The following is a 144,179-nucleotide window of genomic DNA, read 5'->3' on the forward strand; positions in this document are numbered from 1 at the left end:
CGATTTAATTCGAAACCTGTGATTTGACCATATTCCAAATTTTAGGGTTGTCAGACGAAGTTTACAGTGTTTTTTATAGTAACAATGCAAATGCGTGTTTTAGTTGTTAAAATCGGATATTGAGTTCCGACAGGCCAGAAGGGTATTGAAGTCCCGGGCTTGAAAAGTGGAGGTATTGAGTCCCCACAGTTAAAATCGGATATTGAGTTCCGACAGGCCAGAAGGGTATTGAAGTCCCGGGCTTGAAAAGTGGAGGTATTGAGTCCCCACAGTTAAAATCGGATATTGAGTTCCGACAGGCCAGAAGGGTATTGAAGTCCCGGGCTTGAAAAGTGGAGGTATTGAGTCCCCACAGTTAGACTGTCTGGAGTAGTCAGTTGGTAGTATTAAGTCTCCATATCAGACTGACTCAAAATAACGAATCCACAGCTCGACGGGGCTGGAGATGAGTTATTTATGTTATAAGTGATCCAAAGGAGAGTGACGCAAACTTCAAAAAACAATTTTGAAGTGACCGGACCTCATTAATCCTTTGTTCTGTGGGGTTGAATCTATAAAGCCAAACGTCACGATAAAGAGTTCTGTAGGCCTGGGTTACGACTCCATGTCAGCGTCACATCGTTGAAAGACGGTGTTGAAGCGCGCTGAGAGGCTTGCTAAACTTGTTGAAATAAACATCGGACAATAAAAGCTGAATAGACTGTACGGGAATTTTTTCTCTGAATATTTACTGGTAACAAGGACAGTAAGTCAGATCAATAGATATGAAGTCTGTGAATATTTACTGGTAACAAAGACAGTAAGTCAGATCAATAGATACGAAGTCATAATGAAGGGAGAATTTTAACGAGAGGAGCGTGAGTTAAGAGCTTACGAGGACAGTGGGTTCAAGCAGAAAAATTGAATAAAAGGATAGCAGAAGTGTTAACTGTTGAAAGAAGCCCCCCTTTTCCAAAGGAGGCTGAGAGCTACAGCAGGGGAAAGAGAAGGGGGTGTCAGTATTTGTCTGTGAGAGTTCCCCCCACCCTTTTTCCAATCGAGAGCAGCAGCAGCAGCCCGGAGTGTGTCTGCTTGCTTTTTTCTCTAGTGATCTGAAGTTGGAGTGAAATACATAGAAAATGAACAGATCAAGGTGTGATTTGAAGTGGTAGACATATTGAAATAAATAAGAAACAATGATTTGCTGCTATTTAAATATAGTCTTTGAGAACTGATTGATACCGTTGCATTGCGTTGTGAATTTCATGGTATTTGTCATTAACTAAGGATTGTACTTAATTATATTCCAAGGGGAAAATTATATTAAATACAGGAACAAAAGAGTAGAAAGTAAAGAGAAGGTTTTTGTAAGTTTGTCAGAGGGAATCTGTTAATGTTTAAGCATGACAGAGGTCCTGCACGAGGTTTTGCTCCAGCCATCTCACACGGTTACACAAAGGGGTGATTTATGAGAAACTTGTGGTCAGGAGAAATTAAATGTTTTGGAAAATAGACAGAGAGAGAGAAAAGTAAGGTTGTTGCTAAAATATAGAGAGTAACAGTTATATAAAGTTAACTACTATTCGGGAGAATGTCATATTGTTGAATGAGTAACCTAAAATAAGTGAAGATGGTGAAATAGTTTGATTAAGGATACAACCGGTAACTACTGATTAAATACACAGTGATGGTGTACATGAACATTGAGAGTAGATTAAGTTGTTTTGTTCTTCATGCTTTTCACCAGAAGTCATTTGAATTGTTATTATTTTTAAGTAGTGTTGTTTTGTGTTATATTTCTAAACTATAATGTACCCACATGCAAGTGGTTTCTTTGTCCCAGTTCATTTTAAAGTCAGCCGCCTCATGGCTAAATCTATTTGACCCCATGAGGTCAAGAGTCATTCTGTTAGACCACCATCTTGTGAAAGACAAATCATTGTTCTTTTGTCACATTTTGAATTAGAAAAGAGTTCATTTTGCTAGATCAATGTATCTATAAATGTTGTAGTGGGAGTTTTTGTGTTTGCTAACATTTTTATGAACGACAACACTAGGAGATGAGTAAACTCAAGAATCCGTGTAGTGTAAATACATTGAGAAAAACACATTTTTATACTCTAACTGTTTGCACATCATAGACAAGGAATTTAGACAATATAAATAAATATTCACCAAAAGTAATAAGTAAAATGGAAAGTAGACATAGGCCTACACTTGAGTCAAATTATATTACTGTGATCTGATCAGTGTGCTCTGCAGGTTTACTATTGTTCTAAGTAACAGTGGGATTTAAAATATTGGAGAAAGTATGGAGATGTTCTTTCGTAGTGTGTGAAATAGGTGATGCTTGAAACAGGTATTTCAATTTATGGAAGAAAATGGTTTCCTGAAAGAGTCAGGCTGGGTAGATATGTAACAATGGATGAAACAATTTATAAAGGGAGTTTTTGTAATATCATTAGTAGACATTAATGGTGTTGTTTAGATGGCATTTAGCAACTAAGACAGATAGTATGATTAGAAAGAGACAGAGTGGAAAGGGTTGGATTGATTTAATCTCAGTGTGCTAGATTTCTTATGGATAATGCGTCCCGGGACCTGGACTCGCCCTCTGAGTTAGAAAGGCTACGACCCCGACCCTCCAAGCAGACAAAAGACCTAACCCAACAGGAGGCTCCTCCTTCTCCATCAAACAGACAGAGAACCGGAGCTGAACCGTCTCCACCTGAGGCATCCAGAACCAAACCGCTTGCTGACATACAGAAATACTCTCATCAGTCCCTCAGACAGGGCATGAAGCTGAGCCACGAGATTCGGCACAGGAGCAGAGTGGGGGACATGAGAGCAGAATCCGCCCTCCATAAAGCAGCAGAGAGACTGTAAAGGAGGAGATGAAATGCAAAGCAGTGCAAAGAACAGTGGCATGATGTGGGCTGCAGATGTGACTGGGCCAAAGGCTGCCTAAAACAGTTGCAGCGGATGGATTCAAGAGCTGATGGACTGAAGAGAAGACAGAATCAGAGGAGTTGGCATAGTCGATTTGAAGTGAGGAGGTCGGGGTCACGGCTTGAGACAACCAGGGGAGGAGAAAAGGAAAACGGGAATGAGTGAGTTTACACATAAACACACTTGTTCACAAAACGCACATAGAAGACACCACATTTAAAGAACTTGAATTGACTTGATAAATAAGTAAAGATAAAACGAGGTATTAACCATGAATTAATCTATTGGTAAATTCAAAATAGCAGTAAAGAGGAAACTATTAAAGTAAAATGAGAAAATCATCCTAAAAACACACTGAGGGTTAAAGGGGGAGACATGAGGGAAGTATGCACTACACTTTAAGCAGGTGGTGTTTTGGAGTAGCACAGTGTAGAACCAAATTCTTCAATCTTTCCATCATATTAATAAATAATTCTTCAAGAGATTTTTATTCATGTGTGAATAAAGTAGTGATCTAATTTGTTACAATATTGATTTCACCATTGTGGCATAGTTATTACCATAGGAGGGCTTTAGGATGGAAACTGTTTTTAATCCTTGATAAAGTAAAGGGTGATGGTTGCATGTTCGGACGCCCAAGGTTCCACACACTACTAAAGAGTTTAACATTGTTTTTAAGTAGACCAGAATTGAAGATAAATGAGTATAATGAGCTATGAAATGCAGAGCTACACAGATCCTAGTAATGTTTTGACTTAAGATAATAGTTATGTACACAAGTTTCTGAATTAGATTTATTAGACATTTTAATACTACTTAGTTGTAAATAAATTGCAGTAGTAGTAGTACTATTATGAAGTGAGTTTTGTACCAAGTTGCAGGAAATGTGGGAAGCAGCCGTCCCGATGACAAGTTAGAGATATCTGACTTAAGGTGGTAATCATGAATTGATAAATGATGGCGCTCCATATATGACTTTTGATTTTTGTAGACAGAGGATACTGGCCTTTGCTGAAATATCAAAGTCTCTGCAGAGCACGACACATGGCCAATGAAACTGAGACCAAATGACCTTTGACCCTGACTGACAGTGTGACTTGAGAAAAGCACTATCAATGACTGACTCTGGGGCTGACCAAACTTAACTTTACAACCTGACAGTGTGGGTGTGAATGAATTTCTGCATGTGATCAGTGTAACTGCATGATTCTAAAACAATAACTAACCGAGCATGTCTTTGGACTAATACATTATTTTGGAGCTCCATGGGAAACACAGGTTTCCTACAATTCCACACATTTGGAAAAATGCACATGTGACCCGTTTCTAATTCCCACAGGAGTTGGCGGTTTGCAAATGTAAAACTCAAACTAAAATCTAAAGATTCTGTTTCTTTTAGGACTGCCAGCTGGAAATGAACACTTATTTTCCCTGGAGTGTTTACTGTGAATAATAATGGATGTACTTTTGTGAATGATGTTTGGTATTTTCTTATAAACTGGTTACCTGAAGGTTTTCTTCCCATACAGAAGTTTGTTACACATGTGCACATGTGTAAAAAGGGGGAGTGTGGGATATTTTCATTTAGGGACTGGAAGAAACCTGCCGCCCCAACTCAGATGTTCAATCTGACCATTGATTGACAGTTTTAGATTTAACCTGCTCCATATCTGGGGATAAGATACTGTTTGATTAATGTTGACATGTTTCTAATATTGATTGAGTTATAACAGGTAACACAGATGCAGAATCAGTGGCCAAGGGGCTACTGAGAGAGGTAATTCCAGAAAGAGAATGAGAAGGTGAACTGTGATAATGAAAACAATTTTGTAATATTTCAACAGGTATTAAAGTAACTGAGGTTTGAAATGTAGCAAAAACATATTACAGCTAAGTTAAAACATAGTAATGTAATGAGATAGAATTTAATTTAGACAACATCTTGTAACTAGCCTGGTAAAGAAGTAAAAGCCATAGACTGTTTAGATCATTATGGGGATGTACATTTAATTTAAATTCATAATAGAAAGACATTTGATGACAGTATGTTGGATTTCTGTATTCATTTTTCAGCTTGATAATATCCAAGCAGTGACAGGTAGAAGCAGTCTCGCCTGGAAATTATTCACTTTGTCAGTATCATGATTTTAGTTGTTTTTAATCCATAACATTAGTGTGTTCCATTACCAGAAACATTAGCAGTTCATATTATATTTAGATTTTAAATGGGATCTCAAGGATTTCATTTATAATAACACAGATGATTGTCAGGAATTCAGAGCTATTGAGATATGTTATTTAGTTCACCTGAAGATGTTGGGGTTTATTTTGTTGACACAGGCCAAGTATTAGAATTCTGAAGTGGCCTACCAGTGGTGGGTCAAACACCTGAGGGCCCAGAAGCACTGAGCGTAGACTTGAGGGGTGGGTATCAGATTTCTCCACACAGGTTGCTGACGCCAAAAGGGGGACCCGAGGAGCAGGAGGCCGACACAGCGGAGTTCGTCTGGCTGAAGGTCGTCAGGCCTACGTGACTCAACCCCAGGTTCTCCGGCCTCTACAGAGTGACCCAGAGGACATCTCATGCCGTCCGCCGAGGAGCAAAGGGGGACATCTGGTACTACTGGAGCCAGTGTGCAGCGGGGAAATCACCTGGAAGGACCCAACGACGACATCCGGACGGACCTGGCTATCATCAACGTGGACATCCCTACAGCAGACGACTTGGAAGCAGGCATCAGCGGACTGGAGGAGAAGGACCTCGCGGACATCCCTACAGCAGACGACTTGGAAGCAGGCGTCAGCGGGCTGGGGGACTTCTCGAGGCAGCAGAGGAGTCTACTTCTCTCTGATCAGATTCATCAGTTCCACCTTTGAAGGAAAGGCCGCATCTCCCCCTCCCTATCAGCTGCCCTTGTTGGCGTATTCCGCTGAAGGGGGGGGGGGGGGGGGGGGGAGGGTGCCTGAGGATTCAACAACACGCAAGGATGCTGCTTTCTGGCACTCAGGTTCGCACTCTCTGATAGTTCCTTCACTGACATGAAAAGTTGTGTTCTGTTCCCAAAGGTTTAATGAAGGGGGACAGACACACTATCAAAGTATGACAGTAGTTTTGTTTCAAACGTCTTATGTGTGTTGGTCTCGTGAGGCGAGACCAAAAAGGGGGAATTGAAGGATTATTTGAATTATTTGAAGTATTAAAGTAACGTGTTATTGCAGGAAAGTTAAATCTGGTATATTCATTTTAATGTCACCTTATATATATTCATGTGTGTTAAATTTGAAGGGACAAAGTATATTTTCCCTCCCCAATATATTGAGGTGAAGTCTTTGTGTTTAGAGAGGGATGTGAGCAGGGGACATCCTAATTTGGGGATAGCTCCAAGACTCTGGAATGTTTCCCTCATAAAAGAAGAGGGTGCGTTACACATGCTTAGTGCAAATATGTGTGTTTTCATTGCAGTAAATATATGTGCTACATGATTACTGTTCAACTATACCTCTGTTTTTATTCTTTCATGTGTGGGTACTAAATGGCTACAAACATTGTGGAGAAATTAGCTTAAACATGTTTTATTACTCTATATGAAATGGAAGCAGCTTTTATGATAGGGACGAGAGAGCATTTTCAGCATGTCAATTATCAGGGAAATCTACTTGTTTTCAATAGATGTGTGTGGTTAATTACTTTGTATTAATAATAACAGTATGTGTAAAGGAAGCTGGAAATATGCAATGTGAAACCTTTTATTTGAAGTAAAGATGTGAACAATAGCTCAAACAAATGGAAGGGCTGTAAGACAAATGAGTGTGTTCTCTATATTGGGCCTGTGTGAAGTTTGACTATTTGAAAAGCATCTCTAATACTGCTTAAGAGCACAGGTAATGTGTTCCTCGTTATTATTGATATGAAAGTGATTTACATGTATTACGTATAGTTAGCCAACTATAACAACTATATCTTAAAACATACTTTTAACTTGTGTGTGGCAGCCTGAGGCGGGTAGATGGACTCAGGGACAAAGGGCCATAAAGGGGATGTGTGTGTGCTGGCTACAAGATGTGAAATAAGATAAGGAAACTTGTTGTTTAGAGCAGGTTCGTACAAGACACCAAAAGGTGTCTGGTCTTCGTCAAACTGAAAGAGACTTTTTGTTTCCGGGTTTCTTCTGCTGTGTCGCACTGATTGGGTGCGACAGGCCATGTGTTGGTCTCTCCCAATAAGATGACCTCTGGGGGAAAGCACGCACACACCTCCTCCTGTGTTTTAGTATGAAAGCCTGTGTTTTCCTTTGGTTCGCGCTCTTGTTTTTGACCGGCCGTTCCTGAGACCTGTCTCACACGTGGTAGAATCTGAGCCCGGAGTACTCTGCAGAGTGCTTCGTGATTCCTTTGTATTTGTATTGTTACCTTGTATCATTAAAACAAGATTATTGTTTCACTTGCATTCTGGTGTTTCTTAATCCCTTCCTTTTTACGAATTTACCCAGCTTACCAAACGACACGCGGAGACGAGGTTGGTTTTAAACATCCTCCAAATCTCCAACACTGTGCAACACGAAAAAAAAGGGGAAAATCGTGTTGGTGAACACGAATCAATAGATTAAAAGTCGTGTTGGTGAACACAAAATGCCGTGAGACTGGGTTGTGTGTCCATGGTTTTGAGTCTGTGTGTGTGTTGAGCGCAGCACCGTCTACTTTTTGCAGTACAGTAACTAAAGTAGGACTAAGCATATCGGTAGTTTCTGTGGACCTGTCTGCCCGTTTAGTGAGTGCACTGCGCGCGTGCACACTTGTTTGGCATTGTTTCGGATGACCTAATTAAAATAGCGTCCCCCCATCAAAAAAATCCCCACTACACCACTGCCCAACACTGTCAACTACAGGTCAAGACTGTACCAATTTGTCGTAGTCAGTTTTTAAATAATTCTCTATTGTTTCATACAACCCAGGCCAGGGAAAAAATATATCTGCAAAACTGTTTATATTGTATGAATGAATTTGGTGGCATTTCAAGGTTTAATTTGACTAATTGCAGTACTACTTTATAAACAACGTTTATTTGATAGAGATAGTTTACCCGCCGCCCCCCTCTCTGAGGGAGATGACCCCGCTCTTCTTTGAGTGTTCCATCCCCGCTGCCTGCTGTCATAAGGGCGGCCGCTCGCCCTTTGACCCACAACGACAACAACAGTACACTATAAGACATTTCGTGCAAATTGCCGATAAAAAAAAATGTGAGCTTGTGCAGCCCCCAGTCAAAATGCTGCCCTGGGCAACGGCCCATGTCGCCCATATCAATATCCGCCACTGCAGGTGCTAAATAATGAAAGGCTTTGTAGATCAGTAAAAGGAAATCAATTCTTAAAGATACTGGTTACCAGAAGAGGGGCAATGTGATCTCATTTTGATGTACTGGTTAAAAACATGGCTGCAGCAGTCTGAGCTAATCATGATTATCCTAACCACTTTTTGGGGAGACCATAAAATAGAGTTGCAATAATCAAAGTGACTTGTATACTTGTGTGGTCTCATTTTTGCAATGTTACTCAGATGGAAAAATTTAAAATGCGACCTTTGTTAAAATGGCTAATGAAATTAAGATCAGAGTCAAAGATCACGTGTAGTTTCTGACGTTCTGATTGAACCTCAGTAGGAGTAGTAATATGTGATAACAGTAAATATGCCTATACAATCTTCACATTTGTCTTTCTTTTTTGGAAGAAACGTAATTACAACTTCCAATATAAAAGTGGATTTAAAAAAAACAAGCTCTAATAACATAATGACAGATCCTTTAAGCCAATGCTTCATCATTATCATCATCCTCATAATTATTATTACCTTGTTTTTTTATTAAAATGTCAACTTTATACTTAGAAACACATTCAGGACTTATAACAAATGAAATCCTTTGAATAAAAAGAGATGAATAACTATTTAAAACCATTCAAACCATTTGTGTATTTAAGATCGGAGCCCAGTGACAGGATGTGGTTTGAAAGTGATGCTCTAGTGAAGGAGGACTCCTCTGTCCTAGCATATCTCACTTCCAAGCTAAGACTCAAGGAAGTGAAACAAGTGAGGGAAATGAGGAGGCAAATAAGGTTTTAGGATGAACCTGTGATATGTGGTGAAGCTCTGAGATGTGAATGGTCAACAAATGTGAAACAAATGTGTTATGTCATGGCAGCTATTTCAGATAAATACTGAAGGGAAAGTTGTGTTACAACGTACATTTAAAAACATGTATCTTCCTGGTCCAATGCACTTATTGTAAGTCGCTTTGGATAAAAGCGTCAGCTAAATGCAATGTAATGTAATGTAAAAGTGATGCATAACATGTTTTATTCTCTAATAATGGGCAAGTGGCCAAAAGGCAAAATACAGTTTAAATGTCCTTGCAAATCAATTCATTGATAAATCTATCACCCCTTACAATTGAATGGCCATGTTAGCCATTAATCCTTATTAAGCACAATAAATGTTTCATATCAAGACTTTTGGTTGTCAGGGTGCCATGTGTATAAATCTTAATTATTTTTGCCTGCCTCGTTGTAACATCTATCTATAAATGTATGTATAACGATAAAATGTACTACTTTAACTACCTTCTTATCAAATAATAAACAACACATGTTTTTTTTTTGTCACATTAACATTGTATCTTATTTGTTTATTTTCCTGAGTATCCTCTTGTTTCTGTTTTCTGGAGCAGGCTCCCGGAGTTGCCTCCTTGGAGCCTTGTTTCTCCCTTTGGTTTTCTCCCCAGCAGGTGATAATGATTGGAGCTGATTTCTGACTCTATACTACGGTTTGCAGACCCCTTTTTGCCCTGAATTTAAGTATTTTTAGTTTTGCACATGAGCATCTCTGGATGTGTGCAGACTTGGGCTCTCTTTTATTGTAATGTTCCATTAAACAATTGGTCATCTTGGAGCTCGAAGCAGCAGTGTGTAGTGGAAATCTTTCAACAATACAAAACATTAAGCTTGAAACTAACAAAAAGACTGGGTTCCCTCTTATGCTGTTTATTTGGTGTGTGCATTTCTCTGATAGACAGTAAATGATCTAGACTCACACACATACCGGTACACTCTAAAACACACATTAGCAATACAGTTTTGGTATGCTACAAGCAATTCACGCTGCATATTCAATTCTTTTTTTGCTATCAAACTTTGCTGATAATTAAACAGATGTTTGAATGTTGCGGTTACTTGACACCACATTTATCCTCAGTTGAGGTTTTTGATGGTTCATCTGTACAGAGGAGCACCACCTGTGATGGATCCTGGTGGTGCCGTATATTTGAACCTTGGTGGTCTACATAACAAGACTGGGCTCCTCTCATCACTGTGGAGGATTGGGTTGTCCTTATGATGAATAAAAACAGTCCCACCAAAGAGCTGTGCCTTTCAGCAGTATGTTCCATCTGGCTTCCCATCAAAAGGACTTGAGGTGGGATTGCTTCAAAGCTTGGGGTGCACTTCAATGGCCGCCAAGGTTTCGCTTCTCTCCACTCATCCAGTCAAGCACAATGAACATCAGGCTCATGGTCATGAATATGAAACCCAATGCTGTGAAACACGCAGCCTGAAACCCCAACGAGAATATGTCCAAATATTAGAATCACAAGGACAAACTAGTTTCACTTCCATGAACTGTTGTGTTGGCCTTCTCAGTCAGGGAGAGAACTCAACCTACCTGGATCTTTGGTCTGGAGTTCATGGGCTCGTGGTCAGTGGGGATGATCCGAATGTAGAACAGTCCCGGTAGGATGAAGATTAGACAGGGAGCAGTGGTTGCCCCTAGACACAGAGAAGGCATAATTCATCATTTCACTGTAAAACAAAATGTGTCTCAGAGAGAGATGTTTGCTGTAATGAACAAGCCATGGCATAGAATGATCAATTGGATATCCAGAACTGTGGTCCTCTGTAAACTGCTTTATCTGGTTTAACCATCCATTGTTGCATTAATGCGAGACTTTGGAAAGAAGAAATAACATAACCTTCTGCTTACAAAAATACAAGTTTAGGCGTAGGCTAGTCTCTATAAACAGCATATGACTGCAGAATCTGAAGGCTACGGGACAGGATTTTAGTATCAGAAGCACTCTAGTGGGTGTTTCTAGTCAGAGTAGTATTGACCAATTATCTGAGCTGACTTTGGTGGCCCTCAGAGGATGTTGGAGATTGGGTTTAGGCAACGAAACTACCTGGTTTGGTTTTATGGTTTACATTTAAACCAAATAAAATTAAACCAAAGAATACATTTAACTTATAGGCTTGTCAAAATTCTCCAATTCCATGATTCAAATTGACTTTTGATTTGAAGGAAACGATTTAATTTAATTTGCATTGACAATTACATTTTTCAACTTCCTCTCAAAAAGAAAGGCTACATGATATCTGGTGTAATATGGGCACCATATACCGTATATCAGGTTCAAACTAACATTCTGACTGTATTCTACAATAACTTTAAAGATGTAGCAGCAGATGAAAACATGCATTTTTGCCTTCAAAACACAGTTCATAATTTAGTGCTTTATAAATTAAAAACATTAAAAAGTGTTTTTCACACAAAGCCAGACAAGACCCAAGAACTGAAGTCCTGTGAATACAACACTGCTGAAGTGAGTGCTTTAACTCCTGATATTCTCATTTCATATTTATATCAATTTGTATGATACGATTTTATTCTGCATCCATAACTACTCTACTATACTAGTAGTGTTTCTATGAGACATTATGGTGATATTGTTATGGTAAACTGAGTGTCATCTGCATTCAAATACTAAGTCGTTGTTCTTAATCTGAGCAAATGGGAGCATTTAAATAAAAAAAGAGGCCTGAAAAGGAGTTTTGGGGAAATCCTTATGTTTGCTCAGATGTGTAATACCGATCGACACAAAGTATTGACAATCAGAGATTTAAACCAGTTTAGAGCTGATCAGTCCCAGTAGCGTAGCGTGGGGAAAAAAGTTGAGGAAGCCAAGGGGGGTTGTCATTGTTATAACGTAACCAGATGAATTATTACAGCGCCCGGTATCATTTTACACACATGTGTATCATACAGATGCAGGACTTGCACAAGCCTGTTATCTAACCGACAGGTCCGCACGCACTCTCCGGCCAAAAATCTCTCGTCTTATTAATTAATACATTTTCTTATTAATGTATGCAGCCAACACCCCACCCAGATGCATAGCCAGACGCTTAATGCGCGGTGCAGATTCGGTAATGAATACAAGATAAGCATTCATTCACAAACTAAATCAGGAGACTATATAGTATCAGTATGTGTATGTTGAAGTATTATTTGAATTATTTGAAGTATTAAAGTAAACGTGTTATGACAGAAAGTTCAATAAGGCGTATTTCTGGTATATTCCTTTTTAAATGTCCCATTTTTAGTATAACCTGTGACTTCTGCCTTGAGTGAAAAGATTACCCGGTGATGAGTATTTTTCAGAAAGTCTTGTAGCAGTTAGAGGCGCTGAGTCTTTTTGGTAATCATCAATAGTCTTTGTAATCAACACGGGAATTCCCAGAGACATTTTCCTCAGATAATGCAGTTAAAGTCTTGTTAAAGTTAATGATTTATTTCCTGCAAGGCTCATACAGAGGCCTGGAGACCAGGGTCCTTTTGTTCTCATCAATAAATGTATTCATTCCAAGTAAGTTGACTTCGAGGTGAAAGGAAGTTCACAGAAGCCCTTAAGCTACAAGAACAATTAACTTCTGTTAAAGATAAAGATGTGTGTGCGTTAAAGATGCATAGAGAATATGTGTGTTCATTACTGTGGCCATATGTCCTGTATAATCATTGATCAACTATTCCTGTGTTTGTGTTTTATTTGATTTCTCTGTTTTATTCTTTCATGTGTGGGTACTGATTTGCTACAACATTTATGCAGTGGTTAGCTTAAACATGCTTAATTACTCTGTATGAAGTAGAGGCAGCTTTTCATGACAGAGAAGAGAGAGCTGGGGGAGGAGACATTCTCCATCAGACACAGCATGTCAAGTATCAGGGAAGTCTACATATCTTAAATAATATGTGTGTGTTTAATCACTTTGTATCAATAATAGCAGTCTGTGTAACAAGAAGCTGGAAATATGATAAATGAAACCTTTATATTTTGGAGTAAGATGTGAGCGGGGGGGATATTCTTATGTGGACAATAGCTCAAGTCTCTGGAAAGGCTGCAGGCTAAATGAGTGTCCACTACTATTTCACTGCTTGAGAGCAGAGGTAATGTTTTCCTCTCGTTATTATTGATATTAAGGTAACTCACATGTGTTATTTGTATATTACAACTATATCTTAAATGGCCAAAAGTATGTGGAACTGTGTGTGCTTTGGAGCTGATGGGAGAGGGGGCTGAAGAGAGAGAAGTCTATGCAAAAGTGCGTGCGCAGGCGGCAAGAATGCGAGACAAACGAACACCAGATGTGTTGTTTCCGGGTCTCCTGGCTAGCTCGCGCTGATTGGCTACGACACGCCATCGTTTTGCATCTCCCAATGAGATGACCTGTAGGGAGGAGCATCCACACAACTCCTCCTGTCTTGTTTTGTATGTAAGCCTGTTCTGTCTTTGATTCGTTCTCTCTTCCTCCTGCTGTCAAGACAAGTAAATTCTCCCTCCCAGCGGGAGAAACCAGAGCCGGGGTAATCCAGATTACTTTGTGATGTTGTATTGTTGTATTTTACCATTAAAACATATTATTGTTTAACCATTATTCTGGTGCTTTGAGTTTTCCTTCTGTTGTGAACCAGCTCATAAAGGGACGGCGCGGAGCAGAGGTGCTGCTCCAACAATGTACAGTATGTGTATGAAACACATGACTTCAAAAACAGTTATGTGCATTAATGTTAATTTCGTCAGCAATTTTTTAATTTAGTTTTAGTCTTAGTCCTGTGTTAAATTTCCTTTTTAGTTTTAGTCATATTTAGTCACCTTCATCCTGTTTTTATTTAGTCAAGTTTTAGTGGACTAAAAGTCTGAGCATTTTAGTCAAAGAAAACAGTAACTATTTTAGTCAAGATTTAGTCGACTAAAAGTCTGAGCATTTTAGTCAAAGAAAACTAATTATTTTAGTTTACTTTTTGTCAATGAAAACTGTTGAGTCTTTTTTAGTCATCAGATTATATAGAGTTTCAGTCAAACTAGTGTAGCCAAAACCAATAATTTGTCCTTTTAGTCAAACTTATTTCACAATAAGATTATATCTTGTCCTTATTTGTTGAAAAACATCAAAAAAGTTAGACTTTTTCGTTGTCAGTCATTTTGACGGACAGGATCCTAACATTTCCGTCATAATCCATTATTACCCGTCGAGTCTGTGCACAACTCGTCACTCACTCGAGCTGACGGGGGGGTATTCGGTTAACGCGACCACTGCTCCCAAGCTCTGTTGTTGCCATTTTATTTTCTGTTAAATAAGGTTAGACCCGAGTCTTCCAGACAATTCACAGTGTGCCGCTGCCCGGTGTAATTCAAATAGAGTGGCGAAGTCACGCCCATCTACTTCCGGTCCATGGGACCTTTATTATTTATATCAGTCCTCTGTTGTGGCTGACAACGTTAAAGGTCTCTAATACAAATTAAAGGCTGAATTAATACCACGTATCTCAAATACTTTTATGAACTTGATGTCTGCTCTAACTCTAGATACTTGAAAATAATGGACAATTGTTTTCTCATTGTCTATTGAACTCAAATAGTTATAAAATCAGCAAAATCCTAAGGAAAAGTAATTTCATAAGAAAACAAAACATATTAATAATAATAATAATAATTTGAAGTATTTTGAGCTATGTTTGTAGTTCCAAATTCCAAGTCTCATAACCCACCACTAATGCCAAAGATGTCTCGAATGTTGGGAACGAGGATGACCAGCAGGTTGACCACACACAGCAAACAGAGGGCGATGGTGATGTGGCGGATCCAGTTGAAGGGCCTCCCTGGAAACAGCAGCTGCAGGAGGGCCCGGCGGATCTGACACAAACACAGACGTTAGGACACATAGCCTGTAGCTACACAGGTATCAGAGCCAGTCAATGTAGCAACCAACCTAACACCCATGCTGTTTCTCAATTTGAATACTTCTTCATTTAGTTAGATGTATCTCCCCCTGCTGGCAGTAGTTCATTTGTGATAAAGTTCTACCATGTGACCAATATACAGGGTTCGTACGGGTGCATGAAATCCTTGAAAAAGCTTGAAATTTGACATGGTGTTTTCAAGGTTGGGAAAGTGCTTGAATTTTGGGAATGGTGCTTGAATTTGGGATAAAGTGCTTGAAAATGTAAATGCTTTACTTCGCTTTTTAGATTAAAAGAAAATAAAGAAGTCGGAGCGAGTTTAATTGCTTCGCTTTTACATAAAACAGCTCCGCTCCGGCCTTCCCGCGCTCTGCGCGTGACCTGCAAGTGTTTTTGTTAGGTGTGTGACCTGGGCATTTCGATGAGAGTGATAGATGACAGTATGCCAGGAGGTTGCAGTTTCAACGAGCGTTGGCTAGCAGAAGACAAATACAATCCATAGCTAAGACGAGGGTCAAGCCCACGAGTAGCCTCCTGCAAAGTTTGCAAAAAATAATGATGAGAGAGTCGGCGCTGATGAGCCACATGAAAGGTACGCCGTAGTAGAGCATTTTAGATTAGGCTAACGTTGCATGTTACGTTTGTTTAAGCTAACATTAGCAAGCTGAATAGCGAACTTGATGAGGGATAATAATTGCAGGGGACAATCATTTCAGAGGAGCGTACCTATGTTATGTGCGTTACAGTCGCCATTCTGTGGTGTTCAGAGGATGAAGCACTCACTTGTAATTCAACCCAGTCATTCTCACGGCATTTCGTGTTATAGTCACGAAATATAATCTATTGATTTGACACAGAACGATTTTAAAAGCAATGTATTTCTACTGGTAGTATGTTTCGTGCCTAAACCAAATGTGACTTGCTCTATCGAAATATGTCACATTGACCCGAAGACACATTTTCGTTTGTATTACTGGCCTGGGGGAAGCTTGCGAGTGTGTGTGTGTTTGCGTATTTTTGCGTTTGTGTGTATTGTGTTTGTGTACCGGGGAAACACTCACAAGAAACACCGGCTGTTGTTACGCTTGCTGTGACGTTAAATTACTCCGTTCTCCGCTTGTAATTATGCCTTTACAAGCTTCAAAGTTGTATTTATCATCTGAATTTGCCGAAACAAGTTTAATGTTCTTTTGATCGCATAGGGATGAAACGTATACCAATAGAATCTGTGGACTCTCAGCTTTTCATATGATATACAGGGCTCGACATTATAAATGGCCCACTGTCCCGGAAGCACTATTTAGACACCCCGGCCAGCATAATGTAATTTAACGTAAAAAAAAAAATGGTCCTGTGGTATTGGTATTTTGACAAGCAATTTTGTTCAATTGTTTCGTTTATTAACACTACAACATAGCGTTTTGTGAGGCGGTTGTCGTTGTTGGGTGAAAAGCAAACAGCTGTTTGCTGCGGAGCGCAGCGCGAGCAGTCTCCCGTGAGCGGGAGCGCGCTCCTTCACTACAGACTCAGACTCAGTTTACACCTATGGTTTACACGCAAAATCAATAGCGCGAAAAGTGGTGGGGTCAATAGGACCGGCTGGCGGAAATAGGTATAAATGGCAATTTTTGGGGCGATTTCTTCAATCTGACTTCATATTGACAATTTTTAACAAAAGAGGGTGCTACATAACACACTTTCAGGAAAAGTCACGGACTGGGAGACTTTAATATTTTATTGAAAAAAAGTTACATACAATAAAAAAACAGCTGTGGGTCAAATTGACCCGATGGCGGTGCTAGTGTTAATCCCATATAATTGTAGAATGAACAGTCTTCCTTTGAATATGTATAAATAAGTCATGTGTATTGAGTAGTGAAAATGACCTACAAATCATTGTACACATTTGTAAATATTATTTTCCACTTGTTACCATTGTGAGTCTATTTTTATGCAGCTCTGCGTGATTTTGTGGCTACAATTCAGGCTAATACGCTACCAGAGGTGGAATAAGCACTCAGAAACTGTACTTGAGTAAAAGTAGAAGTACTCAGATGTTGTACTTGAGTAAAAGTAGAAGTACCAGAGTAGGAATGTTCTTTTACAGTAAAAGTCCTGCATTCAAAATGTTCCTCAAGTAAAAGTAGAAAAGTATTATCATCAACATAGTGAAAGCAGCGACAGTAAAAGTAGTCATTGTGCAGATTGGTCCATTTCAGAATAATATATATGATATGTTTTATAATGATTGATAATTAAAGTGTTTTCAAAGCTGGTAAAGGTGCTCTAGTTTGAGTGACTTTTGTATACTGCAGGGTAGCTTGTGAATTTACTCCAGGTGCAACTAAAGTCTGATTTAACACTTGATTATATTTCACATCATTCATCCACATCTGTAAAGTAACTGAAGGTATTAAATACATATAGTGGAGGAAAAGTACACCATTTACCTCTGACTTGTGTTTACAGCCAACCTAAAAGTACCTAAAAAATAGTAATCAATAATGTATTGAAAAGTTATTTGGCTGATTTTTGTATATCGGCTCCGCCAGGTTATATGGAATGCCCAGTCTACGTACAGATGGGTCACTCATTTTGAAATATTAAACTTAGTTTTCTTTTCTTTAATTTTTCATCCTCATGTAGAATGCTATCACGAAACACACATTTGGTTGTTTATAGCATAAAGATAATCTGATTTAATGTGAGGTAGGGAAATAAGTACGTGTATATAAATATGTCATTTACAACAGCTGTAATATGCTTGAAAAGCTTGAAAATGCACCTTGAAAATGCTTGAAAAGTGCTTGAATTTGACTTTGGAAAAGGTGTAAGAACCCTGAATATACCATGTGACAATCTTCTTCAATCCTCGTGTCCATTCCTTTGGTTGCATTCTTGGTTGGTACATCTATTACAAACATAGTCTTATTTTATTTCTTCTAAATATGTTAGGTAAGTTAAATCTATAAAAAGATAATTTTTGGGTTTGAAAAAAATCCATGTGTGTGTATATTCTCTGGCATTTCTCCAACGTATTGTTTAATAGCGATTGTAACTATTCTTCTAGATATTTATGTGTCTATTGTATTGTGTTTTATTTCTAAGTTTCAGCCTTTTTCCATCTTAAACTGATTATAAACGACTACTCCGGTCTCCAGTGCTTGATGGTGGAAGGTGTTTAGCTGCCCGTCAAAGTCCACAGGGATACATGCACGTAGGTATGGAATGCCAGTTAAGCCAAAATTAAATAAATACATAATTAAATAAATACATATATATATATATATATATATTAATGCTGTCAAAATTATCTCGTTAACGGCGGTAATTAGTTTTTTGAATTAATTGCGTTAAAATATTTAACGCATTTAACGCATGTGCAGAATGGCCCGCCCCATACATCCCACCAGTGGCAGCGCCAGGGTATGGCTGGGGTAGGCTACAACCATACCAAGAACTGGCTTAGTCCCACCATGAAAAATGATGTTAAAGTAAGCTAAATAAAGTCCGCCAACTCGCGCCGAGAATTGCAAAGACAGCAGTTAGTAAGATTGATTTCAGTAGCCACTTGTCTGGAAATACCGAAGACCAGAAACGGTTTTGAAAACTTTTGTCACGTAGTGATCGTCTTCTCAATAGAACATCTTTGATAATGTCTTCTGGCCAATCAGAATCAAGATAACGTCGTGGTGTTGTTGCAGGAAGTCCCGACGGAGAATACTTTTGCTGTAGTACAGGGGTGCACATAACTGGTACGCAGGTTATGTGCGTAATCTGAAATGCGTACCGTCACTTGTGTCACAAAGCGCATTTGCGTACCGACGTACTTGTGAAGCTTTTCCAGAAGGCGGTTAGATCACCGGACGACAGAGTCGGTCTCCGAGTGCACAGACAGGGTTGCTGTTAACGTCGGTCTGTACAGCGGAATTGTGCCAAAACTATGCCAACCGGCTGCGGAGGGAGACTCCCCCCCTTCACTGGAGAACTGCGCTAAAACAGCTGATCACAATGTTCACACTGTGGTCAAAAAATAGTCCACAAGCCCCACCCCCCGTCGACTTTCCTGAAGTACTCCCCCGTTGATAGAAATCAACACGTAATGAATTAAGACCCCACGGTTTGATGATTGATAGGTGTGTGGGCTGTCTTTCATTTTGACACACAGAAAAATGTTATAATAAAAATACATACTGTATGTTAAATGGATATATCCGCCTTCTTTCATTTATCTTTCCATTCCCACAACAATATACTGTACATAAAGAAATGGCATATTTTGGACATAGTTCGAATGGTGATTAATCATGATTAATACATTTTTAAGCTGTGTTTAATCTGATTAAAAAATGTAATCGTTTGACAGCCCTAATATATATATATATATATATATATATATATATATATATATAAATATGCATATGAAATAAATTCTGAAATAAATAAATGAGGCAATAAATATGTATACATGTACATGTATTTAAATACACATTTATTTATTTCATGGGACTTTTATTTCATAATGACACATTTATTTATTTCAGGGGACTTGTATTTCATAATGACACATTTATTTATTTCAGGGAACTTTTATTTCATAATGCCACATTTACATTCCTTATATGCAAATGAACGGGGTGTGGTTAGCTCACAGATCCAGACCAAAGCAACAGCACCACAACACTGACTCAATAGCTCTTGTTTCCCACTCCAGTACTCTTAAGTGGTTTGCAAACTGCCAATAAACCAAACCGGTTCCGGTTCAAGAACCGTTCTTGTGCTTTTCTGGTGCTTAACTGGTTCTTCTCTGGTTCTGAGTCCAGAGCCAGTTCCGGGCTACAGCCTGATTTAGCTCTAGTTCTTCCTGTTTCAGCCGCAGCGGAGCCGGCTTTAAACACCGAAAACCGGTTCTTAGCTGACCCCACTTGGCTGCCCGGCAAGAACCAAGAACCACGCTCACGTCGGAAGGGGGCGAGATTAACCTGAGCCATAATAACAGTTTATGGCGAGTACGGAAAATGAAAGTTGTAACAAGCAGTAGCGCTGAGCAAAGTGACTAGAACGCAACCACACACTTATAAAAAAATAACACAATTTATAAAGTCAGGCAACACTAACCAGGCTTCGTGTGATTCTGTTTATTTGTACCTTACTTTGACCATCCGTTCGCTGTTATTGATCATTGTGGAGAGCAGGCAGAAGTGTTGTTTTGTATTATAGCAGCTATCAGATGGAATCAATGCATGGGCTGCACAGGTTGTGCTGTCGGACTATCACAAGTAGAATCATAATGAAAAGGTAAAATGTGCCTGTAGAAAACGGCTTATGCCACAATAGGATAGCAACAAGTAGTCAAGATAGTCAGTTTAGCTTCGGTTGCTGTTGCATAACTGCGGTAAACTCAGCCGTCTCTCGCGTTCGCTTGGTCAAATCAGCAGCTATTCATTTTTGAGTGCGCAATGAACAGCGCCTTTACGGTAATTGCTGTACAAGAGTAAAATAATGCATGTTTTTTTCTGCTTTATTTGCAATACAAGTCATTTGTACCATAAGTTGTTAATACAACTGACACTGTTTGACTCAGCCCTAGTTTGACTGCACAATAAAAGGAAGTTTTTACTGTGTACTTTTTGGGTAATACTCTCTCAAAGTCCCCTCCTGATATTTGATGAGATAAAAATATTTTTAGCAATAACTTCTGAATAAAATTGGTTCAGTTGGACTCAGTACTTGTTAGACTACTACCCCAAATACAATGAGGTACTTTTATTGTGTACTTTGAGTAATACTCTGTCAAACTCCCTTCCCGAGTACAATAATGTATGTTTTTAGCTATCTTTGATGAGAGATAAAATGTTATTTTGCCAAAGGTTCTTAGTTAAATTGATACTGTTGTACTCATTACTACTTGGACTACTACCACAAGTACAATCAAGTACTTTTAATGTGTACTTTTTGAGTAATACTAGGTCAAACTCCTGTCCTGAGTACACTCTCATGTATTCTGCTATCTTTGATAAGAGATAATATCTATATTATTTCAGATATTTATTTAAATAAGAAGTGGCCTTTGAATAGATATTGCAAAACAAAGCCTATATCACCTGCAGGCTTAGCCAGTGTTTATTTCTTCCTGCACTACAAGATTTCGATGTGTACAAATCTGGGCCATTTATTGTGTAATTTCTCCAAACACATATACAGTACAAATGCCTGTATTGGAGTCTTAAAAAGGTGCAGTAGAAGGACTTTAGCAGCATCATAAGAGGCCAACAAGAGTGACAGGGGTGTGTCACTGTGCTGAAGGAAAGTTGTGAACAGCTATCCAGGATAGTCTCTAAAGACTTTCCAAGGGGTAACAATGCTGATGCTGGAGTACTGATCTAGTGGATCTAGTGTTGATGTCATCTGTCTACCATATCCTCTTAAAATACTCTGTCTAACATTATCTGTACATTACATTACATTACATGTCATTTGTTAGACACTTTTATCCAAAGCGACTTACATGCATTCAGTACTGTGGACAATCCCCACAGGGGCAATTTGGAGTGAAGTGTCCTCTCCTGATTCGAAGTCCAGCACAATATCCACTGAGACACAGCCTCCCAGTATTGTGAACGCTTTTAACGCTTATTAAATATAGCAGAACACATGTATTATTCTACTTAGGAGGGGAGTTTGACAGGGGATTACTCAAACACTTGACTGTACTTGTAAGTAGTACTGAGTCCAACAGTGCCAATTGTATTAAGAACGGCAAAATATTATTTTATCTCTCATCAAAGATGTATGGTCATGAAGGATGGGTCATGACCGAAAGAACGAGATTGCGGATACAAGCGGCCGAGATGGGTTTTCTCCGCAGGGTGGCTGGTGTGTCCCTTAGGGATAAGGTGAGAAGTTCAGTCATCCGGGAGGGACTCGGAGTTGAACCGCTCCTCCTTCGCGTCGAAAGGAGTCAGTTGAGGTGGTTCGGGCACCTAGTTAGGATGCCACCTGGGCGCCTCCCTAGGGAGGTGTTCCAGGCACGTCCAGCTGGGAAGAGACCAAGGGGTAGACCTAGGACCAGGTAGAGGAATTATATCTCTTCGCTGGCCTGGGAGCGCCTTGTGACCCCCCAGTCAGAGCTGGTTGATGTGGCCAGGGAAAAGAAAGTTTGGGGCTCTCTGCTGGAACTGCTACCCCCGCGACCCAACCAGGGATAAGCGGGAGAAGATGGATGGATGGAATAACATTACTGAAATTAAGGCTATAAGGGCATTAATGGGAGACCTTTTTTTAAGTAACTAATGCGTTACTGTTCACAGTAACGCATTACTTTTTGGTGTAAATAATCAGTAAAGTAACTGAGTTACTTTTGAAATGAAGTAACTAATAATGATAATTAGCTACTGGTTTTCAGTAACTAGCACAACACTGCTTAAGAGTACTGGAGTGTGAAACAAGAGCTATTGAGTCAGTGTTGTGGTGCTGTTGCTTTGGTCTGGATCTGTGAGCTAACCACACCCTGTTCATTTGCATATAAGAAATGGAAATGTGGCATTATGAAATACAAGTCCCCTGAAATAAATAAATGTGTATTTAAATGTACATGTATACATATTTATTGCCTCATTTATTTATTTCAGAATTTATTTCATAGGCATATTTATATATATATTTATTTAATTATTTATGTATTTATTTAATTTTGGCTTGAATGGCATTCCATACATAGGACATAACACCTTCCCTTAGTATACTGCATGTCCTGCACTGTGAAAGTGTATGCAGTGCGTGAATTCTGATCGTGTAGTGTTGTCTCAAATTGTACACAGCAGCTGTGCCCTGCCAGAACATGACATTGCTTTTGTTAGCATTGCAGATTAAGCAATTTACCCTTTGGCTTATTTTCAACGCCAGTTAAGTGGTATTTTACTTTTAAAAGTTTTTTAAAAGAATGTATAACTTTCTTAACTTGCCATATTCTGCAATGGGACGCACTTATGCACTCGAAACAGCAAATAAAGAAGTACGCAATTTGAGACAGAGCGACAGTCAGTTCAGGTCAGTGTCATAGAGTACGTCAGATGGATGTGAGTGTGAAGGCCACACATGTTCTTACAGGAAACAAGACAACAGGAACGGTCAGAGTGACAGCCACCAGGACGGCCAGTCGGACACACAGGATCAGAGTGTCCAGGGGGTCCACCTTACTGTAGGTATGGAGCAGCTCTGCTTCAGTGTTCCCTACACACACACACACACACACACACACACACACACACACACACACACACACACACACACACACACACACACACACACACACACACACACACACACACACACACACACACACACAAAGATACAAAACCTGTGTCACCTTACTAGACTGAACTATGTTCTGCAGACTTATAGATCTGTCACTCTTACCAAAGAAGGTCAGGTATCCAAATATGGCTGTGAAGAAGTACATGGTGAACATGCCCAGGATGGAGACATTGCCAATATTCTGCATTCTTCTGTTGGTTGGGCTTTAGGGGAAAAGGTGGCAGATGTTGTAAAACAGTACAGTACAAAAATGAAAGAGAGTGAAGCATGGCTATTATAAACGTTTCTTTTAAGAAAATAATATATACAAATCTGACAATGAAGCTGTAGACTACTGTCCAGGTTAGACATTTTAGGTATACTTCTATAAAAAAAAATTATATAAATATATAAACAGTATTTTTCCATCAGCTTCCGATGGCACAAAGCCACAAAAATTGGGCCCAAGGTGTTTGGAAGATATTATTTCAATTTTGAGCATCATTAACTCCTGCACCTTTAAAAGGCAGGAAAGGGTATGAACCAAAGAGTATTCCCTTTTGACTCTCACAGGCATGAATGTTTTTTCATGCACACTGTATGTGAATATCAGGAAGTGTGCATCGTACTTGCTCAGTTCGGTGTAGATGGGAAGCACTTCAGGGTGACAAACAAAAGCAAATGCCAGGATGGGGATGGTATACGCCGTCTTTAAATCAAATAACACAGTAACTTCATAAACTCCCTGTGAAATATGATGCACCCACTAATAGTTCCAGATCATAAACTTTCTGACCTCTTGATTGATGGTGAAGTATTTGGCAGTGCATGTGTCCTCCAGGAAGACTGCGTTCACAGAGTGGTTGCCAAACCCTTCCAGAGGGCATGCAATGTTGAACTTCTTATAGATGACCTGATGTGGTAGATAAAGAGAGTTTGAGGAAGGAGAACAAATGCTATCTTTCTTGCCTTTGGTTACTAAAGAAAAAACATGTTGGTACTATTTGGAATCTCCCTAAAATATTGTATTGTAGTATTTTAGCTCTTCGTCTCTATATCTCCGTTGTTGTTATATTGAGTTTTTGTACATGGCACTTAATGATTACCTTTACCTAAGTTAATTTGTTAGCAAAAAGGCAAACAGGCCTTCCATTCCACATCCATGCTCCACTATGTCCCCCAGCTAGTCTCTAACTGTCTGCAGGGAGTGTACAGTGGCTCAAACAGTCTGCTGGTGCTGGTGGTTGATTAGCAGAGAGACTGAACCAAACCAGTGAAATTGTGGACAGTGAGGAATGGGTTTGAAACTTTAAAGGTGTGTTCACACCGGACAACATCACAGTTTCGAAGATACAGGGCTTATCTCCATGAAGATACTAATAACAACAAAATAAACATATTTTGACGCAAAATTATGGTAATGCACGTATCAAAATGGTGCCGAAATAACAGCATACATCAGTATGCTGTTACCAGTTAGTAAAAACGATGAAATATGCTTTGACTGTGCTAAGAAGAAATTGATTTACATTTAATCGCACCTTTAGTCTTTTACGTAACAAACAGTCCATTGTTCATGAAGCTGTTATGCTTTTAACAAACTGTTGTCCATCATTGATGACCCCCCCCCCCTCTCCACCTGCAGCTAGACAGACAGATAACCACCCCCCCCCTCTCCACCTACAGCTAAACAGACAGATACCCCCCCCCCCCCCGCCCCTCTCCACCTGCAGCTGGACAGACAGATACCCCCCCCCCCCCTCTCCAACTGCAGCTGGACAGACAGATACCCCCCCTCTCCACCTGCAGCTGACAGACAGATACCCCCCCCCCCCTCTCCACCTGCAGCTAGACAGACAGATACCCCCCCCCTCTTGTACACTTTCTATCAATTATCTATGCGCAAATAGGGTATAATATTTAATTAAACTTCCGAGCAGTATATAAAGTAATGAAACATCTGCAACTTTAAAGTGATAAACATCAATGCCTCACTAATTATAATACAAATATAAAAAAACTAAAATATAAGATGTTAATGCTCTGTCTCTGTGTGGGAAGAACACAACCTTATATGAAATATGATAATAACAGCTGAATCTAGGTAAACGTGCTCCTCCTGGTGGATATATTCACCAGTGCTGCTGATTTCCACACACGGAGTACAAGTCGCCCTGAGTTTACCAAGTCATAGCTGGAGATTTGGAGAACAAATGATTTCTCCAGCACCACAGTAAACATAGGAATAAAGTAATACACTGATACTACCCCCAGACTCACCGCAGACAGGAAGAAGACCATGCAGGAGATAGAGAAGCCACTTGTGTAACCCAGATACCCTGCAGTGAGCAAGAAGACAACTCTCAGACACGACTGAGAACCGGGAGAATAGGAAGGGTTTACTTCTTGTTATGCAGATAAGTTATTGGGCTTTTTTGATCAAATAACATTTGTTGGAAAATATTATCATCAAAAAAAAATGGCTTATTAACACATGAATACTATGCCATATATGTTTAGATATACTGTATTTAAGAAGAACATTATAAGTGAAGCACGAGTTTCAAGTGTGGGTCATATTCCATTATACTTTTACAATTAGCTGAGGGCCAATTAAAATGAACCTGGGCCGTAGTTTGGAAACCCCTGCTGTAGGGGCTCTGTTGTGAGTTATGTTATGTTGAGATTTTATGCAGTTTGATTTTCCTTTGGCTTCTCTGAGTCCTATTGGAGAGCAGCATCTATCATTTGTCTCCTTATGAGTTAGGTTAAGTTCTGTCAAAGACTTAAATGAAGTGATGTCTTGTTTCAACAAGCTGTCTGAGGAGTTTTAGTATGATAAGATGAAGTGATGTGGCATACCCAGGTGTTTCATCAGGGCCAGTGGGAAGATGATGCAGATGGAGACGATCACGATGAGGTAGTTTCCATTCATGTACCATTCCCTAGTGGCAGAACAAATGAACAAATGATATCCCACACAGTTAGGCATACACACAAATAGTTGGCTGGAATCGATCCTTGGAAATTGTGGTTGTGGTGCATGCACGGTAACCATTTGCTCTGTGTCAGTTCTCTTTTAGAATCACCATTTTTGTTCAGTCTGTCCCAGGGGGCAGGATGTTGAATGAAGACTTCTGATCTGCTATTTTACAAACCTCAACAAGTTACTGCAATAGGAGACTTTGCTTACCGACTTGGCTGATGACATGGTAACACACAAGAACGTTACTAAATTATAAATGTTGAAGAATGCAATCTGTGATACCCGCAGACTTAAAAGTATATTAGCTCTCTTTAATACCCCCCCCCCCCCCCCCCGTACTTCCTGTGCTGAGGTTTTACATTATATTTCATTATGTCTGAACTTGTCAATAGAGCACTAAATGTAAATGTATTTCCAGCTGAGAATAGTACTCTTCAAATGCACTATTTCCTACTGTTAAATAACTTTTGTTAAAAATTATTAATTCATTGAAAAATTCCACTATGCATATTTCCGGCAGTGGCTCAGTCAGTAGGGGCTTGGACTGGGAGCTGTAGGGTCGCCGGTTAAAGTCCCCAAACATACCTAAATATGGAGTGTGGACTTCTACTTGGAGAGGTCCCAGTTCACCTCCTGCCCTGCTGTGGTGCCCTTGAGCAAGGCACTGGACACCCCCCTTCCCCCCTCACTCCCATTGCTCCCCGGGCGCTATACAATAGCTGCCCACTGCTCCTAGTACTAGACTCCTGGTACTAGGATGGATTAAAAGCAGAGAATACATTTCACTGTGTGTGCTGTTTGCTCTGCATGTGTGACCATTAAAGAGGGTTTCATCCCTCCCAATTCTATTCTATTGTTTTAGGTGTTCATAGATGAACTTTTCAATAGGAACCAATGGGCTTGAAACTGAGAGCCAGAAGGTCAGAAAGCATTAAGAGATTAACATGGGGTTTGTATTTTCTAGTCATCTCTAATTGGGCAGGCGACACTTTTATTAAATGTAATAAAACAAATTGTGTCACGGTTTGTGAAACAAGCAGGACCCAAATGCAGATATAAACTGAAACTTCCTTTATTTCAAGGCTATGATATATATACACAATGACAAACAGAACACTTACCGCAGAACTAGTCAGGGAACAAGACGAACCGACCAAGACAGACAGAAAACCCAGAACTTAAATACACACAAGACTCAATCACACAACAAGACACAGGTGAGGAGGGAGGAGAAAACACAGGGGCCCAGGTGAACATAATCAGACAATTAGACACACCAGGGAAACTAATGACAAGACAATAACCCAAAAGAAAACATGACATGGAAAACAGCAAAAACACCCAAACCTACAAAACTATAAACGTGACATAACATGAGAATCGTGACATAACCCCCCCCTCAAGGGACGGATTCAAGACGTCCCAAAAAAACAAAAATTCCAGCAGGGTGGGTGGAGGGGGTCTGGAGGACGGGTCTCGGGCGAACGGCCCGGGGGCAAGGCAGAGTTCAAAAAAGGGGAATTCGGGCGGACGGCCCGGGGGCAAGGCAGAGTCCATGGAGGGAATCTCGGGCGGACGGCCCGGGGGCAAGGCAGAGTCCGAGGAGGGGTGAAGACCAGACAGCTCCGGAGGCCGGTCAGGAGCCGGTGTCGGCAAGATCCCCCATGGAAGAGGACACAGGACCGGCAGGACCGCCGGCAGGAGAGCAGTCGGCGGAATCCCCAACGCGACAGGACATGGAGTTGGCAGGACCCCCAGCGGAAGAGTAGTCGGCGGGACCTCCAACGTGGCAAGACATGGAGTTGGCAGGACCCCCGCCAGAAGAGCAGTCTGCGGGACCTCCAACGTGGCAAGACATGGAGTTGGCAGGACCCCCGGCAGAAGAGCAGTCTGCGGGACCTCCAACGTGGCAAGACATGGAGTTGGCAGGACCCCCGGCAGAAGAGCAGTCTGCGGGACCTCCAACGGCTCAGGACATGGGGTTGGCAGGACCCCCGGCAGAAGAGTATTCTGCGGGACCTCCAATGGGACACGACATGGAGTTGGCAGGACCCCCGGCAGAAGAGTAGTCTGCGGGACCTCCAACGTGACAAGACATGGAGTTGGCAGGATCCCCGGCAGAAAAGTAGTCTGCGGGACCTCCAACGGCACAGGACATGGGGTTGGCAGGACCCTCGGCAGAAGAGCAGTCTGCGGGACCTCCAACGTGACAAGACATGGAGTTGGCAGGACCCCCGGCAGAAGAGTAGTCTGCGGGACCTCCAACGGCACAGGACATGGGGTTGGCAGGACCCCCGGCAGAAGAGTAGTCTGCGGGACCTCCAACGGGACCAGACATGGAGTTGGCAGGACCCTCGGCAGAAGCGCAGTCTGCGGGACCTCCAACGGCTCAGGACATGGGGTTGGCAGGACCCCCGGCAGAAGGGCAGTCTGGGGGACCTCCAACGACACTTGAGTGGGTTGGTTCGCCAACAGAACCCGGGGAGCTGGCGTCGGACGGACAGCCATCAGGACACGGGGAGCTGGCGTCGGACGGACAGCCAACAGGAGACGAGGTGCTGGAGTCGGCCGGTACGCCGACAGGACTCGAGGAGCTGGCGTCGGCCGATGAGTCAGCAGGTGACGAGGAGCCGGAGTCGGGACCATGGTTACTGGAGCCGGCACTGAAACCGGGACCATGGCTGTAAGGTCCGGTTCTGGGGCCGGAAACATGGCTGTAAGGTCCGGTTCTGGAGCCGGAACCCTGGCTGCAGGGCGCGGAGCGGAAGCCTGGACCCTGGCTGTGTAAGCCAGGTAATGGAGTATGGAAGCAAAGCTGCGTGGGCCCGCACTGGAGCACGGAGCCACGGCTGCTGGGTCTGGCCCTGGAACCGTAACCATGGCTGTTGGGCGCGGAACCCTGGCCTTGCGTCTCTTAGGAGTTTTTTGGAGGCTTCGTGGACCCCCAAACTCCAGACCAGACCCCAAGAAAGGGTCAGAAAATGAGGACTGGCTCTCAGGGCTACGTGAAAAAATCCTAAGCCACTCGGGCAACAAGCTCCAGAGCCAGGGTTTGCGAGCAACCTCCTGATGTGCCTCCTTCAACGCAGCCTCTCTACCCCGTCTAGATGAGGCGCCTTTCCACGTATAAAAAATATACTCCAGAGAATATCCAAGACGTTCCGCCTGTAGCTTCAAAAGATCTGCTGGGTCCATTTTAAGGTCGGTTCGTACTGTCACGGTTTGTGAAACAAGCAGGACCCAAATGCAGATATAAACTGAAACTTCCTTTATTTCAAGGCTATGATATATATACACAATGACAAACAGAACACTCACCGCAGAACTATTCAGGGAACAAGACGAACCGACCAAGACAGACAGAAAACCCAGAACTTAAATACACACAAGACTCAATCACACAACAAGACACAGGTGAGGAGGGAGGAGAAAACACAGGGGCCCAGGTGAACATAATCAGACAATTAGACACACCAGGGAAACTAATGACAAGACAATAACCCAAAGGAAAACATGACATGGAAAACAGCAAAAACACCCAAACCTACAAAACTATAAACGTGACATAACATGAGAATCGTGACAAATTGTTTATTTCAGTGTTGTAGGCCCACTCACCCAGAGCTGGATGTCTGGTCAAGAAAGGCTTGGATGACCAGCGGTAGCTCAGATTTGACGATGAACAGGTAGCTGGACATGGCTGCAAAGGAGGTGACAGTGTGAAGAAGAGTGATTATTAGTCTATAAGGCCAGATGGATTTGTTTACTTTTATTTATTTAATCATTGTAAATGTGGCACCCCTGGGATGTGTGACCACATTAATATAATTATTATTATTATTTAGAGTTAGAACATGCATTTATTTTGTACATCTGTTATTTTCATGTCATTAACGGGGTTGATAGATGCAGTGAGTAGTGAGGCAGAACGTTTGTGTTTGATTCAATGGTTCCGGGGTACCGATTAAAGCGACGGACGTTCCCGGGGTTTCCTCAGAAGTAATCTGGAAGGAAACCGAACACAACGTGTCCTCATTACTTCTGTTTCACCTGCACCATACAGGTTGGTAAACTGTGCATAAATCACAATGAATTCCCCATAAGGTTTGCAAAGATAACATGTAATGGCCCGCTAACAGTTGAAGACTTTGTAGCGCTGTTTACTAGGGATGTAACGATATACCGAATATCGCGGTATCGCGGTAAATAATCTTCCAAATACCGTCGTGAGATTGACAAAATCTACCGCGATTTAAAAACATTTTTTTTTTTTAAAACACTTTTTTTTTTTTAAACCTTTATTTAACCAGGTGGTCCCATTGAGATCATCGATCTCTTTTTCAAGAGAGACCTGTCCAACATGGCAGCAAGTAGGTTACAACATGAAAATAAAACAACAGATAACACAAAAGGACATCGTATTTACAGGGCTACATTTACACACCTAGAGACATTGACAAGTACCAACCATATATTTATATCTCGCCATGTCAATAAGCCTGGCGTTAGACTTTTTCGCTGTCCGTCATTTTGACAGACAGGATCGTAAAATATCCGTCATAATCCCTTATTACGCGTCGGGTCTGAACAGTTCACGATAGAGCAGGGGTTGCCAACACGTCGATCGCGAGCTACCAGTAGCTCGCGGAGGTTTTCCGAGTAGCTCACCAGAGGGCGCTAAAGTGCAGTTGACATGTTGAGACATATTTATTTATGTAGTATATTTTGAGAGTAAGAAAGATAGAGAAAAAGAGACGTAAGATGCAGTCATGACAACTGAGGAAGGTCCGTCAAAGAAGAAATCTAAAATATACTACTTTCATGACGAGTGGGAACATGAATTTTTATTTACGAGCATCAAAGACAAGTGTGTGTGTTTAATTTGTGGCTCGAGTGTTGCGGTGGGGAAGAAGGGAAATGTCGAGCGGCACTTCACAAAACTTCACGAAAACTTTTCAAAGGAGTATCCCGCCGGCAGTTGCCTTCGCGTTGAGAAGGTGCAACAATTAAAAGCTACGCTACAAAGGCAGCAGTCACTGTTCACGAAGCCTGCCAAGAAAGCTAGCCTAGCTACAGAAGCATCGTTCCGAGTCGCTCAGTATTTGGCAAAGAACAAAAAAGCTTTCACTGATGGCGGTGTTCTTAAGGGAGCGATGTCTGTTATGGCAGAGACTTTGTTCAGAGACCACAAGAGCAAGTCGGAGATAATGTCTGCCATTGACGATGTGCAACTGGGAAACAACACTGTGGCGAGGAGAGTGTCGGCGCTGTCAGTGGATGCCATGGGACAGTTGGAGCGGGACATGGTCAGGTGCAAGTGGTTCTCCATACAGTGCGACGAGTCGGTGGATGCGAGCGACACAGCTCAGCTGTCTGTGTTCATCCGGATGGTGTTTGAGGATTTTACGGCGAAAGAGGAATTTCTGACACTGCTTCCACTCAAAACAACAACAAGAGGTGTGGACGTGTATAATTCTATTAAGAATTATTTCATAAATAAAGGCGTGCAAATGGAGAAGCTTGTATCCATAACAACTGATGGAGCCCCGGCTATGAGAGGTCGCCACAACGGTTTTATCGCAAATTGTAAGTCAGATCCATATTTCCCACGTTTCCTGAGTTACCATTGCATCATTCACCAAGAAGCACTTTGTGCCAAAGTTATGGACTTCAATCACGTCATGAAACCTGTGATACAAATAATAAACTCTATCCGAGCGAAGGCAAAGCAACACAGGAGCTTCAAAGTTTTTCTTGAGGAACTGTCAGCTGAATATGGAGATCTCCTTCTCCATGCTGAGGTGAGGTGGTTGAGTAGAGGGAAAATCCTACAGCGCTTCCTCTCCTTGCTGAATGAGGTAAAGCTCTTCATGGAAGAGAGGGGGGAGGACACCTCCATCTTATCTGATGCTGGTTGGGTACTTGACCTGGCCTTTTTGACTGATCTGACAGGAAAATTAAACCAGCTTAACCTCCAGCTACAAGGCAATGGCAAAACAGTATGTGACATGATTAGTGCTGTAAAGGCCTTTAAAGCAAATCTGTGTCTATAGCTCCAGCAAGTAAAGGGAAATAAATTGCATCATTTCCCCTCTGTTCAAAAAGTACTGCAGGAGAATAAAGCTGCTGCTGGCTTTCTTGACTTATCAAAGTACTGTGACTGCTTAACTAAGCTTGGGCAGGAATTTGAGGACAGGTTTCTTGACTTTAAACAGCTTGAGCCCTGTGCAAGTTTCCTTGCTAACCCATTCAACATCGTGGATGTTACTGACATGTCTGAGCAACTGGCCAGCCTTTTCAGTCTCAGTGCTTCAGAGTTGGAGCTGGAGATAATCAATCTCCAGAATGACATTCAGCTGAAAGCACATCAGATGGACAAAGATTTCTGGAAGCTATTGGACCCAGAGAAATTCAAAAACATTCAAACTGCTGCACTGAAACTGTCCTGCTTATTTGGGTCAACAGATCGCTGTGAATCAGCATTCTCTGATATGAACTTTATCAAATCCAAATTCAGGACAAGACTTACTGATGAACACCTCAATGACTCAATCAGAGTGAATTTGTCAGGATACACACCCCAGTACAGTGCTCTGGTGGATGCTATGCAGTGCCAGGTGTCACATTAGCTGAGTCAGGAGAAAGACAACAACGCAGTGACAGACTGAATGTTTGAAGACATATGTTTGCTTGATGCAAGTTGAGAAAAGCACAAGCCATATTCCCCTTTTACATGTGAAACAAATTTGTGAAATGCTTGAAATAATTTAAATTATAGAGCTAGAAATGTTATTATTACAATTAGGAACTTTGCACTCTTATCTGTAAAACGGTTTACTGTAGTTATTGATGTTAAAGCAGAACTCAGTATTGCATGGTGATTATTTGTCTTTTTTTCTCTTCATGAGAAAGTCAAGTTTATTCATGTTAATGTTAATGTTTCTGCTCTTGAGTCACGAATGTGATATGTGCACTGAAATCTATATAAAATAACATGAGTAGCTCTTGGCCACTTTCTTTTTTCAAAAGTAGCTCCCGGTTAGAAAAAGGTTGGAGACCCCTGCGATAGAGCATGCTCGTGAACTGTCAACGGGGGGGGGGTGTGTTATGCCGTGTGTGCATGCAACTCGCGGGACGCGCACAGCGTGAAGCAAAACCTCCCAGACATGTATTGATCTGTACGGCAAATTACGGTTTGGGAACTATATCATTTCCTTTTGGAGGGCATGCATAACACGGCATAACACCAGAGCCTTGCTGCGGGGAAACGTTGGCGCTGTTCCGAGTTTGTTCTAATCTGTCAAAATGACAGACTGCTTTCAGATTTTTCCGTCATTGTTAAATAAAATATTCGGTTAACGCAACTACTGGTGTCCCAGCAACATCAGTACCAAGCGAGAGAGTTGTTTCCAGAGCAGGGGATATTGTAAATGCCCAAACACCCCAGCTTATAAATACCTGGAAATGTGGACATTCTCATATTCCTAAAAACCTGTCGGATGATGCTGAGTGAGTGACTAGTGAGTTTGAGTTGAGTTACTTGAAAAACTAAAGTGAAACTTGATTTATTTTATTGCAGGGTCTGATTATTAAATGTCCTTGTTTATTTGTGAGATGCAGTGGCATAAAGAAAATGCTTACTTTGTTTGGTAGTACTAGTAGGTACAAAAACACTGGTTTTCTTGTTCCAGTCTGTTACTGTCACTTTGTTTTTGACACTTTAAAATACTGCTATCCTACAAAAAGGCTGTAAAAATCAGATTTATTATGTAATAAAGAAACATTTTCCGAGTAAAAAAATGTTTTATTGAAGAAAAAAAAAATTATGATTTTTTTTTTTCTTCCCTTTATTATTCAATATCGCGATAAATACCGTACCGTGTACTTGTTATCGCGATATTATCGTACCGTGAGTTTTTGGTATCGTTACATCCCTACTGTTTACATGTGTAAAACTGTTATATAGTGTGTGTGTATTAGCCTAGCTTCCCCGGTACGGCGCCATTTTGGGGACAACGTGATCTGACGCAGTAAGGAAACAAGTTTGTCAGTATATCTGAAGGCTCCCACACACTGAGTATTTACATGCATGTATAGTGATTGTGAGTTTGTAATAAATATGTACTTTGTAAGGGTTATAAGTTGGTTACTGTTGATAAAAGAGTAAGGTTGTTTGTTACACTTAAATATGTTTCAGTAATGCATTTTAGTGACCTGCCATTAATGGCAGAAGGTAAATAGTCAACATGACAGGTTAGAGGGGTCATGAAATACTACTTTTAAGTGAAAGTAAAAAGAAGAGTAGTATTAAATACAGGTTAATACTGTATAAAAATGTATTTAAGGTACAACAAGTGTTATTGAATGTGAAATTCAATTCGAAATATGTGTTTATCACATAAAAGAATAACATACAGACAGAGTGAAGGTATGTGAATGGTTATCAAGGAATGTAAGTCGAAACTGAAATGTATAAGATAAGTAATATGTTTATATGATTTTGTGTAATAAAACAACCGCAGAAGTAATCTGGAAGGAAACCGAACACAACGTGTCCTCATTACTTCTGTTTCACCTGCACCATACAGGTATCATCACTGTTACTGTGGTCCTCATATTGGGGACCCGTAACAGTTCTTGGGGGCTCGTCCGGGATCGGCGCCACCTACTGGTCGGGAGCCGATCCATTAATGACTTCTAGGACCAATACCAGAGCTGATGCGAGCAGAGAGCTGTAAGCTGGAGCAGACGTGGAACTGTTGCTGAACTGAGCGATCCATCGTGAGTGAATTGGAAGAGCTGCTGTCATGTCGGAGAGCCAAAGGAAAAGTCTGGTGTGGGACATCAGAAGAAGCCTACTCTCCTTGTCAGCGAAAGAACTCCTCCACATTGCCAAGGAAGTGGGTCCAGTGCCAGGCCAGGAACCGTCTGAGCTCGAGGAGGGAGACGATGAAGGCTGCTTCAACTACATCAGTTTATTTATGCACAGTAAGCACTTGCTTGAGTCAGAAGATAGTGGGATGGCTCACTTGTTGATGTTGAAAGATGCTATTGATGACATTGTGAAAGACAGAGAAGTAAGTGTACCGGGTTTGCCACATGTAGAACCACACTTAGAGATAAACACAGGTAACAACACTAAGCAGATATCTGAAGCTGAGACAGATCTCACCGCTTCTCCAGTCAGTTTTAATGCTGTAGGTGATAACACAAATACTGGGTTACTGGAAATGCTCAATAGCTATGAAGACCTGGGCAAAAGGTTAAGACAAAGCATTTTGGCACCTGCAACACAGACACTAGAACCAACCCCACTGTCACCAGCACACACTAATAAGTCTCATAACAGCCCACACTCAACAGCTCAGTCTGCTGCCCAGTCCGGCCCTGAGACAATGATCTCCTTAAGAGAGCTCTCCTACCTCCAGAGGAGGGAGTTTAAGGTGCAAGGGGGTCAGGTTGGTGATCATTCTTCGGACATAAGCTATAACAATGTCTGTAAGCAAATCGAGGAAGGGATTAGAGAAGGTGTCCATGACGGAGACATAGTTCGTGGTGTGCTCCGAATCATAAAACCTGGAACTTTCAAAGACATGCTAATAAATAAGGATGACCTGACAGTGATGGAGCTCAAAGGCTTTCTCCAGGCCCACTTAAGAGAGAAAAACAGTACGGAGTTATTCCAAGAATTAATGTGTGCTAGACAGGATGATAATGAAACACCACAACAGTTTCTCTACCGAGTGATAGGGTTAAAGCAACGTGTCCTATTCACCTCCAAACTGTCAGACGCAGGCATTAAATACAGTCCAGCTACTGTTCAAGTTGTGTTTCTACATACGGTCTTGCAGGGACTTGGATATAAACACAGTGATGTACGCAGAGAACTAAAGCCTCTTCTGTCAAGTGGTGAGGTGAGTGATGAAACAATATTACGCCATGTAATGAGAATCACCAGTGAGGAGAGTGAGAGACAGAAGAGGATAGGTCCTTCTCGTCGGCAGGCAACAACTAGTGCTCATAGCGCACAACTTGAGCTTAACACAGTCCAAGAGTGTGGCAACAAACAAGAGAGCACAGCACACAAAACAAAAACAGACCCAATAAAAGAGCTTGCAGCTAAGGTAGATGAGCTAACCAGCATGGTTGAGGCTATGAGACAACAAAAGCAGCCACATCCGGCAGACATGATTAACCATAATCAATACTCTCAAAACAGAGTGAGACCCAGGAGAGAGAAACCTTTTGGTTGTTCAAAATGTGTCGAACAAAACCGGCCAGATTGTAACCACTGTTTCTATTGTGGGGATGGAGGGCACAGGGCTGTGGGCTGTTTAAAGAGACAAGAGAGTCAGGGAAACTCAAGCCGGTCACTGCAGCGGGGTTGCCAGTGATCGGATCCACAATACGACCCCAAGCTGAACATTCTGGTGAGGCAAAAGCGCAAACCAGTTGTGAGGGCAAAACAGTTGAAGTAGCTAGTGCACAGAATAGTTACCAGCAAGATGAATCCTCGACTCAGTTTTCTTTTGGTTCACCAGGGGTGAAACGTAGAACTGTTGCCAAGCTGATAGGAAAAAAATCGCTAATACAGTGTAATCTAAACGGATTGGCAGTGACTGCATTGCTTGACTCCGGTGCTCAAGTCAGTATCATAAGCCGAGCCTGGAAAGAACAATATCTGCCTAATCTTGATGTTCGACCAATATCGGAGATTATCGAGGATCTGGACGAGCTAAAGGTGTATGCAGTTAATGGCGAGCTTATTCCGTTTGATGGCTGGGTAGCCATTATGACCAACCTGCCAGGAAATGAAGAACCCAGTCTTTCCATCAGTGTTCCATTCCTAGTCACAAGCTTGACCATGGAGAGACCATTGGTTGGTTTTAATGTTTTGGAGGAAATCATTGAGGGGCAGCCAGAACGATTGATATGCACTCTGGTTAAACTGCTTCGTGATGCCATCAGTGTTCCGGTGGAGAAAGCCGAAGCAATTGTGAGCTTTATTCAGGCAGTTGAACCAAGTGTGTCGCAGGGACGCCTAAGAACAGGTGTAAATGACATCGTCATTCCGGCTGGTCAAGTCACCTGGGTGAGGTGTCGTGTTCCCCAAACCCTGAACCCCTCTGATCGTCTGGTGTTGTTTGAAGCTGATGAAGACAGTCATCAATTATCGCAGCTGGATTTAGGGACAGGTTTGTTTGAGATACAGAACCCTGCAAAGCCTTATGTCACAATTCCAGTAGGCAATAACACCAAACATGATGTCACCTTACCACGCAAGACAGCCCTGGGCGTATTGCAGCACATTGAAAGGTTTGTGGATGCTGAATCTCCTGACAAGACAACATGTACTACAACAGTCAATGAGGTCTCAACTCAACCCCTTGAACCAATCCAAAAAGCTGAGCCGATTCCACCCCTGTGGCACCCCCCAGTGGACCTCAGTCACTTGGAGGAGGAACAACAAGAGATTGCCAAGAGAATGTTGTACGAAGAATCAAAGGCTTTTGCGAGGGACGGAAATGACATTGGCTGTAACCCTAGCCTACAAATGGTGATAAATCTGAAGGACGATATTCCAGTGCAAAGGACGTATACTTCCATACCAAAGCCGCTTTTGAGGGAGGTCAAAGAATATATTCAAGACCTACTGGTGAAGGGATGGATTGTTAAATCCAAGTCTTCCTATTCTGCCCCTGTTGTGTGCGTGCGGAAGAAAGATGGCTCTTTGCGCCTTTGTATAGACTATCGCCTGCTCAATCAGAAAACTGTACCAGACCGACACCCACTGCCTCGGATACGGGACCTACTGGACACCTTGGGGGGATACTCTTGGTTCAGCATCCTTGACCAGGGTAAGGCATACCACCAGGGTTTCGTGGCTGAAGGTTCAAGCCATCTGACCGCCTTCATCACACCCTGGGGGCTTTATGAGTGGGTGAGAATCCCGTTTGGTCTTACGAATGCACCAGCAGCTTTTCAGAGGAGTATGGAGGAGATGTTGAGTTCTTTGAGAGATGAGTGCTGTATACCTTACCTGGACGACATCCTGTGTTACTCCCAGACCTTTGAAAATCATGTGGAGGTGGTTCGGAAAGTGCTCCAAGCGATACAGAGTCAGGGAGTGAAGCTCCGCCCTGAGAAGTGTGAGGTGTTCAGGGGAGAAGTTCGCTATGTCGGACGCCTGGTCTCTGGTGAGGGTGTTCGAGTCGACCCCAAAGATCTAGAAGCTGAACTGGCCCTGAAAGCGAAAACACCGAAGACCGTAGGTGACCTGAGAAGAGTCCTCGGCTTTCTCAGTTACTACAGGTCGTACATACAAGACTTCTCAAAGATAGCAAAGCCATTATACGAGTTGCTCCAAGTGAAAGCCTCAACACAAGCTCGACAGATCAAAGCTAAAGGCCCCCAGCTGTCATCCAGGGCGCCTATAGAGTGGACTGCTGTGCATCAGACTACACTTGCGGAACTGGTTGACATGTTAACTCATCCTCCAGTTCTCGGATACCCAGACTTTGACATGCCATTTGTCTTGCATACCGATGCATCGGAGCAAGGACTGGGAGCAGTTCTTTACCAACAGCAGGACGAAAAGCTGCGAGTCATTGGCTATGGGTCACGAACCTTGACACCGGCTGAAAGGAATTATCATTTGCACAGCGGCAAATTAGAGTTCCTTGCGCTAAAGTGGGCAGTGTGTGAGAAGTTTAGAGATTACCTATTTTATGCTCCTCACTTCACCATCTACACTGACAACAATCCACTTACTTATGTTATGAGCACGGCCAAACTCAATGCGGTCGGTCACCGTTGGGTGGGGGAGTTGTCAGACTTCCGCTTTAACATTAAGTACAGACCTGGAAGAATGAACATTGATGCGGATACACTGTCCCGTATCCCTCTTGATATTGACCACTACATGTCAACGTGCACAGAAGAGTTGTCGCAAGATGTGGTGAGTGCAACCTGGGAAGGAGGTCAAGCAGCTCAGAGAAAAGATGTTGCCTGGGTAGCTGCCCTCTCGGCCTCCTCCCTTGATGTTATCCCACAGCCGTGCACACCTCTACAGGAAATAAGTCACAATGAGTTGGTTCAAGCCCAAAGGGAAGACCAAACGATTGGAGAGATCGTAAGGCTAAAAGAAGTTAGTGATAAACTTTCAGATGATATGAGGAGGTCAGTCAAGGGAACCGCGTGTAAGCTTCTCCACGAGTGGAACCGTCTACACCTTGAAGATGGAATCCTATATCGGCGGACACCAGAGAGAAAACAGCTTGTCCTACCTCCGAAATATCAGTCTTTTGTCTTGAAGCACCTTCATGATAACATGGGACATGTAGGCACAGAGAGAGTCATTCAACTAGCCAGAGAAAGGTTTTACTGGCCTCATATGAAAAGATTCATAGAGGATTATGTGACAAAGAAATGCTGTTGCATTAAACAGAAGAAACCAACGGTCCATGTGCGTGCACCAATGAGCAGCATGAAGTCTAACTCACCCCTGGAACTGGTCTGCATTGACTACTTGCACCTTGAGAAAAGTAAAGGAGGCTATGAATATATCTTGGTGGTAGTCGACCACTTCACAAGGTTCGCACAGGCCTATGCAACCAAAAATAAATCCGGACGGACAGCAGCAGAGCGGATTTATAATGACTTTATACCCCGTTTTGGGTTCCCCAACAAACTGCACCATGATCAAGGAAGAGAATTCGAGAATGATCTCTTTCGAACACTCGGGCAGCTAGCTGGAGTAGGTCACTCTCGAACATCTCCTTACCACCCACAAAGTAATCCAGCTGAGCGGTTCAACCGAACTCTGTTACAGATGCTGCGAACGCTGACAGACAAAGAAAAAGAGACATGGAAAGAACATCTTCCACAGGTTATACACGCGTATAACTGCACACGTCACGAATCGACCAGTTATTCGCCTCACTTTCTGCTCTATGGTCGTCAACCTCGTCTCCCTGTGGATCTCCTATTCGGCCTGTCAGAGGAGACAGATCCAGTAACACACAAAGGATATGCTGAGAAATGGCGCGACAGGATGACAGAAGCATATCGGATTGCTACTGATAACAGTCTGGCGTCTAGTGCAAAGGGCAAGTCCTATTATGATCAGAAGGCGAGGGGAGTGGTTCTGAAGCAAGGGGATAGAGTGTTAGTCAGGAACCTAAGTGAGCGCGGAGGGCCTGGTAAGTTGCGTTCCTATTGGGAGAAGAGGATATATGTGGTAAAGGAACAGGTTTCAGATAACCCAGTATATGTCGTCCATCCAGAAAGTGATGCAAAAGGGAAAATCAGAACCCTGCACAGAAACCTGCTTCTGCTTGTCAATGACTTGCCAGTGGAATTCCCACCACAGTTAGTCAAACCAACCCCAAAGCCATCACAGAAGCAAGGAAGCCATCCAAGGAGACAAAGGGATGTGAGAGACCAAAATGCTGAGACATCTGATTCAGAGGATGAGTCAACAGGAGGTTACTGGTTGCGGGTACCAGCAAATCGGGCTAGGCCTATCATAACAGGTACTCCAAAGAGACCAATTATGTTAAGAAGAGAGCAGAGACCAGTGTTGGAACAACAGCCTTCTGAGGAGATGTTTGGAAAGACTACCAGGAACTCTGGTGTAGAGAGACAGTTAGAGTTCCAAACTTTACCTGACATGGACATTGCGCAACGGGAAACTGGAGGACAGGCTAGAGGTCTTTGTGAAGAAGAGTACTCTTCAGACAGGGGTGAACTTCAACTTGAGGATGAACCGGAAATCTCTCATCAAACTGACTTAGAGGAGGACAATGAGCAGACAACCCCCAATGTACCTCAGAACGAAGATGAGCAAGAGTTGCCTCAACGTGCATGTCCCGAGGAACGGGTACAAGACCCTGAACCTGACTCACCTGTCCCACTGAGACGGTCTACTCGGGAGAGACGACCAGGTCAAATCCTCACCTACTCATCTCTTGGCCTCCCAACATACCAGTCGGGTCCAACAGTAAATGCTATGGATACATACCTCATGCCCTACACTCACCTTTGGTATTCACAAACATGCCCACCATCATTCCACTACACACCCCTCATTCCATATCCCCATTCACCATTTACATGTCCCATACAAGGTTATTGAAAGGTCACACACAGTGTTAGTCCTAAGGGTCATACATTTTGAGGTGTGATAGTTTGGACATTGTAAATATTTGTGTTTTATGAAGATGTTAAAGTTATCTTGAATAGGAATATGTGATTTCAAGTAAGTGTCGGGAGCCACTTTTGTTGTCGGGGAGCGTGTGGCACCCCTGGGATGTGTGACCACATTAATATAATTATTATTATTATTTAGAGTTAGAACATGCATTTATTTTGTACATCTGTTATTTTCATGTCATTAACGGGGTTGATAGATGCAGTGAGTAGTGAGGCGGAACGTTTGTGTTTGATTCAATGGTTCCGGGGTACCGATTAAAGCGACGGACGTTCCCGGGGTTTCCTCAGAAGTAATCTGGAAGGAAACCGAACACAACGTGTCCTCATTACTTCTGTTTCACCTGCACCATACAGGTTGGTAAACTGTGCATAAATCACAATGAATCCCCCATAAGGTTTGCAAAGATAACATGTAATGGCCCGCTAACAGTTGAAGACTTTGTAGCGCTGTTTACATGTGTAAAACTGTTATATAGTGTGTGTGTATTAGCCTAGCTTCCCCGGTACGGCGCCATTTTGGGGACAACGTGATCTGACGCAGTAAGGAAACAAGTTTGTCAGTATATCTGAAGGCTCCCACACACTGAGTATTTACATGCATGTATAGTGATTGTGAGTTTGTAATAAATATGTACTTTGTAAGGGTTATAAGTTGGTTACTGTTGATAAAAGAGTAAGGTTGTTTGTTACACTTAAATATGTTTCAGTAATGCATTTTAGTGACCTGCCATTAATGGCAGAAGGTAAATAGTCAACATGACAGGTTAGAGGGGTCATGAAATACTACTTTTAAGTGAAAGTAAAAAGAAGAGTAGTATTAAATACAGGTTAATACTGTATACAAATGTATTTAAGGTACAACAAGTGTTATTGAATGTGAAATTCAATTCGAAATATGTGTTTATCACATAAAAGAATAACATACAGACAGAGTGAAGGTATGTGAATGGTTATCAAGGAATGTAAGTCGAAACTGAAATGTATAAGATAAGTAATATGTTTATATGATTTTGTGTAATAAAACAACCGCAGAAGTAATCTGGAAGGAAACCGAACACAACGTGTCCTCATTACTTCTGTTTCACCTGCACCATACAGGTATCATCACTGTTACTGTGTTCCTCATATTGGGGACCCGTAACATAAACACTGATGTTTTGGCACATTTGGTTCTGTTGGCAAAGATTTCAATAATGACACATACTGTAGGCTTTATACAAGTGTATTACCTCCAATATTATGAAGCGTGATGATGATCGCTGCTAGAATCTTCCCTGGATGACCAAAAGCTCTCAGGCCCAGCTGCTCATAGGCACGAATACCTGCAGAGAGACACAACAGGAAGTGAACTGCTTAACGCTTTGGAACAAATAAGGAAATAGCCTAAAGACCTGAGTATTGCAAAGCAATGATGAAGATGCAGAAATCTTAAATACATTGTGTGTGTGTGTGTGTGTGTGTGTGTGTGTGTGTGTGTGTGTGTGTGTGTGTGTGTGTGTGTGTGTGTGTGTGTGTGTGTGTGTGTGTGTGTGTGTGTGTGTGTGTGTGTGTGTGTATGTTTCCTCACCCACAACGCCAGCACTGCGCAGCAGCAGATGGACAGAATAACAGGACAGGCAGGCGATGCATGTCAGCAGGATCCTGTAGAACACAAACAGGAATGTCATTAATGTCTAACCTAACATATGGATTAGTTTTAGTATTGTGTGTGTATTGTACAGCCTTGGGGTAGCATTTAGAAATAACTACTAAGACCTCTAAGCTCCAGAGAATCCTCCACATGTGTCAAATCCTGATATGCCTTCATGTTTGTTCATGTGTTGTGTTGGTTGTGTTTCACAGAGTTGTATTGCTGTTATCTTTTGTACTAAAGTTAATGATTAGGTTATAGGTATTAGCATATGCATTTCACATAATCCTTGTCATTAAACATGACACACTTACAGCCTTCCCTTTACTTATCTGGAACACAGCACAATCGTTTATTTAGTTTATTCAATTAAACCATTTTCAATAGACTACAATAACTGGCTATGATTTCTTAAAAGGTGGGGCCACAAGGAGGGGATTTTTCATAAATCATGAATTAATCACATTAATAACAGGCGTAGCTCTGTTAGCAATAATACTTTTTTATGCAATATTAACTTTCAGAATGAATTGGTGAAAGCATAGTGTTGAAATAGAGAACATTTATTTGTTCCTCAAAATGCAAATCATTCCTTTTTAAGATGTTTGATTAAAGGGGACCTATCATGCAACATGCACTTTTGTACGTCTTTTATACATGAATTTGTGTCCCCCGTGTGTCAGGGAACCCACCAAGTGTCAGAAAACACAACCCTCTCTATTTTCCTCCATACCCAAATCTCTAAAAAAGGGGCTGCAACGGATCTGATAAAAACTGATCCAAATTCGTTTTGATATTATTGTTTTTTATTAACTACTAGACCACTGGGTCATGTTAAGACCATCTTTTTTGTATTGCTGTGGGTTTTTTCCATTGCTTTTGTGTTACAAATATCAAAACAATAACAAAATATATCCGTCGTAAACTAAACCGGAAACAGCAGTATATTTTATTTTGTTAACATTGTAAACTTGACAGCTTTTTAAACCGCACCTCCTACTGGTTAAAGCACGTTATTACACGTTTAGAGTAATTTCAATGCAGGAAGATTGTGTTGCTTTTTCATGACTGTTTAAAATGCCTTTTTCTTAATGTCTTTCATTTTTGTAAAGCACTTTTGAATGTGTTATGTTTGATGAAAAGTTTTAAATATTAAGAGTACATACAAAATAGTGGGAAAGTAGAAGGTCGATGATATAAATATAGAATAGAAAATATCAAGAAGATACTGTAAATTATATCTAGAATAAAACAGTTTAGTGCCTGATAGGAGGATGTGCTAACTAATAAGGCTTTATTTAAACATTAAAGAATACTTTAGGTTAAGGTCTTCTTTTAAATAAGAAAAAAGCCTTGGGGGTATCTATCTACAGATAAATATTAAGCCTGACAAAGTCTAATATATTGCATGTTTTGTTTTGGAACTTGACAATCAACTTTCCTGCAATGTTAACTATGTTGAAGCACTTATTTTAACCAATATTATACATATTTATTATACTCTTATAAGATGTATGTAGATAGAATAATACATAGGACACGTTCAATTCCTGTTTTGAATAGTGTGCTGTCGATGGGTTTCATTTCATTTCAAAGTGCTTTTTGACGCTGCCACTCCAACATCCAATCACAGAGCTTGAGGACTGATCACGGGGTTTGTCAAGCTAAGCACATGGTGTAGTCCCAAACGATAGCTGAGGATTCTGGGTAGTGTAGTGTCTTCTGCCATCCAAAAGCTCAGACAAAATATTTGTTTCTCCGAATCGAAGGGGGAAAATACAAAGGCATTGTCCACAATTCAAACCAATCAAGGTTGTGTCATCAACAAGGATAATCTGGTGTTTTTGAGTTGATGAGTAGTGCAGATATCACTGTAAAATCAATCGACAGTAAGGAGCATACTTACATCCGGGTGTAAAATTCTCCGTTATCCAATGGGAATGGACGCTCGTAATACAATAAAGGGGACATGATCATTATGTTTTAAATAACGTTAAGTAAAGGGAACAATCTATTTGACACAGCTGAAGCTCTTGCCTTCCTTAAAAACTAACTAATTTAATAAAAATCACAGTTGTATTACACACAATGCACTGTTTTTTGAGAACAAAAATTCGTAACTAATGTAATTTTTTAATTCTGACGAAAATAAAAATAATTATGAATACAAATAAAATAAAAGAAGCCTCCCGTGAGTTACTAAAAGCTCTAAAGTAGATTTCAAAAACGTTTTATAGAATAAAAGTTCACTGTGGGATGTTGTAGAAATGTGTGTGTGCACCACGACAAAGGAGCCTCATTCACTTTACATAGCGGTTGTTTGCGTGGTGCCAACACGTAAATGTAACAAAGTTCGTGACTCCACCATGCAATGTGGTGTTAAGGAGTCGTGGTGGAGTCACGCATTCTGGTGAGATCAGGTTGCAACGGAACCCTGTGTTCCCAGAGAACCCGGGGGACTTGTAGTTCCTCCAGCCTCTGAAAGTAGAATGGGAGCCAGAGCTCTCAAACTCCTCTTCTGTGGAAGCAGCTACCAGTTTGGGAGGCAGAAACTGTGAACACATTTGAGAGGAGGGTGAACACGTCTAACGCTTGGAGTCAGGGCATGTTAAGGCTTGCCTTAACCTGTTAAGCCCGAGAGCATACTTGCCAACCTTGAGACAGTAGATGTAGTACAAGAAGTACAAGACGTGAGTACAGCTGAGAGGATCATCGGTGCCTCACTCCCATCACTCCTGGATATTTACAACACCCGCCTCACCCACGGAGCACACAGCATTTCAGAAAACACCACAGCATTTCAGAAAACACCACAGCATTTCACATTCGACGGAAAGGGTATTCCTTTAGGGAGAACACTTCTTGTTTGTGATTGGACAGAGCCAGCCAGAGAAGCACTGGTGTGATTGGTTGTTTTTGCTGCCAGTCAAGAAATGACACTTCGTGATTGGTCAGCACCCAACAGCGCAATAGAGTGGCGAAGTCACGCCCATCTACTTCCGGTCCATGGGACCTTATTTCGGAAAAAGAATGTATTGAAGTCAATTGAGAGAGAAAACGTATCTTTCGATCCCGTTTGAATTGTGCCATGAATTACACATATGATGTTTGTCGATCTTAAAAAAATAATTTCCATGTCAAAAAAGTCACAGTTTGTCGTAAAACTGTTGAAAAATAAGACTATGAAAAATACGCAACTAGAAAGACTACAAATCCCAGAGCCGCGTAAGTGATGTCATAATTTTTTTCCTCCACTAAGAGATAGCTAAGATCAGCGCCATATAGATAGAATCTATCTATATGGCGCTGGCTAAGATAAGATAACTTTAACAAGATGCCTGTGTGCTTAGTACAAGGTTGTTATCATACCAGCAATGGGTCTTGCTCGTTCTTTCGCTTCCTGTCTGATGAAAGGATCGGGAGTGGCTGGATCAAGTTAGCTACCTAGCTAGTAGCTAGCACGTTAGTTAGCATTACAGCCTTGTCATTTTTATTAGCCTTAATATGAAGTAACATTAAGTAACCCAAAATGTTAAACAGTAAGAGTAGTAGTCATATTTCGTGAACCCTTTGAAGAGTACTGTCACCGGTGTGATCATTCTATAATACACAATTTAAGCGCGGGGGAGAAATGCTAACGCTAGCATTGGCGATCGCCGATCTTTTCTACTTCATGCTATCTGCACAAATGGTTGATATTAAACATTAAAAAGACCAGGATGTTCATCCAGTCTCTGATAGTGTTACGTTATTATGAGAAATTCTGAAATTGTATATATTTATATAAATATATACATATATATATGTGTGTGTGTGTGTGTGTGTGTGTGTGTGTGTGTGTGTGTAAGTGTGTGTGTGTGTGTGTGTGTGTGTGTGTGTGTGTGTGTGTGTGTGTGTGTGTGTCTGCATCTGTAGCCTGTTATTGTCTCATTATACCGCACTGTCAATGAATCAAAGTAAATATATAAGTCTTCATGAACACATCTGTCCATCAGACAGAGTGCTGCTGTGCCTCTTGTCATCATTAATGGACGTCTCTTTAAAATGACCGCTCAGAGGAGAGGACTTCTCGCCGGGGCCTCATTCATTCCTATGAGAGTTGCTCATTGGCGCATGATGATAAAATGGCCCAACTTTTGAGAGGGCGAAACGTCACAGATTACCCGGCATGCCTGAGAAGTACCCGTATGTGCGCTCATAGCGCATGCGCAACTTTAACCAAAATGCTCTTTCACATCAAGCACGTCAATTTGCGTACACGTAACAGCACCGCACGTTCATGACAGCATGGTAATGATTTGTTATTATGATGAATTTGATATTAACGAGGCGGCAGTTAGCAGCTAGCTAATAATTATGCTAATGTACACATCAATCGTTATGTACTTATATTACGCTGTAACAGGATCTAGTGATATCCAAGCAACAGAGCTTCATTTAGCATGAAAGAAGTATTGCACTGTATAAACATTGCAATAAGCTTCTTAGTGCAATAAGAAGCTACAGGGACGTTAATCTAACGTTGGTAATATTAACTTTATTTAATAGAACATTTACGGTACAATATCTAATCATACAGCCCATGTAGTATAATAATAAATTACAGCAAACATGTGCAATATATCCATTATTACAGCTTCGTGGGATGGCAGAAAGACGATATGGGTTTTAGGATTATTTGAATTATTTGAAGTATTAAAGTAACGTGTTATTGCAGGAAAGTTAAATCTGGTATATTCATTTTAATGTCACCTTATATATATATTCATGTGTGTTAAATTTGAAGGGACAAAGTATATTTTCCCTCCCCAATATATTGAGGTGAAGTCTTTGTGTTTAGAGAGGGATGTGAGCAGGGGACATCCTAATTTGGGGATAGCTCCAAAACTCTGGAATGTTTCCCTCATAAAAGAAGAGGTTGCGTTACACATGCTTAGGGCAAATGTGTGTGTTTTCATTGCAGTAAATATATGTGCTGCGTGATTACTGTTCAACTATACCTCTGTTTTTATTCTTTCATGTGTGGGTACTAAATGGCTACAAATATTGTGGAGAAATTAGCTTAAACATGTTTTATTACTCTATATGAAATGGAAGCAGCTTTTATGACAGGGACGAGAGAGCTGGGGGAGGGGACATTCTTCTTAAGATTTTCAGCATGTCAATTATCAGGGAAATCTACTTGTTTTCAATAGATGTGTGTGGTTAATTACTTTGTATTAATAATAACAGTATGTGTAAAGGAAGCTGGAAATATACAATGTGAAACCTTTTATTTGAAGTAAAGATGTGAACAATAGCTCAAATGGCTGGAAGGGTTGTAGGACAAATTAGTGTGTTCTCCATATTGGGCCTGTGTGAAGTTTGACTATTTGAAAGCATCTCTAATACTGCTTAAGAGCATAGGTAATGTGTTCCTCGTTATTATTGATATGAAAGTGATTTACATGTATTACGTATAGTTAGCCAACTATAACAACTATATCTTAAAACATACTTTTAACTTGTGTGTGGTAACCTGAGGGGGGAAGATGGACAAAGGGCCATAAAGGGGATGTGTGTGTGCTGGCTGCAATATGTGAAATAAGATAAGGAAACTTGTTGTTTAAAGCAGGTTCGTACCAGACACCAAAAGGTGTCTGGTTTTCGTCAAACTGAAAGAGACTTTTTGTTTCCGGGTTTCTTCTGCTGTGTCGCACTGATTGGGTGCGACAGGCCATGTGTTGGTCTCTCCCAATAAGATGACTTCTGGGGGAAAGCACGCACACACCTCCTCCTGTGTTTTAGTATGAAAGCCTGTGTTTTCCTTTGGTTCGCGCTCTTGTTTTTGACTGGCCGTTCCTGAGACCTGTCTCACACGGTGGTAGAACCTGAGCCCGGAGTGCTTCGTGATTCCTTTGTATTTGTATTGTTACTTTGTATAATTAAAACAAGATTATTGTTTAACTTGCATTCTTGTGTTTCTTAATCCCTTCCTTTTTACGAATTTACCCAGTTTACCAAACGACACGCGGAGACGAGGTTGGTTTTAAACATCCTCCAAATCTCCAACAAATGGTGACCCGACGTGTCTGAGTGGGGTGTTTTCGGGGAAGAGACCACCAGCAGCAAGCGGACGGAATAGTCCAGGGCTAAACATCTCGGCCTCTTCTGACAACTAAAAACAGAGCTCTGTATCAGGTGAGCAGACACCAGTTTAATTCGAAATCTGTGATTTGACCATATTCCAAATTTTAGGGTTGTCAGACGAAGTTTACAGTGTTTTTATAGTAACAATGCAAATACGTGTTTTAGTTGGAAAGTAGGATATTGAGTTCCTACAGCCGGAAGGGTATTGAAGTCCCTGGCTTAAAAAGTGGAGGTATAGAGTCCCCACAGTTAGACGGTCTGGAGTAGTCAAATGATAGTATTAAGTCTCCATATAAGACTGACTCAAAATAACTAATCCACAGCTGATACGTGTTTTGGTTGTAAAGTAGGATATTGAGTTCCTACAGCTGGAAGGGTATTGAAGTCCCTTGCTTAAAAAGTGGAGGTATAGAGTCCCCACAGTTAGACTGTCTGGAGCAGTCAAATGGTAGTATTAAGTCTCCATATAAGACTGACTCAAAATAACAAATCCACAGCTCGACGGGGCTGGAGATGAGTTATTTATGTTATAAGTGATCCAAAGGAGAGTAACGCAAACTTCAGAAAGTCATTCTGAAGTGACCGGGCCTCACTATATCCTTTGTTGTGTCGGGGTTGAATCTATAAAGCCAAACGTCACGATAAAGAGTTCTGTAAGCCTGGGTTACGACTCCATGTCAGCGTCACATTGTTGAAAGACGGTGTTGAAGCGCGCTGAGAGGCTTGCTAAACTTGTTGGAATAAACATTGGACAATAAAAGCTGAATAGACTGTACGGGGAATATTTTATACATATAAAAGTGAATCAGCAAGTATTTCAGCGTAGGGTATTGAGTCTCTAACGGCTGGAAGGGTATAGAGTCCCTGGCCTAGTGGAGGTATGGGAGTCCTCACAGGCTATACTTGCTGGGGAAGCCAAGTAGAGTATCGAGTCTCTATCCATGGCTAAAGTGAATAACAAATCTGAGGTTCATAGGAACCAAAATGTGCGTTATAAGTCTGTTGGGTTTAAACTCCCATTCTGTTGAAAGAAATATTGCATCTTAAAAGCTGGACAGACAGTAAGGAGGATATATTTCTTGTGAATAAATAGAATATATTATTGAACATGAAACAGCCTAAGTCAGATGAATAGATACGAAGTCATAATGAAGGGGGAATTTGAACGAGAGGAGCGTGAGTTAAGAGCTTACGAGAACAGTGGGTTCAAGCAGAACAATTTAATAAAAGGATAGTAGAAGTGTTAATTGTTGAAAGAAGCCCCCCTTTTCCTAAAGAGGCTGAGAGCTACAGCGGGGGAGAGAGAAGGGCAGTGGTTAATTTGAGCCGGATCCTGCCGGAACAGGATCCGGCACCTCTTCATTTTGGCCACCCTGTGTTCCGGCACCTATTTGGGCAGATCCGGTACCTCTCACAAAAAATAAAAATTGAAATGGTTAAAATGAAATAAAATATACAGATATTAATTTACAGAAAAAATCCCAAGAATTTCATGTCGTTTATTAAGATTAAGATTTGAAAGAGTCGGAGATCTGTGTTGACGCACTGAAAAGCTGGACCAACGGACAAACGTCTTTCACTTTTGAAATTCGCCACATGAGGAGCATGTCGCAGAGAGGAAGAAACGGTGATTCAATGCAAGCATGTCAAAAAGACAGTTAAATTGACTGTCTTTCTTCAAAAAGAAGGAAGAGGTAATAGACACTTCAAAACGAGTCAGAAAAGCCTCCACAAGCAGCGACGAGGGCAGCTGCAGCGGTCATGTTGATGGTCAAAACCAGGAGGAGGTTAGCGCCGCAACAGCTAGCCAGCTAGCTAACCGACAGCTAGCCAAGCCCGGGCAGCGGGTCAGGTTCACCGCCAGCCGGAGCAGGAGCCAGCTACCGTCAGCCAGGTGGACCACCAACAGCAACGGGTGGGTACCCTGGCATCAACTAGCCCGGTACAACAGCCGGAGCAAGAGGCGAGCGGAACCGCGACATCAGCTGGCTTACAGCAGGAAGATTCAGTAGGAGAGGAGAGCGCATTGAGCGTAGAAGAGTGTGGGACGTCCAGCGACAGGTCAGTTTTTTCTAACTGTGGCCAAGAACTTGGAGGACCGTATGTTATCTCAAGGAGGCCGGATGCCAGATAAAACTGGATATAACAAGTTCATTGAGGAGTTGAAGGTGCTTTACGCACAATACTGGCCCGAGGATGCAGGTGCGCTGTATGGAGAGACTGAGGTCGAGTCACTGTGTCAGCGCTTCAACATTGCCAACCCGCGCGCAGTCATACGGGCCTACAGAACGTACAGAGACTCAGATGGTAAAGACACCCCCGATGAGCTGATGGAGTTACTTGTTGCTGTCAACAGCATTCCCATTGCAAGTGCTGAATGTGAGCGCGGATTTTCTCAAATGAACTTGATTTGCACTCCCAACCGTAGCTCTTTGCTCACATCCACCATGTCATCTTTACTCTTCCTAAATCTTGTTGGACCCCCCCTGGCTAAATTCAATCCAGTCCCGTACGTGAGGTCCTGGGTGGCCAAAGGACACAGAACTGCCACAGACACACGCAGTAAAAGCAGAAAAAAAGAGATAGAGGACAATCCGGACATGCTCGTGATGTGGGGTGTTTTAAATAACTAAATATGGTGAGCAAACATACTGTCTATTAATAGGCCGCCGTGCCAATCTTTGAATAGGCCTAATAAATATCTTTTTTACACGTTAAACCTGTTGAGAAATTAATTGCTGGCTGTATACTGAAGTCCCACCTGTGGTGATGTGGGCATTTGCCTATGTTGTGCGTACTAGCCTAAAAAATTATAAATTATCGTCATAACATTTATACCATGGATACTATTTGAAATTGAGGCTTGTAAGTCCCACAGCGTTGCAAGTGGACATTTTCATGTTGTTTTCAGCACCTTTTCTGTATACGTTCCGGGACCTGTACGCGTCTCGTCATCCCTGAGCTGTCATATGTACTTTGCGTTCCGGCACCTTATGATTTACAAATTAAGCACTGGAGAAGGGGGTGTCAGTATTTGTCTGTGAGAGTTCCCCCCCCTTTTTTTCCTCTCGAGAGCAGCAGCGGCCCGGAGGGTGTCTGCTTGCTTTTGTCTCTAGTGATCTGAAGTTGGAGTGAAATACATTGAAAATTAACAGATCAATGGGTGATTTGAAGTGGTAGATATATTGAAATAAATAAGAAACAATGATTTGCTGCTATTTAAACATAGTCTTTGAGAACTGATTGATACCGTTGCATTGCGTTGTGAATTTCATGGTATTTGTCTTAACTATAATGTAACCACATGCATGTGGTTTCTTTGTCCCAGTTCATTTAAAAGTCAGCCGCCTCATGGCAAAATCTATTTGACCCCATGAGGTCAAGAGTCATTCTGTTAGACCACCATCTTGTGAAAGACAAATCATTGTTCTTTTGTCACATTTTGAATTAGAAAAGAGTTAATTTTGCTAGATCAATTTATCTATAAATGTTGTAGTGGGAGTTTTGTGTTTGCTAACATTTTTAGGAACGACAACACCAGGAGATGAGTAAACTCAAGAATCCGTGGAGTGTAAATACATTGAGAAAAACACATTTTTATACTCTAACTTTTTGCACATCATAGACAAGGAATTTACACAATATAAATAAATATTCACCAAAAGTAATAAGTAAAATGGAAAGTAGACATAGGCCTACACTTGAGTCAAATTATATTACTGTGATCTGATCAGTGTGCTCTGCAGGTTTACTATTGTTCTAAGTAACAGTGGGATTTAAAATATTGGAGAAAGTGTGGAGATGTTCTTTCGTAGTGTGTGAAATATGTGATGCTTGAAACAGGTATTTCAATTTATGGAAGAAAATGGTTTCCTGAAAGATACATCTTGGGTAGATATGTAACAATGGATGAAACAATTTATAGAGGGAGTTTTTGTAATATCATTAGTAGACATTAATGGTGTTGTTTAGATGGCATTTAGCAACTAAGACAGATAGTATGATTAGAAAGAGACAGAGTGGAAAGGGTTGGATTTATTTAACCTCAGTGTGCTAGATTTCTTATAGATAATGCGTCCCGGGACCGGGACTCCCCCTCTGAGTTAGAAAGGCTACGACCCCGTCCCTCCAAGCAGACAAAAGACCTAACCCAACAGGAGGCTCCTCCTTCTCCATCAAACAGACAGAGAACCAGAGCTGAACCGTCTCTACCCGAGGCATCCAGAACCAAACCGCTTGCTGACATACAGAAATACTCTCATCAGTCCCTCAGACAGGGCATGAAGCTGAGCCACGAGATTTGGCACAGGAGCAGAGTGGGGGACATGAGAGCAGAATCCGCCCTCCATAAAGCAGCAGAGAGACTGTAAAGGAGGAGATGAAATGCAAAGCAGTGCAAAGAACAGTGGCATGATGTGGGCTGCAGATGTGACTGGGCCAAAGGCTGCCTAAAACAGTTGCAGCGGATGGATTCAAGAGCTGATGGACTGAAGAGAAGACAGAATCAGAGGAGTTGGCATAGTCGATTTGAAGTGAGGAGGTCGGGGTCACGGCTTAACGGTACGTCTACACTACAGGCATCAAAAAATGCTTTCAACGCTTCGCCCATTCACTTGAATGGGGTGACGTAGAAGATTTTTAATCTTCGCCGAACTGCATTGTGGGGAGCATGGCATGGCTTTGCAAGCATCACGAGCATCTATCGGCATCAAAAGTTGAACAATGTTCAACTTTTGAGGCTCGATGCTTGGCATCAGCCAATGAAATCCCGTTTATGCAAATCCCGCCAGTGCAAGCGCAGCCAATCAAACCGCGTGCAAGCTGGGAGACCCAGACCGCAGTTCATTTCCTCATATTCCAAACGAGATATTACGGTAGCAAATCACCCGGTTCTTTACGACCGGAACTATTTACCGGGATACAAACCGGAGGAACCAGGCATGGAGGGAGGTGGCAGAGACAGTGGGTGAAACTGATAGTTTTTTCGCCTGTTTGGAGAGTTTATATCCAGTTTACTTCGTTTTAACATTGCTATTGCTTTGTATGTCGGGGGCGGGAGATTCATATGATTGGTTGCTCGCAAAAAATCGCCAAGCTTCAGACACGCCCAGCTCCAAGATTTTTTCATGTCTGTAGTGTAGACGGGCCGTAAGACAACCAGGGGAGGAGAAAAGGAAAACGGGAATGAGTGAGTTTACACATAAACACACTTATTAACAAAACGCACATAGAAGACACCACATTTAAAGAATTTGAATTGACTTGATAAATAAGTAAAGATAAAACGAGGTATTAACCATGAATTAATCTATTGGTGAATTCAAAATAGCAGTAAAGAGGAAACTATTAAAGTAAAATGAGAAAATCATCCTAAAAACACACTGAGGGTTAAAGGGGGAGACATGAGGGAAATATGCACTACACTTTAAGCAGGGGGTGTTTTGGAGTAGCACAGTGTAGAACCATATTCTTCAATCTTTCCATCATATTAATAAATTATTCTTCAAGAGATTTTTATTCATGTGTGAATAAAGTAATGATCTCATTTGTTACAATATTGATTTCACCATTGTGGCATAGTTATTACCATAGGAGGGCTTTAGGATGGAAACTGTTTTTAATCCTTGATAAAGTAAAGGGTGATGGTTGCATGTTCGGACACCCAAGGTTCCACACACTGCTAAAGAGTTTAACATTGTTTTTAAGTAGACCAGAATTGAAGATAAATGAGTATAATGAGCTATGAAATGCAGAGCTACACAGATCCTAGTAATGTTTTGACTTAAGATAATAGTTATGTACACAAGTTTCTGAATTAGATTTATTAGACATTTTAATACTACTTAGGTGTAAATAAATTGCAGAAGTAGTAGTACTATTATGAAGTGAGTTTTGCACCAAGTTGCAGGAAATGTGGGAAGCAGCCGTCCCGATGACAAGTTAGAGATATCTGACTTAAAGTGGTAATCGTGAATTGATAAATGATGGCGCTCCATATATGACTGATTTTTGTAGACAGAGGATACTGGCCTTTGCTGAGATATCAAAGTCTCTGCAGAGCACGACACATGGCCAATGAAACTGAGACCAAATGACCTTTGACCCTGACTGACAGTGTGACTTGAGAAAAGCACTATCAATGACAGACTCTGGGGCTGACCAAACTTGACTTTACAACCTGACAGTGTGAGTGTGAATGAATGTCTGCATGTGATCAGTGCAACTGCATGATTCTAAAACAATGACTAACCGAGCATGTCTTTGGACTAATACATTATTTTGGAGCTCCATGGGAAACACAGGTTTCCTACAATTTCACACATTTGGAAAAACGCACATGTGACCCGTTTCTTAATCCCACAGGCAGTGGCGGTTGACAGAATGTGAAGTTCAAACTAAAATCTAAAGATTCTGTTTCTTTTAGGACTGCCAGCTGGAAATAAACACTTATTTTCACTGGAGTGTTTACTGTGAAAAATAATGGATGTACTTTTGTGAATGATGTTTGGTATTTTCTTATAACCACTGGTTACCTGAAGGTTTTCTTCCCATACAGAAGTTTGTTACACAAGTGTACATGTGTAAAAAGGGGGAGTGTGGGATATTTTCATTTAGGGACTGGAAGAAACCTGCCGCCCCAACTCAGATGTTCAATCTGACCATTGATTGACAGTTTTAGATTTAACCTGCTCCATATCTGGGGATAAGATACTGTTTGATGAATGTTGACATGTTTCTAATATTGATTGAGTTATAACAGGTAACACAGATGCAGAATCTGTGGCCAAGGGGCTACTGCGAGAGATGTCATTCCAGAAGGGAATACCAGAGAAGTTGACCTGTGATGATGAAACAATTTTGTAATATTTCAACAGGTATTAAAGTAACTGAGGTTTGAACTGTAGAAAGAACATATTACAGTTAAGCTAAAACATAGTAATGTAATGAGATTTAATTTAGACAACATCTTGTAACGTAGCCTGGTAAAGAAGTAAAAGCCATAGACTTTATTGAGGTAACATTATTGGGATGTACATTTAATTTAAATTCATAATGGAAAGACATTTGATGACAGTATGTTGGATTTCTGTATTCATTTTTCAGCTTGATAATATCTAAGCACTGACAGGTAGAAGCAGTCTCGCCTGGAAATTATTCACTTTGTCAGTATCATGATTTTAGTTGTTTTTAATCCATAACATTAGTGTGTTTCTTTACCAGAGACATTAGCAGTTCATATTATATTTAGATTTTAAATAGGATCTCAAGGATTTCATTTATAATAACACAGATGCTTGTCAGAAATTCAGAGCTATTGAGATATGTTATTTAGTTCACCTGAGGATGTTGGGGTTTATTTTGTTGACACAGGCCAAGTATTAGAATTCTGAAGCGGCCTACCAGTGGTGGGTCAAACACCTGAGGGGCCAGAAGCCCTGAGCGTAGACTTGAGGGGTGGGTATCAGATTTCTCCACACAGGTTCCTGACGCCAAAAGGGGGACCCGAGGAGCAGGAGGCCGACACAGCGGAGTTCGTCTGGCTGAAGGTCATCAGGTCTACGTGGCTCAACCCCAGGTTCTCCGGCCCCCACTGAGTGACCCAGAGGACATCTCATGCCGTCCGCCGAGGAGCAAAGGGGGACATCTGGTACTACTGGAGCCAGTGTGCAGCAGGGAACACTCCTGCTAGGACCTTGGAGGACATCCCTACAGCAGACTACTCGGAAGCTGTCATCAGCGGACTGGAGGAGAAGGACCTCGCGGACATCCTTACAGCAGACGACTCGGAAGCTGGCGTCAGCAGGCTGGGGGACTTCTCGAGGCAGCAGAGGAGTCTACTTCTCTCTGATCAGATTCATCAGTTCCACCTTTGAAGGAAAGGCCGCATCTCCCCCTCCCTATCAGCTGCCCTTGTTGGCGTATTCCGCTGAGGGGGGGGGGGGGGGGGGGATTCAACAACACGCAAGGATGCTGCTTTCTGGCACTCAGGTTCGCACTCTGATAGTTCCTTCACTGACATGAAAAGTTTTGTTCTGTTCCCAAAGGTTTAAGGTTGGGGGAAAGACACAGTAGCAAAGAATGACAGTAGTTGTGTTTCAAATGTCTTATGTGTGTTGGTCTCGTGAGGCGAGACCAAAAGGGGGAATTGAAGGATTATTTGAATTATTTGAAGTATTAAAGTAACGTGTTATGGCAGGAAAGTTAAATATGGTATATTCATTTTAATGTCACCTTATATATATATTCATGTGTGTTAAATTTGAAGGGACAAAGTATATTTTCCCTCCCCAATATATTGAGGTGAAGTCTTTGTGTTTAGAGAGGGATGTGAGCAGGGGACATCCTAATTTGGGGATAGCTCCAACACTCTGGAATGTTTCCCTCATAAAAGAAGAGGGTGCGTTAAACATGCTTAGGGCAAATGTGTGTGTTTTCATTGCAGTAAATATATGTGCTGCGTGATTACTGTTCAACTATACCTCTGTTTTTATTCTTTCATGTGTGGGTACTAAATGGCTACAAACATTGTAGAGAAATTAGCTTAAACATGTTTTATTACTCTATATGAAATGGAAGCAGCTTTTATGACAGGGACGAGAGAGCTGGGGGAGGGGACATTCTTCTTAAGATTTTCAGCATGTCAATTATCAGGGAAATCTACTTGTTTTCAATAGATGTGTGTGGTTAATTACTTTGTATTAATAATAACAGTATAGATAAAGGAAGCTGGAAATATACAATGTGAAACCTTTTATTTGAAGTAAAGATGTGAACAATAGCTCAAACAAATGGAAGGGCTGTAAGACAAATGAGTGTGTTCTCTATATTAGGCCTGTGTGAAGTTTGACTATTTGAAAAGCATCTCTAATACTGCTTAAGAGCATAGGTAATGTGTTCCTCGTTATTATTGATATGAAAGTATGTATTACGTATATTTAGCCAACTATAACAACTATATCTTAAAACATACTTTTAACTTGTGTGTGGTAACCTGAGGGGGGAAGATGGACAAAGGACCATAAAGGGGATGTGTGTGTGCTGGCTGCAAGATGTGAAATAAGATAAGGAAACTTGTTGTTTAGAGCAGGTTCGTACCAGACACCAAAAGGTGTCTGGTTTTCGTCAAACTGAAAGAGAATTTTTGTTTCCGGGTTTCTTCTGCTGTGTCACACTGATTGGGTGCGACAGGCCATGAGTTGGTCTCTCCCAATAAGATGACCTCTGGGGGAAAGCACGCAAACACCTCCTCCTGTGTTTTAGTATGAAAGCCTGTGTTTTCCTTTGGTTCGCGCTCTTGTTTTTGACTGGCAGTTCCTGAGACCTGTCTCACACGGTGGTAGAACCTGAGCCCGGAGTACTCTGCAGAGTGCTTCGTGATTCCTTTGTATTTGTATTGTTACCTTGTATCATTAAAACAAGATTATTGTTTCACTTGCATTTTGGTGTTTCTTAATCCCTTCCTTTTTACGAATTTACCCAGCTTACCAAACGACACGCGGAGACGAGGTTGGTTTTAAACATCCTCCAAATCTCCAACAGGGTCCGTTCTTATTGTGCATCCATGGGTAAAGATAAACGCAACTCACATTGGTTTCTCATACAGCATCCCTGTAAACTACGTGTATTGTATTCACTGAATTTCACTTTCTGCCTTTAACGGCTCGTTGTAGCTCCAGCCCCCACCCTCCCTGTGAGCACAGTGTGCTCTGATTGGTCGGGACCATGCTGAACACGTAACATGAACATGCCGGGCGGCGCGGTCCCGTGGGTTAGATGAGCGTTCATAATGCAGAGGGAAATAACTCTCAGAATAACGTTATTAGCACATTTTTACAACTTGAGGAACGAGCTATACAAGTGTTCATACTGGGTAGTTTATTTAGTTAAAAAAAATTATCCAACGATTTACAGACCACTCTTTTCCCATGTAAGTCAATGGGAAAAAGTGTTTCCGGGCCTGGAAACCAAACGGATGTGTAGTACCGCCGTTTGGCCACCACGAATATTTTCATCTGAGTCTGGCGCACTTCCTGGGGGCTTGGTGGTTACTTACATTTTTTTTTTTTAAAGCGTCTCGGGAGTAATGTGCAGTACCGGAGTCCACCAGAGAGGCAGCCGCTGCGGGACATTAGCCTGCATACTGTGTAGCCTGCCCTGAAGAAGAAGTGAGGTAAGTGTCTCAGATTCAGTGAGTTGCAGTTGTTTCTACACGAAGAACTATTGCGGTAAGCATGTTGTAACTTCCGGTTGTTGTTGTTGTCATCTCCGGGTATCCCGTGTGCCTGTTCTGTTGCTGATAGCTTATTATCTTAACTTCATCGATCGTTTTAAAACTCTTGATCACGGCAACTGCCTGACGTTGTAATCACACGTTACTAGGGCTGGCTGTCATCTACAACCAGCACATCCGGACTACAGAACTCACCCTCCCCTCAGTACCATCCTTCGAATTTCTCGCCTTCAAAACCCCTCCGTCACTGACAGTTATCCTCATTTACCGCCCCCCTAAACCACACCCCTCCTTCCTCTCTGATCTCACTGAACTCCTAACCATTGCTTCATCCCTCTCCCCACGTCTGTTACTCCTCGGCGACCTTAACATCCACATGGAATCCACCACCTGCAAACACGCTTCTGAATTTTCCTCCCTTCTGGACAATTTCTCATTTACACAACATGTCACCTTCCCCACCCACGATAAAGGACACATCCTTGACCTTGTCTGCTCCACCAACCTCACAGTACTCGACCTCCACCCCTGCCCTTTTCCCCTCTCTGACCACAAACTCATACAGTTCACCACCGCCTCCCCCGTCCGCCGCCCCCCCCCCCCCCCCCCCATCCAGGAACATCACTTTCCGTAATTTACGCTCTGTTGATCCCCAGCACCTCTCCGACCTGCTATCCTCTACTCTCCCCCTGGACTCGAACCTCAGCTCACCCGATGATCAACTCAACCACCTTAATTCAACCCTACTCGCCTCCCTCAATAGCTTGGCCCCCCTCAAAAGGAAAAATGTCACTTTTAAAACCTCCTCAACCTGGTTCACCCCTGCACTCCGTAAACTGAAGCAAACCGGCCGCCAGCTTGAACGCCTAACCATGAAATCATCCCTCACAGTTCACCATGATTCCTACAAACTCCATCTCACTACCTACAGAGACGCCCTCAATGCCGCAAAATCTGCTTACCTCTCCACCATCTTCATCGACCCCTCCCGTAACCCCAGGACCCTCTTCTCCACTGTCAACAAGCTCCTCAAACCCCGTGCTGACACCCTCTCTTCCTCCACTTCCACATGCAGTTCATTCCTCCAGTTTTTCTCTGACAAAATCACTGCCATTAATCTCTCCCTATCCGCTGCATCTGACACACAAACATCTCCCCCAACATCCACCGCCACAATTCCTCCCTCCATCTCCCTTGACCTCCCGAGCCCTCCTCCCCACGGCATTCTCTCCCAGTTCACTCTGGTTACCCCCCCTGAAATACTCCAACTGATCAGCTCCTCCAAACCCACAACCTGCTCGCTTGACCCTCTACCCACCCCTCTTCTGAAGTCCTGCCTCCCCGTCCTTTGCCCCTACATTGTCAACCTTTTCAACTCCTCCCTGTCCCAAGGAACCGTTCCCTCTGCCTTCAAAACTGCTGCTGTCACTCCCATCCTCAAGAAACCCGGTCTGGATCCCTCCTCCCTCAGTAATTACCGCCCCATCTCCAACCTCCCCTTTCTCTCTAAAACAATAGAACGCATCATCTCCAAACAACTCCACCGCCATCTTCAAAAAAATGACCTTTTTGAACCCCTTCAGTCTGGTTTTCGTCCTCACCACAGCACAGAAACGGCACTCATCAAAGTCCTCAATTCCCTCCTCACCTCTGCTGACACCGGTTCCCTCAACATCCTCATCCTCCTTGACCTGAGTGCAGCCTTCGATACCGTGAGCCACACCATCCTGCTTACCCGACTCCGGGATATCGGTATCGAAGGTACTGCACTCAGGTGGCTCCAGTCCTACCTCTCCGACAGATCCCACTTCATCTCCCTCAACAATCAATCCTCTACCACAGCTTCAGTCACCCAAGGTGTTCCCCAAGGTTCAGTACTCGGCCCCCTCCTCTTCATCATCTACATCCTCCCCCTTGGTCAGATTCTCCGCCATCACAACCTGGACTTTCACTGCTATGCTGACGACACACAGATCTACCTCAGCACCAAATCCCCCCACAACCCCCCTCTCACACACATCGAATCCTGTCTGACTGCAATAAAATCCTGGATGCAACACAACTTCCTCAAACTCAACAGCAATAAAACTGAACTCCTCCTCATCGGCTCCAAATCCACCCTCAGCAAAACCCCCAACCTGACACTCACCATCGATGGCACCCCTGTTTCCCCCTCCACCCAGGCACGCAACCTTGGCGTGATATTCGACCCCACCCTCTCCCTCGACCCCCACATCCGCCAAGTTGTAAAAACCTCATTTTTCCACCTCCGCAATATCGTCAAACTCCGTCCCTCTCTCACCCGCCCCGCAGCTGAGCGACTCATTCACGCCTTCATCTCCTCCCGCCTTGACTATTGCAACTCATTCCTCTTCGGCATCAGCACTACATCCCTCAACAGACTCCAGCGTGTCCAGAACGCAGCCGCCAGACTCCTCACCCACACCAAATCATGGCATCACATCACCCCAGTCCTCAAAGAACTCCACTGGCTTCCCGTCTCACACCGCATTCACTACAAACTCCTGGTCCTCACCTATAAAGCCCTCCACCATCTGCCCCCCCCCCTACCTCACTGACCTCCTCATCCTCTACCAACCACCCCAGTCCCTCAGATCCACCTCAGCCGGTTTGCTCTCAATCCCCAAGGCCAAACTCCGGAGCTTTGGGGACAGAGCCTTCTCTGTGGCAGCCCCGAAGCTCAGGAACTCCCTCCCCCAAGACCTCCGTGAGTCTGATTCCCTCACCCTGTTCCAGTCCCGTCTCAAAACCCACCTCTTCAACTCTGCTTATCCTTAAACCTGCCCCTCCCCCCTCTGAACCAACATCCTCCTGACTGCTTTTCTGTTTTTGTTTTGTTTTTTGTTTTTGTTTGTGTTTTTGTTCTTGTTTTGTTTGTCGACCTGACTCATAATGTAAAGCCTCTTTGGGTCTAGAAAAACGCTATATAAATCCCATTTATTATTATTATTACTACAGCTTAAGCACTCACAACTCTCCTTCTCTTAGCGACTGTAACTCCACCGTTGCCTACACTCTTTTCGGGTTTGCTAACGGTAGCTACTTTAGCTTGATAGCTAGCCATGGCTCTTTCCCCACCCTCGGGTGCTATTTCCTGCTCTAACTGTCTCATGTTTGGTTACTTCCCTACCTCCTTTACTGGTACCGATACATGTGTTAAATGTAGTATAGTTGTTAGGTTGGAGGCGGGAATCATAGCCATAGAAGCCCGGCTCCGCATCTTAGAAAATAACTCAGCTACAGTAAAGCCCATCTTAGCCGGTGCGGACCGGCAAAAGGTAGCTCCTCTTAGCCGTCTCCCAGCAACTCCCGAGCAGCAGGGAGATTGGGTGACTGTTCAGAAGGGGCATAACGAGAAACCCGCAGGTCCCCACCAACCCGTTCACGTATCTAACAGATATTCCCCACTCAGCGAGAGGGTTTTGGAAAATAGCTCGAAATAAGGTCTGTGGTTGACACAAATTTAAGAGATAAATCACGTTTTGTTCTACGACATTAAATACATCAGCAGTGACCCCACTGGTGATTTTTGAAGAGTTTACGTGTCTGAAAAACGATGGTTGTTACCGAGTGGGTGAATAGGACTACAGAAATTGTCGAGGCCGTTATACGTCATTATGCCGAACACGTCAACACTCCCGCTAAGTTTGTTTTCCCCTGTGTTCTGCTTGAAAGCAAGTACATACATGCCTATCTTTAGTATCTGTTTATCTATATCTGACCATTAGAATCTGTATTTTTGAAATTGTCGTTTTTAACACCGTAGTTTTACAAATGATAGAATAATTAATTACCAGTGTTTTCCAATTTTACTCGGCAGTTCGTTTCGTTAGCTAACGTTAGCTAAAGCTAGCGCTACTAGTTAGCTACGCAATGGTTTGTTGCTTTGCTCCGGGTTGCAGCCACAGGTCTTCGCATGAAAGGTGCTTGTTCTATCGTTTCCCGGCCAATGTTTTCCAAAGGAGAGTCTGGATTCGTGTCATTAGGTAAGCTGACGTTACATTTTTGTCCATGTCACGGTGAAATGTAAATGATGGGTAGTGACTGTATCCAGTGGCAGCCGGCCCATAGGAGCGCTAGGGGCGCCGCCCCACCTCTTCCCACATACAAAAAAAAGATTAAATAAAAAAAAAAAAGATTCAAAAATATATATATTTTATATTTTTTATTTTTAATGAACAAGGTAAATATCATACAATTGGTATCAGTACAATGTATAATCTACAATAAAATCTTGTTTAAAATTGTGTTACGATGTCTAAAGTTACTGATAAGTCACATGTTTCCAGCCTGGCCTTGCCCTTGGCATTAGTTTATCATTACGGGGCGCTGCCCCCGAGCCAAACAGCAGCAACCAGCACGTTGCAAAAGTCTCAATAGTAAACTGTGCCGCCGAAACATAATTTCAGCCAATCAGCGCTGTCAAATATTTTGGTCACGAGGGCGCTCACTCGGCGCCCATGTTGCTTACGTGCGTTGACGTGAGTTGTTTTTTAGACTTGTGAGGAACTGGGGTAGTATCTAGTATATAGTAACGCAGTGTAGGGGGAGCCGTGACGTCATCTTCAATGAGCTCCCCAGAAAAACAACACAGCTGTTAGCTCTTAGCACTCAGAGCTCACAGCTCTTCATATCTGTTCAGAAACTAGACAAAAGTTAAACAAGTACAAACCACATACTGTCTGTATCATGGCGAATACAGTCGCTGGTTTATTTAAGTCTGTATAGGCCGTTGTTGTGAGTGTGGACGGTCGGAGCATTTACAACGTTAGCTTAGCCAAATCTCCATTGGAAAACACGCATTTTAAAAGGTTTTTCGCCTGCCTTCTGTCTGCAGACTTGTCAAAGCCTTAATTCATGGTTTTTACTATCCGGTATCAGTATGGTGTTACTTCGGCATCATTTTGAAACGTGTATTACAATTAAATCACGGTCAAATATGTTCATCTTGTTGTATTTGTAGCCCCCTTGACAGCGATTCTCTCTCTAGTTTAGACTGCGGTCAAGCCAGCCTCCACTCGGAAAAAACCTAGTCAAGCCAGCCCTCACGTGATATTGCGGTGCGCGAATATCCTATGCATTACGGTAGGGTAAAAAAAAATCCTCCCTCTGTGTTTAGATGAGAACAAAACAAAAATTGTCCCGTATCAAAGACTCATTTCACTTCAGGGTGAAAGCAGGACATCCCATCTAGTCACTCAGAAAAAATCAGGACATTCTGATGTAGAGTTTCAAAATAAGAGACCTTTGAAATCTTTATTGTATGAGTTATCACCCATGTTTTTAGATGAGAATAAAACAAAAACTGTCCAGTATCATATATCCATCTCACTCCAGGTTGATAGCAGGACACCCCATCTAGTCACTCAGAAAAAATCAGGACATTCTGATGTACAGTTTCAAAATAAAAGACCTTTGAAGTCTCATATATGAGCTATCATCCCTGTTTTTAGATGAGAATAAAACTAAAATTGTCCAGTATCATAGATCCATCTCACTCCAGGGTGATAGCAGGACACCCCATGTAGTCACTCAGAAAAAATCAGGACATTCTGATGTACAGTTTCAAAATAAAAGACCTTTGGGGACAGGGATGATAGCTCATATATGAGACTTCAAAGGTCTTTTATTTTGAAACTGTACATCAGAATGTCCTGATCTTTTCTGAGTGACGACATGGGGTGTCCTGCTATCACCCTGGAGTGAGATTAATGTAAAATGTTTTTACTGTTTTTACTCACTATATCAACAGCCCCACCAAAAATATTTTCCACCAGCCGCCACTGACTGTATCGCCGTTTTAGAGATGGCGCTGCTGAAAAGACCGCAACATGAGTAAATATAATGAATAAATCCTATTAAAACCTGTGTGTCTAATTAGTACAAGCAGCATAACGTTTCACCATGTAACTAAAGATTGTAGTCAGGGAAATCAGTTTGTCATATTGAACTAATGACAAATCACCTCTGGCTGGCAGAGAACTCTCTGCTCCATAGCTTCTCTTGGACGTAAAATCACATGTACTTTTTACATTTATATTGAATTTAATATCCCATCCCTCACATACTTTTGTATATATAATAACTTATATTTTGTTTTTCTTGTTATGCTGCTGCAACACAAACATTTCCCAAATTGGGATCAATACAGTAATATCTTATCTTAATTAATTAAGAAATATAACTATTATAATTAATGTAGCAGCTGACACCTATTTTCAATATGGATTAATCTACCATTTATTTCTTTAGTTCAATTTTGATCTATAAAAATGTCAAAATAGTGAAAATGTTCACGAGACTTATCAAAGTGCAAGGTTATATCTTTAGATGTTTTGTTTTAGCCTATGTACTAGTATGTCTTAATGCTCTTATATGTGACGGGGTGACTTCCATGAAACTAATATTTTATATCTTCCCAACAGACGAGCTGACAGGAAACCTAACACTCTAACAGCATTGCAACATCCTCCACTGAATGCATACGTTTAGCTGCCTTTGGCTTCTTCCACTGACAGGGGGTGTCAGTGCAGCCGCATGACTGCATTTCCATTCTCCACGTGGGCATTCACATTTTGTGGAAAGAATTCCCTCTTATCCTGTAGATACCTGTGGTGGTGGGATTGTTTTATTATTTAAAATATATTTACATTTGTAATGCCTTCCCAATTATCCCTTTAATTGTTTATAGCCTACTGTATGTTTATTTCATGGATATTTCTGTGTTTTCTGGTGTGTAATATTTGTAATCTTGGGACCTCTTCTCTTTAACGTCTACATGCTACCACTGGCTCAGATAATGAAGAACAGCAAAATAAGTTACCATAGCTATGCGGATGACACACAAATGTACGTAACCATTTCACCAGGAGACTATGCTCCAATTCAAACACTGAGTAAGTGCATTGAACAAATCAATGACTGGATGTGTCAGAACTTTCTCCAATTAAACAAAGATAAAACTAAGGTAATGGTTTTTGGACCCAAGGCAGGACGTTTAAAAGTTAGCGCTGAGCTTCAGTCTGCAATGTTCAAAACAACAGATAAAGCCAGAAATCTAGGTGTAGTCATGGACTCTGACCTGAGTTTCAACAGTCACATTAAAACAGTTACTAAATCAGCTTACTATCACCTAAAGCAGCGGTTTTCAAAGTGTGAGGCGCGCCTCCCCTGGGGGGCGCCAGAGAGCTTCAGGGGGTGCGCAGCGTGAGACACAAAAGAACGAGAAAAAGACGAGTAAAGTGACACTTGCCCACTTCTGGCTGTCTGTGGAGACCGAGTTCTCCCACTTCGCCAAAAAGGCTGTAAAAGTGCTCATTCCCTTCACTTCCACCTACCTGTGTGAGTGCAGGTTTTCCGCATTGAATTTGATCAAAAGCAAGTACCGGTAAAGGCTGCAGCCAGAGTATGATCTGCGTTTATTCCTGTGTGCATCAAAGACGCAGACTCATTGTTCCCACTAAAGTAGGGGTGAGTGTAATAAGGAGGCAAAGTTGACGTTCAGTGTGTTGCCGGGAGCATATAAGGATTTATCCACCATGTTGAAAATGTTAAAAAAATATGTCTTGAGAACACGGCGTGCGGAAATATACGGGTCGTGCTGAAGCTAGATGTGGCTGTCCTCTGTAAGAAGGTGTCGGCGACTGACATGCAAGGAAGAACGGCTGTCCACAGGCTGTTCCAACTTTAACAACTGTATTAACTTCCAGGGTAGTGAATTGAACATGCAATTGTAATTGGGTGGATGGTATATTTTCATGCACGGACACGCATATTCCACAACACACAAACTGAACAACACTCAATTTTCCGATCGCTACCAGTGTCCTTGCGATCTTGTTATAATAACAAGTGCACTTTACTGATGCAATATGGTTGAGACCATTCGGGCTTATTCTAGAGGGGTGCAAGGAATAGTCCAAGTAGTGGGGGAGTTTTATACAATATGTTTAAAACATAAAAATAAAAAGGTTTAAAAAAGTTATTGTTTAATGTTTTAAGGAGGTGACGCTACTCAGCCAATCAAATCGGTGCAGTCAGCACGATAGATTCAAACACACACAGAGACACGACAAGAGGAGAGAAACAGTCGGAGTAATTTCAAATAGCGGAAGGTAGAAAACAGAGCATTTAATTACATTTTCTCTTACTGGACCTCTTTGAAATCTAATTGAATACCCCTGCATTATAGCAACAACAACCATAATAATAATAATAACAGCAATAATAATTGGGAAGGGGGGCACGGCTGTTCTTATGTTCTCTCAGGGGAGGCTCACCTACCCACACTTTGAAAACCCCTGACCTAAAGAACATATCTAGGATTTAAAGACTGATGTCACAGCAGGATTTGGAAAAACTTGTCCATGCTTTTATCTTCAGTAGACTGGACTACTCCAATGGTGTCTTCACAGGTCTCACTAAAACATATATTAGAAAGCTGCAGCTGATTCAGAACGCTGCTGCGTGAGTCCTCACGAACACTAAGAAAGTGGATCACATCACTCCTGCTCTGAAGTCTTTACACTGGCTTCCTGTGTGTCAAAGAATAGATTTCAAAATACTGCTGCTGGTTTATAAAGCACTGAATGGTTTAGGCCCAAAATACATTTCCGACCTCCTGCTAAATTATGAACCATCCAGATCTCTCAGGTCTTCAGGGACTGGTCAGCTTTCTGTCCCCAGAGTCAGAACTAAACATGGAGAAGCAGCGTTCAGTTATTATGCTCCAAATATCTGGAACAAACTCCCAGAAACCTGCAGGTCCGCTGCAACTCTTACTACTTTTAAATCCAGGCTGAAGACTTTTCTTTTTGTCGCTGCTTTTGATTGAACTATTCATATCTTAAACTGCACTGTAACTTTTATCCATGTATTTTTTCTTTTAATGTTTGATTAGCTTTTCTTTTTAATGACTGATTTTAAATGCCATTTTCTTAATGTCTTTCATTTTTTGTAAAGCACTTTGAATTGCCTTGTGTTGAAAAGTGCTATATAAATAAACTTGCCTTGCCTTGCCTAATAAAGATTTCATGTGACACATAAAATGGATTTGTTGATGGGAATGTATGTGAATAAATTAACTCTAGGTTAACGGTACTCTTGCTATCACTACTCACCGACACTATAAACCTTGTCCCTCATGCTAGCCCTGACAACACCGGTAAGCACACCTTCCTCTAGGCAGCACTGTTTTACGTGTCCTGACTTGTAGTGGTTCTCTCCTATGTACACTCATGTCATCTTTGTAAAACGATATCAGACTGGTAATTGACACAGCCATGACTTCTAGTTAAATTCAGTGTGGCTAAAATGAAAAGCTTTGTTAAAATATGCAAGCGCGCGAAAGTCAAAGTCAGCTTTATTGTCAAAAATTCTACATGTATTATACATCCAGAAATATCGAAATATCGTTTCCCACAGTGTGACATGTATACATAAAACAAAACAAAAAGGGCCTAGATAAACGTGGTATACATGAAACAAAACAAAAAGGGCCTAGATAACCGAGGTATACAGTTTAAAATATGAATATATTTAAAGTGTTCAAAGTGCAGTTTCAGTGCAAGTCAGCTGAAACGATCTTAAATTGGCGTGACGTTGAAGTCGTGCGACCCTGCTGCTGTACTGGCTTGTAGTTCGTCTATAGCATAGCGTTAGCATTTTGCTTCTGGCGACTAGATTTATGATTCAAAAATTATAAAAGTAGGCTTGACATGCGGAGATTATCCGGCTGAACAAAACGTGATCCCTCTCTTAAATGTGTGTCAACCACAGACCTTATTTCGAGCTATTTTCCAAAATCCTATGGAGAAATTGCATTGGTTTTTGACAAAGGAACCGGAAGAAGTTTACTTCCGGGTTTTATGACGCGTCACTGCGGTTCTCTATGTTGACATGTATAGCCGCATGTCATCATTTCAGCGCTGGTTGTCTTGGTGGTGCCCAGCAAACAATGTGGGCTCCGTAAATAATTGGACAGCCTTCTGGGGAAAACCTGGTCTGATTAAGAGAGACGGCATTCATCCTACTTTGGAAGGTGCAAATTTCATTTCGGCAAACATTTCAGGGCTTTGTGGACTTAATCCATGACAAACTGGAGTTGAGACCAGGAGGCAGAGTCGCAGTCTTACACGCTTCTCTGCGCTCTCTCCTAGGCAGTCATCCATAGGAATCCCTAACTCAATAAAATACCCAATATTAACGGTGTGTGTGTCTGCCCAAGGACAATTTAAGGTAAAACCTAATAGAGGTGTCATACATAATAACCTAATAAAAGTAAATGTAACAACTACTACGGTGCAACAAAACAGGAAGATTAAATGTGGTCTCTTAAACATAAGATCTCTAGCATCTAAAGCAATATTGGTAAATGATTTAATATCAGATTATAATATTGATATATGCTGTCTCACTGAAACTTGGTTGAGACATGAAGAATATGTCAGCATAAATGAGGCCACTCCACCCAGCCATATCAATACTCATATTGGCACGGGCCGAGGAGGTGGAGTTGCAGCAATCTTTGACTCAAGTTTACTTATCAATACTAAACAAAAATGTAATTATACCTCCTTTGAAAGCCTCGTTTTTAGTCTTACGCATCCGACCTGGAAAACTTTGCAGCCAATCTTATTTTTTACAGTGGACCGTGCACCAGGTCCTTACTCAGAATTCTTATCAGAATTCTCTGAGTTTTTATCAACTTTGGTACTTAAAACAGATAAAGTAATTATCGTAGGTGACTTTAATATTCCTGTTGACGATGATAAAAATAGCATTACTGTTGCATTTAACTCTATATTAGATTCTGTTGGTTTCTGTCAGAGTGTAAATAAACCAACCCATTGCTATAATCACACTCTCGACCTTGTTCTGACTTATGGTATTGAAATTGAGCAACTATTAGTCGAACCGCATAATCCTGCTTTATCCGACCATTTCTTAGTAACTTTTGAAGTACTGTTACTAGACTACAAAGCATTAGTCAAAAGCTCCTGCAGCAGAAACCTATCTGTTAATGCTATAGCCAAATTTAAGGAAGAGATTCCACCAATACTTAACTCGATAGCATGTCTGCGTGTAAGGGAGGAAACTTATACAAAATGTACACCACCCCAAATTGATCATGTTGTTGATAGTGCTACAGATGCGCTGCGAATAAAATTAGACTCTGTTGCTCCTTTGAAAAAGAAGAAAATAAAACAACATAGATTAGCTCCATGGCATAATGCCGAAACCCGCAAAATAAAGCAAAAGTCGAGACCACTTGAAAGGATATGGCGTTCCACTAAAATTGAAGAATCTCGTTTAATTTGGCATATTACTCTCAATGAATATAAGAAAGCACTGTGTAAAGCGAGAGCAGCCTACTACTCTTCATTAATAGATGAGAATAAGAATAATGCAAGATTTCTTTTTAGCACTGTCGCCAGGCTGACAGAGAGCCACAGCTCGACTGAGCCTTCTATTCCCATAGCACTCAGTAGTAATGATTTTATGTGCTTTTTTAACGATAAAATTGTTACTCTTAGAAACAAAATCAATTACCTCTTGCCTTTGACCAGTATAGTATGATCAACAGCTCCCGGAAACGTAAGTTCTAATATTACACTAGATAGTAAACTAGAATGCTTTTCAGCCATAAACCTTGAACAATTAAATTCAATGATTCTCTCTTCTAAACCATCAACGTGTATCTTAGACCCGATTCCAACTAAGCTGTTAAAAGAAGTTTTTCCATTAATTAGCACTTCTTTATTAAATATTATGAATATGTCTTTATTATCAGGCTATGTTCCACAATCATTCAAAGTAGCAGTGATAAAAACGCTTCTTAAAAGGCACAACCTCGATCCAGAGGTTTGAGCCAACTATAGACCTATTTCTAATCTTCCGTTCCTCTCAAAAATTCTTGAGAAAGCAGTCGCAAAACAGCTGTGTGATTACTTAAAAAACTATGATTTATTTGAAGATTTTCAGTCTGGCTTTAGAACACAACATAGCACAGAGACAGCTCTGGTTAAAGTCACAAATTACATTCTAATAGTCTCAGACAAGGGACTTGTCTCTATTCTTGTCTTGCTCGATCTTAGTGCTGCATTTGATACTATCGACCATGATATCCTATTGCAAAGACTAGAGCACTTAGTTGGCATACAGGGAACTGCTTTAGGCTGGTTTAGGTCCTATCCATCTGAACGCTCTCAGTTTGTACGTCTCAACGACGAATCTTCCATGCGAACCAAAGTTAGCCATGGAGTGCCACAGGGCTCAGTGCTTGGACCTATTTTGTTCACACTATATATGCTTCCATTAGGCAATATTATAAGGAATCATTCTGTAAACTTTCATTGTTATGCGGATGATACTCAACTATATTTATCAATCAAGCCTGATGAAATTAATCATCTAAATAAAATTCAAGACTGCCTCAAGGACTTAAAAACTTGGATGACCTTACATTTTTTGATGTTAAACACGACCAAAACTGAAGTTATTGTACTTGGCCCGAAGAATCTACGAAACAAATTATCTAAAGATATACTAACTATGGATGGCATTAATTTGGCCTCCAGTGAGACTGTAAGGAATCTTGGTGTTATGTTTGATCAGGATTTATCCTTTAAGACCCACATAAAATCAATTTCAAGGACCGCCTACTTGCATCTACGTAACATTGCAAAAATCAGGCATATCTTGCCTCAAAACGATGCAGAGAAACTAGTCCATGCATTTGTTACTTCAAGGCTGGATTATTGTAACTCCTTATTATCAGGGTGTACCAAGAAGTCAGTCAAGTCGCTTCAGCTGATTCAAAATGCTGCAGCTCGTGTACTAACCAGAGTTAGGAAAAGGGACCACATTACTCCTGTTCTGGCTGCCTTACACTGGCTCCCTATAGAACACAGGATAGAATTTAAAATTCTTCTTCTCGCCTACAAAGCCCTTAATGGGCAGGCGCCATCTTACCTTAAAGAACTCATTATACCCTACTGTCCTACTAGGGCATTGCGTTCCAAGAATGCAGGGTTGTTGGTTGTTCCTTGAGTCTCTAAAAGTACAATGGGAGCCAGAGCCTTTTCTTATCAAGCTCCACTTTTGTGGAATCAGCTTCCAGTTTGTGTTCGGGCGACAGACACCCTATCCGTTTTTAAGAGTGCGCTTAAGACCTTCCTTTTTGATAAAGCTTATAGTTAGGGCTGATTAGATTCAGCCCCTAGTTTTGCTGATATAGGCTTAGTTTGTCGGGGAACATCTTACTTCTTCCTTCTCTCTGTCTATACCTGTGTACTCTCATGTTCCGATTAACCCAGCTTCCCCAAATGTCTTTCTTTTTGGTGTCTATATATGCCGGGATCCGGAGTCATGGATGATCCTGCGGTCCTGTGTCATGGATCGCGAATCCTGGATCTTGAGTCGTGGCTGTAGTCCTGGATCATAAGTCCTGGAAGGATATCCTCGTGGATTCATCTCCCTATTATACACACGCATTTCCAAACATTTGGACTACCTATGTTGCAAATGTATTATCTTTTCAATTTACACACAGCATCTATTGCACGTCTGTCCGTCCTGGGAGAGGGATCCCTCCTCTGTTGCTCTCCCTGAGGTTTCTCCCATTTTTCCCTTTAAACTGTGGGGGTTTTCTCTGGAAGTTTTTCCTTGTACGATGTGAGGGTCTCAGGACAGAGGGTGTCGTATTGTCATACTGATATTCTGTACAAACTGTGAAGTCCGAGACAAATGTAACATTTGTGATATTGGGCTATATAAATAAACATTGATTGACATTGATTGATTGATTGATCCTTCCTAGTGCCTGAAGAGTTTTAAGCTAATAGCCTATACAGTTATGGATATTAGAAAGTTATTTTCATCGAAGCAGGCGCCACAAGCTGCAGCAGCAGCAGTATCAGCAGCTAAAAAACAATGTCATCACCAGCAGTGAAGAAATGGATGATGTTTCAGGTTTGTGAATCTAATGGTGATATCTGCACTCTGGCTGATTGAGTAAGAAGTGAAAAAGAGTGATGTAACGTTAATGTTATAGCTAGTAAACATGGAGTAACCACACTAAGTATACCCTTATATGTTTGTATGAACATGACTAAAAATTATCCTAAGATGTAACGTTAACCCTTCATACCTCAGTCTTCTTTTAAGACACTAAAATAACGTATTCCAATTTTTATTTTGTTTTCGCGCGTGGAATTATACCGGCTCTCGTTTCAGTACACATAACAACGGAACTGACAGGCAACCCTCTGAATCAGACTCCGATTGGCTGTGACTGCATCCACTCCCGTCCAATTCAGAAACGTCACTCTTACACTCTTTACGTTCAAAAATCAGGCATATCTTGCCTCAAAACGATGCAGAGAAACTAGTCCATGCATTTGTTACTTCAAGGCTGGATTATTGTAACTCCTTATTATCAGGGTGTACCAAGAAGTCAGTCAAGTCGCTTCAGCTGATTCAAAATGCTGCAGCTCGTGTACTAACCAGAGTTAGGAAAAGGGACCACATTACTCCTGTTCTGGCTGCCTTACACTGGCTCCCTATAGAACACAGGATAGAATTTAAAATTCTTCTTCTCGCCTACAAAGCCCTTAATGGTCAGGCGCCATCTTACCTTAAAGAACTCATTATACCCTACTGTCCTACTAGGGCATTGCGTTCCAAGAATGCAGGGTTGTTGGTTGTTCCTTGAGTCTCTAAAAGTACAATGTGAGCCAGAGCCTTTTCTTATCAAGCTCCACTTTTGTGGAATCAGCTTCCAGTTTGTGTTCGGGCGACAGACACCCTATCCGTTTTTAAGAGTGCGCTTAAGACCTTCCTTTTTGATAAAGCTTATAGTTAGGGCTGATTAGATTCAGCCCCTAGTTTTGCTGATATAGGCTTAGTTTGTCGGGGAACATCTTACTTCTTCCTTCTCTCTGTCTATACCTGTGTACTCTCATGTTCCGATTAACCCAGCTTCCCCAAATTTCTTTCTTTTTGGTGTCTATACAGGACTGTCTCAGAAAATTAGAATATTGTGATAAAGTTCTTTATTTTCTGTAATGCAATTAAAAAAACAAAAATGTCATACATTCTGGATTCATTACAAATCAACTGAAATATTGCAAGCCTTTTATTATTTTAATATTGCTGATTATGGCATACAGCTTAAGAAAACTCAAATATCCTATCTCTAAATATTAGAATATCATGAAAAAGTATACTAGTAGGGTGTTCAACGAATCACTTGAATCGTCTAATTAACTCGAAACACCTGCAAGGGTTTCCTGAGCCTTGAAAAACACTCAGCTTGGTTCAGTAAACTAAATCACAAGTATGGGGAAGACTGCTGATCTGACTGCTGTCCAGAGGACCGTCATTGACACCCTCCATCAGGAGGGTAAGACACAAAAAGAAATTTCTCAAAGAGCAAGCTGTTCACAGAGTGCAGTTTCAAAGCACATCCACAAAAAGTCTGTTGGAAGGGGGAAATGTGGCAGGAAACGCTGCACAACCAAGAGAGATGACCGCAGCCTTAACAGCATTGTGAAGAAGAGTCGCTTCCAGAATTTGGGGGAGCTTCAAAGACAGTGGACTGAAGCTGGAGTCCAGGTATCAAAAGTCACTGTTCACAGACGTGTCCGGGAAATGGGCTACAATAGCCGTATTCCCATGGTCAAGCCACTTCTGAACTCAAGACAACGGAAGAGGCGTCTGACTTGGGCTAAGGAAAAGAAGCACTGGACAGTTGCACAGTGGTCCAAAGTCCTCTTTTCAGACGAAAGCAAGTTTTGTATTTCATTTGGAAGTCAAGGCGCCAGAGTCTGGAGAAAGGCTGGAGAGGAGCAAAATCCAAGTTGCTTGAAATCCAGTGTGAAGTTCCCACAGTCAGCGATGGTTTGGGGAGCCATGTCAGCTGCTGGTGTTGGTCCACTGTGTTTCATCAAGCCCAGAGTAAATGCAGCTGTGTACCAAGAGATTTTAGAGAACTACATGCTTCCGTCTGCTGAAAAGCTCTATGGAGATGAGGAATTCATTTTCCAGCATGATCTGGCACCTGCCCACAGTGCCAAAACCACCAGTAACTGGTGTACTGACCATGGCATTACTGTCCTCGATTGGCCTGCAAATTCCCCTGACCTGAACCCCATAGAGAATATGTGGGGTATTGTGAAGAAGAAGCTGAAAGACACCAGACCCAACAATGCTAATGAGCTAAAGGCCGCTATTGAAGCATCCTGGGCATCCATAACACCTCAGCAATGCCACAGGCTGATTGCCTCCATGCCACGCCGCATTGATGCAGTAATCCGTGCAAAAGGATTCCCAACCAAGTACTGAGTGCATTAATGGACATTTTCAAATGTTTGATTGTGTTTTGCTGTTATAAATCTTTTTTTTTTTACTTGGTCTGAGGAACTATTCTAATTTTTTGAGATAGGATTTTTGAGTTTTCTTAAGCTGTATGCCATAATCAGCAATATTAAAATAATAAAAGGCGTGCAATATTTCAGTTGATTTGTAATGAATCCAGAATGTATGACATTTTTGTTTTTTTTAATTGCATTACAGAAAATAAAGAACTTTATCACAATATTCTAATTTTCTGAGACAGTCCTGTATATGCCGGGATCCGGAGTCATGGATGATCCTGCGGTCCTGTGTCATGGATCGCGAATCCTGGATCTTGAGTCGTGGCTGTGGTCCTGGATCATAAGTCCTGGAAGGATATCCTCGTGGATTCATCTCCCTATTATACACACGCATTTCCAAACATTTGGACTACCTATGTTGCAAATGTATTATCTTTTCAATTTACACACAGCATCTATTGCACGTCTGTCCGTCCTGGGAGAGGGATCCCTCCTCTGTTGCTCTCCCTGAGGTTTCTCCCATTTTTCCCTTTAAACTGTGGGGGTTTTCTCTGGAAGTTTTTCCTTGTACGATGTGAGGGTCTCAGGACAGAGGGTGTCGTATTGTCATACTGATATTCTGTACAAACTGTGAAGTCCGAGACAAATGTAACATTTGTGATATTGGGCTATATAAATAAACATTGATTGACATTGATTGATTGATTGATCCTTCCTAGTGCCTGAAGAGTTTTAAGCTAATAGCCTATACAGTTATGGATATTAGAAAGTTATTTTCATCGAAGCAGGCGCCACAAGCTGCAGCAGCAGCAGTATCAGCAGCTAAAAAACAATGTCATCACCAGCAGTGAAGAAATGGATGATGTTTCAGGTTTGTGAATCTAATGGTGATATCTGCACTCTGGCTGATTGAGTAAGAAGTGAAAAAGAGTGATGTAACGTTAATGTTATAGCTAGTAAACATGGAGTAACCACACTAAGTATACCCTTATATGTTTGTATGAACATGACTAAAAATTATCCTAAGATGTAACGTTAACCCTTCATACCTCAGTCTTCTTTTAAGACACTAAAATAACGTATTCCAATTTTTATTTTGTTTTCGCGCGTGGAATTATACCGGCTCTCGTTTCAGTACACATAACAACGGAACTGACAGGCAACCCTCTGAATCAGACTCCGATTGGCTGTGACTGCATCCACTCCCGTCCAATTCAGAAACGTCACTCTTACACTCTTTACGTCACAAACAAAGATGGTGGATGAGCAGAGGTGGGGATTCGAGAAACATGACTTGACTCGAGTCAGACTCCAGTCGCATATTTTTTGACTTGAGACTTGCTTGACTAACATTGATAAAAGACTTGACTTTGACTTGGTATTCATGACTTGAGACTTGACTTAAGCTTGAGATAGGTGACTTGAAAGGACTTGACTGTTTAAAATTAAAGTGCGTGAATGTGTTGTGTTAGCTAAAAAGCTAACGTTAAGCTTAAGCTACGTTAGACTTGGTTTGAAATCGAATAAGCATTGCAAAGAGAAACGCTAAATGAACACTAGAACCGCATTTGTACTAACCCTGATACTGACGGGCTGTCAGGAGAGAGAGAGAGGAAAAGAGATGCCTCGTTTATTTCCCCTGGATTATTATCAGAAGTTACTGAACACATTTGAATAATGTAGTTCATCTACTTTTAGTAGTTTGTTTAAATGTTTTAATTATGTTGTTTTTGTTTGTAGAAGTACATCATTCCTTGATTTATTGTAAAATGAATCTGAACTTTTTGATCTGTTATGATGATAAACTGAAGCCATTTCTAAATTAACCCGATTAAGTCAGTTTTAAATCGTCCTACTTAGTTGATAAGGAAATTATGAAGAGGAACAAACTCAATGATTTGAAAATGATATCTATGTACAGTAGGTGCTGACGCTGTTGGCGGTTCCAGTGTTAACAGACCTTTAAATTAACTATGTGTAATGGCAAATGCCATATATGATTTTCTTACCTGGAATTCTGCCTTTTTGAACAGACCTTTTGAGTCCTAGCTCAGGGTATATGCAGGAATCCTGAAGTCAAATTTAATACCTTTTAAGACCTTTTTTAAGACCCTTTCCATACATTTTAAGACCTCATCGCAACTTTGAGTTCTAACCGGTTACATTGGCAACACACTTTACCTCACATTTACTATATTGATTGTAAGATAGCAAAACTAAACAGAGTGCAGACAGACTACTGAAGCCTTCTCTCCACATGAACTTCAACCTCTCTGTGAAGGTCAGGTTTAATGCAGTATGCTGCTTTGTTGCTTCTGTACTCTGTGCTCTTTCATTCCAGTAAAACTCCTCAGAAAACATTAGAAACCAGTATTTGACCAATAAACAAAACAATTGACAAAACTTTGAACTATGAAATATGTTAAACTTTGGTGAGCTTCAGCGGGGTAATGCCATATAGGAGCTCTCTCACAAATACCCAGGGGTTAAATTGGGCTGGGGCTGTCCGGGGCTAAGCCCTGGCACATAAGACGATGCTCTGACGTCATCACCCTCACACATTTGTCATATGTTTACAAAAAAGGATATATATGTTAAGACTTTTCTCGTTCTTAATATAGACTATATTTAGGGTCTATATGTGTTGACTTTACTTTAAAATAGCAGATCTCTGTGACCGTATATAGTTTGGCTTAGACCCCGGCCCCACACGGTAAAACGCATACGCAAGCGCAAAAAAGGCTTCCTTTCACACGCATTCGATTCATTAACGTGTCCGTTCACACTAGACCGCTGCAAATGCTGGAAACGATGTAGTACATATGTCATGCCTGTAAGTGGCGCTGCTGCCGCCCGAAATACACCAAAAGCAGCGAAGAAGAACCCGGAGCATGGTTGCCATGGTTGCCCTTCTGTTTATTCTCCTCGGTGGACGGCGTGTTCTCCTGCTGTATCTCTCAGGTAGTCCACCAGCAGATGAAAAACACCCACCTCTCCGCCTTTTCCAAGGAACGAGGGGACCGTGCGGCAGTTTCCGTAAAAAAAATGTTCCGCCGGTCAACATGTCCGTTAAAGTTTAAATCTTCCGTACAAAATTAGGAAAGTGCCGGTCAGAGGTCTTCTTTGTTATTTTTTGAGCTTTAAAACAAATTGATAACGACTCTGTTCTCTGTATAATAATATAATAATATTTAATAAATGGTGACTGCCTCTCTTTTCCTCCCCCTCTTCTGACAGCCCAGCAGCAGCAGGAGACGTGGGGAGAGGGAGGCGGGCTCTTTCATCGTTATCAGAAAATGATCATATAGGGCACACACGGAGCCGTTGGACCCCCAGAGCGTTGCGTATGCCGGTCTTCCCACCTTGGGACCCGTTACCGTAGTCGTTTATTCCCCCCCCCCCCCACACACACACACACACACAGAGCGGAGCAAGGCAACGAAACGGCGCGCTATGCATGGGGCCGCCTTTTGGGGTTTCCCGACATGTCGTTTCAGTAAATTAAAGGGTGTTTCATGTTGTCGTTGCTGTGGGACTTCTTAATACCTTGGAAAATGCCATTTAATACTTTTTAATACTTTTTAAAAGCCTTAATTTTCGCTAAATTGATTTATCAACTTTTAATACTTTTTAAGACCCCGCGGACACCCTGTAGCTATATTGTCTGCAGTTCTAGGGTTAATATTAATCTAATATGATTGTCATCTGTCTAAATTAGATTTCAAATTATTAACTGTGTATGTAATGAAGATCATAGTTGAATCCATTTTCATAACCTTTCATAATCTTTTAACTGATTTAAATGCGGAAACTGGGCTTATTCATCAGAATTTCCTATGACTTGACTGCACTTGACTCTCTTGACCTGAACAATGACTTGACTTGACTTGCTTGACTCTCATCACAGTGACTTGGGACTTGAAGGTCAAGACTTGAGACTTGCTCATGACTTGCACATGTAGGACTTACTCCCACCTCTGTGGATGAGAATAGATCTATAAAACGATAAGCAATGCGCCAGAATCAAGGTGAGACGATCCGCATCTCTACGCACTTTCTTTTCACCGAAATAAGTAAACAACTGTATTTGAGTGAGTTAAGGCATTAGTTTGCTTCATTAAAGGATGTTAAGGAATAAGTGTTCTCCAGTACCTTTTGTCCGCTTTAAGGTATTATTAAGGTAGGGTTAATGTTGCTCTCAAAGAGCACCAGATTGATGCTTTTAACTTCAATATTTAAACCCCCCCCCCCCCCTGGGATTAACGCCCCTGGTGGAACCGCCGGCTGCCTTAGTAGTGTGAGATTTATTAAAGGCACATCTTGTATGTCGTAATTGCATATATATTTATTTCAATAACCATATGCTGTCTGATGCAGATGTTTATAATATTCAACAGGTTGGTTTCTGGTAAATTATTATAACAATTTAAATAAGCAACAACAGAACAAACAAAGATTGCAGTGCCACATTGTGCATGCATGCTTTTGTGTCTATGAAATAAATAACTGACTAAATAATGACTTGAGTGAGCATTGATTGATTGACTAAATACTTTATTAACAAGTGACTTTTAAGACCTTTTTAATACCTCAGAAATAAATAAAATGAAATGAAAAAATTGCATTACTGCATCAAAAGTTATCAACAAACTACTATAAAAACTGGTCAAACATTGGCCAAATTGTCAAATAATATAAGAAAGCCATCTACAAGCTCACAACGCCTCGCATTGCGTGGCATTGTGAGCTTGTAGATCATCTATTTTCACAATATTTATCTGTGGAATCAGGGCGGGGTGCCCCCAGTTCAAATATGATTATTTTGGGGGGTCGTGACCTGAAAAGGTTGAGAACCACTGGGCTAACTCACCAGAGATCACAGGGATTTTACATAACAAAAGCTTGTGGCATCAACAGAAAATTCCTTAATCAGTCTATTTAACTTAGCTATAAAATAAAGCTAATAAACTAAAGTGAATAATACTTTGGATGAATGTGAATATTTTTCAAAGAATAAAGGAGTCTCCAATGTGGTCTTATTATCATTGTCTTTCTCCTACTTTAAAGGAGCATCCTCCTTGGTGCCATGTCTTTGAATATTCTGATGACCTCACTATGTTTGATTTGGATGTCTGTCTCTATGGCAATCAGGAGAAGGTCAGAGAGCCGTTCTTGTCCACACAGACTTCTCAGTTGGTTCTTGATAATTTTCAGCTTCGAAATTGTTCTCTCCACAGAAGCTGTTGTCACTGGCAGTGTTGCATAGATTTGTATCATCTTCACAAAGGCTGGAAAGATGAGCTGGCCCCTGTTTTCCCTCAGTATGGCAAAGATTTGTTTGAGGTTTTCTGAAGGAAAGCTGGAGTGGAAGACCTTCAGTTCTGCCTGCAGCTGGTCCTCGTCTTCTCCATAAAAATCACAGAGGATGTGGACAGCTTCCTTTGCTTCTGCGTCTGGGTTGCTTACCCATTTGGCATGTACTGTTAAGGGGTGGAAGGACTGGATGATTTTGTCAGTGGGACTTCCACTTCCAGGTTTGTTCCCCTTGAATCTCCTCTTAAGCTCCTCAGTCATACTATCCAGAAAGGAGTAGTACACAGTACTCCTGAAGTATGCCTCCACACAGGCCCGGACTGGCCATCGGGAGGACCGGGAGGTTTCCCGATGGCCTGGCCTGTTAAGTGGCCTGCTGGCCTGTTTTTTTTTTTTATGTATGTATTGTGAATGCAACGCTGCCTAAATGTGGGTCTGACTCTGCCTCACAGAGGGTGACTGGCTGTCTACATGATGTGGCCTGCCGACATGGCCACCATACTTGTCAACCCTCCCGATTTTCGCGGGAGACTCCCGATTTCATTGCCCTCTCCCGGTTTCCTCCCGGGGTCATATTTCTCCCGCATTTCTCCCGATTTCTGACAAAATCAGATTTACACACGACTGTTTCCACTCGGACTTTAATACAGCTACACCATTGTTTGGTTGGAGGGTGAGGCAGATATTCACAGAAAACAGAACAAGAATCGACAACTGCTCACTCCTTTCCTGTAAAATGCAGGTCCAGTCCACACATATGCTCCATCAAGGACGGTGCTACAGGCCGCAAGTCAGTGCACTTACAACTACAATAAGCATGTTAATGTTAATCTAACAGCTCCGGCGATCCACTAGCACCCCCCCCCCCCCCCCCCCAATTTTGCGAGCGAGAGAGAAAGCGCGCGCACCGGTTACGTGTTGTTGTTGTTAGCATCTGGTGCTAGCTAGCGGCACTAACGGATATAATGAGCTGTCAACAAGGTGGAGGAGAGTCCTCTCCTGTCAGACTGAGAGAGTGATAACTACAGCTCAGGTGAGGTAAAGGACTTGAGAGTGTTTAGATAGTTAACTTAGTCTAAGTTCTCTGTGGGTCTCAAACGGTTTGGTCACCCTTTATGTAAACACATATTTCCATTTGAGGGGGGAGTGATTAGTAAAATATGCATGAATAATAAAAAAAAAAATGTTAACGAGGTGAAAATAAAAAATAAACTTAAAAAACTTGTTGACAGCTAAAATTAGTCTTTGCTGCTCCCTCAAAGAGGAGCAGGGGAGAGAGGAGGGAGACGGGTGAGGCTGGTTCAGGAGCCCAGACACACTCACAACTATAAATGAACCAAAAACAAATAAATAAACAAGTTTCAATGTTTTTTCATATTGGATATGGTATGTTATTAGTTATGGCCATGTTCTTATGATTTTATGATTATTTAAATGTATACAGTTCTGTTTCATATGGGTGTAGTCTCTTTATTTCCCCTTCAAAGTGCACCAGATTGATGCATTTAAGTCCAACATTTAGAGGATTTGAGGTCCACCTCCACTTAAAATATGTGCACAAGGATAGGTTCCTAAATAGATTTGCACATTTTTTTTTAAATAGTAACATATTTCCATATGTTTATTCTGGGGTAGTAGATTTAAAGTTTAGGGCTATCACTATGGGCAGCAACGCTGTAAATATTGACAAATAAATCCAAGAAAATGGCACAAAAGAAAACTGGTAGTGGCCTGGCTGGGTGTATAATTCCCGGCCTGACTTATTGTCCCAGTCCGGCCCTGCCTCCACAGACTCAAACTGAGCACCTACTTGAGACACTGTTGGGCCGTGTTTCAAACGCATTGGCACTTTCCGTTTCCTTTGACCAGGCACTTCAGTAGGTACTTCAATGTTGAGGCTCTCTGCCTTCTCTGGTGCACATTTAAATATTTCCCCAAACCTCTCCTCAGATCTCATGGTTTGCAATGTGCGAATCACACCATCAATCACCTGTGGCCAAGCCTTCTTCCTGCAGAGAATCTGATGCCCCAGCAGTGACTTTGAACACTGGCGTGGCGATTTCCAGGCAGAGAAGGAATATGAAGTTGATCGCATGTCTGTACATCTGAGCATCACCTCGGGCCAGGTCAGGTGGATCGATGTCAATGATGTCATCAAGGAGCTTCAAAACAGCATTCAGATTTCTCTGAAGGGCCTTCAGTGCTGCCTCCCTGCATGCCCATCGGGTATCCGACAGCTGCTGGAGCTCCAGAACACGCTGTCCAGGATACAGAGACTGCTGACATTTCACCAAGGCAGCATGGCGCTTTGGGGAGCCATTGCAAAAAGCATATAATTTCTCCACAATGTTGAAGAATGTGATAAAATGCTTGTTGGACTTTGAAGCTTCCACCAGGACCAGATTTAGGCAGTGTGCTTTGCAGTGCACATAGAGGGCTTTCTCATTGTGTGCGCATATTCTGGCTTGAAGACCTTTATACATGCCACTCATGTTGGCTGCTCCATCGTAGCCTTGGCCATACAGATTTTTCAGCTCTAGGCCATTCTTCTGGAGAAGTGAGAGCACAGTTTTCTCCAGCTCCTGACCTGTAGTTGTATCAACAGTGCACACCTCAATGAATCTCTCTTTGATTTCCATCTCATGGAAATATCGCACCACAAAGGACACTTGTTCTTTGTGGGAAACATCTAAGGTTTCATCAAGGAGGATGGAATAGATTTCGGCCTCTTTCAATTCAGCTCGTATCTCCCCCCTGACGTAAGTAGCCAGCGCTGCAATAATGTCATTTTGTCAGCGCTAACACCCTGGGGCCTTCTCTTGGTTCTTTTCACTTGGGCAACTTTCTCTGTATGCATATTCAGCACACTGTCATATTTGGCAAATAAATTCACTAATTGAAGAAAGTTACCTCGGTTGGCACTGGACTCGCTCTCATCACTGCCTCGAAATGCTTGTCCCTGTCGTGCAAGATATAATGTGATATCGATCAACCTGGTCAGGATCTCTCTATTAGTCTGCCTCTCTCGCTCTCTAACCTCCACCCCCTTCACATCTGAGACATCTAATGCAGACTGGAGTGCCTTTTTTCGATAGTTGGTCCAACTAACCATGCTTGTCATGTGCATCTCTGTGCATGAATGTTGCTTGATTTTTTCAAGAGCAGTGTTCCACCTCCTTCCGCCATCAGTCGTCCATGCTGTTCTAATTTTGTACTTTTCCTCAGAGTGGAAAAGCCGACAACTAAAACAGTGCATTGAATCAGCAGTAGGTGAGTACTCCAGCCACGCATTCCCGGAGAACCATTGTTTTTGGAATGACCGCCCTTCTGTATTTTTGGGATATGCCATATCTGCTTGACAAGGGCCTACACTGCAGCACATGGAAATGTAGCTGTCATTGCACTTGATGTTAAAGACTTCTACATGGGAAGGATCTGTTGGATATTGCATTATGGCTATCTTTGCAATTGTTTTATCTTGTTCACGAACAGTTGGTTCTTGGCTCTCTTCATCTATGGAGGATTCTCCTTCCATCTCTCCCTCATTTTGGTCATCATCAGAGAGCACTGTTTCTGAACATGGTGCTGCTCTGGACTCTGACATTTCTGCTTCATCTGTGTCTGACTCAGAGATAATTTCTATGGATTTGTCTCCCTGATCTTCCATGCTCATAGATGGACTATTGCAGGACAGCAGGGGGCTGCTTCCCTGAGCCTGCTGTAGCTTCCTAGAATACAAACAATATAGAATATGATGTTTATTTCAATTATTTGGGTAAGGCAATGCAATGCATGACAACATTAAGACTCACCAGACTTTAACTGTCATGTCCAAAATTCAACACCCTACCACATAGTTGTTGTTGTTTTGTCATTTGGCAAGTAACTTCATGTCTGATTTAGTATCACCAAAGCACTTACTGTGGTTAAAATAAATTGTGGGCCTCTCAATAAAATTATATTATTATTTATTATTATTATTATTATTATTATTATTATTATTATTATTACTACTATTATTATCACAGTTCAAATCTGAGCATGAAAGGGCTCTAGACAGACAGTTTGTCCCTTAACATGACTCTGGTATTGACTCTGACCTTTCTTCTTCATCTTCATCATTGATGATGGGTAAGGGTTCATCAGGCACATCTGCATCCTCATCTTCATTGCTGGTAGGCTCAGGCTGCTTTACCCAAGAGAGCAGAGAGCTGCTTCCCCGGGCTGCCTGCTGTAGCTCTCTTTGTTTTTCTTTTCTTATCCTGTCTCTGCTTGGCATTATTCTACAAGTGGAGCTAAATCAATGTACTGCTCTGCTGTGCATGATAATTAAGGGTTAATCTCCTAGAAACATTTAACAGTAGCATTAATGTAAACCTATAAGGTTACTACTACTTATATTGTACTTTTTGAGGCATTTTTACTTTACTTGAGTATTTCCCATGTTCAATACATTTACTTCTACTCCACTACATCTCAGATGCAAATATTCTACTTTTACTCCACTACAATTATTTGAAAACTTTAGTTACTAGTTACTTTGTAGATTTAGATTAAGATTATTACAAAACATACATTTCATCACTTCAGCCCTATATACAGCCATTTGAAAATAGCAGATCTACAAGCTCATAATGACGCATTGTGAGCTTGTAGATCTGCTATTTTCAAAAGTGCACAACGAGACTAAATGGATGGATGCAAGAAAATAAGTGAAGTTATAGTTTAGTTTGGCATCTGATTAAGGGGATTAAACAATACACTTGTTGTATTTGTTACCTGGTGGTTACTTACTTGGTCGTCACGAGGGCACTTTTAATCGTGTTGTTGCGTGCTGCTGCACCACACACCCGCCGTGACCTGTCTGACTGAGTGACTGACTGTCTGCTCTGCGCGCTGCGCGTTCACGTTGAGAGCAGGGAAGGGAGAGGCTGCAGCCAGGGCACGTACGGGAGTGCCGCGGGGCACGTGTGGGGATCTCTGACAAAATTAAAACGCGCATTTGGGGCATTGTTGTATATATTAGAAGCTTTTAATCCATAATTGATCGATGTTACCATGAGCCACATACAGTACACTGTAAAAAAAATAAAAAAAACTGTAAAAAAAAAACTTTCAAAAGGGCAAATTGCTGTCCAGAGGGCAAAACGGGCAGGTGCTCAAGCACTACCTAGAGTGTGTGTGTGTGTGTGTGTGTGTGTGTGTGTGTGTGTGTGTGTGTGTGTGTGTGTGTGTGTGTGTGTGTGTGTGTGTGTGTGTGTGTGTGTGTGTGTGTGTGTGTGTGTGTGTGTGTGTGTGTGTGTGTGTGTGTGTGTGTGTGTGTGTGTGTGTGTGTGTGTGTGTGTAGGGTGACCAGGTGTCCCGCACTGTGCAGGACTGCATACACAGCATTTTTATTATTTGTCCCGCATCCCACAAACTGAGACTGTCCCGCATTTGAGGGACAGTTGCGCAGAAAGGCCGGATCGGTTCGGTAAACTAACCTGTAGCTGCTCCGTCCACACTCACAACAACAGTCATACAGACATAAATAAAGTAGTGTCTGTATTCGCCATGACATAGACAGTCTGTGGTTTGTACATGTTTAACTTTTGTCCAGCTGTGGTGTTTTCTGAAATGCTGTGGTGTTTTCTGAAATGTTGTGGTGTTTTCTGAAATGCTGTGGCGTTTTCTGAAATGCTATGGTGTTTTCTGAAATGCTGTGGTGATTTCAGAAATGCTGTGGTGTTTTGTGAAATGCTGTAGTGTCTTCTGAAATGCTGTGGTGTTTTGTGAAATGCTGTAGTGTTTTGTGAAATGCTGTAGTGTTTTCTGAAATGTTGTGGTGTTTTGTGAAATGCTGTTGTGTTTTGTGAAATGCTGTAGTGTTTTGTGAAATGCTGTAGTGTTTTCTGAAATGTTGTGGTGTTTTCTGAAATGCTGTGGTGTTTTGTGAAATGCTGTTGTGTTTTGTGAAATGCTGTAGTGTTTTTTGAAATGCTGTGGTGTCTTGCACTTCAGGGCCACCGTAGAGGTTAGTTCCATTCTGGGGTTAGTTAACCTATCAACAGTAGAAAATAATAAACAAGTTATTGATATTTTTGTTGATAAGAGCAGAGAAAAATTATTGTCTAGCTTTCTTCAGTTCAAGACCGTAGGTGAATAGTTTGTCTTTGTAAATATCATGATGCATATTGAGTTTTGTTTTCCGCCACCTGCGTCCAGCTTTCCGGCATTCTGTTTTTTGAAATTTCACTGATGGCGAATTTCTCCATGGTCCTTTTGTTTTACCAAAGATTTTTCTTGACTTTCAAGGGCGCAATGGCGTCGATGATATTGGTCAGTTTTGCGTTAAATCTATCCACCAGATTACTAACAGGGTTTGGTGTGAGAGCAGGCGCGGCTAAAAAGGCATGATGATAAATGATGTACAGGTATTTTTATTTATATACCTTCTCAAAATGACATCTGACCTAGTGTGGATCACATCAGTGACAGACAGAGAGATACAGTAATGGAGAGAGCGACATCAGAAACAAACACTTTACAAATATCAAGACCTTTTGACATAATTAAATCCAGTGTATGGCCCTTAAAATGAGTGGGCCCTGAGACATGCTGAGTCAGACCAAAATTGTCCAGAGTATGGAGCAATTCTCTAGCATTTTTATCGTTGGTGTTATCCACATGAATGTTAAAATCTCCAGCAATAAGTAATGCGTTAAAATCAATACATATGATAGGAAGCAGCTGTGTGAACTCATCTAGACAATTTGCTGAGTATCGGGGGGGCCTGTATATGGTTATTAATAAACACGTGAGGAAGATTTCAGTGTAATTGCAAAATATTCAAAAGTAGTGCATTTTCCTAAATATATTTGCTTGCAATTTAGAACATCCTTGTACAAGGAAGCCACTCCACCACCTTTCTTCTCAGCTCTGACCTCACTCATAAAGCTGTACTTAGGCGGTGCTGTCTCAATAAGCACTACAGCACTATTGTTGGTATCTAGCCAAGTTTCAGTAAGAAACATAACATCTACTTGCTGTTCTATTATAAGATCATTGATTAAAAATGACTTGCCAGCTAAGGACCTAACATTAAAGGTCCCATGTCATGCTTTTCTGGTTATTACCCGTCCCCTTCTGTGTTATGAAGGTTTTTATGCATGTAAACGGTCTGCAGAGTCACAAACCCTCAAAGTACACCCTGTAACAGAAAATACCTCCCCAAAACGCCTCTTTGGAGATACGTCAATGTCCATTTGATTCTTCCAGGTACGCATGATGTCAACCGTACCCGGAACGAAATGGACCAATCCGTGGAGCCGTTACGTTACGTCCACGGAGCCGTTACGTTAAGCCCCCGCTGATTGGTCCAAATTGACAGATCCACGGACTTCCTCACACACACACTCAGTGCAAGCAGCTCTGCTGATTTCTCCTGCCTGGCTGCAGGCTGATAACAGACAGTTGGGATCGCGGCGAAATTCTCTCTGCAGACCCATTCTCACAGCGTTTATCAACCTTTTTCTTACTCAATATCAAGCCACATTTATTGTTTTTACTTCGGCTGTGACTTTGTGTGTGCTCAGGATGAGTTTGGCTGTGTTTCGCTGTGTATCGCTAAACAAGGAAACAACACCTCCACAGAGCTTAGCGCGATTCACAACGTCCCGACCAATCAGAGCACACTGTGCTCACAGGGCGGGAGGGGGCTGGAGCTACAACGAGCCGTTAAAGGCAGAGAGTGAAATTCAGTGAATACACGTAGTTTACAGAGATGCTGTATGAGAAACCAATGTGAGTTTGGAAAATTGCACAATATAAATCTATTCTAGTAGACCTCAACAATGTGAAGTCCACTGAGACAAATGTAACATTTGTGATATTGGGCTATATAGATAAACATTGATTGATTGATTGATTGATTGATTGAACAATGGAATTATGATCAGTGGAAATGGCCATGACATGGGACCTTTAAGTAAGGCCAAATGTATTTTATTATCACTAAGTGACTCCGATGTGGAGGTAATAGATAGTGGCCACAGGGGAAAGGTGTTTTTACCATTGCTTCGAACCCCTTGCTGTCTTTTTGGTCTTTAATTTGTAATGACAGGGATGGAAAAATGGGTGGGGTGTGGTTGGGAATAACTGATAGGTGCGGCTAGTGCACTGAATGGAAGAGGTTCAACAAAAATTAGGGGGAAATGTTCATCATCATGATTGGGGGAGGTTTGTGGTTCATAGTCATGCCTGAATGGGAGCTAGCCACACAGACAGGAGCTTTATGGGTCACATGGGGTGAAGACGGTAGCTCATTGACCCGTATGCAGGTCAGGCATGGATGTATAACCAGGGTCGGCTCTAGAACCAATCGAATGGGGGGGCAATCATTTACCACGGGGGGGGGCACACATTGCAGGGGTTTAGTGCTATTTTATAGCGCACCTATGACTTGTGCATGCATGCACGCTTGTGGCACGACAACCAAAACAGAAACATATGGACCATATAAAAAGTGTGCAAATGTATTTAGTATCCTATCCATGTGAACATGTTTTAGGTGGAGGGTGGACCTAACCTCCTCTAGGGGGGTCCAGGGGCATGCTCCCCCGGGAAGATTTCTGTTTAAATATTGAAGTTAAAAGCATCAATCTGGTGCAAAACATCTCTCAACACCCATATGAAACAGACCTGTACACATATTTACTTTTTCTTTATGGATATTTTACTAATCACTCCCCTTTTAAACTGTATTCTTGTGTTACTGTCATATAGTATTTCATACCTGTTTTTCATTTATTCTCTTATTTTCTAATAACTATAATGATCGTATGAAGGTGTGCCTCGCAAATACTTGTTTACATAAATAGTGACCAAACTATTTGACCAGGCCCTCCCATTTGACATTCCTGCCCTCCCCCAATAAACACGTTTCTTATTATTTATAAAAACTATGAACTGTTAAGCTACGATGTATGTGATGTCAGATAGTAACTGGTCAATAACGTAACCAGATGAGTGATTACAGCGCCCGGTATCATTTTACACACCTTTGTATCACACAGATGCAGGACTTGCACACGCCTGTTATCTAACCGACAGGTCCGCGCGCGCTCTCCAGCTGAAACTCTCTCGTCTTATTAATTTAAGCATTTTACTTATTAATTTATGCAGACAATCACACAATCTATGTGATTTTTGGATTTACCGTGCCTCTCAATTGCCCGTGACAGGTTGGCAAGGTCGATGAATCCTGAAGTTGCCCAAGGATTGTTCAGGGAGCACGAATCCTTGACAAAAAGAAGACATGGCCAGCAAAATAGACGCTGACGTTTAGCGCTTCCAGTTAGCCACTGCGTGCGGACATGATTGTCCTCATTGAACGTCCGATTCGCTCCCGTTTTCCTCTTCGTACACAGCTCGAGTGTGGGCATTGGCCTGTCATCTGATTTAATTTGTAGTTGCTGCTGTAGAAGAAGTTTAGTAAAGTTATGTTTGATTAAGTACGCCAAATCTCCACCCTCCGTAATGCTTCATTTGGTTGATAATTTCTAACGGCGGTGATGACAGTTACAGTATTAAAACTGATGTTGATGTGATTTGATTAGCTGGCAGTGTCCAATCAAATCGCCAGCCGCCTCTGAAGGGAAGCAAGAGGCGGCTGGCTCCCCTTGTCATGGCCCTGACCAATCACAGGTTGGCATGGGCATCACGTGGGCCCATACTTGCCAACCTTGAGACCTCAGAAATCGGGAGCATTTCAAAATGCAAAATAGGGGGGGGGGGTGCTAGTGTTTCGCCAGAGCTGTAAGATAAACATTAACATGCTTATTGTAGTTGTAAGTGGAATGCCTTGCGGCCTGTAGCACCATCATTGATGGAGCATACAGATGTAGTGGTTCATTTCAGACAGTTTGAAACGCGAGGGCCGTGATTGGTACGTGATCTGCCCTCGCTCAAGGGAAAACCTCCAGCTTGACTTGAGACCGCCCCCGTGATAGATAAATGTAATTATAATGAAGCCAGCTGCAATGGATCATTGATCCACCAGGGGGTGCAGTGGGGTTCCACACTGGAGCTCATGTGAAATAAAGTCAGATACAGTACGCTGGATGTACAGCGGAACTTTGTTAAGATCCATATGTCACGGATATCATACTCTGTGCTAAATAAGAGACATGTAATCATTTACAAAACATCACCATGTTGTTATTTAACAAAATAATGTTGTTTAGTCGAAAAAAACGAACAGGAGGAAATGCAGCCCAGCTCTCGATTTTTAATCCTAATTTAATCATCAACTTCACCCAGATCATTTATGTTTTTGTTCGCCGAATTGACATGAAATCACTGACACATATGAATATACTGTATTCAACTTCATTAAAACGTTATTAACGTGCCTAAACTCAGTAATTCACTAAAAATATTTATATTTTAATGGAGCCTCGTCTGTAGATCAGAATCCCAAAGTGTAGCGGAGGGATCCTTATCTGCAAGACGGGTGCTATTGTCCCCATAAGGAACAAGTCGCTGCAAATTATCCCGCTTATTAAATGGCCACATTCTCAACAAAGTAGCGACATGACTCCCAGTATTAATTGAAATGCTTTTATGGATTTAGAAAATGTTTTTATTGATTTAAAAAATTGTTGTATGTATTGATTTAAATTGACATGCATCCGCTAAGAAAAATGGTCCATTGTTACCGTTTTTTAAACAGTCTGAATGAAACGGCAGCTCTCAGCTGTGTATTTACACAACTAATGGCCCATCAACCACAGCTCTCTCCCCCCCCTCCCCCCCTGATCTTTCTTCTCCAGCAGCTAAATTAACTTAACTTTATATCTTTATAGCCACATGGTGTAAAGTAACTAAGTTCATAAACTCAACAAGTACTATACTTGGGCACAATTTTGAGATACTTGTACTTTATATAAGTATTTCAATGTTTTGCTACTTTGCTCTTCTACTCCACTACAGTTCAGAGGTACATGGTGTACTTCTACTCCACTACATGTATTTAATACCTTTAGTTACTTTACAGATGTGGATGAATGATGTGAAATATAATCAAGTGTTGAATCAGACTTTAGTTCCACCTGGAGTAAATCCACAAGCTAGCCTTTAGTATACAAAGTAATTCAAACTAGCTGCACCTTTACCAGCTTTGAGAACACTTTCATGATCAATCATTATAAAACCTATAATATATATTATTCTTTAATGGACCAATCTGCACAATGACTACTTTTACTGTCGCTCCTTTAGCTATATTTTGATGATAATAATTGTCTACTTTTACTTGAGGAACATTTTGAATGCAGGACTTTTACTGTAACAGAGTATTCCTACACTCTGGTACTATTACTTTTACTAAAGTACAAGATCTGAGTACTTCTACTTTTACTCAAGTACAATACCTGAGTACTTCTACTTTTACTCTAGTACAATATCTGTGTGCTTCTACTTTTACTCAAGTACAAGATCTGTGTGCTTCTACTTTTACTCAAGTACAAAACCTGAGTGCTTCTACTTTTACTCAAGTACAAGACCTGAGTACTTCTACTTTTACTCAAGTACAAGACCTGATTACTTCTACTTTTACTCAAGTACAATATCTGAGTACTTCTACTTTTACTCTCGTACAAGATCTGAGTACTTCTACTTTTACTCAAGTACAAGATCTGAGTACTTCTACTTTTATTCTAGTACAAGATCTGAGTACTTCTACTTTTACTCAAGTACAATATATATATACTTATACCACCTCTGTTTATAGCCTATGAAAAAAACTATTAGAAATAGAAGGCTAAAGCTAACGTTAGCAGATAGTGACAATGTATGCTAGCTAGCTAGCTCAACGATTCCTTAAATAATATTGCCACAGAAAAACTTTTCAGTTCACATCACGCTCTGCCGCTCCAACAGGGAGCTCTGCTCTGAACACCTGAACGGCCCGTTCTAACAGCTTTTCACCAGCGGTCAAGTCTGTGACACAGTGACTCCGGACGCGCAGTTAATATTAACGAACGCACCCGTAGGTAATGTAGCTGCTGAAGCTAGACCATCATCTCGGCGCAGCAGAGCCTTATTATACATCCATGAGCAGAGCCGACAGGCAGGAAGACTCGAGCACACAGCTCGCACTTCATTATAATATATAAAAAAAGAACACCATGCGTGTCATGATGGCACATAACAGCTCACGGCCGCAGATTACTCCGGGTCCCAGATCCCCCCATACCCCAAAAATATTTTTATTGCAGATCTACATGAATCACACAAACGACTTATTTTGGATTGAAAACGGCGAATTTCGCCGAAAGGTGATAAGTTTGCATCACTGAACATAGACAGAGCACAACTGAAACATAACATCTGAGATGTAACAACATAATACACTTTTTGGGGATGCTTGGGATGTGAGGAGTGAGGGACACGGCTTAGAACGGGCGTGTCGCCTGGCAGGTCCGTGACACTCACTGCTGCCCACAGCTGTTTTATCGAAGGAAAACCTCCTTCACTTCATGAAAGTGTTTTAACCACACACACCTCGACACACACATGACGGGTGTTATTTTCCCCATAAGGAACAAGTCGCTGCAAATTATCCCGCTTATTACATGGCCACATTCTCAACAAAGTAACGACATGACTCCCAATATTAATTTAAATGCTTTTATGAATTTAGAAAATGTTTTTATTGTTGTATGTATTGATTTAAATGGACATGCATCCGCTTAGAAAAATAGTCCGTTGTTACCGCTTTTTAAACAGACTGAATGAAACGGCAGCTCTCAGCTGTGTATTTACACAACTAATGGCCCATCAACCACAGCTCTCTCCCCCCCTCCCCCCCTGATCTCTCTTCTCCAGCAGCTAAATTAACTGTAGGTTACTCTGAGTGACAAGCTTACAGTTAGACACAACACTGTCATTGCTAGTGACCCTCAGTCAGTTGACTTTTATGTTCAACTGCTAAATTCGTTACTGATAAAAAATTGCTTCTTCTGTACCTAATTACCTTAACACTAGAACCGCCAGAGGTTTTTGTATAGGCCTACCTAAACCTGTCAAATCCCGCTATTAGAATGCAATTTTTAACAACATAGGGTGCTACATAAAACACTTTCAGAAAAAAGTCACGGACTGGGAGACTTTAATATTTTATTGAAAAAAAGTTACATTGCACACACACAACACACATCACACAAATTGACCCGATTGGCGGTTCTAGTGTTTAATAAACTCACTAATTAATGAAACCAGTTCAATACGCATTATTCTTATCATTCTTTATGAGCGCAGAAATAGTCTTAAAATCAGATCTGTTTTTTAAATGAAATCTGACGGCAGGCAGTTAGCTCTGATCACCTATGATAAATGCGCCGTACCTAATCGCTTGCCATTCAGCCACAGACACTGTTCGAAATGGGGGGGAGCCAGGGGGAGCTTGGCTCCCCCGAAGAGGGAGGAAGCTCCCTTGATGGCTGACTTTGAGATAAATAGGGGGAGCCCAAAACAATCGTGCATATTTGTGTCACACAGATTAGAAATGTTGAGTTTCTGTAAATAACAGTTCTTGAAATAAATAATATTTATTGTTCATTACAGTTTCTGAATATTTGTTTTATATTTGTGAATATGTCTGGGTATTGCCATCTGTACGTGGCAGCGCTGCATTCTTACTTACGTTGCTACGGCGGTGATGCCGGCGCAGTATTTGAAATGTTCATATTGATATTTTGTTAACTCTGGCTTTGTAATAAAAAATATGGCAAAACGAAAACAGCCAAGCGTCACAGTTTTTGGATTCACAAGCAAAGAAGCGAAGGAGTCTAAAAATGACAACGTGAACGGAAAACAACTTTTAGTTGGCCGGCTGTAAGCGACGTTAGGGTCGAGCTTGACAGCTCCACACCGAGGGAGAGGCCTGCCGATGCGGAGCCTGAAGACGCTTCAACAACGGCCACAGCCGCCGGCGTAGTGACACCGTCTGTAGTAGTAGCAGAGTGATTTTATAGCAATTGATCGAATCCGTGCTGCTGCGAGTTGAGTAAAGTTAGAACGATATTGGCAGATTCGGATTTCACGGAGCAATAACTGATGAACAAAACGTTATTCACAAATGACGTCTCCTAAGTACCGTGGTAAGGTTGACAACTACAATCACATGTTGATTAAAAAAAAAGCAATATGCGCCGTCCTCCGAGCTGGACACATTAAATTGGTCTCTTTCCGCAGCCGGAGAAGATACGAGTGCTCAGGGACCGTCTGCGAAGTGCAGCACCGAAAGAAGAGAATACAATAATATTCAATCACTTCACTATTATAAAGTATTACTACCAAACTCACTACACATCAATCTCCTGATGCTCATACTACAGCAGAGAGTTTGGAAGAATGTGCTTTTGAGTAATGTTGGGGAATATTTATAGTGTAACATCTTCAATAACTATGGCATCATCTTCAATCACTTCACTATTATACAGTATATTTCTACCAAACTCACTACACACATCAATAGTCTCCTGTTGGTCAGACTACAGCAGAGAGTTTGAAAGAATGCGCTTTTGAATAATTTTGGGGAAGATTTATAATGTAAAATCTTCAATAAATATGGCATCATCTTCAATAACGTTACTATTATACAGTATATTTCTACGTAACTCACTACACACATCAATAGTCTTCTGGTGGTCAGACTACAGCAGAGAGTTTGGAAGAATATGGTTTGGTTTTGATTTCTTATATTGACAAATCCAATGGCTCCATCATATAGATCAAATGTGACCTGAAAAACCTAGGGAATATGTAAACATAAGTGTTATTTTCTATAATATACAGGTGCAAAACAATAATTTCATTTACACAGTATTAATTTTTTATTTTTCTCAACAGGAACAAGAAAAAAAGGGAAGCCTATATTCTAAATGTATTGGTTAAAAACAACACAAATGTCTCCAAAAACTGCATGATTATAATAACGCTGGAAGTTGCCTGTCGACACAGTTCAGTCTCCTTTCTCAAGCCTACAGTACTAAAGGGATGCAAATGCTTTGAATAATCAGTTTCACTCACCTTTTTTAGCTCTTGCCTGGCCATCTGCTCTTGTGTGCCGTCTAGGATTACACCCATGATCCAGGAGGTATAGACGGTTATTGAAAGTTATGCCATTATTTTACATTATAAATATTCACCAAAATTATTCAAAACCATATTCTTCCAAACGTTCTGCTTTAGTCTGACCACCAGGAGACTATTGATGTGTGTAGTGAGTTTCGTATAAATATACTGTATAATAGTAACGTTATTGAAGATGATGCCATATTTATTGAAGATTTTACATTAGAAATATTCACCAAAATTATTCAAAAGCACATTCTTCCAAACTCTCTGCTGTAGTCTGACCAACAGGAGACTATTGATGTGTGTGGTGAGTTTGGTAGTAATAAGCTGTATAATAGTGATTGAATATTATTGTATTCTCTTTTTTCGGAGTTGCACTTTGCAGACGATCCCTGAGCACTCATTTCTTCTCCGACTGCGGATAGAGACCAATGTAATGTTTCCAGTTTGGAGGACAGCACGTATTGGCTTTTTTCGATAAAAATGTAGTTCGTTGTCAACCTTACAACGGTACTTAGGAGACGTCATTTGTGTCTGCATAACGTTTTGTTCATGAGTTATTGATCCGTGAAATCTGAATCTGCCAATATCGTTCCAACTTTACTCAACTGCTGCTGCGCCAATCAACAGAGCGTGCGTGTGATATATTTAGTAGCAGGATGTGCACTGAATAATAGGGCTCCCCCGAAAGCAAATGGGTCATTCGAACACTGGCCACAGAGCTCCCTCTATACAAATCAAACTGTAGACGGTGTGAAAGCACCTATTGTTTTAAATAATGGTCGGAATGCGACCTGTGAGCCTTCTGAATTACCGTGGGACAGCACATTCTAAACTAAAATGTTCAATCAATAAAGTAACATCTTATCTTATCTTAATAATATCTTCATATTAATAATAATAATAAATCATACAGTATGTGTCCGAAAGGGAGCAGGAGGAAGCAAACACAAAAATATCCCAAAAATATACTGCATATTAAAGCAAACGATTGTAAAGGTAAAAGTATGAGCATAAGAAATAAAGAAGTGTAATGTAAACATTTACATTATTATTATGATTATTTAAAATATAAAGACTATATATTATTGAATTACAAGATTAGATATACTTTAGTTGATCTAAAATATCGATGTGTTCAAATGCTCTTCAAAACACAACTGAAAGTCCATGAAACTTGTCTTTCTGTATTTGTGAATGAAGCGCCATCTCCTGGTTAAAACCTGAAATTGAAAATTTGTCAACGCCCTCTTGGAAAATAGCGGGAGGGCTTAACATTCCTCTATACTGGTGTTAGGCACGTCGTAGGCAGGAAGCTGTAAGCTGGAGTCTGAAATGAAGTGCTACATCTGTATGTGTGGGCTGGACCTGTATTTTACAGGAAAGGAGTGAGCAGAGAGTAGAGTAGTTGTCGATTCTTATTCTGTTTTCTGTGACTATCTGCCTCACCCTCTCAGACTTTCAGTTGCGCGCGCTACTAAAGAGACGTGTTACCATGGAAACCAAACAATGGTGTAGCTGTATTAAAGTCCGAGTGGAAACAGTCCTGAGTAAATCTGATTTGTCAGAAATCGGGAGAAATGCGGGAGAAATATGACCCCGGGAGGAAACCGGGAGAGGGCAATGAAATCGGGAGTCTCCCGCGAAAATCGGGAGGGTTGACAAGTATGCGTGGGCCACATCTGATTTGTCAATTCCTAAAAAAAAAATCACCAAGGGAAGCCAGATTCAGCTGGCCTCCTTTCACAACAGTGAATGCAATCTACTGTTTCACCATAACATCTAGAGGGGCGCTGTTCTTTTCACTCTTTGTAAAATACTCAAGGAGAATGGGTGAGAGACGGGCCGGCAGCAACACACATCAAAGGAGAATTATCGAAACAAAACAAAGTGTTTTTATTTATATTAGGGCTGTCAAGTTAACGCGTTAATAACGCCACTAATTATTTTAACGCGATTAACGCATGTGTATTTTTTTTCCTCGACCGCCCCGTAGTTTCAGAGCGCATCGAGTTTAAAATACCATCTACAAGCTGATGCTAACAGCCCGCTCCTGCCGTCCGCTTGCGGCAGACCACACTTCCACTCTAACCGGCAGGCACTGACTGGCCATCGGGAGGTCCGAGAGGGTGTGTGTATGTGTGGCGCGAGAGAGAGACCTTACGTGTATTGTTGTTGTTGTTAGCATCTGGTGCTAGCTAGCTGCGCTAACGGATATAGCTGTTAAATGAAAACAGAGGAGTGACATTTCGCCGACAACTGCGCCGAGCACTTCACTTTGTGCAGGAAGCCAGACAGTGGGACATTGTACGAACAGTCAGCACACTCAGCACGGATAGTGCGCACAATATGATTGCAGCGTCCAGGCAGCTACCGTTCGAGCATATGCTTTGAGTTGCACATAGGTCCAACGATCCATCTCTCACACAAACACACACACACACACGCACACGCACAGGCACACGCACACGCACACACTTTGAATTGTATTATTGTATGAGAGAGGTTCCAGGTTGAATTGAGGCGAATATTTGTAATGTTCAGAGGTTGTTGTGTTCAATATTCATGAGAATATTTGTCATTGTTCAAATGATAATAAACATTTGCATAAATCATATTTGTCCACTCATATGTTGATAAGAGTATTAAAAACTTGAAAAGTATTCCTCTAATGTACATTTAGAACAGATACAAGTTTTGCGATTAATTTGCGATTAATCGCGATTAAATATTTTAATCGACTGACAGCCTAATTTATATATTTAAATTATAACTACAATCCGAAAAAACAGACTGGTTTTTCGCTGGGTTGAGTCGTGTGGGTTTTTGAGTGAGATGCGGCACACCAGCCTGTCAGTTTACTCTTGCTAGATTAGTTTGGCTATTATCATTTATATTTATCTGCAACAATGGATATAAGGAAGTGGTTCATGAAAGGAATATGGCAACTCAGCGCCAGATGCAGGCACATTAGAATAAATCAGTTACGTTACCAACAAGCTAGCAAGCCAGCCAGGGACAAGGGAGGCTGGCAATCAATTATATTTTGAAGAGAAATTGACTCTCAAGCCAGCTCTCTCGCAAACTTCTGCTCTGTGCGCAAGCAGACCGCTGCCCACGCTCTCTGCCTTGCTCAATCTCTCTCTCTCTCTCTCCCTTTCTCTCCATCGCTCAACCTTACTCCACCTCTCCACTCTGTGTGCGCTCAAGTTTGCCTGCGTGCTTGCCCAAATTGGCACAGCGTTACAAATATGCCACAAAACCAACCAATGGATGTAGCCTATAATAAGACCATCAACAGCCTTATGGCAACCTAAAACCCCTCTGTTTCCGTAACAACAATTCACGAGCGCCTCCCTCAGGGTCTGGACCCACTGAGATAACTTAGACTAAAGTGAACTATCTAAACACTGGGAGAGTCCTTTACCTCACTGAGCTGACGTTATAAGATCCTCTCAGTCTGTCAGGAGAGGACCCTCCTCCACCTTGGTGTAGAAACAGCTTTTTATATCCGTTAGCATAGCTAGCTAACCAGATGCTAACAACAACATTCAACGTTACCGCTCCTGCACTCACAAAATGCGCTTGTGTCAAACACACACAGAGCCGAGCTTGAATGAAACACAGAGACCCAGAAGTACTTGTACTGTTCTGTAAATCATATTATTTTCGATGGCTTTACTGCAGTGTTTCTCAAACTTTTTCATACCAAGGACCACTTAACCAATAAAAAAACACTCGCGGACCACCTAACTCCACAAATATCCAAAAACACATCCTTTTTTACAAATCGCCCGGACCACTAGGGGGCGCTCACGGACAACCAGTGGTCCGCGGACCACACTTTGAGAAGCACTGCTTTACTGTATAATCAGTATAACAGATGAACAGATCGCCACTGGGCTTTCATCTAAACCCACAGCCACATAATGATAACAAAACAAAGGTCAGGGTTCATTGGTCAAGCAACACACCAATCAGAGAGCAGGCTGTGTTTTATATTTGTATTCTTTATTTCTGATTTATTTCACACAAAATACTTTTTGTGGAAACGTTTTCACTTATATGATTAAAAAAAAAAAACGGCAAAGTGGCAAGGCTTTCCCACCCTGCGTTGGGGGGGCACAGTGACTCATTTGGGGGGGCATGGCCCGCGAATTACCCCCCATGACGCCGACCCTGTGTATAATAAGAACTGGATACAGTGTCGGAGGCGGGGTCTCGTTCTTTCCTATGAGAGCTGCTCATTGGCGCATGAATACAAAATGGCCCAACTTTTGACAGAGCGAAACGTCACAGATTACCCGTCATGCCTGGCTGTCAGAGGAGAAGTACCCGTATGTGCGCTCATAGAGCATGCATAGTTGAGTTGCCCCTTATGCCCCACCCCCCGAGCTCCTACTCTCGGCTCACTAGAATGAATGGAGAGAGAAAATAAATCTAGATTCGGCTTTTAGTGCATTTTACAACTTTAAGGACCTAATGATTCTAATAAGGGGTATGAAATAGTTCATACTGGGTAGTTAATTTAGTTTAAAAAAAATTATCCAACGATTTACAGACGTCTCTTTCCCCATGTTAGTCAATGGGAAAAAGTATTTCTGGGCCCAGTGACGTCACGGACTTATACGGAAGTTGCAGTACCTCCGTTTGGAGACAACGAATATTGGGCACAGACTCCGGCGCACTTCCTGGGGGTTTGAGGTCAGGGCTATTGTGTGTGTTGTAGCGATCAGTCAATGGCGGGAAGCTGTGGTCATCTCATGGAAAATGTTTGCAGAGAGCGCACGAGAGCCTTGGAAGCTAGGGTGGATGCCATCTCTGCTAAAGAAATTGGTTTGTTCCCAGAACAGATTAAAATGGTCTATGAATGTAAAGTTGAGTGATGGACAGATTGCGTGTAACAGGCTAAGCAACCTGCTGAAACGTCCGCTACCTCGGCCCAGCGAGGGGATCGGACCTGATTTGTTATTTTCGTTAAACAGACTGTTTTAGGACTTCAGACTGCTGCCTGGTGATGTCGTTTGTGCCAATATGGACTATAACACTGTGGACATAGGGGTGTCTGCTTAAGAGGGAAGGGATCTGCTGAAGAACGTCCGTAACTTTTGCACCGGGTATGCAGTGAGTTATTGCTCTTTTGGATTTGATATGCCTGATGATATAGTCGCTCACAGTGGTACTCACAGAAAGAACACAATGCCGGTGTTGGACATGGCGTATGACAGACCCAGAACGCCGCTGCCCATGATGGCGTTGCTCAGGTTGAACACAGACATCCCAAAGGAGGTTTTACCCTCAAACTGTAAAAGACAAGACTGGATTATTAACCTAACCAACACATAATCTACAAAGACTTCATTTTAGGATGCACATTTTTGATTGATGTTTCACAAAAAGATGCATATCACTGTATTTTACTAGAAGTCCTGCAGCGTGTTTGAATGATAATCAGTTGGTTGAGGTCTGCATTAGCTAACAGTTAAAAGTTAATAAGCTTCCAAAGGGAACCTTATTTTTTATCTGTAGGAAAATGTTAATGTCTTCATACAGAATATACAAACATTGACTGGCCGACATAAGGCTCAAAAACAGGAGCTACACCTTTTTATAGCAGGTGCTATGTATTGCTTGTCAGCAAACTTAATGTTAATAAATTATTTAAACATATTATAATACAAAGATTACAGACCTCAAGGGTAATATATGTTGTCTAGGGGACAGAAATTCACAGAATGTGGTAGGGTTTCTGTTGGTCAAACACTAACGTCCAGCATTACATTTGTTTTAGATGTAATGGAAAAATAAGGCCACAGGCACTTTAGTGACAGTTTCAGTTTGAAGCTGCATACTCTTTGGCCATTTTTTTATAAAATAGCAAGTAACTAAATATACAAAAGAAATGTAGGACAGTAAAAGTACACAATTTACCTCAAAATTGTACAGTAAATAAAAACAAGTACAGTACTTGAGTAGATGTACTTAGTTACTTTCCACCCCTGCTGAGCAACACTGTGCTGTGGGGGTTGTGTGTGTCTGTGTGAGCGTGTGCACTCGTGCACAGTGACAGCTATACTCACGTCTGTGAACTGAGGAGAGAATCCATCACTCTTGTGAGGCAGGAACTTCTCTTCCTCTGGTGGGACTCTGTATCATTCACAAACAGAAAAACAAACCAATCACTGCACAGCTTCAACATGAATATTACTTGATCCACTAAGAATTCACAGCAATTCAGACAAATAGTAGTCACACAGAGGAAACGTACCCCCCCTCCACAGGTGCTGCAGCATCATGGTAGTTCCCATTGGACAGATTCTGCAGCTCCATACTGTGACCGGGACACGGGAGGACCTATTCTGTCATATATAGGGGAAGTCTGAAAAGAGGAAACAAACACAACCTTAAACCATGGCATGTACAGTAAAGCCATTACAGTAAAAAATATGAACAAAATGACATATTCTCAATGATTTTAGTCCAATCATTTACCATACTACAAACTTCATTTAATGACAGATGCTAAAAGGCATGCTTTACATTACATTTCAAGTCAACTGTATTTATAAACCACAACACCACAAACCGTTTACAAGCTGTAGAATAAATAACACAACCTATGCCTGGCTCAGAACCCTTATTTCCATGCAGTAAAAAAACCTTTAACAACAATCTCTAAACAGAGTAAACCTGTGGACCCTCAGGAGGAGCAGCAGAGAGCAGGGAGCTGTTCAGGATCAGATCAATGGACAATGGTTTGTGTCAAACTGCACGCTGACAGGCTCAAACTGTTGTTGATAAACTTCAGAGATTTATTTTACAACGACATCACCTGAAAGTGTCAATTTTGAAAGTGTCCAAAATCAAAGCTCAGTGAGTTTCAGCGAGCTGTTCTGACTGTCTCTACCAACCACATAATGGATCAACGAATAAGACAACAGTGGCAATAGACTGACAAGAGAAACATTTAGCCATGATGTCATTTCAATAAACGTATCAATAGCATACCAAATAACTACATAATTTGACTGATTAGTAAAAACTGAATGAATGATTTCACATATCTCTACGGAAAGAGGACAAGCTAACAACTTTTAAAATGTTAGGGCAAGACTCGTGTAGCTGCTACCACATCAACACTCAAAATAAATGTCGCTTCTACAGCAGCAAATATATGTTTGTATACAATACACTATGGTAAATATGCACACATATATAAACATAGCATTTTTTGTCCGGTTCCAAATATGAGGTAGAGCTCTGGGAACCGGATTTGGATCCGGTTCCCCTCCATTGATTTTTCAGAATGTCAGTGACGACAGCAGAAACATCTCAGCTCTGACAGCTTTACAACAGTTACACATGTTTTTTGTTCTGAAAATGTACAGAACCATGATGCCAAAACTGATCCCATATATACTGACATATATTGTTTAAAATAAAACACCTATCCATATCATGGTTATATGTCAGTATTGTGTCTATACTGTAGCTCTTCCATACGAAAAAATTGTATTGCTGCAACTTTACGTCTTAAAAGTAAAGAAGTGTTTGGCACAGTTTCTCTGGTGCGATGCTGTGAGAGTATAGCAGCTGAACAAGGTTAGAGTATCAAAGTCAGAGCTAGTCTGTCTTCATTTAACAGCATACAATCAATGAAGGCAGACAAAGCAAGAAAAAGTCAACTTCACAAACAGATCAAAAGTGGCTACATTCAACCCTGTCATCAATGTCAAAGTACACATCCGAACCCACTGAGAGTGTTGGATATAGGACAGCAGTTAACACATAGTGGTGGGAAAGCTACCAATCCTTCACACTGGAAGGAGTTAAACTACAGCAAAGCTTATAACCATAGCTACTAGAAAAAAGTAAATTAAAACTACTGTACATTGTTAAAAAAAAAACTGAATTGTTCACGGGTTATTCTGTATAGGGTTTGCTCGCCCTTAACATCTGACTTTACAGCTAAAGGATAAAAGGGGTAAAAAAAACAAACACATTAATTTCCTTTTATGGTCTCAATGTTTGTAGTTTCAATTGTAAACAAAAACGGATTTGACTCTTTAAATGACTATATAAATGTAGTTGAACTACTGCAAAATGCTGCTAAACGTTTAACTTAAGACTCACACTGTAAACACACATTTGTCACCATTGTATCGTTTAAAGCCAATGTATCTACCCTAATAGAACATGCATAGTTCCACACAGGGACCAGAGGGCTGCACCATCAGTCAGCTGTGGGGGGTTGTGTCCCCCTGATGAGTCATTATTCACTCCTGAGAGAAATGTGTGTCTGTGCTCCACAGCTTCTGTCTGCTGTGTGATGTGAGGTTACAGCGGGTTTATTATCAGAGCTCTGTACTGAACCCAGCGGGTCACTGGGAGATGAGACCAGTGAAGCTGACCCCCCAGCTGAAGGAGGCTGAACACCGTAGAGATTCTGAGGATTATTTGTATGCTTGTCAATGTCAGTGACACCTTTCACACACTCAGTCATGTCATGCATGTCTCTAACTTATCCATAACATTTTCTATATCTGTCTGTCTGTCTGTCTGTCTGTCTGTCTGTCTGTCTGTCTGTCTGTCTGTCTGTCTGTCTGTCTGTCTGTCTATCTATCCTGTATATTGTCTGAACAGAGAGTTTTTTGACCCCAGTGAAGGCGACGTGGCTCTGCAGATAAGCGTCTGGCCAGCAGCCAGGTCTGGACGTCCCAGTTGTGGATATCTGTTCCCTGTAGGCGTCAGGAGCGACAGACAGTGATAGCAGCTGAGAATGACCCCCCCTGCTCAAACATCCCTGAGCTGGTTCCTCAGACATTGACATTTCTTACAGCAGGCGTCACCATGGACTCTATTTGTAAATACTGTCCATACACATGCTGTACATTCTCATGCTGTGAAGTATTTTATGAGCTACATATATTTTCATACCTTCAAATACTAGTCTCTTTGCTCTAGAAATTAGTTAACTTAAAAGTATTGCTAATAGAATTGTTAATTGATAAATTACACCGTAAGTTAGCATGTCATTATCAGGTTCTCTGGCAGTGGTGTAAAGTAACTAAGTGCATTTACTCTGTACTTCACTGAGGTACTTGTACTTTACTTGAGTATTTCTATGTTATGCTACTTTGTACTTCTACTCCACTACAATTCAGAGGTAAATGGTGTACTTTTTCTCCACTACATGTATTTAATCCCTTTAGTTACTTCACAGATGTGGATGAATGATGTGAAATCTAATCACGTGTCAAATCAGACTTTAGTTCCACCTGGAGTAAATCCACAAGCTACCCTGCATACAAAGTCATTCAAACTAGCTGCACCTTTACCAGCTTTGAGAACACTTTCATGATCAATCATTATAAAACATATCATATATATTATTCTGAAATGGACCAATCTGCACAATGACTACTTTTACTGTCGCTACTTTCACTATATTTTAATGAGAATACTTTTCTACTTTTACTTGAGGAACATTTTGAATGCAGGACTTTTACTGAAACAGAGTATTCCTACACTCTGGTACTTCTAATTTTACTGAAGTGCAAGATGTGAGTACTTCTCTCACCTCAGTTCTCTGGTTATTGGACATGAGTTATGGATCACACAGTACTGGAGTTACTTAAATTATATTTAGAAGAAGGATGGATGTTTGCATTGAGTTTCAGGAGGTTAAAGAGACATTGTTCAGCCCTCAATCATTTCTCTGATTAGATCATCTGCACCTGGATGAGTGATGCATTAGCAAATGTTCAAATTCAGGTTCAAACAAATATTTGATCATGTGTGTAACATGATCAAATATTTGTTTGAACCTGAATCTTATATTACGTTAAGTCACTAACTATACAGGGCTATATCCCACTTTTAAAGCCATGTGTCCCGCCAGAACACTGCGATCATCAGATGCAGGTCTATTAGAGGTCACCAGAAAGAGTCATAAGAAGATCGGTGAAGCAGCCTTTGTAAACTACGCCCCAAAACTGTGGAACGCGTTACCCAACAATATTAGGGAAGCCAATACGTTGACAAGCTGCCTTTTAAAAATGTCTATCTCTTTACCAAAGCATTTGACTGACTTGACACTATTATATTGCACTATTTCTCTGTGATTGACATTGCACTATTTCTCTATGTTTTATTCCCCATGTTTTTACGTTTAATTATTTTATCCCACTTTATGCTTTGCTCTTGCTGCTTGTTTTACACTGCTTTTATGTCTTATGTCTTACTGATGTAAATCACTTTGAACTGCAATCCCCTGTATGAAAGGTGCTATACAAATAAAGTTATTATTATTATTATTATTATTATTATTATTATGTGTAAATATTAAAAGCATATGAATAGTGACAGATGACCATATTTAAGTTCCCTGTGGCTGGCTGCTCCCCTGAGGCTATCCAACTGTGATCCAGGTACACACACCCAGCCTGACCACCAATCAGATTCAAGAGTTTCTTGCCACCACTTTTGGCCAAAGACACATTTGCAACTGTAAACACAAAGTTTTATCTGCGAGGTTAGACGCTGTACCATGTGCTTTAATAGTTCATTGGGATTTAAATGTTTGTGTACAACTTTATTAACTACATTATTTACTAATTTAGAAGGACCATGCCAAAACTGTGAACATTATTTTAAATGTCCAACTTAAGCTACAGGATTTTATAAAATCTAGCCAGCAATAAAACCAGCATGAACAATACAATAATAATGGCTGTGTCTAAAGTTAAAAACCAAACATTTACCAATACTTAAAGCTCATAGTTCATGTTATGTTTGTTTCATATGTACACAAGTAGCCCACTGTTCCTGCAACCCTATTCCTCTATGATAATTCTTATTCTCAATTTTTTTCTATAGGATAAATTTATTGATTGGAAGTCAAAGTTGTTTTGACAAGATCCAAAGATTTAAGCCAACAGAATGACATATGTCGACATGTATCAGTGAATAGAACACAGGCAGTGTTTTCCCAGACAGCCACAGTGAGGTAAGAGGGAAGGGAAAGTGTACAATGTGTGCCTGATTTATGCCCAGCCCCTTTTTCCAAGCATGGATAGTGTATATTTGCAGCTTACATAGCGTCCCCCTCCTCCTGTGTTTTTATTTTGAGTTTATTCCTTAGTTTTTTTATGTGAAGTAATTATATTGTTCTTCATTCCATTACATCTTTATAATAACCTACAGAATGACATCATGAACCAGCTGAGGCTCATGTTATCCCCAGAAATGTAAAACTGTGTTTTGCACTTGTTTTGGTATTTTGTTTTGGTCCATATTTTTTGTTATATTATCAGATGTTGACAAAAACGTATGTCATAAAAGTCGTAAGTCGTAAAGCGCTTTGCCAGAATCTTTTTCTCTTCACTTGTTTCTTCCTCCCAAATATTTCATTTTAGTCATCAAGAGTCTGTGATTTCCATTCTTGATGTGAATTCTTAAACTGAAAAATGTCCGACAATAAAATGATAACAATAATAGCCACAATAGAAAACAGCTGACCTCACCTTCACGAAAACCATGGTAATTTGACAGTCACCTTCAACCATAGTAACAGTGTTAAAAACATTAATTATTTGGAAAATAATTTATAACAAGCAAAAAAATGGATCAAAGCTGAGAACAATAATTGAAATGATAGGGATGTACAATCTCAAGAACCATTGGCCCTTATGAATATTTCTAGAGAGTTTGAAACTTTGAGTTAAGTTTCTCAGAACAAGCTGGAAGAGTTCCACATCTGGAGCACAGCTGCATACAGCTACTTTAATGAGTCTGATTTACCTTTAGAGTCTAACACTCTGAGCCCTGGCTTTAACAGAGCTCTTCTGCAGAGCTCCTGAAATAACCAAACACGTGGCAGAGCAGCTCCAACTCACCCCAAAGAATGGAGAGACTCACCGCTGCCCCAGAAGCAGGCCTGGCTTGGTGTCCGGAGCAGACGCAGGGTCTGTGAAATCCTGCGTTCAGAGGAGTAGTTTGGGCAGGACTGGAGTGTCTTAGAGCCCCAAAGAGAAGCACAAAGCACCTCAGGGAGAGGTCGGGGAGAGGGGAGCAAATGTGTGAGCAGGGAGGGCTGCTGAAAATGTTGGTTTCAAGTTTCTTGTGATGTCATATGTAGAAGCACTCCTCTTCATTTCCAAGAAGAAAAAAAGTGAGGTATTTCTCAGGGCTCTGGTGATTGATTGCTCTGTGGGGAATTCACTGGGCTGTATGGTCGGCTCATACACTCTGGGCCTCTTCAACTGTTTCCATGTTTCAACTCTCTCCACTGACTTGTGGCAACAGCTGGAATATGGGGAGGAGATCAGCAGTTACACAAGCCTGCTGCTGCTGGGCGGTGTGTGTGTGTGTGTGTGTGTGTGTGTGTGTGTGTGTGTGTGTGTGTGTGTGTGTGTGTGTGTGTGTGTGTGTGTGTGTGTGTGTGTGTGTGTGTGTGTGTGTGTGTGTGTGTGTGTGTGTGTGTGTGTGTGTGTGTGTGTGTGTGTGTGTGTGTGTGTGTGTGTGTGTGTTCCAACATTTGGAATGATTTTTCAACATGTAAAAATGTTCTTGAGAGTTTTTGCTGGAAAGGAGATGTTGGTACAAATACGTTAGTAGGCAGTAACGGGTTAAACAGTAGGGTTATAAATCAAAGTACGATTTCTCGGGAAATTGTGATTGCAAGGGATTTAATAATGAATAGCATTTTTAAATGCAGAAATTCAAAAGTACGTACAGTATATACTTAAATACATAAAAATTAAATGTTTGCTCAGGACTTTGAGTATTATTCTACCGGTGAATCAACATATTTGTAGGAAAAGTTTGGGACTGCAAATGTACGTTAGTACAGAATATCCTGACTCCTGTACGACAGCGCAGCGGGAACTCAAATAAGAATATTAACCTACAAACTGCTCGAGTGTACAACCGGGTCCACGGTGTTTTTAACCATCACACGTTCTTAGAATAGAAAGGTAAGAAACACACAGAGACATACTCAACTTCCAAATGAATTGAATTCAACTTCAATGTTAAGCCAAGACAACAAGTTTTAATAAAACAAAATGTTCTTCAGCATTTTAAATTAAGTACAGGAAAGGAGGCTTTGTAGGTGTGTTAACCTTACCCCCCCTTCCCCTGTTAATCACAAAATCCTCCTCTTTACATGTGAGGACCACACTCATCTGCATTTTGCTGTTATTTAACTCATTTTTTATGCATAAAGGTAACACTATGCATACACTATGCATACAATATGGATAGTTACATATTTATACTTCTTTGTCATGAGAACACAGGTTGGCATTGATTTGTACTTCATTTTTAAATCTGATATAAAGTGGTTGATAGCCTAGCCCCAACTCTCAAATAAGGTAATAATTAAGTGTGTGAGCCAAATTATTATTGATTCTGAAAATATGTTTAAAGAAAATAATCTTCACAGGAAGTAAAAAATCGTGAAGTGATCACCCCTTTACACCAAGGGACCACCTTCAGCTCTGATGGACCCTCACTGCACAAGGCCTCCAGCATTAACCAGAGATGGTCTCAATAGCACAAAGCCAGGCAAAACTACACTGAGAAATCTCAAACATTGACTTTAATGAAAGCCTATGTCAACACATTTCACATAACTGTATTAGGTTATTGTGTATATTAAGTTGAACATAATATTTTGTATAAACGTAATAACATAATACAGTTATGACAAATCTGTTGACATTATACATTTAATAAAAGTCAAAGTTTCAGTGTTTTCAGCAGTGGCGTTTTCTCCTGGAGGCCAAGGGAAGCCAGGCTTCCCCTGTTTTTTCGGATTGTAGTTATAATTGTAATAAATAAATAAAAACACTTCATTTAGTTTCGGAAATTCTTTGTTGTGTGTTGCTGCCGGCCCGTCTCTCCCCAATTCTCATTGAGTATTTTACAAAGAGTGAAACAGCGCCCCTCTAGATGTTATGGTGAAACAGTAGATTGCACTCTCTGTTGCGAGAGGAGGCCAGCCGAAATTTGCTTCCCTTGGTGAAAAAAAATAGAGGGATTGACCAATCAGATGAGGCTCACGTCATGCCCCTGCCAACCTGTGATTGGTCAGGGCCATGCCAAGGGAAGCCAGAGGCGGCTGGCTTCCCTTGCCTCACAATCCAATCAAATCGCATTAATTAGTGGTGCAGTGACGCGTCCCAAAAAGCGGAAGTAAGCTGCGCTTGGTTTCCCTCGACAAAATAGCAATGGGATTTCTCCATAGGATTTTGGAAAATAGCTCGAAAAAAGGTCAGTGGAAAACGGACCTGTTAGGTAAATGCACATTTTGTTCAGTCGGATAATATCCACATGTCTACCCTACTTTTATAATTTTCGAATCATAAATCTAATCGATACAAGATAGATAGCGTCACTGCACCACTCTCACCGCCGGTAGAAAGTAGCAAGCAACTGAAGCAAGTGCAATTATGGAGGGTGGAGATTTGGAGAATTTAATCAAAAGTAATTGTACTAAACTTCCGCTGCAGCAGCAACAACAAATACTATCTGATGACAGGCCAATGCCCAAAGTGGAGCTGGGTACAGCGAGGAACAAAGGAGCGAACCGGACGTAAAACGTTAAAGGTCTCCTGATTTAGTTTGTGAATGAATGTTTATTAGAGTTTCGGCTGGAGAGGGCGTGCAGACCTGTCGGTCAGATAACAGGCGTGTGTAAGTCCTGCATATGTATGATACAAGTGTGTAAAATGATACCGGGCGCTGTAATCACTCATCTGGTTACGTTATTACATTGACCACCAACCCCCCCCCACCCTAAAAGAAAGGACGTATTATTGGCTTCCCCTAATTTTTTCCCCACGCCACGCTACTGATTTTCAGTGTACATTTATGAGCCTCACTGCCAGCCAAGGCCCAGGGTGAGACAAGGAATTCTTTGTTGAAGCATTCTCTGATCATTGCCTGAGTGTACCAACGACGGTCCAAGACAGGCGGCGGGCAACTGGTCGCTTATGACAGCTTGTAGGCCCTAAGATCAAATACTTAGACAGCTAAACAGCCCAATGAGTTATAGTAGGGGCCATCAAACATTTCTCAAGTTACATTGGAGGGCACAAGATTTTCTAACAGCTGGTTACGTTTCCCAACAGCCAACGCATCAGAGACGTGGTTGTGACAAATGCCTGCATCGCAACATGAAGTCTAATAAGCAGGAAAAAGTGAAATTGCTCTTGGGGTACAGACTTGGTGGCCAATCAGAACTGTTGATCTGCAGGGTCACCGCTGGACCCTGCCACATCGACCATTTCACTGCCCGGACCCTCCCAATACTGATACTTTGAAGACAATGTCTGTCAAACCCAAACCCGGATTAACGACCGGACCGCCTGGGCTGTGGCACAGGGGCCTCAACTTCCCCCGAGGGGCCAGAGGCCTCCAATCATCCCATTTAAAAAAAAAAATGTATCATTATCATTATGATTTTGGTGAGGATTGAAAATTTAGTGTGTGTACGGATCAAGTTATACCTACTTAATTTTGTGGGAATGCTGTTAACAGCATTACAACTATCTGTTCTTCTACGCACGAAATTCTTTATTCTTATTATTCCGCCCGTTATTTTGCCGGCCTTCTCCTCCCGCATTGAACATCGCAGAAACTCTGTTCGAACATCAAAACGTTCAGCTCAGTCGGGAATCAATGGCTATTACTTTTCTCATTCAAAACTTTCATAATTCCAGAGATACATCCCATAATTCATCACATTTTTAACCATTGAAGTCAATGGAGAAATTCTTCAGACTTCAACAAATCTTAATGCGACTTCAACTGCTAACTTTTCCTTCATACTTTCCCTCGGAAACTTCATTCCAACTTTAAAATGTTACACATCTTTCTGACATTATTCGTGTAACACAACTTTTAAATCTGATTCTTACTTTTAGAGATATTAAACATTGTTCAGACCAGGGGCGTCGCCTGGACCTGGAAACATTCGGGGCTTAGCCTACAGTGGCGGCGCTACAGTCAAATTTTCTACTGCAAGACTCCCCACACGCACATACACAATTGCGCCATCTGGTGTCACAAACGTATGCCTGCATTAGCTTTGCAACGGCAATGGATTGTGGGAGATTCTCATAGTACGTGAGGATCTCTTGAGGGTAAGGTGCCTGTATTATGTCGGTGGACAAAATGTATGTTTTTATTTTATAAGGACAATAACGTACTGTTGTGTTTGTTTAGTTTAATGTTAATTGTTTAATGCTCACAGTCACAGCAACAGGTTTTTTGTGTGATTGGCTATTTGCACCTCTGACCCCCACCCCTTCCCTCGAGTTATTATGTCAGAGCAGCGTATACTTCAGCGGAATATCAAAACAAGGCCCGGGGTGCAAAACGCATAAATGAAAGAGACCCTCTACCACACAAAACAACACCTGTAAATAAATCATTTTTGTGTTGTTTGAAATTGAAAATGATATTGCATTGTGTTTGTTACTTTCGTTGCAGTTGTATGTCTTAAGTGTAATTTGGCATGCTTTTATTTTGAAGGCGAGTTGTTGACAGGAAGTTGTTGTTGCTATGGAAACAAGAAAAGTTGCACAGCGGGCGGAACTTGTCATAAAGTCACCCATAATAACACCCACCCATTTAGAGGGAAGATATGATTGGTCAATTGTACTGTCATTTGACATTACTCTCGTTTTAGTTACTATAGCGGGCCCTCTGTGAATTCATAGCTGGACGTCCAACAGCTCCTGTCTTCACAGACTCGCAGAAAGGGGCTTCTTTAATTTAACCCTTCACATTCCAACAGAAACTGAATAGGCAGATTCGAAGGATTTATTTCTTTGGTAATGTTATTTTAAATACAATTAAATCAAGTTATTTTGGTAAAACTAATGAAAAATATAACTAAACTGTTTTTAAATATTATTTTGTAGAATATCTTAGGCCCTCACAGAGTTTAATGTTTCACATTGCTTATGAAAAATATACTATCACTATACGATCACTGATATTTTGTTGTTGACTGGACACTTCTTTTTTAAAAGAGATTGCATGTGAGGATCTCTTAAGCAATGAAGCTCACATGTCCTTTTTATATGCTGTCCATTCAAATGCAGGAAAGTATTCACCAACTGTGAGTGATCTGTTGCCGCTACACCGGAGTTACATAAGCATAGGTAAAGTACTATTTTGGGGGGAACTCCCCCAGGAAGATCTTTTTTAAATATTGAAGTTAAAAGCATCAATCTGGTGCACTTTGAGAGCAACATTAAGAGATCTATGGATACATCTCTCAACACCCATATGTAAAAAAGAATCAGAATAAGAAACGGGTTTATTATTTAAAAACACTTGATTTTCAAGTCAAATTATTAGAAGTTGTTACTAATTAGATTAAACTGAAAAAAGGGATGGTAGGAGGAAATAATAATCCCTCATCACTTGCTTCCTTCCTCACTTGCTTCCGTCATCACTTGCGTCCTTCCTCACTTGCTGCTTCCTTCATCACTTGCTGCTTCCGTCATCACTTGCTTCCTTCATCACTTCCTTCCTTCCTCACTTGCAGCTTCCTTCATCACTTGCTTCCTTCATCTCATTACCTTTCATTTGCTTCGTTTTTTCTCCCCATCATCACTCGCTGTCTTCACACTCTTTATTGTTTTGTAGGTGGAAGTGTTAGGCTGAATCGCCTTGGTTTGACATTCGCAAATTGGTCGATGACCTCTCCATGGGCCACATTAGCCAAGACCTCCTTCTCAATGGAAATGATGGCCAAATGACTAAGCCTCACCTGGACCATTGTACTTCTCAGCCAAGTGTGTAGCCTTCGAAGGGCACTGAAGGACCTTTCACAACTGCAGCTGGTGACTGGGATTGTCAAAGCAGCTTGGAAGATGGCCTTAAGAGAGGGGAACGTATCCTCATCCAAAAGGGAAAATACACTTTGGATACTTGGCATGTCTTTCTCTATCCTGGCAAGGTATTGTCTTGCAACAACAACCTCTTCAGTTTGTAAGTGGATGCTGTAATGTTGTGCAATATTTCTGAGTGCCTCTTCATTCAGGAAATTCTCAGAAGCAGGGTGACATGCCTGTATGCCGATTCATATTTTTTCCTCAACTCCAGAAAACCTGTTTTGAAGCTCCTCCAGCATTCTGTCGAGAACTGGAAAGAAGATTCTCCCTCTCAAGTCATCTCCTGTAGTCAGGTCTGACCTTGCTGCACATAATGCCTCAACTACAAAGTCTTCCATGTTTCTACGCTTCTTCCTCTGTGTCACAGTTTCGGGAATATCAAGATCATTGCACAGGACCTTGGTCTTGTCATAGACCTCATGTGCTTTCTCGTCACTTTGGTAACTTTTCAGTGTGTTCTCAACTGCTGTTTTGTAATTTACTGCCTGCACCAAGTCAATTGTTTCTTTCTGCAGGTATTTGTGCAGGCCCTGAGTGGTTGAGAGCAGTGTCTGGAACAGGACAAGCATGTAGATGGTGCTGAATTTGCAAAGCTTGCTTTCCAGTCCCTTTGCCAGAGGGGCTGAAAGGCTCCCTAAAGTCTGGATCAAAGCAGGGAGGTTTTTTAGGGTTGCATTCACATTCGTTTGACAGCTGAACAAGTTGTTTGTCCCCTACCTCTAGCTGTTTCTGAAATGTTTCCAATCTCTGATGGTGGACAACAGATGTGGAGAAGAAAGAGTAGAGACACTCCAGGAGATCAAATAAGTCACGTGCCTCTGGGATGGCTTTGCAAGTGGCGCAAAGGACAAGATTGAGTTCATGGGCATAGCAGTGAACATAAAGTGCTTCTGGATGCTTCTCTCTAAACTGAGCTTGTCCACCTCTCACTTTTCCACTCATAACAGCATTACCATCATAACTCTGGGCAACACATTTAAGATGTCCTATTCCATGTTTGTCAAGTAGCTGCTCTATTGTGTCAGTGATGGTTTTAGCATCAAATGCTGCAAGCTGAGAAAGTCCAAGGAACATTTCTTTCATTGAGCCTTGTGGACTTACATATCACACACACAATGCAAGCTGCTCTGTGTGATTATCCCTTGCTTCATCCACCATTACCGAGTACATTTTTGCCTCTTTGATCTCAGATATTATCCTTGCCATTATAACGTTGGCGGTGCTTTCAATCATCTCATTCTGTGATGAGGGTGAGCGGTAGGTCACACATGAAGGTGTTTGCAGAAAAGGATCAACGTTTTCAAGAAGCTTCATGCATTCCATAAAATTACCCTTGTTATCACTCTCTGCTGCTTCGTTGTGCCCTCTGAAAGCAATCCCTTGCTTCCCAAGAAAGGCTGTCACTGCTGCTATGCGTTTCATACGTTCCTGAATCTCACTGACATTTGCAGCATGTAGCTGCTGTGTGATGTCCCCGTGGACCTGGGTGGCTTTAAAGCTCTTCCAGATAATAATTGAGGCCTTGTGTATGTTTGACTTTTCATGTTCTCGAAAATAATCCAATGAACGCTTCCAGTTTGTTTATCCTGAGGTGGTGAGGGTGTCCCTTTGATCCCTTGATTGCTTTGGTTTGCCATATAATCTACAACTAAAGCAGAATGCTGCCTTGGCAGTTGTAGAATATTCGAGCCATTTAAAAGTATCAAACCACTTGGTTGAAATGATCTCTTTTGCTGGCCAAACATGCCGGATGGAAAGCAGTGATGTCTCACTTGCCTTGGCTCTGTATCTGCAGTCCCTAAATCAGTTCCCCAGTTACCCATTGACTCTTGTCTGTTCTGATTTTCCTGTTCATTGTTGTTCTTATCTGTTGTATCTCCTTCTTGTGTGTCCCTTTCTTCTGTTCTCCTTTCTTCATCCTCTACTCTGTTTGGCTCATCTGTGATGACTGTGTAGGTAAAGACAAACAAGTATTTTAAGTCAATCAGTGTCCAGCTCTGTCAAATAAATGAATTTCAAGATACACAAATTTGTCTTCATTAAAATGAGTGTCACCACACTGTCACAAAATGTAATACTAACCAATTGAAAATAGTTATATTTACATTGGAAACCTCTTGTAGATATCACTGTTAGGAGTAGTTATCTGCCAATAGGACAGAATCATTCCTATACAAATGCAGTTTGAGTAATTCACTTAATATTAGGGATGCACCGAATATTCGGCCACCGAAAATTATTGGCCGAAAATTGTTAAAAAGGCCCTTTCGGCTTTCGGCCGAAAGGGCCTTTTTTTTTAAATATCACCGAATGTCCGAGAACAGGGTTACGTTGATCATACTCCGCATATTTGTCCGGGTGTTTTGATTTTCAAGTGGTGGAGTAATCCCGAAGTGGTGAAAGTCTTTGCAGTTACACCCCCTCGAGAAATGTCAGCTGAACACGTTTTACAAATCGCAATCCGCGCCACTCTCTCTGATATTTTTGAAATATCTCCAAGTGGCAGACATGTTGGCTGTGAGCCAGCCGCGAGCATGGTCGCGCGCCGTGCTTGTCGCCGCGTTTTGATTACGTCATCACAACAACACGTTAGGTTACTAAACTTATAGGTGCATTTGTTGTTGTTGAAGGCCTGGCTGTTGCAGTCTTTATTTACACTATTTTGTTGTAGGCCTACTGGCCTAGATGTTTATGCAGTTTTAAAGCACCTTGGCTTTGTTCTGAATGCACTTTGTTGTAGTTATCCTACAGAGAAAAGAAAATGCACTTGACTTGGAATTAATGTACTGTGTGCATTCAAAAGTGCTGAATAAATGTTTTATGGACCCATAATAATGATTATTATTTAAGTTAAGTTTTGCCATAATCATGTCTTTTTCCATAATCAGGTAGCTGAACAACATTGGTAAAAAATAATAATATACACATATATATATATATATATATATATATATATATATATATATTTCTATTAATCATTTTCGGCCTTTCGGCATTTGGTTTTCGGCCAACTGTTTCCTATTTTCGGTATCGGTTTCGGCCAAGAATTACCCATTCGGTGCACCCCTACTTAATATATTTACTTAAAACTTTAATATAGTCATTTTCACTTAATACTCTAATATAGTCATCTTTCTGCATTCAAAACTAAAAAAAAAAGGCCTCCGACAATGCAGATAATTTTTTGATCATATCAATTTTAAGATGGGGGTCAAGGCTTAACATGTGGGAGCATATGTCCCTTGCCCCCTTTCAGGAGCCCCACTGGATTAGCTTTGATCTGAAATATTTGTATAAAAAGCTTGTTAGCTGGCTGTCCATCTCATAATGTTCACACAGAAACTAGCTGTCAATAGGAAATATCAGAAGAATTATATTTTCATGCAAAATCTATCACAAAAAGAGGTTCCACATTTCAATTCAGGTTTTGTTATGGCAACGTCAGTGGCCAAACAGCCACATTTACTGCTGCAAATACGTTCAAACATGCTGTCGACACATAAACCAGTGGCAACCATGCCACCATTTCAGCTGACTTTTCTCAGAAATACTGTCACATAACATCCATATATTTCAGTGTTAGGTTGATGCTTAGCTAAGCTAACTATGAAACACTTTAACTGACAGGACTCAGGAATCAGGATCAACTGTGTACTACTGTAAGGTAGCTTCTAGCTTTATGTCGAACACTGACAGTAAGTCAACATTTCCCAGAGAGCTTTCTTTGAAATCACCAAGTAACGCTAAAAAACACAACATTTATATTGTATGACAAAGTGTTTATTTAATATATCTGGCTAGCTATAGCTACTTGCTAACGGTTTAGCTTACCCGTGCGATTCAAAGTAACGTCAACGTAGCTGTAATTTATGCTTTGCTTACATGTTCGCATAACTTGTAAGTTTACTGACAGGTACATACCTTGTTCACCTGGCTCAAGTGGTGGCTCTGGGGTTCTTGTGTGAGCCACCACTTGAGAATTGCCGTCTTTTTTATCTAAAAAATGTCTAATGTCCATCTTCAGAATCTCTGCGTCCGGGGCTGAGAGTTTAAAGTTTAAACATTGTCACAGAGGAGAGGTACATACCTGTCAGCCAATAAAACACGTTTATTTCCATGCAACTCTCTGATCGGTCTGGTGGCGTCGTCTTGCCTCTGTGTTGCATTCACTGAACATGGGAAATTACAATTCTGCCGTCCGTCCTATAGGTAAAGTAGGTTAATGTATTATATTATTGAGGGAGAATTTGTCCGGGGCTAAAGAAAAAACTTTAGCCCCGGATGCCTACCCCAGGCGACGCCACTGGTTCAGACCTTGGTACAGAGGCTTTCTTCAGATTTTAACATTAACTAGAGTGCGTGATGTCACAGCTAGAGTGTAGGAAATCTTGAAATTTGCCTTCATATTTTTTGTTGTTGCCATAATTCCCAAACCCTACATTCCTGAGACATAATGTTTATTGACAAACGTAGGAAAACATCTCGTAGCTTGAAAAATGACAAATAATTAAGCAAAAAATGATTAAACAAAATGCCTCTTGAGGGCATGAAGTGACACCTTTAGTTAATCTGCCAAAAAGGCCCCATGATTTACCCCGAAAGTACACAAAAAGCACACTTCAGATACTCAAGGTCCTTGACATGCTTCACGCTTTGAAATTTCACCGATATCTGTTACGGTTCTTCCACAAAACGTTCACATGTAAGAGGTTTATCTCTCATTCAGAACAATGGAAACCTGTGATCTCTGCACACCTCGTTAGCTCAAATAAACACCTGTGTCATGGAACACGATGATGTCATCACTCCAACTGACATGCTCAGAGCAGCAGACTTCAGATAATGGTTAACCTGTTAAGCCCTGAGCCTGTTTTTCAGGTCTCAGGCTCGAAAATGACATTCCCAGAACAAATTATTACATTATTACATTGCATTTAGCTGACGCTTTTATCCAAAGCGATTTACAATAAGTGCGTTCGACCAACAAAATGCAAACTTGAAGAAAACAGAATCATATAAGTACATCAGGTTTCATAGAGCTAAAACATTTCAAGTGCTACTCAACTGGCTTTAGATAAGCCAGTCCTTTATTAGTATATAAGTGTTAATAGTTCTATTGCTCGAAGTGGAGTCGAAAGAGATGAGTTTTCAGTCTGCGCCGGAAGATGTGTAAGCTTTCTGCTGTCCTGATGTCAATGGGGAGCTCATTCCACCATTTTGGAGCCAGGATAGCAAACCCACGTGTTTTTGCTGATGGGAACTTGGGTCCCCCTCACAGTGCGGGTGCAGCGAGCTGTTTGGCTGATGCAGAGCGGAGTGCACGTGCTGGGGTGTACAGTTTAACTATGTCCTGGATGTAGGAAGGGCCAGATCCATTCCCAGCATGGTACGCAAGTACCAGTGTCTTGAAGTGGATTCTAGCAGTTACTGGAAGCCGGTGAAGGGAGCGGAGGAGCGGCGTGGTGTGGGAGAATTTAGGAAGGTTGAAGACCAGACGAGCAGCTGCATTCTGGATGAGCTGCAGAGGTCGGATGGCACATGCAGGTAGACCAGCCAGGAGGGAGTTGCAGTAGCCTAGGCGTGAGATGACGAGAGCCTGGGCCAGAACCTGCGTCGCTTTCAGGGTCAGCTGGGGACGTATTCTCCTGATGTTGTAAAGAGTGTATCTGCAGCAGCGGGTTGTAGCAGCTATGTTTGCAGTGAAGGACAGTTTGTTATCTAGGGTCACACCCAGATTCCTTGCAGTCTGAGTCGGGGAAACAATAGAGGTGCCGATGTTGATTGTTAGGTCAAGAGTGGGACAATCTTTTCCCGGAAGGAAAAGCAGTTCAGTCTTGTCAAGGTTGAGCTTGAGGTGGTGAGCAGACATCCACTGAGAGATGTCAGCTAGACAAGCAGAGATGCGTGCGACGACCTGGGTCTCTGAGCGGGGAAAGGACAGAATTAATTCGGTGTCGTCAGCATAGCAGTGATATGAAAAACCATGCAGGCTAATGACTAATCCAAGCTAAATTGTGTACAAGAAGAAGAGGAGGGGACCAAGAACAGAGCCCTGAGGGACCCCTGTAGTTAATTGGCAAGGGTCGGACTACGACCCTTGTTGACCCGGTCTTTGAGGTATGAGGTGAAGAGGGAAAGTGCAGAGCCTGAAACTCCAGGTTCTTGGAGAGTGCGAAGGAGGATCTGATGGTTCACCCTGTCGAATGCAGCCGACAGGTCCAAAAGGATGATGACAGAGGAGAGGGAGGCAGTGTGCAGTTCCTCAGTTACAGCAAGGAGGGCAGTTTCTGTTGAGTGACCTGCCTTGAAACCAGAGTGGTGTGGATCCAGAAGGTTGTTCTGATGGAGATAACAGGAGAGTTGTTTAAAGACAGCGCGTTCAAGTGTTCTAGTGGGAGGAGAGAGACAGGCCTGTACTTTATAACATCAGACGGGTTGAGAGTGGGTTTCTTTAGGAGAGGGTTTACTCTTGCCTCCTTGAGACTGTTTGGAAAGTGACCAGAAGTTAGAAAAGTGTTGATGAAATGGGTGAGAAATGGTAGAATATCAGGAGCGATAATTTGAAGGAGGTTTGAAGGGATAGGGTCCAGAGGACAGGTGGTAGGACGGGCAGAGGTAATGAGGGTAAGAACCTCACTTGGAGAGAGAGGGGAAAAGGAGGTTAGTGTGTGGGTGAAGGGAGCATCTGGTGACCCAGCGGTGAGTAAAGGTGAGTCAGAAAAAGAAGAGCGAATATCATCAACCTTTTTTTCAAAGTAGTTAACAAAGTCGTTTGACAGAAGGGAGGAGGGGGAAGGGGCTTTAGGGGGGTCCAAGAGGGTGGAGAAGATGGAAAATAGTTTTTGGGGATTGGAATAGGAAGATTGGATCTTATATTGAAAGAAAGTGCTTTTTGCCTGAGCGATCGAAGCAGAGAAAGAGGAAAGAAGAGCCTGATAGGTTAGGAGGTCATCATGGTGATTGTATTTCCACCATTTCCGCTCTGCTACCTGAAGGATGGTTCTATTAGCACGCAGTGCGTCATTTAGCCAGGGAGCAGGAGGGGACTGACGAGCCTGCCGAGATGTGAGAGGACAGAGAGAGTCCAGAGAGGATGAGAGAGTAGAGAGGAGAGTTTCTGCAGCAGAGTTTGGAGGCAGGAGTTGGAACGAATCAGAGGAAGGGAGGGCTGAGAGCACAGATGAGGCAAAGGTAGAGGGGGAGAGGGAACAAAGGTTGCGGCGGACAGGTGCAGAATTAGAAGAGATTCGTTTTTTATGTTTGGAAAGGGGTAGAGAGAATGAAATGAAGAAGTGATCGGATGTGTGGAGTGGGTTTACAGAGAGGTTAGAAGTAGTGCAGTTCCTTGAGAATATGAGATCAAGGACATTGCCAGCTTTATGAGTTGGTGGGGATGGAGACAGTGAAAAAGCAAAGGTGGTTAACAGAGATGTTAGTCTGTCTATCTTCCCTGTCTGGAGGTTGAAGTCTCCGAGAAGTACAGCGGGAGGGCCAGTTTCAGGGATGTGTGAGAAGAGATTATCTAATTCCTCCAAGAAGTCCCCCAAGGCGCCTGGTGGACGGTAGAGAACAACAATGGTTAATTGTATAGGATGGGTTACTGTGACGGCATGGAATTTAAATGTAGAAGGAGTGAAGTTGGTTAGCTTGAAGAGGGAAAAGCTCCATTTGGGAGAGAGCAGGAGACCAGTGCCACCTCCTCTGCCAGTGGGTCTGGGTGTATGGGAGAAGGAATATGCTGTGGAGAGAGCTGCTGGGGTGGATGTGTTGGATGGAGTAATCCAGGTCTCAGTGAGAGCAAGGAAATCCAGGGACTGCAGGGAAGCGTAGCCAGAGATGAAGTCAGCCTTAAGAACAGCTGACTGGCAGTTCCACAGGCCACCTGAAACTAGATGTTGGATCTCAGTGGAGCATGTGGGATAGACGAGAGCAGGCCGGTTATACCGATTAGGAGATACACAGGGCCAGTGATAATTGAGAGAAGACACATGAACAGGAATGGAGAAAATACACATGATTATAGCATGAGGGGCTAAAAAACAAATTAAAACACCAGCGATACTTAGCTCAATCAAAGTAGGATTTGCCTCCTCTTTGCCTCCCTCGTGACTCCCGCAGGACTCTAATGTCCTTGTCAGTCTTAGAGACTCCCGCAGGACTCCAATATCTTCGTCTGTCTGACGCTCCAGGAAAGAGCTACCTAAAATGGACACCTGGTTGCTGAGTTCTCACAGCTGTGGGGCCACGCCCCTTTAATTAGTTAACTCTCTGCAGCTGGTGGCCCTCAAAAGGAAATCTAAACTGGCTCCCTCCTGAATTGTTATCGTGTTTTCAGTGGCACAATGGTTTTACAATTACATTAAACCCTAAGTTATAAAGTTATGAGTTTAACCCTTAATACAGTTACACCTACTCAATAAAGCTCTTAGTATTCTACAAATACTTAAACAAAAGTTAACCCTAGCAGTCAGTTGGTTCAGTTTTAAGGTTTCAGTCAAATTACTTGACCCAAGTTTCTGCCTGACAGATACTGTAGCGGTTTTGAGATTTAAAATCATAATTTCAGTCAGATCAACTACAGAGCATTTATACAGAGTACACACACTGAAACAGAGAAGTCTAAAAACAGAATGTTACTCACACAATTCTAGAAGTCACCAGTTGTTATCCCGTCAAAATCGAGTTGCACACAAATGACCATATCTTCCCTTCTAAAAGTGTTAAATTAATAATATTTTTTCTCAAAGTAATGATAAACCTGTGAGTTGGATGTAGAAAAGTCAGAATCAATATAGATGTTTTTTATTTTAAAGAAAATTGAGATTGAACATAGTAAAAAAACTGTAAATTATAGTGTCCGTCCAAAGATTCTTATTTACTTATAGTGAAAACTACCCTTGGATGATGGTAAGGTAGACAAACAGCTTTAGGAATCCAAAGTACAACATATAATAAGTATCCTGTATCAAGATTGATGCAGAACAAGTGACATTTGACCTTTTTAGAGAGGTTTAGCAAAAGAAACTCCACCTCTGTGGTGATTTGGGTGGAAATGGGGGTTTTACTGTTTCTCTGGAACCCATTGGTCGATTTTGGTGATTTACATCTCTTTCTGACCGCTAGAGCCAATAGAATCAAAGGGGGATTTCCCCACACACACACGGTAAAAAAAAAGGTGGGGGCTTTGCGCATGCAGGTTTGCATCAGATTGAACCTATCTCTCGCTCTGACATCTGGAAATGGAAAAGCAGGTTTATTGCTTATGGATTATCAGAAATCATTTGAAAGGGACACAGACACATTGGATTAACCTATGGATTAACTTCAGCAGCGTTTTTATCATTGTAATGCCATTGAAGACCACTTTTGACCAGACAACGACACAGGTAAGCCATATTAGCGTTTTTAGCTACCTAGCGCCACATGTTTTGATGTCTGTTTTTGTTGAAAAAGTCGCGAGAGTGAGTGATAGAGTGATAATGTATGTACCCATCGATTCTGTGTCATCTCACGATGCGAATTGATGTGTTCGATGTGCAGAAAGGATAAATAATAAGGTTTTAAGAGTGAGTTTCGGTGCAGTAATCTATTAGCATTTTTCGCTAATTGCTAATTCAGATGGCTCAGCGTTACCATTGTGGTTTAAAAAAAAAAAAAAAAAAAAAGATCAGTTAGATGAGTTTCTTCCCGTTACATGGATATAAAACATTCATAGTTTATTAAATATTAAGATGCCCTCAGACGATGTTTCCTGCAAGATGTTGCGGGAGGGCCCCGGTACCAGGGTCTCTCGGGCTTAACAGGTTAATGGTCCTGCCCTCAACAGCCCTACGTCAATTATGGGGTGTCATCATATGCCGTTTCCAGTGAGAGGGCGATCAAGACAAGAGAGAGAGTAATGTAACCTCCTAATGTAATGTACAACTCCTATGAAAATGTTCAAAAAGTGCTCAAACTTCACATGTGTGCTAACAGTCCAGCCGTGAAGACATCTACGGGACAGTTTTGAGATTTCTTCAAATGCCGTTGCCATGGCAACATAATACTCACCATGAAACACGGTTTTCTCATAACGTCAGTGAAAATGCCTCAAACGGCCCAAAACTTCACAGGTTTGGTAACGATGCAGCCATCAACGCATCTAAGCGTATTATGGGATGTCATCAAATGCCGTTGGCATGGCGAAAGATCATTCGCCATCAAGTTGGTTCAAAAGTTTGCAGTTCAAGTATTCTGCTGCTTTTCCAAGCCCTTTTACTTTATTTTCTTCTCTCATCACACATTCAAGCCCCCAGTGTTCATGTATTATTTAAATCTAAATTCTTCACTTTCTTCTTACACATTACATTTCAACATAGCAATTCAGCGTCAGCTTTTCAGCATAAAGCATTCCCACAAGCAATTTCTTCAGGAATTGCATTCTCTAGTTATTTTTATTGTTTCGAATATTCGCATCACTCCATCGCTGGAATTTCACCGCGGCTTGCAGTTTTTTTTATCGCTTCATTCAAAACAGACATACCGTTGACGCGCTGCGCCATTGGCAGACAGTTGAGGTTGTTTACGCTTCCATGCAAGATCATTTTGGTTATTTCTGTCCTTGACTATGGAGGATATAACAACTATTGCTGCTTTGTACCTTCTGTGGAAGTCCTACAAACGTAGCAACAAACGCTGTCGTGTATGGGTTCACAATGTAATCAAGCGTCACAAGGAACTGCGTCTGGATGACTGCCGTTTCTAGCGGTATTTTAGGATGACCTGTGTCCTGTTGAGGATCTTTTAGCTCGGGTTGGTGTCAGGATTTCCCGGATGGACACAAACTACAGTCGTAGTTGCGGAGCGCCTGTCAATATGTCTCCGATAAGTTGCTTTTTTGTTTTTTATTAGCGTGTTAAGATGAATCAAAAAGTATTTAATGAAACTTGCACGTCATGGTGAATCAATGCCACAGCACTATGGATCAAAACTGAACTGTTTGTTGTTATTATTTCATTGTAATAAACGTATAAAAGGTATGCTGAAATAACTCCCATCATTATAGTTTTAATGACTTTGTATTCTGCAGGGTAGCTTGTGACAACAACTTTGTTTGACTTATTTTATATATATATTTCGTTTTTTTGTGCTGCAGATATCTCGCCACTGGAGATTCATTCAGGACAATTAGGTTGTGATAATATGTCGTAGCCTACCAGTGTAAATCCTGTATGAAACTATCTTCAGGTGTTGTCCTGAAAGTTGTATGCTGTATAATGTCAGTGTAAATCCTGTTCAGGAGTTGCCAACAAATAGGCCTAGTATGCTAGTAGTGTATTGCGTACATGCGTGTGTGCGTGCCGTGCATGTGTACTGTGTGTGGGGGCCTCCACAAGTCTGGCCCAGGGGTCCTCTGAATTCTTAATCCGGGCTTGGTCAAACCGTTCTGTATGGGAATGGGCGATCTTATCATCCAGCTCAGGCTGAGATGAGCCCCCCATGGGTTGGAGATCTCAAAAGATGGCGCCGGTGATGATGGCTGCCGTGTATTTGGCTCCTCTCCAACTCTGCCTTTTTTTCGTTTTATTTGAGCAAACAGGTCCACAGACGATGCCCTAGCCCTCACCATCCACACTGCCCTCTCACACCTGGACCAGAGGAACACATATGTGACAATGCTGTTCATTGATTACAGTTCAGCTTTCAACACCATTGTGCCCTCCAATCTGGTCATCAAGCTCAGAGACCTCGGGCTCAACAGCGCCCTCTGTGACTGGATCCTGAACTTCCTGCGAGGCAGACCCCAGGCAGTGCGTGTGGGAAACATCACATCCTCCACCCTGATCCTCAACACCGGAGCCCCTCAAGGCTGCGTGCTCAGCCCTCTCCTCTACTCCCTGTTCACACGACTGCGTGGCCACACACAGCTCCAACACCATCGTGAAGTTTGCTGACGACACGACCGTCATCGGCCAGATCAAAGACGGCGACGAGACGGCATACAGAGAGGAGGTCGAAAACCTGACATCTTGGTGCCAGGATAACAACCTCCATCTCAACGTCAGCACAACCAAGGAGCTGATTGTGGATTACAGGAAGCAGCAGAGAGAGGGACACTCCCCCATCGCCATCAATGGGACTACGGTGGAGAGAGTCAGCAGCTTCAGGTTCCTCTGTGTCCACATCACTGAGGACCTGATATGGACTCATCACACTGATGGTTTCTGATGTGAGTGATTGCTCTGTGTTAGTACTACAGCTTGTCTGCCCTTGGTCGTCTGCAGTCAGTCCAGAATGCAGCTGCAAGACTTCTCTCCCGGTCAAACAAATGGTCCCACATTACCCCGATACTCAGATCACTTCACTGGCTCCCTGTAGCTTATAGGATTAAGTTCAAAATCCTCACTCTCACCTACAGAGCTTTACACGGTCAGACTCCTGGTTATGTGGCTGACTTAATTCACCCTTATACATCAGCCCGCACACTCAGGTCTCACAGGCAAAATGTACTGTCTGTCCCACGTACCCACCTTAAAGGCCCAGTGAAGTGCATGTTTTTGCACCAAAATGAAATGGCAGTTTCATTCCTTACATATCATTGTGCCTGTTCATGGCTAAAATAATTTTTAATAATTAATAATTAATGAATTAATGAATTATTAATTTTGCCGTCTGAGCCTAACGGAAGTTGCAGACGATAGTGGCTGTGACGTCACAAGATGTACCCAGTTGCGATTGTAAACATGGCGGAGACTCTGGAAAGTGATACTAGTGTGAGAGAAATGATTGATTTGGACAGCTTTTCGGACAGGATAGATGAGGAAAGTGATCAATCTGGTGCACTTTGAGGGCAACATTAAGAGATTTACGGATACAGCTCTCAACACTCATATGAAACATATATTTCAATAATCAAAAAACATTGGAATGATTTCTTAACCTATTTTATACAACTAATATTACATAGATGGAAATATTTGTTTACATAGATGACCAAACCCACTGAGATAACTTAGGCTACAGTTTACCTCCCTGAGCTGACGTTATCTCTCTCAGTCCCACAGGAGAGCACTCTCCCTCTCCTTATTGTTGAAACAGCTAATCTCCGTTAGCTCCGAGCTAGCACCAGATGCTAACAACAACCCTGTAACTCTCTCAGTCTCTCTTTCTCTCTCTCTCGAATCGACCAGTGGCCTTTATTTATCATGATCAATCAAAGAATCTCCGAAACAATGACACCAGCCAGGCTCACCTTCATCTTCTGGGAACAGAAACATCGCCACTTCGGCAGACTTGACATTACTACAGCCAGCGGCAATGCATCGTTTTCTCTGTGTTTTTCATCCCTCTTTCTTCACTGTCGCCTCCATTGTCAGGTTTTCTCGATTGGCAATCAATTCCAGTCGACTCCGACACACTTTCCAGGAAAATACTAGCTCAAAAACGTTGAGAAATTCGACTTTGAAAAAGAGAAAAAACGAACGGTGGTGAATGTAAACAGTGCAGCGGCGTCCATCTCGTGACGTCACGCAGTAGATCGCAAGCCACGCCCACGAAGGCGAAGGTTGACTGCAGATTTCCCCGGAAAATTCAAAACTCGTCAAATTTGTTGCTATTCCAACATTTTTTGATATGGGTTCCAATGGACAATTTTGGTGATTACTATACGTATTAGCATAACAGATCATGCACAGGTGCACACTTCACTGGGCCTTTAAGACCCGCGGTGATCGAGCATTCGCGGCAGTGGCTCCTAAATTATGGAATGCTTTGCATGCTCATCTACGGTCTGCGGAGTCTGTAGACTCTTTTAAAACTATTTTAAAGACATTCCTGTTTGTTCAGGCGTTTGGGTAACCGGTGTGTCTCTTATTCCATTTAATGCTATGTTTTTATTTTTGTTTGTTTTAAATTTCATTTGTAAGTTTTGTTTTATTGTGTTTTTATTGTGTCTTAAATTATGCTCTGGTGCTTTTATGACTTCTTAACATGTGGGTTCATTGATCATTGTGTCTATATGGATGTCTTATTGTTTTGTCAAGCACTTTGTGACTTTGTCTGTGAAAAGCGCTTTATAAATAAACTTTACTTACTTACTTACCATGACCAAAACATCTCGGCAGCGGCTCTTCTTCCTCCGCAGGCTGAGGAGGTTCAACATGGACTCCAGGATTCTCTGCAACTTCTACAGGTAGAATAGGATCCTGACCTCCTACAGGTGCACCATAGAGAGTATCCTGACCTTCTACAGGTGCACGAGAGGATCCTGACCTTCTACAGGTGCACCATAGAGAGCATCCTGACCTTCTACAGGTGCACCATATAGAGCATCCTGGCAGCTGCACCGCCCTCAATCGTAACAGCCCGTCCACACACAGGCATGAAAAAAATCTTGAAAAATCTTGATGCTGGGCATGTCTGAAGCTTGGCAATTTCACGCGCCCAAGGCGACCAACAACCAATCAGGAATCTCCCAGGAATCTCCCGCCCGCCCCCGGCATACGAAGCAAAAAAAAGCCAGCTTCTTCTCCACTATTGCTAAAATGGATGCCGGTGTTGTAGCAAGGGTAGCAAGAGTAGCGTTGGTATATGCAATGTCTCGCAGGAGGCCACGTATTGTGCGTCGCTGTTGGGTACATCCGATACTCAGAAAACGTCTGCAACGGGGCGAATACCACGTTCTTGTCCAAGAGCTCCGCCTGGATGATGTACTGTTTCAGCAGTACTTCAGGATGAGCAAAGACGTGTTCGACGAGTTGCTCGGAAAAGTGGGTCCACTGATTGCAAAGGCGGACACCCATATGCGTTTGTCAATCGGACCCGCTGAGCGACTCGCCAACTGCCTACGGTACGTTTTGTGTATTTCTACTTCTTTAATATAACTCTGTAAATAAAGAGAGAGAATGCATCCCATGGATGAATGATGAATGGGGTCTGTGATTTAGTTCAGATGAATGAAATTAATTAAGATAGCTAGGTAAACACAGTATTGCTCCCCTGTGTACATGGCGTGTGTGTGTGTGTGCGTGGTCTCTGTGTGTGTGTGTGTGTCTGGGGTATGTGTGGGGGTATGTGTGTGTGTGTCTGTGGTCTGTGAGTGTGTGTGTGTGTGGTCTGTGCGTGTGTGTCTGGGGTATGTGTGTGTGTGTCTGTGGTCTGTGGTCTGTGTGTGTGTCTGTGGTCTGTGTGTGTGTCTGTGGTCTGTGTGTGTGTGGGGTCTGTGTGTGTCTGGGGTGTGTGTCTGTGGTGTGTGTCTGTGGTCTTTGTGGTGTGTGTGGGGGGGGATCTGTGTCTGCGTGGCGTCTGACATATCTTTTTTTTTAAATCATGTATATAACTTTTTTTCTTACCATTTGGTCAATTGTAAATGTTGCCTTGAGGCAACACCGTACCATTATGGATTCACCATAATATTGTGGTATTGTGTGTTTAGGTATAAACTGTTCAAAAGCATACCATTCATCATAGATCTCTACAATTTAACCAAGATACATTTGATGTTAAAGCCAACCCAACGATCTGTGCAAAGATGGGATAAGAAAAAGAAAGAAACATTGCAGGTTACCTGCCCAAGTGTCGTGCATGCATACAATAAAAGTATCGGAGGAGTGGATCTTCTAGACTCGCTGATTGCTCTCTACAGAACAAAGGAAGTGGCATCACAAGATCGTGTTGCACATGATGGATTTCACTCTAGTGAATGCGTGGCTCTTGTACCCCAGGGACTGCAAGGACTGTGGCATCCCCAAGAAAGAAGTGTACAGCCTGCTTAAATTCAAAGCTGAAGTTGCAAGTTGCCTTTGCAACGAGAGGAAAGTTTTGAAGAAGACTGGGAGACCATCTCATAATGTTGACAGAGACCTGGCTGAGAAAAAGCACAGAGGTTCTTCCTCATCAGTGCCATCAACACATGTGCATCATGACCACACTGACCATTGGCCTGTGTGGGTGGAGAAAAAGAGCCGGTGCAAATACCCTGGCTGTAAGGGTGAAAGTGCAGTGATCAAAGTGTGTCACGTACCTGTGCTTCACTGCTGACAATAAATGCTTCATGAACTTCCACAATAGTGAATCTATTTTGTCAAATGGCTCAATAAAGTTTGATGAAAGATGCCTCGGCAACATTCAGACATGTAATCTTGTTAAAATATAAAAAATAACGATTTTCACATTTTAATTGGCACGCAATTTAACCTGTTGAGGCTATTTAGTATTTTCCATGTGTTTTTAAATACATTTTGTTCAAATTTGAAACAATAACTCTCTTTTTTCATAACTTACCATCATGGTACAGTGTTGCCTCAAGGCAACACAGCCCAAAAAGTAACCCCAAATAATTATTTATTTGAAATGTCTTTAGATTATGTTTATTTGGTCTATTATATGACAAAAAAACACTCCAAACATTTTGTTCACAAATGGCATCATAGTGCGTACCATAGAGGGTTTTAATGAATTTGAACTGAACAATAACTGAATGAGTTTGTCTCACTCTTAGACCAGCAGGGGTACCAAATCTATGCAGACTGCTGCAATAAGTATATTAATTAACTGTCTCATCGATGTTTGTCTAAATTAATATGATATTAGCTGTCAATCACTGTTATGATTCACATATTCAGTGTTATTATTAAAAAAACTATATTTTTTGGAGGAGTTAATGATGAATGTTCCACAAGATGCTTGCTCACCCTCCTTCAAATTTGAAAGACAAGTAATTACTATCATATATCAAAATAATCAAAAGAACAGTTCAGCGCCGCACAGCTTCATTGCAAACAGTTACAACCTTGACTTTACATCAGAAAGAACAAACATTAAAGAAGTGACTAACTGCATCAGTTAGGGTTAAAAAATGTGTATTTAGCTCAAACATAAACATCGCTGCAGTAAGTTATTTTCCAGTGGAAAGTCCTTACCTACTGGCCTAGTTAAATCAAAGTGGTTTTTTTTTTTGGCTGGGCAGTGAAGTTTTACACACCGTCTTATTTGACTTTCTCAGGACTTACACACGTAAGGTCATCATCTTAACAGTTTATTATGCTCATCGAGTCATCCGTGAGCAGAGCATCAAGTTGGCATGCCTATAACAGCTGAATGTGGCGATTACCATCTTGCTCAGCAAAACGCCTCACAAACTTATTAAGATTTAAAGCTATGGTGCATTTTGATTCAATGCTGAGTACAGCCTGAAGAACATATCAAGGATTAAAAAACTAATTTCACAACAGGACTTAGAAAAGCTTGTCCATGCTTTTATCTTTAGATCAAACCGGAGAGACGTGATGTATGGAATACATGTTTATTGTTACACGTCATATAAATGAAATTATTGCCATGATAATACAACAGGAGAATGGAATGGTGTTTTGGCGATTAGGCCCCGGTTTGCAGGACAATCATTCGGGAGGGAAAGAACCGCTCCGATGAAAATCCCCGGGGTCTAGACACTGGTGGTGGTGATAAGTAGGTGGGAACGGTCTGGAGGAGGAAGGTTTAGCTTTGTCCTGGAGGAGACGGGAGGCGAGAGGGGTGGAGGAGGGTTGCGTGTAGTCACCTGAAATGACAGCTGACAGGAGGGAAGAGCAGGCATTTAAGGAATTTAACGTGTGCAGCAATTGGCTGCTGAGGGGTGACGCCCACATGTTTAATGAGGGGGGAGAGAGCAATAGAGTGACGTGTAAGTGACTCATTGTTAGGTCTTCCTTATTGAACTTGCGCTAAAGCTTTCATTTCAAACCGGAGAGACGTGATGTATGGAATACATGTTTATTGTTACACGTCATATGAATGGAATGATTGCCATGATAATACAACAGGAGAATGGAATGGTGTTTTGGCGATTAGGCCCCGGTTTGCAGGATAATCGTTCGGGAGGGAAAGAACCGCTCCGATGAAAATCCCCAAAACCAGTGAAGTATAGAATACTGAGATGAACTGAGTTCTTACCTTGTAGGGTGACTGTGGTGATCTGGGGAGGAAATAATAGATTAATATATGTATGCGGCAGGGGGCCGGAATCACTGCCGGAGCTTACGGGTCATGCTGAGACTCTGATTGCCGAAATCAGTGCCGGTCTTATCTGAAAACGACCTGAGGGTCGCCTGCCTGGCTAGCAGGGCTTGACTACGCCGCCACGAAGGTCGAACGTCCTGCCGAAGCAGGGATCTTGTTTATGACGGAAACCGAAGTTTACGGTGGCCCACAGCCATGAGACCGAAGTCTACGGGGACCCGCAGTCCACAAGACCGAAGTCTACGGGGACACGCGGTCCCTTCTTCTTCTCTTTTTCTCTCTTTTACTCTCTTCTTTCTTTTCTCTCTCTTTTCTTTTCCTCTCCTCTTCTTACGACCTGACGTCGCAGGGTATACATTTTAACAGAGACACATTGAGCACAGACCGGAGTCTACGGGGACACACGGTCCCTTCTTCTTTCTCTTTTACTCTCTCTTCTTTCTTTTCTCTCTCTTTCTTTTCCTCTCTTCTTCTTATGACCTGACGTCGCAGGGTATGCATTTTTACACAGACACATTTGAGCACGGGCCTGGATTAGATACCTGCGTGCAGGAGAATGTAGCTCGTGACGTGTAGATGCAACGTGAGGCGAGACATTATTCCCTGTGGGCGGGGCCCGCGGACTAGGACAGGGGTACAGTTTGAAATCCGATACCATAATGAACATGTATACTTGTAAACGTGTTATGAACCACCACCAGTTATATGCATAAATATCGTAGTTAGGGTCTGAGAGATCGTTGGATGGCCAGCACGGCGCTGATGTCCGGGCGAGTGTAGGATGTGAAGGCAGAGGAGGACCGCCGTCCAGTTGTTGTAGGGAAGAGGAAGAATTACCTTGATTGCGGCAGGTTTGCTGCACCTATCCTGAACGAGCCCTGAAATGCTCTTAAGACACCACCACCAGTTATATGCATGTTTACCATAGGTAAACTGAGAGATCTTGGATAGCCGGCACGAGCCGATGCCCGGCGAAGAGGGAGATGAAGACGATGTAATGCAGCTGTTGCTTGAGTACAATGATGCATGAATATCATACCCTGCTTAACAGCCATATGAGCATGAAACCAAGAATATGAAGTGCAATATGAGCAGCATGAAATAATGTTTGCTTAGGTAAATACTGAAACATGACCCATGATATAGGACTTGCCCAATCAGCAGTTTGATTACGCCACAGTGAGACATAGATACTGATGTGTTTGGTTGGGTGATTAGACTGTCTTCTATCATCTTACTTGAACTTCTCTTTCTCCCTGAAGAAACCCCCCAAAGCCCGCGGATGGGGCGGCATCCGTGAAAAGCCTCATTGAGTCGGAGGAACACACAAGGTCATCATAAAAGAAAGTAACTCCGTTCCAGTGGGCGAGCAGGAGGGACCAGGAACGTAGGTCTGAGCGGCAGCCTTCACATCGGTAATGTCCGCTTTGGAGAGCCAAGCTCCGTGCCCTGTGAACTTGATCATTTTATTGCATTAACCACTGAGGCATAGTCAAGGGAAAACTGGTCTGGAGGGATGATACTATTGACGCTGCAGGATGGGCCGGAGCGGGGAGCGGACAGATCGAAATCAGCCTCTTTTTTCCGGAGTATTCGCTTGTGGCTATACCGATGGGATTTGAATGGAACACTGAGAAGGGGGAGGAGCTAGAAGGACCGATTATGTAGCCTTTGAGAAGTTCTTTGTCGATGAGCTGGGAAACTATGTTGGGTTCTTTAGCGGTTGCCTGTAAGTTTTGCTACGAAAGTCACTGTGGGAGATGAGAGGGCCCCTACCCTGAAGCCTCGGGAGAGCCCTGACAGGAGATAGTCAACGAACGCGGAATCTGGGTGAGTAGAAAGCGCAGCTGCTAGCTGAGGGATGTTAATGGGAGTGGAGGGGTGATATTTCAGAATGTTTTTCCGCCACGAGGTGTCTTCTTAATTATTTTATTATATTTGCTTTGTAATGCCTGTTGTAAAATGCCATTATATATGTGTTTTTACTGTATGTATTCCTAAAAAGTATTTTAATTTGTTTTGTAAAGCACTTTGAATTGTCGCGTACAGAAAAGTGCTATATAAATAAACTTGCCTTGCCTTGCCTTGCCTTACAGCCAAACTTGACACTCTCTTCTCTGTCATTGTAGACCGCAAATACCTCATTCCTTCCGTCTACTTGGATCCGAAATGCTTCTCGTTTTGCGCTGTCCCCCCGTTCAAAGGAAATCGCCGCCAATCATATTTCCAGGCTCGCGCCAGGGCCGGGGGAGGGGTTACAAGGCGCGTCTTGTGTTGCATTCACTTGCATTCGGACATTAGAGATTTTCTCTCATAAATGCCCGATGAGCCACAACTTTTCTTTCAAAACAAAGCTGCCAACTGGGGTGCAAACATTTTTGTTAAAACTAGGACAAATCCTATCTTCGTGTCTAGTCTGCGCCTGACGGCTTGGTCTATCGTTCCCAGCATACTGCATGTGGGAGGCTCTGGGTGCGGAGAAAGGCACTGAGGGGCAGATGGGAGCGATGTGGCCCTGCGCTCCGCAGCTGTTGCATGAGATAGCAGATTGGCCGCCGGTGGCCATCACGAGCAGCTCAATGTCCAGTCCAGGCGGATATTGCTATGTGCTAGGTGGAGCGCTGCTTTGCTTGAAAAGCTTTTGTGGTACTGATAGAAGACGGATTTCCCGTATCTAATGTTAATGTCGCCAATAATGGCCATGTACGCATCTAATTCTACTCTTCTCTCAGGGTAGACGGAGCAGAGAACATCACGGAAGATCCCGAAAGCGACCATGAATTGCCCTACGCTGATGTCTCTGATAAGCCTGGGGTCTGCGGCCTTAAGGACAGCGGTGATATTTCCTCCTGTGGCGATGGCTTTATCGCACTCCGGGGAGGGCAGAATAAGGCTGAGCAGATTGACGTCCTTCCCTTCAAGAATATTCGACCTAAGCCGTGAGGAGATGTTGGCGGCTTGGGAAATGAAAGGCCTACCTGAAGGGGGGGCTGGGAGGGTCGAAGCCAGAGAGTAGGGGGGAGCTACTGCTGGAATGCGTGGGACACCCTGACCCGGCAACCCTGGCGGGACTGAGGCAGAGAGCGCTGCTCTGAGTGCAGCGGAAGTTGAAGCTCCTGTGACGGAGTCTTCCAGGGCCTGGAGGCGAGCATCGATAGCTCTCATGGAGCTCGCCAGGGATTGCAGGGAGCCGGCCGCGCTACTCTCCATGAGGGGCGTGTTAGAGAAACTCCCGGCCTGGCGAGCCTGGGAAGGGGTGGATTTTGGAGGCGGACGGGATCCTGGCGGGCTCGGCTTCCTGCCCCTTTTTCCTCCGCGGCTGCGGCCGCGGCCGCGTCCTCGCCCTGATCTCTCCGGGGAGCTGACTGGAGCAAATACCTCATTCCTTCCGTCTACTTGGATCCGAAATGCTTCTCGTTTTGCGCTGTCCCCCCGTTCAAAGGAAATCGCCGCCAATCATATTTCCAGGCTCGCGCCAGGGCCGGGGGAGGAGTTACAAGGCGCGTCTTGTGCTGCATTCACTTGCATTCGGACATTAGAGATTTTCTCTCATAAATGCCCGATGATCCACAGCTTTTCTTTCAAAACAATGCTGCCAACTGGGGTGCAAACATTTTTGTTAAAACTAGGACAAATCCTATCTTCGTGTCTAGTCTGCGCCTGACGGCTTGGTCTATCGTTCCCAGCATACTGCATGTGGGAGGCTCTGGGCGCGGAGATAGGCACTGAGGGGCAGATGGGAGCGATGTGGCCCTGCGCTCCGCAGCTGTTGCATGAGATAGCAGATTGGCCAGCTATACCGGAGACCTGGTCCGAGAGCTCTCGGAGCTGAGAGAGAGTGAGGCCTGGGGCTGCGGGAATGCCCTGCTGCAGGAGCCGGGCGATGAGGAAGTCTGCCTCAGATGATAATCCGCTGAAGGGAGCCGAACCAGGACCGAAGACTTCCAGAGAAGGTTCGTGATCCGAATTGTCCGAGTTGGACATCTTGAGCTAATTGCCTTACAGTTTTCTCACGAGAAGGAGTATGTAGTACTACCATTGCATGTAGTCACCTGAAATGACAGCTGACAGGAGGGAAGAGCAGGCAATTAAGGAATTTAACGTGTGCAGCAATTGGCTGCTGAGGGGTGACGCCCACATGTTTAATGAGGGGGGAGAGAGCAATAGAGTGACGTGTAAGTGACTCATTGTTAGGTCTTCCTTATTGCACTTGCGCTAAAGCTTTCATTAGACTCGACTAATGCAATAGTGTATTCACAGGGCTGACAAAAAAATCCACCAGAAAACTGCAGCTGATTCAGAACGCTGCTGCACGTGTCCTCACTAATATTAAAAGAGTGGATCACATCAGTCCGGATCTGAAATCTTTACATTGGCTTCCAGTCGGCCAAATAATTGATTTTAAAGTACTATTGCGAGTTTTTAAATCATTACATGGTTTAGGACCAAAGTATATTGTTGAAGTCCTACATAATTACGAGCCATCAAGGTGCCTCAGGTCTTCTGGGACGGGTCTGCTATCGGTTCCGAGAGTAAAAACAAAACATGGAGAGGCAGCATTTAGCTATTATGCCCCGACAATCTGGAACAAACTACCCAAATCATGCACGTCCGCAGAAACGCTTTCTATTTTTAAATCGAGACTAAAAACATATCTCTTTGCCGCTACTTTTAATTGAGCTGCTCATATTCGCACTACAGTATGCCTTTTAAACATGTATTGTATACCTGTGGTGTTTATTTAAATTATTTTATTATATTTGCTTTGTAATGCCTGTTGTAAAATGCCATTATATATGTGTTTTTACTGTATGTATTCCTAAAAAGTATTTTAATTTGTTTTGTAAGGCACTTTGAATTGTCGCGTACAGAAAAGTGCTATATAAATAAACTTGCCTTGCCTTGCCTTACAGCCAAACTTGACAGTCTCTTCTCTGTCATTGCAGACTGCAAATACCTCATTCCTTCCGTCTACTTGGATCCGAAATGCTTCTCGTTTTGCGCTGTTCCCCCGTTCAAAGGAAATCGCCGCCAATCATATTTCCAGGCTCGCGCCAGGGCCGGGGGAGGGGTTACAAGGCGCGTCTTGTGCTGCATTCACTTGCACTCGGATCAGAGATTTTCTCTCATAAATGCCCGATGAGCCACAACTTTTCTTTCAAAACAAAGCTGCCAACTGGGGTGGCAGCTGGGGTGGCAAGGCATTTTTCTGAGGTGGCAGCTGCCACCCCGTGCCACCCTGTAGAACCGCCACTGCGTTGGTGCCATTGATGGGAAGCACGTGGTGATCCAGGCTCCGGCAAATTCTGGGTCCCTCTACTTCAACTACAAGTCCACCCACTCCTTGGTACTACTGGCTGTCGTGGATGCCCAGTACCTCTTCAGGGTAGTGGATGTCGGAGGTTTTGGAAGGAGCAGCGACGCTGGGAGCCTGCGGAATTCCGCTTTTGGAGAGAGCCTCCGAGATGGTAGTCTGCAGCTACCACCTGATACCGTCATCCCAGGAGCAGAGCGGCTGGGCCTTCTTGCCCATGTGTTCGTTGGGGATGAGGCTTTTCCGCTGCTGGACATCCTGCTGCGTCCATTCCTTGGACGTCAGCTCACGCTCGAAAGGAGGATGTTTAACTACCGCCTCAGCCGGGCCAGGTTGGTCGTTGAATGTGCGTTTGGCATCCTCTCATCACAGTGGAGAATGTTCCGGCGTGTCATCACCACCATCCCGGAGGTAACAGAGTCGTGTATGAAGGCCACCTGTGTGTTGCACAACTTCCTCCGCAGGAAGACAATAGGAAGGCTATCACGCACACCTGTCGTCGCAGAGTCCAGTGATGAAGCTCCAGCTACTCCAACCCTGCGTGATGCACCTAAGATGGGCTCAAACAATGCCACACGCCGATCCATTCAACTGCGGGAGACCTTCTGCTCCTATTTGAATGAGAAGGGTGTAGTGTCATGACAGCATAAAGTGGTTTAGGGTCACCATGGCTCCTCCAAACCAAAAGCTCTTTTAAGAGCTACCCATTTTCTTTAAAGAGCAAATATTCCAAATGAGCCATTTTAAAATCAAACATTCCTAATAAACATGTTTCTGGAATTGATATTATTATATTATGTTATGACTGACAACCTTTTTCTTTCAGCCCTGTTTTTACTGATAAACCACTCATAATTTCAATAGGTTTTCACATAAAAAATTACAGAAGAAAGCACATTATACATCGACATACATGAAGCTTCTGGTATGTTGCAACTGACAAACCACAAGAACAAGTGAAGACACAGTATAGCCATAACATACTTTAAATAATGTTTTATTATGTAATGTTGTGAGTGAAGTGTGTGATGAGTGATGAGTGATGAGTGTAAAAACATGTAATGTGGATCAGTATGTGTGAAAAACTAAAAAGTATTACTTATTACAAATTCTCCTCCTCCTGGTCCGCTTCAAAAATGACCTTATGAATGCCGAAGCGGACTCTTGCCCTCTTTGCCCTTGACATCAGCCTCATGGTGGGCAAGAGGCTCCTGAAAAAGAGCAAGTCCTCGTCCTCCTCCACAACTGGTGGGGTTGGTTGTGCGATGGCAGACAGCAAACTCCTTTCATATGAGGACATCTCCCTTCCCCGTTTCTTTTTCCCCCGGACCTCAACATCCTCCTCCTCCTGTCCTCTCTCTGCTGGCTGGCTGCTGGCGGACTGGCTGGCTGCTGGCTGGCTGCTGGCTGACTGGCTGGCTGACTGGCGGACTGGCTGGCTGACTGGCTGGCTGACTGGCTGGCTGGCTGGCTGACTGTCTAGCTGGCTCTCTTCCTCTGCCACCAGGGTGGATGGAGGCAGGGTTTGCCGGGGGACATTGCTGGACGTCTCACGGTCAGTGATGAATGGGGTTAAAACCCCCATCACTGCCGTGAAACGCCAGGGCTTGTATCCCCCTGCAGACCCTGCCCCGCTTCTTTTGGCCTCCTTCTCCATACTTTTTTCCTTGCGGAACCTGTCCCTGAGCGTTTTCCAACTCCTTTCGCACACTTCCTCTAATAAAATGAAATTAAATAAAAAGTTAACAAATAATAAAGTTATTTTCTTGAATTTACTAAATTATTCCTCCATTAATGAAAACCAAATCCCTTTATCACTGTCAATTGCATGTCACACTTTATATAATGAACATTTATGAGATTAATGTCTATGCTGCTATTTTATGCTACATTCCATGCTGGCTAAATATACTGTCTATGCTTGCTAGCTGTCCATGTATTATATGTTATACTATATGTTATATATTATGCTTATACTTATTATATTATATATATTATTATTACTATTATTATTATATTAATATATATATTATATATGTTATATGTTATGCTACATTACTAGCTGTCCATTCAATGTTAAAATGAAGTAAACTGGATATAAACTCCCCAAACAGGTGCAAACCTACCAGTTTCACCAACTGTCTCTGCCACCTCCCTCCATGCCTGGTTCCTCCGGTTTAGATCCCGGTAGGTGAACAGAGAGCAGTCGTAAAGGACCGGGACATTTCCTACAGCGATGATTAATTTATCCTCCATTTTATGACATATTTCTCCCAAACTCACTATTTGCATTGTTGTTGTTAGCATCTGGTTAGCTAGCTGCGCTAACGGTTATTAGAAGCTGTTTCTAAAACAAGGAAAGGGATAGCTCTGCCCTGTCAGACTGATATAACCAGTGGTGTAGTGGTCCCTGGAGAAGTGGGTATACTCTTAGTTTTGCAATTTTTTTTAAGCAGCCCATAGTGCAAAGGATTATCGCCCTGTTTTATAGTGACATACTCTATTTAGTTCACCCCAAAAATATTAACCCAGTATAGTTACTCAGTATTACTTACACACAGTGGTGGACAGTAACGAAGTAAATGTAATTCGTTACTGTACTTAAGTACTTTTTTGAAGTATCTGTACTTTACTTAAGTATTTCCATTTTGGGGGACTTTTTACTTTTACTCCACTACATTTCAAAGTAAAATATCTTACTTTTACTCCACTACATTACGGGACATCTGTCGTTCCTTCTCATGAGTGAATTATTTGTTATATAAATAAGCAGAGCGTTCCACAAGGTTTAGGAGTGTGTTTCTTGGAATTTTGACCATTCTTCCAGAAGCGCATTTGTGAGGTAATTTAACCAAGAGATTTTGAATAATTCCATACTCCCAACTTTGAAAACAGTTTGGGAATGGCCCCTTCATGTTCCAACATGACCGTGCACCAGTGCACAAAGCAAGGTCCATAAAGACATGGATGACAGAGTTTGGTGTGGATGAACTTGACTGGCCTGCACAGAGTCCTGACCTCAAACCAATAGAACACCCTTGGGATGAATTAGGAGCACAGCCTGAGAGCCAGTCTCTTCATCCAACTTCAGTTGCCGCTTCTGGAAGAATGGTCAAATATTTCCATAAACACACTCCTAAACCTGGTGGAAAGCCTTCCCATAAGAGTTGAAGCTGTTATAGATGCAAAGGGTGGACCGACGTCATATGAAACCCTATGGATTAAGAATGGGATGTCACTTAAGTTCATATGCACATCAAGGCAGGTGACCCAATACTTTTGGCAATATAGTGTATATATATATATATATATATATATATATATATATATATATAAATAAATATCACCACAAATATTGAATATCATCATTCAAATAATTCAACAATAAATTCAAAACGATATGTTACAAAACAACAATATATAGTTAACAATGAACAAAAATATATACATTTTACAACATATCCATGAAAACCAAAGTGACTCTCTCAACCCAGTGCTGGGTTTCTAAGTAAGTGCTCATATTACAGTATTTTCCAGACAGACTTGCTTTCTGCAGGAGTTTTCACACCGCATTGCCTTGAACGCATAGAAGTGGCAGCACGGTGTCTCTTCAACCAGGTCCTCATATACTTTTGAGGATCAAACATAGAAGTAGGGGGGCCGTTGATATTAATCATCATCAAGTTTGATATGTTTGAGATCAGTAGTACAGCCCTTTTGTCTGAGCTTATATTGTTCATAAGGCTAAAGTTCCTCTCACACTCTGCTGTGCTGACAGGGAATGTCTTCATACAGTTCATGAGTGGTTTTAGGTCCTTGGGCTCACTATTGGGCTCTTCCAGTAGGTCTCGCATCCCATTCAGTGCTTGGTCTGTGCACAAGTGAAATCGCTTGCACAGTCGCTTAACCTGGTCTTCACCATGGCGAATGCTGGGGTTTGATGGCCATTTACTCTGATCAAGGATGCTGAAGTCCTTGATGACCGCATCTTCGAAAGACAAGCGTTGCTCAAGATTGTTCACAAGGCTTTGTAAGAACTGGCCTGGATTGATTGACTTCAGCTTTGCATTTCCTACTAGAGCTATAGAGCGATACTCCCCAGCCTCTTTTGCCTCTAAAGCCTCACAGTATTTTTCACCTGGACTCTCTTTGAAAGACTGTATCACTCTGATTGAGCGTTTCAGCAGATGCTCTGCTCTGAGGAGAGTTATAGAATGAGTTTGAAGCTCCAGTGACAGGACACTTAGTTCATGGAGAGTGTCATACATGAGCCCAAGGTCACAGATAAATTCAGGACTTTGAAGACGGTATAATAAACCTCTGTACATTTGTTTCTCTTTGGTGGACCTCATCTCATCGGAAGACGCATTCTTAAAGTGCTGCACAAGACCTCCCAGGGATGTCCACACAGCACGAACAGTACGAAAGCTACTGTCCACCCAGCGTACATCTAAAACTCTGCCAATGCGAAGAAGTTGTGAGCCTACTTCAGCTGCTGCATCTTTGAGTTCACGCTCATTTTTGTTCGACATACTATAAAGTGAATATAGCTTCTGCATAAATATTTTAAAGTGGTTGACACCCGTCACCTCATCAACAGCATTTGACACAGCTAGTTCCAGCCTATGGTTCATACAGTGCAACACAAAGAGCCTTGGGAATCTCGAGGTCAACCTGGTTGCTACTCCTGACTTCTTTCCTAGCATGACACTGGCTCCATCAGACACAAATGTTACCCAGTTTACAAGAAGCCACTCTTCTGTAAAGCCAGCCTTCATTAAACAGGTGAGTAAAGCCTGTTCTATGCCATCTGCTCTCTGATTGTCTAATTCAACTAGATCAAGGAATATGGACTCAGGGCTTGCTCCTTCAATTGACGCTTTTACAGAAACTGTCATGACAGGTTTGTGACTTAAAGAAGAGGCCTCGTCAATAAGGACAGCTAACTTCGTGGATGATGCTATTATGTTACTCACAATTTTGCTCTGCATCTCACTGGCAACATGTTGTATGATTTGTGTTGCACTGTAACGTGAATGAAGTATTGAGCCCATCTTAACACCATTCAGTTCCTGCAGCTCAATGACGCTCTCATGGTCAGAAAAGGGTCTGTTCTTTTTGGCCAAATGGTAGGCTGTTCGGAACACAGCATCAGTTTCCTTCTTGTAGGACTCAGTCATAACCTCCACTGCATTCTCAATGGCCGATTCTTTTTGTTGTTCTGCCACCTTCACAGCCTGAGAGTGTGCCTTGGACAAAGCATGTTTCCTGATCTTATTTCTCAAGACTGACAGACTTGTTTCTCTACTTCCCTGAGAAGACACTTGAATTTCAAAGTTCATCCATTCTCTTGAGAGTGATACACCTTGCTCCTTGTTGATCCCAATGGAGTTCACACTGCTACAAACCAGACATCCTGTGAAGCATAAACATACAATGTAACTACTGTATCCACAGCTGTATGTGTGCATGGTCTATTTTTCCCATATACATAAAAGGACACACGCACACAATATTAATGTGTGTCCACTGTTTCAGAAGCTACCTAAACTAACAAGATACCTAAACTTACCAAGTTTTTTGTTTTTGGATCCCAACCAGGGGTTCTTGGATTTAAAATCCTCTTTTTGATTGACAGTCCACAGGTCAGGCCAGTCATTATTGATGTCTAAGGGAAGAACAACAAAAGTGATTGAATTATAGGCTATAAAAGGGGAACAATGACCATAACCTATTCAAAAGTGTAAAGTTGTCACCTTCATAATCTGCATTAGTAGATTTTTTCATTTTAGCCCCCAAATAGTCAAATAGTCAATTACACAGGGCCTAGCTGTAGCTTTATCCATGGCTGTGTCAATACAAAGTGTGAAAACTCTTCTAAGAAAAGGCGTTATGACGTGACTCAATGTTGCACACAAATTAGACCTAAACACAGACAAACCTTGTGCCCTTTTCAACCAGGTCCTTGGTAAACAACAGCACGTTTCCTTTCGTGAGGAAGACGCACTTTTAAACTTTTACCGTCATATACGTCTTTTACTTCCTACCGCATCCTGCCTTCAAAATAAAAGTACCCGTTTTCATAATGTATCCAAATTCGTGGATTCCACGTAGCGTCGCTATGCCCGAATCTGGCTGTGCGTCGCACAAGGTCAAAATGCCCTTGCTATTTTTAAGCTGTTGGCTGAAACAACAGTCACCAAAGTAACACAGATATAAGACTTTATTCAATCCTAAAAGAGGTAGATCAGCGGGATAAATGGCTGTCTTTTAATTAGAAGAGACCACTGGCAGCCAACATCTACCCTCAGATTGTGCAGTCTCCTATAAATTAGCACTAGCTACATTTGACCTCAAATTATGTAGCTGCTAGTGCTAGCTAGCTAATTTTTTATCTCCATTTGACAGGAAAACGCTGACAATCCAAAACACTAATCTTCAGTTGCCACAGCTAATGTTACAATTAAGCAGATAGCTGTGTCACGTCACCAAACACACGATGATCTTAGCATTATGTTAGCTAACGTTAGCTAAGCGCTAACGTTCTTCAGATTGCGTGGTACCTAGCTATGCTCTTGAAAAGCCTTCAGGCTATCTCTGGTGTATGGGGATGGATTTTGTGTACAAGATAAATGTAAATGTCGGGAAAATAAAGTT

At 41.9% G+C, this 144,179-nt stretch overlaps 2 protein-coding genes across 3 annotated transcripts in view; both read right to left on the reverse strand.

Moving 5' to 3' along the window:
* Window positions 1-9,939: 9,939 nt before the first annotated feature.
* Window positions 9,940-108,607, reverse strand: LOC307037918 (sodium-coupled neutral amino acid transporter 3-like). Of its 2 annotated transcripts, none has more exons than XM_079679137.1 (16): window positions 108,219-108,607; window positions 102,568-102,678; window positions 102,380-102,446; window positions 101,487-101,602; window positions 43,047-43,120; window positions 42,709-42,801; window positions 29,885-29,966; window positions 26,143-26,225; window positions 25,561-25,619; window positions 24,077-24,193; window positions 23,910-23,989; window positions 23,404-23,504; window positions 23,093-23,217; window positions 14,794-14,938; window positions 10,636-10,739; window positions 9,940-10,524 (listed from the first exon to the last, which is right to left on the reverse strand). In XM_079679137.1, the coding sequence occupies exons 2-16, from the start codon at window positions 102,627-102,629 to the stop codon at window positions 10,420-10,422; spliced, it is 1,413 nt and encodes a 470-aa protein (XP_079535263.1). In that variant the 5' UTR covers window positions 102,630-102,678; window positions 108,219-108,607; the 3' UTR covers window positions 9,940-10,419. The 2 variants fall into 2 exon arrangements, with proteins under 2 accessions (XP_079535263.1, XP_079535262.1); XM_079679136.1 differs by having other exon boundaries at window positions 108,197-108,607.
* A 32,436-nt stretch (window positions 108,608-141,043) lies between these two features.
* Window positions 141,044-144,179, reverse strand: part of LOC307036650 (E3 SUMO-protein ligase KIAA1586-like) — a gene marked incomplete at its 3' end in the record, with an annotated part of 3,995 nt that continues 859 nt past the window's right edge. Inside the window, exons 2-3 of the mRNA XM_079677155.1 lie at window positions 143,095-143,190; window positions 141,044-142,938 (exon numbers count right to left, since the gene is read on the reverse strand). Coding sequence (XP_079533281.1) covers window positions 141,044-142,938; window positions 143,095-143,190 — 1,991 coding nt within the window. The remainder of the gene's footprint in view (window positions 142,939-143,094; window positions 143,191-144,179) is intronic.

This window comes from Notothenia rossii, assembly GCF_949606895.1.
Source record: "Notothenia rossii genome assembly, chromosome: 4".
Taxonomy (NCBI): domain Eukaryota; kingdom Metazoa; phylum Chordata; class Actinopteri; order Perciformes; family Nototheniidae; genus Notothenia; species Notothenia rossii.

Excerpts from the sequence above, each read along its gene's own strand:
- LOC307037918 (XM_079679137.1), bottom strand. The coding sequence starts at position 102,629 with ATGGAGCTGCAGAATCTGTCCAATGGGAACTACCATGATGCTGCAGCA. Across the intron at positions 42,802-43,046 it reads GCGCAGTGCTGGCGTTGTGG|GTATTCGTGCCTATGAGCAG; the intron begins GTGAGGAAACAT and ends GTCTCTCTGCAG. Across the intron at positions 23,505-23,909 it reads ATCTACACCGAACTGAGCAA|CCCAACCAACAGAAGAATGC; the intron begins GTACGATGCACA and ends TTTCCCCTAAAG.